Source organism: Oncorhynchus masou, chromosome 3 (genome assembly GCF_036934945.1).
Source record: "Oncorhynchus masou masou isolate Uvic2021 chromosome 3, UVic_Omas_1.1, whole genome shotgun sequence".
Lineage (NCBI taxonomy): Eukaryota > Metazoa > Chordata > Actinopteri > Salmoniformes > Salmonidae > Oncorhynchus > Oncorhynchus masou.
The window spans coordinates 9,682,741-9,808,093 of NC_088214.1; the positions used below are offsets into that span (position 1 = coordinate 9,682,741).

The 125,353-nt window shown below is 45.6% G+C and overlaps 3 protein-coding genes and 1 pseudogene across 6 annotated transcripts in view; all 4 read right to left on the minus strand.

The window, feature by feature from the left end:
• Positions 1-4,567, minus strand: part of sdhc (succinate dehydrogenase complex, subunit C, integral membrane protein) — a 19,167-nt gene extending 14,600 nt beyond the window's left edge. The window contains exons 1-2 of one of the 2 annotated variants that reach the window (XM_064930508.1): positions 4,520-4,567; positions 837-896 (exon numbers count right to left, since the gene is read on the minus strand). In XM_064930508.1, the coding sequence (XP_064786580.1) occupies positions 837-896; positions 4,520-4,536 (77 nt within the window). In that variant the 5' untranslated portion in view covers positions 4,537-4,567. The remainder of the gene's footprint in view (positions 1-836; positions 897-4,519) is intronic. The other variant, XM_064930517.1, reaches the window with a different exon arrangement.
• A 4,225-nt stretch (positions 4,568-8,792) lies between these two features.
• Positions 8,793-42,310, minus strand: LOC135518921 (sodium/potassium-transporting ATPase subunit alpha-2-like; annotated as a pseudogene).
• Positions 42,311-44,725: 2,415 nt separating this feature from the next.
• Positions 44,726-70,287, minus strand: LOC135509670 (myelin protein P0-like). Of its 2 annotated transcripts, none has more exons than XM_064930527.1 (6): positions 70,098-70,158; positions 65,951-66,117; positions 64,723-64,936; positions 64,032-64,161; positions 63,379-63,427; positions 44,726-46,670 (listed from the first exon to the last, which is right to left on the minus strand). In XM_064930527.1, the coding sequence occupies exons 1-6, from the start codon at positions 70,141-70,143 to the stop codon at positions 46,668-46,670; spliced, it is 609 nt and encodes a 202-aa protein (XP_064786599.1). In that variant the 5' UTR covers positions 70,144-70,158; the 3' UTR covers positions 44,726-46,667. The 2 variants fall into 2 exon arrangements, with proteins under 2 accessions (XP_064786599.1, XP_064786609.1); XM_064930537.1 differs by lacking the exon at positions 44,726-46,670 and adding an exon at positions 50,998-51,944 and having other exon boundaries at positions 70,098-70,287.
• A 17,567-nt stretch (positions 70,288-87,854) lies between these two features.
• Positions 87,855-116,426, minus strand: lig1 (ligase I, DNA, ATP-dependent). 2 transcript variants are annotated; one of them, XM_064930550.1, is made up of 27 exons: positions 116,285-116,426; positions 114,124-114,213; positions 112,823-112,982; positions 111,896-112,028; positions 111,474-111,590; positions 110,931-111,392; positions 110,250-110,598; positions 109,902-109,985; positions 108,662-108,718; positions 108,415-108,473; positions 108,027-108,140; positions 107,760-107,926; positions 107,505-107,581; positions 106,957-107,048; positions 106,639-106,738; positions 105,229-105,314; positions 104,992-105,107; positions 103,687-103,782; positions 102,446-102,556; positions 101,572-101,643; positions 95,147-95,291; positions 92,496-92,578; positions 91,530-91,682; positions 90,843-90,896; positions 90,575-90,718; positions 89,028-89,120; positions 87,855-88,247 (listed from the first exon to the last, which is right to left on the minus strand). In XM_064930550.1, the coding sequence occupies exons 1-27, from the start codon at positions 116,299-116,301 to the stop codon at positions 88,173-88,175; spliced, it is 3,306 nt and encodes a 1,101-aa protein (XP_064786622.1). In that variant the 5' UTR covers positions 116,302-116,426; the 3' UTR covers positions 87,855-88,172. The 2 variants fall into 2 exon arrangements, with proteins under 2 accessions (XP_064786622.1, XP_064786630.1); XM_064930558.1 differs by lacking the exons at positions 87,855-88,247; positions 89,028-89,120 and adding an exon at positions 89,186-89,270.
• Positions 116,427-125,353: the final 8,927 nt, after the last annotated feature.

The window sequence follows — 125,353 nt, forward strand, 5'->3', positions numbered from 1 at the left end:
GAAAAGCAATTTTTTTGTCCATTAAAATAACATCAAATTGATCAGAAATACAGTGTAGACATTGTTAATGTTGTAAATGACTATTGTAGCTGGAAACGGCTGATTTTTTTTGATTGAATATCCACATAGTTGTACAGAGGCCCATTATCAGCAATCATCACTCGTGTGTTCCAATGGCACGTTGTGTTAGCTAATCCAAGTTTATCATTTTAAAAGGCTAATTGGACATTAGAAAACCATTTTGCAATTATGTTAGCACAGCTGATAACTGTTGTCCTGATTAAAGAAGCAATAAAACTGGTCTTCTTTAGACTAGTTGAGTATCTGGAGCATCAGCATTTGTGGGTTCGATTACAGGCTCAAAATGGCCAGAAACAAATAACTTTCTTCTGAATCTCGTCAGTCTATTCTTGCTGAGAAATGAAGGCTATTCCATGCGAGAAATTGCCAAGAAACTAAAGATCTCGTACAACGCTGTGTACTACTCCCTTCACAGAACAGCTCAAACTGGCTCTAACCATTATTTAAAACCTTGTCAATGTCTTGACTATATTTCGTATTCATTTTACAACTCATTTCATGTATGTTTTCATGGATAACAAGGAGATGTCTAAGTGACTCCAAACTTTTGAACAGTAGAGTATATTTTTAAAAGGAAGGGAAAGGAATGATGTAAAGCAGTATTTCGGGGAGGGTCAGAACTTTATTTTGTTGGTCGGAACAGTGCAACAGAAGGGGGGGAAAAGAATTCTTCTGTTCAGAACGAAACGATTGGAAAATAATTTCAGTTACAACACCTGACACTGAGACACACACACACAAAAAAATCTACTCACTGTCTGTAGAAAACGCCAAACTGAGGGCGGGACAAGCAAGTGCCCTGCCGGGCTAGTGTCCTATGAGAGAGATCAAACAACATACATTTCGTAATGTTAGTAAACACATGGTTTAATAGAAACAACAAAGTCTGTTTCACTAAGCCACTTCCTATTTCCGCAGAGGAGATTAGAGACCACACTTCTAACTCCCAGCTCGATAATGGTGAAACCATGTTGAGCAAAAGCTGAAATAATAATACACAAGCAAATCAGTTCAACATTTTCAAGGATGTTCATGTTCAAACTAGAGCTCTGCTACCCGACTCAGGGCCTGTTTTTCCATCAATAACTAGGGCAGGGCCTGTTTTTCCATCAATAACTAGGGCAGGGCCTGTTTTTCCATCAATAACTAGGGCAGGGCCTGTTTTTCCATCAATAATTAAGGTAGGGCCTGTTTTTCCATCAACTTGGGTAGGGCAGGGCTCTGGTATCACCAAATTGATCACTAATATTAAAAAGCTGAGCCATTGTCCTCATGCTCTGCTACGCAGTACAGTCATATGACTAAGATAAGAGATGGACCTCGGTCAAATATAAGACAGGAAAGATGATTTCACTTAGTCTAAATTAAGAGTGATGAAAAGTTGCTAATAGCTCTCTAATGTCTGGTCATTGAGAAGAGCAGCCCAAGTGCAGTCGTTAGTGTAGGTACTCACAGACCGAGCTGCCATGGACAGAGAAGAGCAGCACATTCCTTTACTAACGGAAGAAGTTAGTCAAGGTTTGAAATAATTACGGTATGTTTTTGTCAAATACTATATTGGTTTGGGCTTAGTCAATTTGCAGTGTACAAATTATTTGTAATTGATTTCCGGGCCCCCAACTAACCCCTGAAGAAAGAAATGGTCCAGCAGCTGAAGGTAGTTGGGTACTCATGCTCTAAAATGTTAACCTTACCACAGGCGACGCGTGTTATGGAAACATAAGGAACGTAGAGGAATTTTTTTTAATGTATTATTACTACAAACATTTATAGGGTCAGGGGTTGCATTGGCTTTCAGAAATACGAATTATAAAAATGTTGACCATCAGATAAAATAAAAATCACCTGCGTATTATATTGAAAGTGTGTTTTTTTTCTCTTCAATAGAGTGAGATGGGGAAAGAACTATAGTTTTTCTAAACACAAAATACAGTTGTGCAACACATTCGGCAGAAAATAGTTTATCACATGACAACAGAAGTGCAACGCTATTTGGCTAGCGGCCACACAAGTAAATTAGCTTCCAACGAAAAAGCAAGGTATTTTTTGCAAAAACAATGCATGGTCATCATATTTCTAATGTTTATCATAGAAAGAATGTAGCCAGTTACATAATTTAATATTGCAACCGGAGAAAAACTACACTGGAGGAAAGTACGGAAAGTACCGGAGAAAAGTAGCTTAATCAAAGTGGAAGAGGTGAAGCGAGAGGCATAACTTGGCCCAAAACCTGTCTTCTCCAGCAGGTGTCATTTACATTAAAATAATTTGTTCAGAGAGCGAGGTTTTGTATGGTGGTCAATAAGAGTGTGTCGAATTTGGTTAACAAAAAATGTAAAGCTTATTTGATCTCGTATACATTTTCGTAATGATTAGATTAGGCAACTGAGAAAATACACTTTATATCGGAGTTGTACCTGTGAGTCACACAAGTATATCTGCTCTCTCATTGGCCAGAATGGTCCCACCTGATCTTGCCTCCTCCCTACTGCCTTCCATTTTTTAAAGACATTTATTTTAGGTTCCGGAGGGGCCACTTCAGTATCCAGTCAATATAAAGGCTAATCTGTTGCTACACATCAGTCGGAGCGCTGTCTGTCAAGAGCAAAGATATTTCATCTGACTTCAAAAGTGCAAATGAAGCACAAAATTAGTACTTTTACATTCATGATTTGGAACGACTGACTGAAGCCGAGCAGAATTTACAATTAGAATAATTTTAGATGTAACGTTACGTGTACAAAACGCAGCAAGATAGTAAACGTAGAAAAGCTTTCATTTTCTGCTTGAAAAATGCTCAATTCTGCATTAACGCACCCCCAGAGGGTGAGGGTTATTGTCTACACAGCCATATTTCCATGTTACAGCGATTGTTTACAGGAAACAGGCGGAAGAGAGAGGCTTATCCGTGATAATTAGCTACGAGTTCCCAAACACCTGTGTAGAAATGGAAGACTGACACCACAAACGTGTTGTCACTGAAAAATACTATCGGCTGCAACTGGAGTATGTTTTGGCTGCCAGACCCAATTCAGCTCTAAACAGAACATCTACGGTTCTTGGAATAGAAAGAGTAACGTTAGGCTCAATTTAAAAAAAAAAAAAATTGTATTATTATTTCTCACTAATTTGAAAGATTAGGTCCTTATGCTTCCAAAACCGCAAGTGACATGTATTAATGTTCAGATTGAGCATCAGGTCTCTTCACTAAACTCACATTTACAGAAGTTCGGACACACCTACTCATTCAAGGGTTTTTCTTTATTTGGACTTTTCTACATTGTAGAATAATAGTGAAAACATCAAAACTACAAAATATTACTTTTAATAAATGTTAGATTCTTCAAAGTAGCCACCCTTTGCCTTGACAGCTTTGCACACTCCTGGCATTCTCTCAACCAGCTTCACCTGGAATGCTTTTCCAACAGTCTTGAAGGAGTTCCCACATATGCTGAGCACTTGTTGGCTGCTTTTCTTTCACTCTGCAGTCAAACTCATCCCTTAAAGTAATGATGGACTGTCATTAACTTTTTTTTATTAACTTTTAACAAGGCACATCTGTTAACTGAAATGCATTCCAGGTGACTACCTCATGTAGCTGGTTGAGAGAATGCCAAGAGTGTGCAAAGCTGTCATCAAGGCAAAGGGTGGCTACTTTGAAAAATGTAAAATATAAAATATATTTAGATTTGTTCAACACTTTACTACATGATTCCATATGTATTACTTCACAGATTTGGATGTCCACTATTATTCTACAATGTAGAAAAAAGTAAAAAATAAAGAAAAACCCTTGAATGAGTAGGCGTGTCCAAACTCTTGACTGGTACTGTACGTGTAGTGTAATTGAACCGAGTTTCATTATCAAGGGCTTTGCTCCTAACACCTGTGTGTAACTTTAGAATGTGATATAAAAGTAAAGGGCTTTGTTCAAGAACCGTATCACAATTGTGATTTAATTGACGTTTAGATCGGGTATTTGGCTGTGGGAGCGTCTAACGCTACCTCTAAAAATAACATACAATGTCCTTGGACATTAAGGGACTAAAGATAGGCTCCTTAAGAGTAACTTACATATTGTGTTAGCTAGCTAGGATACCACATAAATAATCTAGCTAACTCGTTATATACATGAAACTTGGAAGCATTACTTCCATAGGAATGTAAAGCTCATTGTAGCGTTCATAACTATCAAAATAACTTGGTGTAAATCTAAAATGTGTTGTCACAGGAGGAGCTAGCTAACTAAGCATGCTAACGTTAGCATGTGTAGCAAGCAACGATGTTATGACGATAGTAGAGTGAAGCAAGCTCTCTGGCTAAATAAATCTATTTGAACACCACTCTAAGACAAATTAATAAGTATTACACATGTCAAACGAAATATAAACATCAATAAACTGTCTCAATGTTAGATAAATCACAGGTAACTACTGACCTTAGAAGCAACGCCATTGTTTCTTTAACAGTTGAAACAGGATATGGCGTAACGGATGTTATTATATTTTTCCTGACGGTCCGATTAGTGCTAGACGGGATGCTTGGGACAGCCATACCCAAGCCTGACGACCTAACCATGACCTTGACCCTGACCCCTAACATTAACCTTGACCAATACCCATTTAAAATGTAAATTTCAATCGGGGGTATGTACGTCCCAAGGATCCCGAATATCAAATAACCTGACGGTCCCCGTGAGAAGTTCAGAATGGAAGGTCAAAAGGCCCAAGGAAAAATTGATAAACACCAAAGAACAACAAAGGGTTTATCTCATGGGAACAAATTTTGGGCTGAGTAAATCCTCTCTCTTCTCATTTTCCTCTCTGTCTACACTAAAACTGAGTTTAGGCTATTTGAAATGCTTTTGTCAAAACTTGTTGAGATTTCCCTGAACCTTGCAGCTGTTAGAAGGATTATTTTTGCCAGATTGCAACCATTTTAGGTTTATACACCCCACCCATAGTCGATAATCACAAGGTTAAATGATCCCAATAAAGAACTAAAGGAGACTGACAGTACTCTGTATAGTCCAAGGATCTCACCTGTTCTGTTAAGAGGTGAATTGGCTCTGAAAGTCAAAACAGCCAAATAGTTCATCTAAATGTGAATTGATTCTAAAAAATGTTATACCTTTATTTAACTAGGCAAGTCAGTTAAGAACAAATTCTTATTTTCAATGACAGCCTAGAAACAGAGAGTTAACTGCCTTGTTCAGGGGCAGAACGACAGATTTTACCTTGTCAGCTTGGGGATTCCATCTTGCAAACTTTCGGTTACTAGTCCCCAACGCTCTAACCACTAGGCTACCTGCCTCCCCAATTGTGGTACGGTTCTAGCGACATAAATCCCTCTACTTTCATATCTCATCAAAATAATTTCACAAATGCTAAATACACTGCATACAATGTTTATAGTGGAATATATCACAGTTGCAAGCAACAGTATTTTTCAGTGACAACACAGGTGGTCGGAGACGCATATAGCTAATTAGCACAGGTACAGTGCATTCAGAAAGTATTCAGACCCCTTGACTTTTTCCACATTTTGTTACGTTACAGCCTAAAACGGATTAAATAAAAAAATGGCCTCATCAATATACACACAATACCCCATAATTACAAAGCAAAAAAGGTTTTCTCCATTTTTGAAAATTTATTAAAAATTAAGACAGAAATACCTTATTTACATAAGTATTCAGGCCCTTTGCTATGAGACTCGAAATTGAGCCCATTGATCATTCTTGAGATATTCATACAACTTGATTGGAGTCCACCTGTGGTAAATTCAATTGATTGGACATGATTTGGAAAGGCACACACCTGTCTACAGTGTATATAAGGCCCCACAGTAGACAGTGCATGTCAGAGCAAAAACCAAGCCATGAGATCGAAGGAATTGTCCTTAGAGCTCCGAGACAAGATTGTATCGAGGCACAGATCTGGGGAAGGGTACCAAAACATGTCTGCAGCATTGACGGTCCCCAAGAACACAGTGGCCTCCATCATTCTTAAATGGAAGAAGTTTGGAACCACCAAGACTCTTCTTACAGCTGGCTGCCCGGTCAAACTGAGCAATCTGGGGAGAAAGGCCTTGATCAGGGATATGTCTAAGAACCGATGGTCACTCTGACAGAGCTCCAGAGTTCCTCTGTGGAGATGAGAGAACCTTCCAGAAGGACAACCATCTCTGCAGCACTCCACCAATCAGGCGTTTATGGTAGAATTGTCAGATGGAAGCCACTCCTCAGTAAAAGGCACATGACAGCCCGCTTGGAGTTTGCCAAAAGGCACCTAAAGGACTCTGACTATGCGAAACAAGATTCTCTGGTCTGATGAAACCAATATTAAACTCTTTGGCCTGAATGCCAAGCATCACATCTGGAGGAAACCTGGCACCATCCCTACAGTGATGCATGGTGGTGGCAGCATCATGCTGTAGGGATGTTTTTCAGCGGCAGAGACTGGGAGACTAGTCAGTATAGAGGGAAAGATGACTGGAGCAAGGTATAGAGAGATGATGAAAACTTGCTCCAGAGTGCTCCAGCCAAGACTACGCAGGAGTGGCTTCAGGACAAGTCTCTGAATGTACTTGAGTGGCCCAGCCAGAGCCCGGACTTGAACCCGATCGAACATCTCTGGAGAGATCTGAAAATAGCTGTGCAGCGACGCTCCCCATCCAACCTGACAGAGCTTGAGAGGATCTGCAGAGAAGAATGGGAGAAACTTCCCAAATACAGGTGTGCCCAGTCTGTAATGTCATACTCAAGAAGACACAAGGTTGTAATTGTTGCCAAAGGTGATTCAACAGAGTACTGAGTAAAGGGTCTGAATACTTATGTAAATATGGTATTTCCATAATTGTATTTTTTATACATTTGCAAAATGTTTTTTCTTTGTAATTGAGGTATTGTGTGTAGATTGACGAAGGAACAAAAAACAACAATAATTGAATCAATTGTAGAAAAAGGATGTAACATAACAAAATGTGGAAAAATGTAAGGGGTCTGAATACTTTCCGAATGCAGTGTTGTCCACTCTGTCTTCCATAAACAAGCGCTGTAACATCCGAATGCAGTGTTGTCCACTCTGTCTTCCATAAACAAGCGCTGTAACATCCGAATGCAGTGTTGTCCACTCTGTCTTCCATAAACAAGCGCTGTAACATCCGGATGCAGTGTTGTCCACTCTGTCTTCCATAAACAAGCGCTTTAACTTGGAGATATGGCCGTATGGGAACACTAACCCCATAAAGGTGTGTATCAATTTAACCTTGAGTTTAAATTATTATTATTTTTCTCCCTGATGTGAAAGATAAGGTCCTTCTGCTTCCTAAACCGTACGTCAGACGATGTGTGTTAATGTTCAGACAGAGCGACGCTGCTCAACAAAAGACGCCTTCGTCCAAAGACTCTTATGTGTGATGTAATGGAACTAAGAGTCATGATCAAGGGCTAAGGTTATACAGGCTGTAAATTGGCCTAGGTAGTGGATGCGCTTATCATTCCATGACCTAATAATACTAATGTTGTAATAATATATTTGGGAATAGGTTTCAAGAAAGGACAAACATCAGCAACCGCATCGTTCAGATTAACTTTATTTCATATCGAGACACATTTCAGAGCAATTTATTTTCACACAACACCCCATCTGTCATTTTGTGTGTCCCAATGGCACCCTATAGTCCCTGTATAGAGCACTACTATGACCAGTGCCCATATGGCTCTGGTCAAAAGTAGTGCACTGCGTATGGAATAGGGTGCCATTTGGAACGGAACCCTAGCCTTCAGGACTGATGATTGATGCAATTAATGTTTAGCTTTTGAAGTACATTTTATTTGGTGAAGCAAAAAACAATTTATGGTGCATTTGTATGTTACAGCCGTTTTGCAACATCTTGTTTGTTTGACATTTGGGTTTTGGAAAGCCCTTCCAGTGTAGTTATTGTCAAAACTCAGTAATATCAATCACAATTACAGGCTTTCTTTGCAGCGGTATCCTCTATGATAACCAGAATGGTGTACTGATCCGTGCAATAACAGACCAATTGTCTGACAGGCAAACACAAAGCACACACACATACTGTAAAAACACACATACTCTGAGTATACAAAACATTATGAACACCTGCTCTTTCCATGACATAGAATAACCAGGTGAATCCATGTTAAAGCTATGATCCCTTATTAATGTCACTTGTTGAATTGACTTCAATCCGTGTAGATGAAGAGGAGGAGACAGGTTAAAGAACGATTGTTAAGCCTTGAGACATTTGAGACATGGATTGTGTATGTGTGCCATTCAGAGGGTGAACGGTCAAGACAAAATATCTAAGTTCCTTTAAACAGGGTATGGTAGTAGGTGCCAGGTCCACCGGTTTGTGTCAAGAACTGCAATGCTGCTGGGTTTTTCACGCTCAACAGTTTCCCGTGTGTATCAAGAATGTTCCACCACCCAAAGGACATCCAGCCAACTTGACACAACTGTGGGAAGCATTGGAGTCAACATGGGCCAGCATCCCTATGGAACGCGTTCGACACCTTGTAGAGTCCATAACCCTGACAAATTGAGGCTGTACTGAGGGCAAAAGGGGGTGCAACTCAATATTAGGAAGGTGTTCCTAATGTCTTGTACACTTAGTGTACACACACACACACACACAACACACACAGACACACACACACACACACACACACACACACACACAGCAGCAGTTAGAGTGGTAATATACGTTTATTTTCAGTGGTAATGGAGGCTGATTTTCTGATTTACTGATTACGTAGGCTTGTTTGTTATTTTCAAAGACAAAATACAAATTGTAAGGTAGTTTTGCTGTTCTTTGCTTAGCTAGACCTTGCATACACACGTACTCACTCATTCACATACACACAGAAATTCAATCTTAACAATAACACATTTCTGAACGTTAGTAATATGTCTCCAGTTCCACCCAACCTACAACAGAGAAAGATTAAAATGAGTCAGACAAGAATGATTGGATTAGTCATCATTACATAGTCTTCCACTCAGTGCTTTAATATGACAAAACCCTTTTAACGCAGTGACTCTCTGATCCCCAGCACATCAATATGATTATTAACATGACTGATTAACATGAGCAAATAACTGTCACGATGAATGATCTTTTGTGAATCTCTCTATTAGTCTCTTCCTTACAGAACAGACACTCAGTGACAGACAACTGGCATCTTCTGTGACTCTCTCTGTCCCTCTCTCTATGTCATTCTATGTCATTCTATGTCACTATGTCACCCACCTCCAGGATACCTCCTGATGATGAGCTTGCGGACCTCATCGTAGATGAAGATTAGGAGACTGTAGGGGAGGGCACAGAACCACCAGGAGACCCTGAAGCAGAGAGAGGGAGAGAGAGACAGAGAGGGAGACAGAGAGGTGGAGAGAGGGAGAGAGAGACAGAGAGGGAGACAGAGAGGTGGAGAGAGGGAGAGAATGAGAGAGAGAGACAGAGAGGTGGAGAGAGACAGAGAGGAGAGAGAGACAGAGAGGGAGACAGAGAGGTGGAGAGAGACAGAGAGGGAGAGAGAGACAGAGAGGGAGACAGAGAGGTGGAGAGAGACAGAGAGGGAGAGAGAGATAGAGAGGGAGACAGAGACAGAGAGGGAGAGAGAGACAGAGAAGGAGAGAGACAGAGAGGGAAAGAGAGAGATAAATAAGGGAGGAGTGTTTGATGGAGTTCATTTTAAAATCTATTCAGGTTCATTCTGAATCCTTGAGATGATAAGAGGGTGTGATCTGAGCAAGGCGTGTGAGGGACTTGTTTTAGGAGTGTTTAGGGTGTTGCAGAGTGGAGACGTGTGTCGTACTGACTTCAGAGGATACAGTTAATTGTAAAATCCACAGAGTTGAGGGTGTGATATGAGCGAGGCGTGTGAGGGACCTGGGGTTAGAATAAAAGACAAGGGGTATCGGGGATGGGATGTCCTTGTGTTTAGGGTGGTGGGTGGTACTGACTTCAGGGGATACAGTTAATTGGGGGTAGAGTAAAAGACAAGGGGTGTCGGGGATGGGATGTCCTTGTGTTTAGGGTGGTGGGTGGTACTGACTTCAAGGGATACAGTTAATTGGGGGTATAAAAGACAAGGGGTGTCGGGGATGGGATGTCCTTGTGTTTAGGGTGGTGGGTGGTACTGACTTCAAGGGATACATGCGGAGGGCGATGTCCATTCCTGGGCAGTAGGATAAAAATGCAGCCAAAGCAGTCTCAGCAAACAGGCCAAAGATCAGGATACGATTCCTATTGAGGAAATGGAGATGGGAGAGTTGGCCAAGACACGTTTAGATTTTTTACAAATTAAAATATATATATATATATAGTTTTTTTATTTAACCTTTATTTAACTAGGCAAGTCAGTTAAGAACAAATTCTTATTTACAATGACGGCCTACACCGGACAAACCCAGACGACGCTGGGCCAATTGTGCGCCGCCCTATAGGACTTCCAATCACGGCCGGTTGTGATACAACCTGGACAAATACAGTACATACTTATACAAAGTTAAAAAATCCTATTCCCTTTATACAACAATACACTACTTTTGCAGAGTCCAATGGGCAGCCCTATAGGACTTCCAATCACGGCCGGTTGTGATACAACCTGGACAAATACAGTACATACTTATACAAAGTTAAAAAATCCTATTCCCTTTATACAACAATACACTACTTTTGATCAGAGTCCAATGGGCAGTGCACTACTTTTGATCAGAGTCCAATGGGCAGTGCACTACTTTTGATCAGAGTCCAATGGGCAGTGCACTACTTTTGATCAGAGTCCAATGGGCAGTGCACTACTTTTGATCAGAGTCCAATGGGCAGTGCACTACTTTTGATCAGAGTCAATGGGCAGTGCAAGAGTCCAATGGGCAGTGCACTCAGAGTCCAATGGGCAGTGCACTACTTTTGATCAGAGTCCATTGGGCAGTGCACTTTTGATCAGAGTCCAATGGGCATCAGTGCAGTGCACTACTTTTGATCAGAGTCCAATGGGCAGTGCACTACTTTTGATCAGAGTCCAATGGGCAGTGCACTACTTTTGATCAGAGTCCAATGGGCAGTGCACTACTTTTCAGAGTCCAATGATCAGAGTCCAATCCAATGGGCAGTGCACTACTTTTGATCACCATTGGGCAGTGCACTTTTTGATCAGAGTCCATTGGGCAGTGGATCAGCCAGTGCACTACTTTTGATCAGAGTCCATTGGGCAGTGCACTACTTTTGATCAGAGTCCATTGGGCAGTGCACTACTTTTGATCAGAGTCCATTGGGCAGTGCACTACTTTTGATCAGAGTCCATTGGGCAGTGCACTACTTTTGATCAGAGTCCATTGGGCAGTGCACTACTTTTGATCAGAGTCCAATGGGCAGTGCACTACTTTTGATCAGAGTCCAATGGGCAGTGCACTACTTTTGATCAGAGTCCATTGGGCAGTGCACTACTTTCAGAGTCCAATGGGCAGTGATCATCAGAGTCCAATGGGCAGTGCACTACTTTTGATCAGAGTCCATTGGGCAGTGCACTACTTTTGATCAGAGTCCACTTTTGGGGGCAGTGCACTACTTTTGATCAGAGTCCATTGGATCAGAGTCAGTGCACTACTTTTGATCAGAGTCCATTGGGCAGTGCACTACTTTTGGATCAGAGTCCAATGGGCAGTGCACTACTTTTGATCAGAGTCCAATGGGCAGTCAGAGTCCATTGGGCAGTGCACTACTTTTGATCAGAGTCCATTGGGCAGTGCACTCAGAGTCCAGTGTCCAATGGGCCACTTTGAGACTCCATTGGGCAGTGCACTCTTTTGATCAGAGTCCATTGGGCAGTGCACTACTTTTGATGCCCTGCTCCAATGAAAGATCAGAGTTCCTCCATTGGTCTTTTTGATCAGCAGATAATGGGCAGTGCACTACTTTTGATCAGAGTCCAATGGGCAGTGCACTACTTTTGATCACACTACTTTTGATCAGAGTCCAATGGGCAGTGCACTACTTTTGATCAGAGTCCAATGGGCTCACTACTTTTGATCAGAGTCCAATGGGCAGTGCAGATCAGAGTCCATTGGGCAGTGCACTACTTTTGATCAGAGTCCATTGGGCAGTGCACTACTTTTGATCAGAGTCCAATGGGCTTCCGCCATGGGCTGCACTACTTTTGATCAGGTCCATGGGCAGTGCACTAATTTGAGAACACACATCTTGGTCTTGCAGATAATCCGTATTGCACCACCACGATGCTCACGAAAACCTGTTGTAGTTGTGAATAAAAAGAAACACTCTTGATGCTTCCAACAGTTTACATTTTTTATTGACTACACTTTTGTATTTTGTATTTTTATTGATGACAGTAGTATGTCAAGGTGTGCGAGTTTACGTTCTAAAAAACATTGCTGTGGATCTGATAAATATAGCTACTATATGGATATGTTAAACCCTCTCAGTCTCACCCATTGCTGTGGATCTGATAAATATAGCTACTGACTATATGGATGTGTTAAACCCTCTCAGTCTCACCCATTGCTGTCCATAGCTGTCCTCCACCTCGTTGTTGGCACGGTCGTCCCAGTTCAGACGGATGCCCAGCAGGGTCTCTGGCCAAAAGCCATTCTCAGCCAGGATCACAAAGTAGGTGAAAAAACCAGCCAGAGCCTGAATCATACCTGGAGAGAGAGAGAGAGAGAGAGAGAGAGAGAGAGAGAGAGAGAGAGACAGAGAGAGAGACAGAGAGAGAGAGAGACAGAGAGAGAGAGAGAGAGAGAGAGAGACAAGTCCATCAGGAAAATATAATATCTGTTTCAATAACTGGCGTGAACAACAGAGGGCAAAAAGACAACGTGCAAAAAGTCAAAGTACGTCCCAAGTTGGCAACCTATTCTCTTTTTGGCACACCTCTTTTGACCACTACCCCTATGGGCCCTGGTCAAATGTAGTGCACTATATAGGGAATAGTATACAATTTGGAACATGCTCAAAATAATTTGTTACAGTACAGTACTTGTGAACAACCATTGATGTGTGCTTTAGTTCTGAGGTGGACATACACAAGGCTAGCATCGCAAATGGAGCCTTATTCCCTATATATTGCACTACTTTTGACCAGGGCCCATAATAGTGTTCCATTTTAGGACACAGAAACATGGATGAGCCTGTCAGGTATTCTGACCTATCTGTCCGTAGGCCATGCTGATCAGTCTGTCGTTCACCAGCTTGTCTGTCTTTGGGCACCTGGGCTGACGTTTCATAATGTCACTCTCAGCCGTCTCATAGGCTAATGAGATAGCAGGAACCTGTAACCAGAGATAGGGGTGAGAGGAGAGTGAGTTAAAGAAGAGAGATGGAGAGAGAGAGAGAGACAGACAGAGAGAGAGAGAGAGAGAGGGAATTTTGAGACAATGTATGACAGACAGAACAATGTGACAAAGTTATATGTTCCGTAATAAGAAAAGGCCTTGACTATTGGTTGAAGGTATTACCAGTGAGGCAACGCAATGTGTGAGTTGAAGTGGAAAATGGACATAACCCAGTGTGAGACTAGAGTCTTCACAGCAGTGGATACAAATCCAGTTTGCTTTATAAGATTGAGTAGCTCTCACCCTGACCCAGGGCAGGGTAGTGGTGAGTTATAGATTGAAAGGTAATGTACGATCAAGCTGAGAGAATGTCTGCTTGTGACTGAGTGTCGAGGAGCAGAAATATGACCTGTGCATATAAAGTGGAAAAGGGAAACCTGCACTCACTGAAATAGTCTTTAAGATGTAATGTTCTTTAGCATCAGAAGAAAAGCTCAAACAAATGGACTGCTAAAGAACATTACAACTTAAAGGGACCGATTAAGTTGTCCTGGACTAAAAAGCACTTTCAATGGTGATCCTCCATTGAGCTTTTACGTCCAGGAATAATGCTTAATCTGTGTCCGGGAAACCGCCCCAAAGACTTTCAGTGTGCGGCTTTTCCTTTTCCAGTCAGTTTAGCGGGTCCTCACCATGTCTGTGCCCAAGTCGATACAGAGGATGGTGACGGTGCCCAGGGGCAGGGGAATGCTGGCAATGATGAAGAGGAGGAAGGGGCTGATCTCTGGAATGTTGCTTGTCAGTGTGTAGGCGATAGACTTCTTCAAGTTATCAAAGATCAGACGACCTGTTTGGGATTGAAGAAGAACAGATAGATTACGTTTTTTCTTTCCTTCCTTCCTTCCTTCCTTCCTTCCTTCCTTCCTTCCTTCCTTCCTTCCTTTTCCTTCCTTCCTTCCTTCCTTCCTTCCTTCCTTCCTTCCTTCCTTCCTTCCTTCCTTCCTTCCTTCCTTCCTTCCTTCCTTCCTTCCTTCCTTCCTTCCTTCCTTCCTTCCTTACCTTCCTTCCTTCCTTTCCTTCCTTCCTTCCTTCCTTCCTTCCTTCCTTCTCCTTCCTTCCTTCATTCCTTCCCTCCTTCCTTACCTTCCTCCACTCCAGTGACAATAGAGGCGAAATTGTCATCCAGGAGGATCATGTCTGCAGCCTGCTTGGAGACGTCAGACCCAGCAATCCCCATAGCAACCCCAATGTCAGCCTTCTTCAGGGCAGGCGAGTCGTTCACTCCGTCCCCAGTAACCGCCACGATTGCCCCCTAGAACAAGAGAATTCAGAGTCAGTAAATAAGACCAGACACCAGTCTCAACGTCAACAGTGAAGAGGCGACTCCGGGATGCTGGCCTTCTAGGCAAAGTTGCAAAGAAAAAGCCATATCTCAGACTGGCCAATAAAGATAAAAGATTAAGATGGGCAAAATAACACAGACACTGGACAGAGGAAGTCTGCCTCTGAGAATGGTGTTGTGCAGTTACTATTTAATGAAGCTGCCAGTTGGGGACTTGTGAGGTGTCTGTTTCTCAAGCTAGACACTCTAATGTACTTGTCCTCTTGCTCAGTTGTGCACCGGGGCCTCCCACTCCTCTTTCTATTCTGGTTAGAGCCAGTTTGCGCTGTTCTGTGAAGGGAGTAGTACACAGCGTTGTACGAGATCTTCAGTTTCCTGGCACGGAATAGTCTTAATTTCTCAGAACAAGAATAGACTGACGAGTTTCAGAAGAAACTTATTTGTTTCTGGCCATTTTGAGCCTGTAATCAAACACACAAATGCTGATGCTCCAGATACTCAACTAGTCTAAAGAAGTCCAGGTTTATTGCTTCTTTATTCAGGACAACAGTTATCAGATGTGCTAACATAATTGCAAAAGGGTTTTCTAATGATCAATTTGCCTAAAATTATAAACTTGGATTAGCTAACACAACGTGCCATTGGAACACAGGAGTGATGGTTGCTGATAATGGGCCTCTGTACGCCTACGTAGATATTCCATTAAAAATCTGCCGTTTCCAGCTACAATAGTAATTTACACCATTAACAATGTCTACATTGTATTTCTGATCAATTTGATGTTATTTTAATGGACAAAAAATTTGCTTTTCTTTCAAAAACAAAGACATTTCTAAGTGACCATGAACTTTTGAACAGTAGTGAAAAGTTTTATGAAATGACAATTTTGGGGCTATTTTCCCATCAAATATTTTTCTCTAGGGATAATAGCTTCCCAGTATCTAACTCTGAACAGGAGAATAGATTGAGAATCCCTGACTCATGCTTTAATTATAGAGATTCAAACACACACACACACCCGCACACACACGCACACACACACACAGAGATCCTTTCACCGTTCTCTGGCAGCCCTCTACGATGATGAGTTTCTGCTGAGGTGACGTGCGGGCGAACACTATCTCAGTGTGGTTCCTGAGTAGGTCATCCAGGTACTCTGCACTCATGTCCTTCAGGTCCCCTCCATGCACCACACAGGCCTTGGCATCCCTGGAAGAGACACACAGACACCAGCCCCCAGTGAAAAACCACACAAATACACAGATACACACACACACGGGCGCGAACAGTCACACACACAAACTCTCACATATGCACGGACGCACGCACATACACACACACACACAGGCACACACACACTCTCTGGGAGATGCCGATACAAGCCAACAGTGGGGGGGGGGTGTTTAGTTTATTTAAAAATGTAAAGCAAAGTAAACATATAACATTATGCACGTGATTAAGAATAATCTAGGATAAACACAGAAAAGTAAACAGTTTATTTCCATTGTGGTCTTCCTTCATGGTCGCATTTGTCATATGTGTCAGGGTAAAAAACAGAAGCAACAATGTAATGACATATTAGAACAGCACGCAGACCTGGAAAGTCATACATACACACAGCGCACACACACCTGGGGTTGACTTGACTCAGGGGAATATTCAGTCTTTCAGCGATGTCCTCCACAGTCTCGTTGCCCTCGGAGATGATACCCACGCCTTTAGCGATGGCTTTGGCAGTGATGGGATGGTCGCCAGTCACCATGATGACCTGACGGCATAGAGAATCATAAACATCATATGTCATCTATACCTGTCACCGTGACAACCTGAAAGCATAGAGAATAATAAACATCATCACAACTATAAACACATCATATGTCATCTATACCTGTCACCGTGACGACCTGACAGCATAGAGAATCATAAGCATCATCACAACTATAAACACATCATATGTCATCTATACCTGTCACCGTGACGACCTGACAGCATAGAGAATCATAAACATCATCACAACTATAAACACATCATATGTCATCTATACCTGTCACCGTGACGACCTGACAGCATAGAGAATCATAAGCATCATCACAACTATAAACACATCATGTCATCTATACCTGTCACCGTGACAACCTGACAGCATAGAGAATCATAAACATCATCACAACTATAAACACATCATATGTCATCTATACCTGTCACCGTGACGACCTGACAGCATAGAGAATCATAAACATCATCACAACTATAAACACATCATATGTCATCTATAGCTGTCACCGTGACGATCTGACGGCATAGAGAATCATAAACATCATCACAACTATAAACACATCATATATCATCTATACCTGTCACCGTGACGACCTGACGGCATAGAGAATCATAAACATCATCACAACTATAAACACATCATATGTCATCTATACCTGTCACCGTGACGACCTGACGGCATAGAGAATCATAAACATCATCACAACTATAAACACATCATGTCATCTATACCTGTCACCGTGACGACCTGACAGCATAGAGAATCATAAACATCATCACAACTATAAACACATCATGTCATCTATACCTGTCACCGTGACAACCTGACAGCATAGAGAATCATAAACATCATCACAACTATAAACACATCATGTCATCTATACCTGTCACCACATGAACTGTACTTCTGCTTGTTCCTTGTTTTGCTCATTTATAGACTTGCAGGAGATTTTATATATATATATGTAGTATGTCATATCTACTTTCATTTTACTCTAGTAACTCAAAATGCCCAAGTTTTCCATCATTTCCATTTGTAGGATTCCCAAATTTCCTAATTACCCCCTACGGATTCCAAGAATCTTACCATCATGATTTCTGGAAAACCTGGGACTTTGGGAAAGTTCAATTTTTTTTGTGATTGTTGGATTGGTTAATTGATTGATTGGTTGGCTGATTAATTTATTTGTTAGTTGGTTGGCTGGTTGATTTATTGATTAGTCAGTTAGTTGGTTGGTTTATTCACTGATTAGTTAGTTGGTGGTTTGGTTGATTGATTCATTTATTTGTTAGTTGGTTGGCTGGCTGGTTGGTTGGTTGATTTATTGATTTGTTTGTTAGTTGGTTGGTTGTTTAATTGATTTGTTGGTTGGTTGATTAATTGATAAGTTAGTTTGTTGGTTGGTTTATTCACTGATTAGTTAGTTTGTTGGTTGGTTGATTAATTGATTAGGTGGTTGGTTGGTTGGTTAATTAATTGATTAGTTAGTTGGTTGGTTGGTTGATTGATTAATTGAATAGTTAGTTTGTTGGTTGATTAATTGTTTTTTTGGTTGGTTGGTGAATTGATTAATTAGTTGGTTGTTAGTTGATTAATTGATTAGTTGGTTGGTTGAGTAATTGATTAGTTGGTTGGTTGATTCATTAATTAGTTAGTTAGTTGGTTGGTTGTTGGTTGATTCATTGATTAGATGGTTTGTTGATCAAATGGTTTGTCGGTTTGTTTATTGATTAGGTGGTTGGTTGAATGGTTTGTCGGTTTGTTTATTGATTAGGTGGTTGAATGGTTTGTTGATTGGTTTATTGATTAGGTGGTTGGTTGAATGGTTTGTCGGTTTGTTTATTGATTAGGTGGTTGGTTGAATGGTTTGTTGTTTGGCTTATTGATTAGGTGGTTGGTTGAATGGTTTGTTGGTTGAATGGTTGAATGGTTTGTTGGTTGAATGGTTGAATGGTTTGTTGGTTGGTTTATTGATTAGGCGGTTGGTTGAATGGTTTGTTGGTTTATTGTGCCACTCACCTTAATCCCTGCGGAGCGGCATTTCCCCACAGCGTCGGGGACGGCGGCGCGAGGAGGGTCGATCATGGACATGAGACCAACGAAACACAGCCCTTTTATGGGGAAGTTGACTTCCTCACAGTCAAAGGAGAAGCCCCGAGGGAACTGGGCCGGAGACAGTGGCAAGTGGCAGAACCCTGATGGAGAGAGAAACACAACATACAGACAGGAATTCTTATTTTTGTAATTTTGGGGTGGAAGGAGATGTAGGTTCTGAGGTTCTTTTGTATTTTATTGAGTGTTTATGATGGGACAGATATAAGGAACAGATCAGGAGATGGAACATGAAGACGAAAGGCACAGATAATAGCCAGGTGTGGTCCGGATATAGAAAACATAATGCCGTTTTGGACTCAACCTGTGTGCTGTAGTGTACGTACCTAGAACTCTCTCTCCCAGCCCTCCCAGCTCCATGTAGGCACTCTGGAAAGCTTCGTTCCAGTTGGCGTCCATTGGAACCTCCTGGCCGTGGATCAAGATGGTGCTGCACCTGAGAGACGCACAACAGCGGTTATTATTCACCTGTTGCTGTCAGTCAGTGAGATACAGTCCCTTCAGAAAGTATTCATTCCTGTTGACTCATTCATTCCTGTTGACTCATTCATTCCTGTTGACTCATTCATTCCTGTTGACTCATTCATTCCTGTTGACTCATTCATTCCTGTTGACTCATTCATTCCTGTTGACTCATTCATTCCTGCTGACTCATTCATTCCTGTTGACTCATTCATTCCTGCTGACTCATTCATTCCTGCTGACTCATTCATTCCTGTTGACTCATTCATTCCTGTTGACTCATTCATTCCTGTTGACTCATTCATTCCTGTTGACTCATTCATTCCTGTTGACTCATTCATTCCTGCTGACTCATTCATTCCTAGCATGATCATTACACAGGTGCACCTTGAGCTGGGGACAAAAAAAGGCCAGTCTAAAATGTGCAGTTTTGTCACACAACATAATGCCACAGATATATACGTTTTTATGGAGCGTACAATTGACAGATAATTGAATGTTAATTTTTCCACATCAGCCCAGGACCTCCACATCTGGCTTCTTCACCTGTGGGATCATCTGAGAACAGCCACCCGGACAGCTGATGAAACTGTGCGTTTGCCAACTGAAGAATTTGTGTACAAACTGTCAGGAACCGTCTCAGGGAAGATCATCCACGCGGTCGTCCTCACCAGGGTTTTGACCTGACTGCAGTTCGGCGTTGTAACCGACTTCAGTAGGAGAATGCTCTCCTTTGATGGCCACTGGCAGACTGGAGAAGTGTGCTATTCAATGAGTCCCGGTTTCAACCGTACCGGACAGATGGCAGACAGCATGTGCGTCGTGTTATTTGCTGATGTCAACAATGTGAACAGGGTGCCCCATGGTGGCGGGGGGGTTATGGTATGGGCAGGCATTAGCTACTGACAATGAACACAATACGACAGCGTGTTCCAGTTCCCGCCAATATCCTGCAACTTTGCACAGCCATTGAAGAGGATTGGGACAACATTCCACAGACCACAATCAACAGCCTGATCAAGTCAACGCGAAGGAGATGAGTAGCGCTGCATGAGGCAAAAGGTGATCACACCAGATACTGACTGGTTTTCTGATCCACGTCCCTACCTGTTTTTTTTAAGGTATCTGTGACCAACTGATTCATATCTGTATTCCCAGTCATGTGAAGTCCATGCATTAGGACCTAATTAATTTGTTTAAATTGACTGATTTACTTAAATGAACTGTAACTCAGAAAAATCTTTGAAATTGTTGCATGTTGCGTTTATATTTCTTTCGGTGTAATTCCATTATTAGGTGTTGTGTGTAGACCAATCACACACAATTACCATTTCATCCATTTTAGATTCAGGCCGTAACACAACAAAATGTGGAAAAAGTCAAGGGGTGTGAATACTTTCTGAGGTCTCTGTATGATCTGCAGGCTGATCACTGTAAGGTTCTATTCAGGTCATGTGACAAATAAAATATGTATCTACCATAGAATTGGATAGAGGGCACCTCTATGTATCTTTGGCATCATGGTTTCTTTGACAGCATGAGCAGCACCATTGAGCACTATATCCAAATATCTCTATCCAACTCTTTGAGAGACACATTGGTGAGTCAGGTTTGATGTAAATAAATACCTGTCCAAAATTCTTTCAGGTGCTCCCTTCATAACGAGTAGGTGGCCATTTTCATTGTCCTCTTGTTCATGAATGGATAGCTTTAAAGGGAGAGAGAGATGGTAGAAGACAAGAGTATATATTCGTGGGAAGTGGTTTTTACATTTTCAACTTTTTATCTTTGCTGTCATTACATATTTGGTGGTTCAATGGACTTGGAAAGTTCTGTATGTGTTTTTTTTTATAACAAATAAATAATTGTTGGTTTATTGTTTCTTTGATGTATATGTTTGTGTAGTAAATGGTTGTAGGGGGTAATTATATACCTGGTACTTGTTGGTTGAGTTGAAGGGTATCTCTCCCACCTTGGCGTTTCTTTCTCTCATGGAGCGGACACACCCACAGGAGAGCTGAATGCATTTCAGCAGGGCAGATTCCGACGCATCGCCCGCAGTGTCCCTCTAAGGAATGCACAGCATCAACCAGTCAGGAGGAGACCGTCTGTTCACATTGTCAGAATGGGTTGCTGGCTTGGAAAACGGTGTCAGTACTTTCAGTGTGTATTTATTGTAGCAGTAATGAAGGGATTTTATTAGATTCGATGTCTGCTTCTCCAAAATGTATTTTTTTAAGCAGACGCTTTTAACCATAGCAACTTACAGTAGTGAGTGTATACATATACATTGTACCGGTCCCCTGTGGGAATCGAACCCACAACCCTGGCATGGCAAGCACAAATGCTCTACCAACTGAGCTACGCTATTTCCTGTTAAGTGCACTAAATAGGCGCCATTTGGAATGCAGGCAGTGGGTGTGTCTAAATGATGTTTAGTCACATGGGTATAAGTGTAAAGTGGCCCTTCATGGAGTTGGATAGATCGGGCCGTTGCTACAAAGCATGTTTTAACGTGCCATCTAGCCAACTCTATGTGAACGTTCCCTACCTTCAGAATGGGGAGGTTTTCCTGCCCGGCTTTGAACTCAGCACGGTTACAGAGTCCAGCCACGCGGGACAGAGCGTGCCATGTGGCCGAGCTCTTGTCAAAGGTAGCACCTGAGGAAGAGAACACATGAGAAGCATTAGACTTTACAGAGGGAGGATGTACTGTAGCAATGTGACTGACCTCGGGTTGCAAAATTCTGGTTACTTTCCCCACATTCCCAGGTTTTCAAGAAATTCCCGGTTGAAGGATTCCCAGATATCCTGTGTTTTCCATCCTGATTCTGGGAATCTTCCAACTGGGCTCTTTGCAACCCGAGACTTAGAGGATTGATGCACTGTGTCATTGTGAATTAGCTCCATCAGTACCAGCATTCATATTATAATTCAGCTCATTTTTCAGAGCAGAGTAGTCCACTAATTCAATGTGTCTGGTTGAGTGTAGAAAAGACAGATGATGTCTGTGGGTGGTCTCACCAGACTGGTCCTCCGTAGTGTCGGCCTCATGGATCATGTTGTCGAACCACATGTGGGCCACGGTCATGCGGTTCTGGGTCAGGGTGCCTGTCTTGTCGGAACAGATGGTGGATGTAGAACCCAGGGTCTCCACAGCCTCCAGATTCTTGACCAGGCAGTTCTTCTTGGCCATACGCTTGGCAGTGAGGGTGAGACATACCTGAGAGGGGGGGGGGGGTAGATGGAAGGATGGATGGATGGATGGATGGAGAGAGAGAGAGAGTGGATGGATGGATGGATGGAGAGAGAGAGAGAGACAGAGAGAGGTGGATGGAGAGATGTATGGATGAGAGAGAGAGAGAGAGAGAGAGAGAGAGAGATACAGAGAGAGATGGATGGAGAGAGAGATGGATGGAGATTAGTGGATGGAGAGACAGATGAATGGAGGAGAGAGAGAGAGAGAGAGATGGATGGAAAGATTAGTGGATGGAGGAGACAGATGAATGGAGGATGAGAGATGGAGAGAGAGAGAGATGGATGGATGTGGATGGATGGATGGATGGATAGAGAAAGAGATGGATGGATGGATGGATGGATGGATGGATGGATGATGGATGGATGGAGAGAGAGAATGGAGAGATGGATGGATGGAGAGAGAGATGAATGGATGGAGAGAGAGAGAGAGAGAGAGATGGATGGATGGGTGGATGGATGGATGGATGATGGATGGATGGATGGATGGATGGATGGATGGATGGATGGATGGAGAGAGAGAGAGATGGATGGATGTATGGAGAGAGATGGATGGAGAGAGAGAGATGGATGGATAGAGAAAGAGAGATTAATGGAGAGAGAAAGATGGATGGAAAGATGGATGATGGAGAGAGATTGATGGATGGATGGAGAGAGAGAGAGAGAGAGAGAGAGAGAGAGGAGAGGTGGATGGATGGATGGAGAGAGAGAGACAGAGAGTGGATGGAGAGATGTATGGATGAGAGAGAGAGAGAGAGATACAGAGAGAGATGGATGGAGAGAGAGATGGATGGAGACATGGATGGATGGAGAGATCAATGGATGGAGAGAGAGAGAGAGAGAGAGAGAGAGATGGATGGAAAGATTAGTGGATGGAGAGACAGATGAATGGAGGGAGAGAGAGAGAGAGAGAGAGAGAGGATGGATGGATGGATGGATGGATGGATGGATGGATGGATGGATGGATGGATGAATGGATGGAGATGGATGGATGGATGGATGAATGGATGGAGAGGAGAGAGAGAGAGGAGAGAGAGATGGATGGATGATGGATGGATGGATGGATGGATGGATGAGAAAGAGAGATGAATGGATGATGGAGAGAGATTGATGGATGGATGGAGAGAGAGAGAGAGTTTGGGTTTGAATCTGGCCCACTGCTCTTAAGGGCTCCACACAGTCTATGCAATGGATCCTCAACAGATCCGACGGAGCTTTGTTTGCGTAGTTCTCTACGTAGTTCTATGTACTTTGTGCAGCTGAATTGTTTTGCAACGTGACGCAAAAGGAGCTCCGTAGCGTAGATGGTGATATCTCTCTCCACCTCTCTGTCCTATCCAATAAATAATACATAAGTAAGGAGAAGAGCTTCCCCAAATAAAGAATTTGGCCCATATAACAGTCGGACTCACAGTGATGGTCGCTTTGACAGACTAGCATCCTGTCCAGGGGTGTACAGGAGATGGGCTCCTGCACTATGGGTCATTATGTCTCGGACATACAAGGCTTAACTCACAGTGACTGTGGCCAGCAGGCCCTCGGGGACGTTGGCGACGATGATGCCAATGAGGAAGATGACGGCCTCCAGCCAGGTGTACCCCAGGATGATGGCCAGGATGAAAAAGCTGACCCCCAGGAATACAGCCACGGCCGTGATCAGTTGAATGAAGTGTTCAATCTCCATATTGATGGGAGTCTGGCCCGTCTCCAGCCCCGAGGCCAGGGTGGCAATACGACCCATCACTGTGTGGTCTCCAGTCCCTACTACTACGCCATGGGCTGTACCTGAGGGAGGGAGTGATGGGGGGTCAGGTCTCCCTTGTAAAACAAGTCTTCTGACTTCAATGGGACTTCCTATATAAATAAAGGTTAAATACAAATAAATGAATAAAAAGACAGGAAAGGATTTGTCCTACTGACCCTCCACACAGTTGGTTGAGAAGAAGGCGATGTTTCGAGTCTCCAGGGGGTTCTCATGGGTGAACTCCGGTGTGCGTGTCTGAGGCTCTGATTCTCCAGTCAGAGAGGAGTTATCCACCTTCACACACAGACAGGAAAAAGTTATAGAGAGAGAAAGAGAGCAACTACATGATCCAGCCTTCTTGGACTCCCTCCCACCTCCTCTCCTCTCCTCTCCTCTCCTCCCTCTCCTCTCCTCTCCTCTCCTCTCCTCCTCTCCTCCTCTCCTCCTCCTCTCCTCCCTCTCCTCTCCTCCCTCTCCTCTCCTCTCCTCTCCTCTCCTCCCTCCCCCTCCCTCCCCTCCCTCCCTCCCCTCCCCTCCCCTCCCTCCCCCTCCCCTCCCCTCCCCTCCCCCTCCCCCCTCCCCTCCCCCCCCCTCCCTCCTCCCTCCCCTCCCCCTCTCCTCTCTCCCTCTCTCCTCCCCTCCCTCTCCCCCCTTACCTTGCAGCCCTCCCGACTCGGAGGTCGGCAGGGATCCTGTCTCCTCCTTTGATCTCCACCAGGTCTCCCCTCACCACTAGCTCTGCATTGATCGTCATCTTCTCTCCTTCCCTGATCACTAGGGCTTGCTGCCAGAGATGGAGGGATGGAGTGATGGAGGGATGGGGTGATGGAGGGATGGAGGGATGGAGGGAAGGGGTGATGGAGTGATGGAGGGATGGGGTGATGGAGGATGTGGTGATGGAGGGATGGAGGGATGTGGTGATGGAGGGATGGGGGGATGGAGGGATGGAGGGATGTGATGGAGGGATGGAGGGATGTGGTGATGGAGGGATGGAGGGATGTGGTGATGGAGGGATGGGATGGAGGGATGTGGTGATGGAGGGATGGAGGGATGTGGTGATGGAGGGATGGAGTGATGGAGTGATGGAGGGATGGAGTGATGGAGGGATGTGGTGATGGAGGGATGGAGGGATGTGGTGATGGAGGGATGGAGTGGAGTGATGGAGGGATGGAGTGATGGAGGGATGTGATGGAGGGATGGAGGGATGATGGAGGATGGAGTGATGGAGATGGAGATGGAGGGATGTGGTGATGGAGGGATGGAGGGATGTGGTGATGGAGGGATGGAGGGATGTGGTGATGGAGGGATGGAGGGATGGAGGATGGTGATGGAGGGATGGAGGATGGGGATGGAGGATGGAGTGATGGAGGGATGTATGGGGGATGGAGGGATGGGGTGATGGAGGGATGGAGGGATGGGTGATGGAGGGATGGAGGGATGGGATGGAGGGATGGAGGGATGGAGGGATGGGTGATGGAGGGATGGAGGGATGGGGTGATGGAGGGATGGGTGATGGAGGGATGTGGTGATGGAGTGATGGGTGATGGAGGGATGGGTGATGGAGGGATGTGGTGATGGGTGATGGAGGGATGTGGTGATGGAGGGATGGAGGGATGGGTGATGGAGGATGGAGGGATGGAGGGATGGGAGGGATGGAGGGATGTGGTGATGGAGGGATGGAGGGATGGAGGTATGTGGTGATGGAGGGATGGAGGGATGATGGAGGGATGGAGGGATGGGGGAGGGATGGAGGGATGGAGTGATGGAGGGATGGATGGGAGTGATGGAGGGATGGGGTGATGGAGGGATGGAGGATGGATGGAGTGATGGAGGGATGTGGTGATGGAGGGATGGAGGGATGGGTGATGGAGTGATGGAGGGAGATGGAGGGATGGAGTGATGGAGGGATGTGGTGATGGAGGGATGGAGGGATGATGGAGGGATGGAGGGATGGGTGATGGAGGGATGTGGTGATGGAGGGATGGAGGGATGTGGTGATGGAGTGATGGAGGATGGAGTGATGGAGTGATGGAGGGATGGGGTGATGGAGGGATGGAGGGATGGGTGATGGAGGGATGGAGGGATGGGGTGATGGAGGGATGGAGGGATGTGGTGATGGAGGGATGAGGGATGGAGGATGGGTGATGGAGGGATGGAGGGATGTGGTGATGGAGGATGGAGGGATGGGTGATGGAGGGATGGAGGATGGAGTGATGGAGGGATGGAGTGATGGAGGGATGGGTGATGGAGGGATGGAGGGATGTGGTGATGGAGGGATGGGTGATGGAGTGATGGAGGGATGGGATGGAGGGATGTGGTGATGGATGGAGGGATGTGGTGATGGAGGATGGGATGGAGGGATGGAGGATGGGTGATGGAGGGATGGAGGGATGTGGTGATGGAGGGATGGGGGGATGGGATGGAGGGATGGAGGGATGTGGTGATGGAGGGATGGAGGGATGTGGTGATGGAGGGATGGAGGGATGTGGTGATGGAGGGATGGAGGGATGGAGGGATGTGGTGATGGAGGGATGGAGGGATGTGGTGATGGAGGGATGGAGTGATGGAGGGATGGAGTGATGGAGGGATGGAGGGATGGAGTGATGGAGTGATGGAGTGATGGAGGGATGGAGGATGGAGGGATGGGTGATGGAGGGATGGAGGGATGTGGTGATGGAGTGATGGAGTGATGGAGGATGGAGGGATGGAGTGATGGAGGGATGTGGTGATGGAGGGATGGAGGGATGTGGTGATGGAGGGATGGAGGGATGTGGTGATGGAGGGATGTGGTGATGGAGGGATGGAGGGATGTGGTGATGGAGTGATGGAGTGATGGAGTGATGGAGTGATGGAGGGATGGGGTGATGGAGTGATGGAGTGATGGAGGGATGGGGTGATGGAGGGATGATGTGGTGATGGAGGGATGGGTGATGGAGGGATGGAGGGATGGGGTGATGGAGTGATGGAGTGATGGAGTGGAGTGATGGAGTGATGGAGTGATGGAGTGATGGAGGGATGGGGTGATGGATAAGCAAGAGGAGGGATGAAAGAAAAAGACAAAGGGGAGGATGAACCAAGAAAATTAAACGTTTTTTGGCAAACATTCATTGGCAAATCCAAAGTTGGCTCAAATGATTAGCTGTGTTATGTTGAGTAAGCTTATTATGCTTATCAAGTCAGTGTAAGGCCCATTGGAGCCACTCAAAGGAAAGGAAACAGTCCTCTGTAGCTCAGTTATGAGAGCTTGGTACTTACAATGGCAGCATAGCGGATTCAATTCCCAGGACCACCCATACATGAATTGTATGCACGAGCAACTGTAAGTCGCTTTGGATAAAAATGTCTTCTAAATGGCATACATTGTTATTATATTATAGAAAATGAGTCTAAAACTAAGACTATACAAGTGATTTTAGCCTGTTACAGCCTTTACGAACTGTCGGCGTCCCAAATTGCACCCTACACCCTATATAGTGTATTACCTCTAAACAGCACCCTGGGCCCTGGTCAAAAGTAGTGCACTATAAAGGGAATAGGGTGCCATTTGGGAATCACACGTACACTGTGCAGTCTCAGCTCACCTGAGGAACCATGTTCTTGAAGGAGTCCATGATGCGTGAGCTCTTGGCCTCTTGGTAGTAGGAGAAACAGCCAGTTATGATGACCACAGCTGACAAGACCACACCCAGGTACAACTATTATGGGAAAGGGAGGGAGGGAAAGAGAGAGAGAGAGAGAGAGAGAGAGAGAGAGAGAGAGAGAGAGAGAGAGAGGCACAGTGAGAGAGAGACAGAGAGAGAGAGACACAGTGAGAGAGAGAGAGACAGAGGGGCGAGAGAGAGAGAGAGAGACAGTGAGAGAGAGAGAGAGACACAGTGAGAGAGAGAGACAGAGGGTGAGAGAGACAGTGTGAGAGAGAGAGAGAGAGAGAGAGAGAGAGAGAGAGAGAGAGAGAGAGAGAGAGAGTGAGAGAGAGACAGTGAGAGAGAGAGAGAGAGAGAGAGAGAGAGAGAGAGAGAGAGAGAAACATTTCACTTGATTTGACAATGTAGCATGTTTCCCATGCTAATAAAGCCCTTTGAATTTTATTTAATTGAAAGAGAGAGGGGGAGAGAGAGGGACAATTCGAGAAAGAGAGAGAGACAATTAGATCCAACTAAATAATTTGAAAATAAAAAGATAATTACTTGACACATTGGAAAGAATTAACAGAAAAAAGAGCAAACTAGAATGCTATTTGGCCCTAAACAGAGAGTACACAGTGGCAGAATACCTGACCAATGTGACTGACCCAAAATTAAGGAAAGCTTTTCCTATAGTACCGTACCAATCAAAAGTTTGGACACAGCTACTCATTAAAGGGTTTTTCTTTATTTTAGAATAATAGTGAAGACATCAAATCTATGACACATAAAACATATGGAATAATGAAGTAACCAAAAAAGTGTGAAACCAATCAAATTATTTTAGATTCTTCAAAGTAGCCACCCTTTGCCCTGATGACAGCTGGAGCTAGAGACATATATGCACTCTGGACTGTGGTGAGACAACATCAACAGGAGAAAGAGCAGGAACAGGAGAATAACAGAGCACTAGAGGACAGGATCAGAGTGCTGGAGGACAGGATCAGAGTGCTGGAGGAGAGGATCAGAGTGCTGGAGGACAGGATCAGAGTGCTGGAGGAGAGGATCAGAGTGCTGGAGGACAGGATCAGAGTGCTGGAGGACAGGATCAGAGTGCTGGAGGACAGGATCAGAGTGCTGGAGGACAGGATCAGAGTGCTGGAGGACAGGATCAGAGTGCTGGAGGACAGGATCAGAGTGCTGGAGGAGAGGGTGAGGGGGGTGGTGTGTTACAGAGAACAACTATTTAGAGAGCTGGACACACCCACAGAGAAGCCAGCAGAACAGCCCACCTCAGCCCCCAACCAAAGTCTTGACACCACAGTGGAACAGTCCACCCCAGACCCTGACCATGGCCTCGACATCACAGCAGGACAGACAAATGAAGGACCCCAAGCCCAGGGGATCCCAACCCCTCTGAGCACCCCCCCACCCCCCCGTCAGCCACCCTGATAGCCCTCCTGACAACCCCCCCACACCTTATGGACTCAAACAGGTAATATATACAAGAAAATATACTTTTTCCCAAACACGCAGTGTCTAAACTCTGGTGTCCAAACACCCAGTATGCCCTAGACCTTCTGTCTGAGGACCAACCACGGTCACCCAGCCACATAATAATACACACAGGCACAAACAACCTGAGAGCACATAGGAGTAACAGATCAATAGACACCCCGCCCAGACCTGCGTGACCCCCCCCCTCCGAGAGGACCTACATCCAGACCACAGCACCACCAGCCACATCCACACCCCCACTCCAACCAATGAACACCTCCCCAAGTCAACCATGCCCACGCCCCGTTTAGGCCCCCTCAGATCAGACCTATGCCCCTCCTGCCCACCCCATGCCCCCCACCCCCGCAAAGTGAGCCTCAACATGGAAGTCACATATAAGCCCAGGCTATGAGCGGGCAAACAGGCCCATCCCCCACTCTTACACTAGCCCAAGCCAATGGCATGTACCAGATGCTCAGCAGACTCTGTTCACACTTACTGTTCTGAGAACAAACCACACGACTAACAACATTGGACACTTTATGGGACACAAAGCCTACACTATATCATCCTGGAACATCCCAGACCTGAAGTCATCTGCCTTTGACCTAAAGAGCAGGAACCTGGACTTCAACAAATACATCAGAAACACAGACATTGTCATGCTACAAGAAACATGGTATAGATGAGATGGACCCACTGGTTGCCCTCTCGGTTACAGAGAGCTGGTGGTCCGATTAATCAAACTACCAGGTGTGAAACAGGGAAGGGACTCAGGGGGTATGCTCATTTGGTATAGAGCAGACCTAACTCACTCTATTACATTAACCAAAACAGGAACATTTTACATTTGGTTAGAAATTCAAAAGGAAATGATCTTAACAGAGAAAAATGTCCTCCTCTGTGCTACCTACAATTATTCCCCCCCACTAGAATCCCTATACTTTAATGAAGACAGCTTCTCCACCCTGGAGGGGGAAATCAATCATTTCCAGGCCCAGGGACATGTACTAGTCTGTGGCGACCTAAATGCCAGAACTGGACAAGAACCTGACACCCTCAGCACACAGGGGGACAAACACCTACCTGGAGGTAAAGCATTACCACCCCCATATGCCCCCCTAGGCACAACTACGACAACATAACCAACAAAAACGGGTCACAACTACTGCAGCTCTGTCGCACGCTGGGTATTTACATAGTTAATGGTAGATTTCGAGGGGACTCCTATGGTAGGTACACCTATAGCTCATCTCTTGGCAGTAGTACAGTAGACTACTTTATCATTAACCTCAACCCAGGGTCTCTCAGAGCATTCACAGTCAGCCCACTGACACCCCTATCAGATCACAGCAAAATCACACTCTACTTGAGCAATACTCAATCATGAGGCATCAAAGCCAAAGGATCTGAATAATATTAAGAAATGCTATAGATGGAAGGAAAGTAGTGTGGAAACCTACCCCAAAACACAATTAGGCAACAACACATTCAATCCCATAAAGACAACTTCCTGGACAAAACATTCCACTGTAATAGTGAAGGTGTAAACTTGGCAGTAAAAAATCTAAACAGTATATTTTACCTCTCAGCTTCCCTGTCAAATCTAAACATTTCAAACAGAAATCCGAAGAAAATGAACAACAATGACAAATGGTTTGATGAAGAATGCAAAAACCGAAGAAAGAAATTGAGAAACCTGTCCAAGCAAAAATATAGAGACCCAGAACACCGGAGCCGACACCTTCACTATGGTGAATCACTAAAACAATACAGAAATACACTATGGAAAAAGAAGGAACAGCATGTCAGAAATCAGCTCAATGTAATTGAAGAATCCATAGACTCGAACCACTTTTGGGGAAATTGGAAAACACTAAACAAACAACAACACAAAGAATTATCTATCCAAAATGGAGATATATAGATAAACCACTTCTCCAATCTTTTTTCCCTATAACAAAGAACAAACAGCAAAAACATATACATGATCAAATGCAAATCTTAGAATCAACTATTGAATTAAATTGAATGAACTACAGGACAAAATACAAAACCTCCAACTTTAAAAGGCTTGTGGTGTTGATGGTATCCTCAATGAAATTACAAAATATACAGACCACAAAATCCAAACCAAAACAAAACAAAAGTGGAGATAAATTTGACCACAATATATACTGTGGGATATGCATCAACATAAACCTTGGGAAATTTCTCTACATTATCATTAACAGCAGACTGGTACATATACTCAGGGAAAACAATGTACTGAGCAAATGTCAAATTGGCTTTATAGCAAATTATCATACGACAGACCACATATTCACCCTGCACACCCTAATTAACAAACAAACGAACCAAAACAAAGGCAGTCTTCTCATTCTTTGTTGATTTCAAAAAAGCTTTTGATTCAATATGGCATGAGGGTCTGCTGTACAAACTGATGGAAAGTGATGTCGGGGGAACAACATACAACATTATAAAATGCATGTACACAAACAACAAGTGTGCGCTTAAAATTGGCAAAAAACATACACATTTCTTTCCACAGGCCCAGGGGGTGAGACAGAGATGCAGCTTAAGCTCCTCCCTCTTCAACATATATATATCAACAAATTGGCAAATGCACTAGAAAGGTCTGCAGCAACTGGCCTCACCCTACTAAAATCTGAATTCAAATGTCTACTGTTTGCTAATGATCTGGTGCTTCTGTCCCCAACCATGGAGGGCCTGCAGCAGCACCTAGATCTTCTGCACAGATTCTGTCAGACCTGGGCCCTGACAGTAAATCTCAGTAAGGATAAAATAATGGTGTTCCAAAAAAGGTCCCGTGGCCAGGACCACAAATAGAAATTCCATCTAGACACCATTGCCCGAGAGCACACTAAAAACTATGCATGCCTTGGCGTAAACATCAGCACCACAGATAACTTCCACAAAGCTGTGAACGAGCTGAGAGACAAGGCAAGAAGGGCCTTCTATGCCATCAAAAGGAACAAAAAATTCTACATACCAATTAGGATCTGGCTAAAAATACTTGAATCAGTTATAGAACCCATTGCCCTTTGTGGTTGTGAGGTCTGTAGTCTGTCACCAACCAAGAATTCACAAAACACCAAATTGAAACTCTGCATGCAGAATTCTGCAAAAATATCCTCAGTGTACAATGTAAAACAACAAATAATGCATAAAGAGCATAATTAGGCCGATACCCACTAATTATCAAAATCCAGAAAAGAGCCGTTAAATTCTTCAACCATCTAAAAGGAAGCAATTCCCAAACAAAGCCATCACCTACAGAGAGATGAACCTGGAGAAGAGTCCCCTAAGCAAGCTGGACCTAATGCTGTTCACAAACACAAACACACCCTACAGAGCCCCAGGGCAGCAACACAATTAGACTCAACCAAATCATGAGAAAGCAAAAGACAATTACTTGGCACATTGGAAAGAATTTACTTAAAAACAGAGCAAACTGTAATGCTATTTGGCCCTAAACCGAGAGTACACAGTGAATAATACTTGACCACTGTGACTGACCCAAACTTAAGGAAATCTTTGACTATGTACAGATTCAGTTAGCATAGCCTTGCTATTGAGAAAGGTCACCGTAGGCAGACCTGGCTCTCAAGAGAAAACAGGCTATATGCACACTGCTCACAAAATGAGGTGGAAACTGAGCTGCACTTCCTAACCTCCTGCCCAATGTATGACCATTTTAGAGACACATATTTCCCTTAGATTACACAGATACACAAAGAATTCGAAAACAAACCCAATTTTGATAAACTCCCATATCGACTGGGTGAAATACCACAGTGTGCCATCACAGCAGCAAGATTTGTGACCTGTTGCCACAAGAAAAGGTCAACCAGTGAAGAACAAACACCATTGTAAGTACAACATATATTTATGTTTATTTATTTTCCCTTTTGTACTTTAACTATTTGCACATCGTTACAACACTGTATTTAGACATAATGACATGTGAAATGTCTTTATTCTTTTGGAACTTTTGTGAGTGTAATGTTTACTGTTAATATTTATTGTTTATTTCACTTTTGTATATTATCTACTTCACTTGCTTTGGCAATGTTAACATGTGTGTTTCCCAGGCCAATAAAGCCCTTAAATTGAATTGAAATTGAATTGAATTGAGCGAGGGTGGGGGCGAGTTGGAGGGAGAGGGGTAGAGAAAGAGAGATGGGAGGTAAAGAGAGAGAGAAAGGGGGATGTAGAGAGGGGGTGAGGTACAGAGAGAGAAGGGATGTAGAGACAGAGAGGGGGAAGTAGAGAGACAGAGAACAGAAGCAGACAAAGGTTATTATCTTCTAAGTATTATATTTGTTATATTTGACATGTGAAACGGCCACACAGAGGGACACCTGTAATAATCTGAAGTACCCCAAAATACCCCAAAATACCACTAGATGTCATCTGATAAAATAACAAATAAAAACCTGAAAGTTACCAAAATTCTGGTAGTTTACTGGTAAATGTCAAAAGATTCTAGTAATATAGTTTACAACCCTAATTCAAAGCGATTTACAATCATGTGTGCAACATTTTTTTTAAATGTATAGGTTACTGTCTTTGCACTACACAGTATATGACATAATAACAACATATTAGTCTGTGAAGTGAAGTTGATGTTGATGATGTGTCACGTTCATCATAATGATGAGACCAATGATGAGACCAATGATGAGACCAAGGTGAGACCAATGATGAGACCAATGATGAGACCAAGGTGAGACCAAGGTGAGACCAATGATGAGACCAATGATGAGACCAAGGTGAGACCAATGATGAGATCAAGGTGAGACCAATGATGAGACCAAGGTGAGACCAAGGTGAGACCAATGATGAGACCAATGATGAGACCAAGGTGAGACCAATGATGAGATCAAGGTGAGACCAATGATGAGACCAATGATGAGACCAAGGTGAGACCAATGATGAGATCAAGGTGAGACCAATGATGAGACCAATGATGAGACCAATGATGAGACCAATGATGAGACCAAGGTGAGACCAATGATGAGACCAATGATGAGACCAATGATGAGACTAAGGTGAGACCAATGATGAGATCAAGGTGAGACCAATGATGAGACCAAGGTGAGACCAATGATGAGACCAAAGCGCAGTGTGAATAGAGTTCCACATATTTGAATAAACTGAAACTCACCAAAACAAAACAAAAACGCACAACGAAACGTGACACTACTGGTGTACACTCAGGCAACTCAATGTAGACAAGATCCCACGAACACAAATGAGGAAATGGCTACCTAAATATGATCCCCAATCAGAGACAACGATAAACAGCTGTCTCTGATTGGGAACCATATCAGGCCAACATAGACATACAAAAAACCTAGATGACCCACGCTAGTCACTATCACACCCCAACCAACAAAGAGAATAAACATCTTTCTATGGTCAGGGTGTGACATGATGACGATGATTGTTTGTAGTATGTAGCATGTAATACGTTTGCAGTCAGGTGTGCACTGATTACAATAGACAGGGTTCGCTAATAACTGTACTGTGATTATATAGCCTGAGGGACAGTCTGTGACTATATAGCCTGAGGGACAGTCTGTGACTATATAGCCTGAGTGCCAATCTGTGACTATATAGCCTGAGGGACAGTCTGTGACTATATAGCCTGAGTGCCCGTCTGTGACTATATAGCCTGAGTGCCCGTCTGTGACTATATAGCCTGAGTGCCAGTCTGTGACTATATAGCCTGAGTGCCAGTCTGTGACTATATAGCCTGAGTGCCCGTCTGTGACTATATAGCCTGAGTGCCCGTCTGTGACTATATAGCCTGAGTGCCAGTCTGTGACTATATAGCCTGAGTACTAGTCTGTGACTATATAGCCTGAGTGCCCGTCTGTGACTATATAGCCTGAGTGCCAGTCTGTGACTATATAGCCTGAGTGCCAGTCTGTGACTATATAGCCTGAGTGCCCGTCTGTGACTATATAGCCTGAGTACCAGTCTGTGACTATATAGCCTGAGTGCCCTTCTGTGACTATATAGCCTGAGTACCAGTCTGTGACTATATAGCCTGAGTGCCAGTCTGTGACTATATAGCCTGAGTGCCAGTCTGTGACTATATAGCCTGAGTGCCAGTCTGTGACTATATAGCCTGAGTGCCCGTCTGTGACTATATAGCCTGAGTGCCAGTCTGTGACTATATAGCCTGAGTGCCAGTCTGTGACTTTATAGCCTGAGTGCCAGTCTGTTTGTGCAATATCATACCATCTCCTTAGGTAGCCTAGTGGTTAGAGCGTTGGACTAGTAACCGGAAGGTTGCAAGTTCAAACCCCCGAGCTGACAAGGTACAAAATAATTTGTTCTTAACTGACCTGCCTAGTTAAATAAAGGTAAAATAATTAAAACTATTTTAAAACTCAGTCCCATTACAAAAGGCCAGTTCACACACAGATCTGGGACTCAGGCTAGTAACTGACAAATGTAACATGAACATATAACGTACCATAGTCTGGCTGATAGACCATGTTAGATGCAAAGAAGGGTTGTAGTGTATAGACTGCTGTACTGTAGGGAATCTGGAGTGATTGACAGCCACCGAATGGGATCAAAGGACCATGGCTGTGCAAAGAACTGGAGTGTTATGGTGTAGTGAACAGATGTTATGTTGTCGAGCCTTGTGGTGGTTCTTACGTTGTCATTGGCTGGCTCGTCCTCTGTGGCCACCTGGATACTGTAGGCCAGGAAGCAGAGGATGGCACCGATCCAGAGGAGCAAGGAGAAACCCCCAAACAGCTGACGGCAGAACTTCACCCACTCTGGGGTGGTGGGAGGAGGAGTCAACACGTTGGGCCCCTCCCTGGCCAGCACCTCCAGAGCCTTGGCATTGGTCAGACCCTGGAACACAAGTACCGTCCCAGTCAGGAATAAGTCAATAGACACACCATCACTATGGAGACGGTACAATTCACAACAACAGAATCACTATGGAGACGGTACAATTCACAACAACAGAATCACTATGGAGACGGTACAGTTCACAACAACAGAATCACTATGGAGACGGTACAGTTCACAACAACAGAATCACTATGGAGACGGTACAATTCACAACAACAGAATCACTACGGAGACGGTGCAGTTCACAACAACAGAATCACTATGGAGACGGTACAGTTCACAACAACAGAATCACTATGGAGACGGTACAGTTCACAACAACACCATCACTATGGAGACGGTACAATTCACAACAACAGAATCACTATGGAGACGGTACAATTCACAACAACAGAATCACTATGGAGACGGTACAATTCACAACAACAGAATCACTATGGAGACGGTACAGTTCACAACAACAGAATCACTATGGAGACGGTACAGTTCACAGCAACAGAATCACTACGGAGACGGTATAATTCACAACAGCAGAATCAGCTTTTTAATTTGTAGTTGCCCTTTGTGATAGAAGCACCACATTTCACATCACAACTATGACATGTCTAAAGAAGTATTTTTGACTATAGTGCCATCATTGATTTTGTCTCTGGAGTCCATTTCAAATATGGCCACTGAACAACATTGTGGTTCTGTGTGAGATAAGGTCAGTAGGATTAAAGATGTGATATACAGACCTATGTTACTTCACTGATATTCACTATAATACCACTGAACACAACTAATAAAGATCCCTTGGCTGTTCACATGTGGGTCAGGGATAAGAACCCTGTGGACTCAATTTGGACCACCATGGACCAAAGTAACAGTTGTGTGTGTGTGTATAGCGAGGACAGAGGCAATAGCTATGTGGAGATTAGATCAGGCCTGGGAGACTAGTGTTATTAAATAGCAGAGCAGAAGGAAGAGAAAGCAGCTCTGTGTGTGTGTGTGTGTGTGTGTGTGTGTGTGTGTGTGTGTGTGTGTGTGTGTGTGTGTGTGTGTGTGTGTGTGTGTGTGTGTGTGTGTGTGTGTGTGTGTGTGTGTGTGTGTTTGTGTGTGTGTGTGTGTGTGTGTGTGTACGTGTACGTGTACGTGTACGTGCATGCTTGTTACCCGGGCCAGGTCGACTCCGTAGCGTCTTCCCAGATCGTCCAATGATATCTTGTGATCATCCTGTGAAAGAACAGCAGAATAATCTGACTTCCTCAAATGTACTGTCACAGCCAGGTCACTATTCAGAGTTAAACTTAGCACAATCACGTTTTGACACACATGACAGCGAGATGGCACCCCTATTCCCTGTTTGGTGCTGTTCTGGTCCCTTATCTGTTAGGTGCTAGTCTGGTCCCTTATCAGTTTGTGCTAGTCTTGTCCCTTATCAGTTTGGTGCTGGTCTGCTCCCTTGTCAGTTTGGCGCTGGTCTGGTCCCTTAGCTGTTACGTGTGGTTCTGTGTGAGATAAGGTCTATTAAAGATGTGATATACAGACCTATGTTACTTCACTGTCTGGTCCCTTATCAGTTTGGTGCTGGTCTGGTCCCTTATCTGTTACGTGCTAGTCTGGTCCCTTATCAGTTTGGTGCTGGTCTGGTCCCTTATCAGTTTAGTGCTGGTCTGGTCCCTTATCAGTTAGATGCTGGTCTGGTCCCTTATCAGTTTAGTGCTAGTCTGGTCCCTTAACAGTTTGTGCTAGTCTTGTCCCTTATCAGTTTGTTGCTGGCCTGGTCCCTTGTCAGTTAGGTACTGTTCTGGTCCCTTATCTGTTAGGTGCTAGTCTGGTCCCTTATCAGTTTGTGCTAGTCTGGTCCCTTATCAGTTTGTTGCTGGCCTGGTCCCTTATCAGTTAGGTGCTGGTCTGGTCCCTTATCAGTTTGGTGCTGGTCTGGTCCCTTATCAGTTTGGCGCTGGTCTGGTCCCTTATCTGTTAGGTGCTAGTCTGGTCCATTATCAGTTTGGTGCTGGTTAGGTCCCTTATCTGTTAGGTGCTAGTCTGGTTCCTTATCAGTTAGGTGTTAGTCTGGTCCCTTATCTGTTAGGTGCTAGTCTGGTCCCTTAGCTGTTAGGTGCTAGTCTGGTCCCTTATCTGTTAGGTGCTAGTCTGGTCCCTTATCTGTTAGGTGTTAGTCTGGTTCCTTATCAGTTAGGTGTTAGTCTGGTCCCTTATCTGTTAGGTGCTAGTCTGGTCCCTTAGCTGTTAGGTGCTAGTCTGGTCCCTTATCTGTTTGGTGCTGGTCAAATGGCTACCCAGACTGCTGCTCTTTAATTATTTGTTCCTTTTATTTCTTATTCTTTTAGGTATTTTTCTTAAAACGGCATTGTTGGTTACGGGCTTGTAATTAATCATTTCACTGTAAGATCTACAATTTCGGCAATTGTGGCAAAATTGATTAAATAGATTTTGTGTTCACCCATCTACATACACACAATGCCCCATAATGACAAAGTGAAAACATAAGTATTCACACCCCTGAGTCAATACATGTTAGAATCACATTTGGCAGCGATTACATAGATCTTGTCATAGATTTTCAAGCCGATTTAAGTCAAAACTGTAACTAGGCCACTCAGGAACATTCAATGTCATCTTGGTAAACAACTACAGTATATATTTGGCCATGTGTTTTAGGTTATTGTCCTGCTGAAAGATGAATTTGTCTCCCAGTGTCTGATGGAAAGCAGAGTGAACCAGGTTTTCTTCTAGGATTTTGTTTATGCTTAGCTATATTCTGTTTATTTTTATTTTAAAAAATGGGGCGACGCAAAATTAGCCTAGCGTCGTCCGGGTTAGGGAGGGTTTGGCCGTTAGGGTTATCCTGTCTCATCGCGCACCAGCGACTCCAGGTCGCCAGGTGCACAGTGTTCCCTCCGACACATTGGTGCGACTGGCTTCCGGGTTGGATGCACGCTGTGTTAAGAAGCAGTGCGGCTTGGTTGGGTTGTGTTTCGGAGGATGCATGGCTTTCGACCTTCGTCTCTCCCGAGCCCGTACGGGAGTTGTAGCGATGAGACAAGATAGTAACTACTAACAATTGGATACCACGAAATTGGGGAGAAAAGGGGGTAATATTCAACAACAACAAAAAAAACTCCTAGTCCTTGCCGCTGACAAGCATACCCATAACATGGTGCAGCCAACACCATGCTTGACAACATAAAGAGTGGTACTCAGTGATGTGTTGTGTTTTCCCCAAACATAATGCTTTGTATTCAGTACATAAAGTTATTTCCAGTTTTACTTTAGTGCCTTATTGCAAACAGGATGCAAGTTTTGGAATATTTTGTATTCTGTACAGGCTTCTTTCTTTTCACTCTGTCATTTAGGTTTGTATTGAGGAGAAACTAGAATGTTGTTGATCCATCCTCAGTTTTCTCCTATCACAGCCAATAAACTCTGTAACTGTTTTAAAGTCACCATTGACCTCATGGTGAAATCCCAGAACTGAGTTAGGAAGGATGCCTTCACTCATTGTATTTTGTGTTTTCTTATATATTTGGTTAGGCCAGGTGTGACATGGGTTTATGAGTTAGGAAGGGATTGTAGCTGATTAGGGGTGTGTGTGTTATATAGGTTTGGCTGTATTGTTTGTTCCTGTCTCTGTGTTAGTTTCACCAGTCAGGCTGATTGGGAACCGTATTTAGGTAGCCTGTGACTGGTATATTGTATTTTGTATTGGGGTTTGTAGTATTTGGGATTGTAGCTATATTGATACACCATCCAATGTGTAATTAATAACTTCACCAAACTCAGAGGGATATGTCTGCTTCTTTATCTTTTTACTAATCTACTAATAGATGCCCTTCTTTATGAGGCGTAGGAAAACCTCCCTGGTCCTTGTGGTTGAAATTCACTGCTTGACTGAGGGACCTTACAGATAATTGTTATGTGTGGGGTACAGATATTATGTAGTCATTCAATAATCATGTTAAACACTATTATTGCACACAGAGTGAGTCCAAGCAACTTATATGACTTTTTAAGCAAATTTGTACTCCTGAATGTATTTAGACTTGCCATAACAAAGGGGTTGAATACTTATGGACTCAAGACATTTCAGTTTTTCCATTTTTAATTAAATTGTAAAAATTTCTGAAAATATAATTCCACTTTGGCATTATGGGGTATTGTGCGTAGGCCAGTGACAAAACAACATCTCAATGGAATCCATTTTGAATTCAGGCTGTAACAAAATGTGGAATAAGTCAAGGGGTGGGAATACTTTCTCCAAAAGGCTCTGGGTGCCATTACTTTCTGAAGGCCCTGTAGGTAACAGGGTGCCATTACTTTCTGAAGGCCCTGTAGGTAACAGGGTGCCATTACTTTCTGAAGGCCCTGTAGGTAACAGGGTGCCATTACTTTCTGAAGGCCCTGTAGGTAACAGGGTGCCATTACTTTCTGAAGGCCCTGTAGGTAACAGGGTGCCATTACTTTCTGAAGGCCCTGTAGGTAACAGGGTGCCATTACTTTCTGAAGGCCCTGTAGGTAACAGGGTGACATTACTTTCTGAAGGCCCTGTAGGTAACAGGGTGCCATTACTTTCTGAAGGCCCTGTAGGTAACAGGGTGCCATTACTTTCTGAAGGCCCTGTAGGTAACAGGGTGCCATTACTTTCTGAAGGCCCTGTAGGTAACAGGGTGCCATTACTTTCTGAAGGGCCTGTAGGTAACAGGGTGACATTACTTTCTGAAGGCCCTGTAGGTAACAGGGTGCCATTACTTTCTGAAGGCCCTGTAGGTAGCAGGGGGCCATTTGTTTCTGAAGGCCCTGTAGGTAACAGGGTGCCATTAGTTTCTGAAGGCCCTGTAGGTAACAGGGTGCCATTTGAGATTCAGACTGTTACTCTCACCATGGACACCTCCTTCTTGAGCTCATCCAGTTCCTGCTCCTTCTTCTTCTTCTTCTTTCCGTCTCCATATTCAGCACCACTCTGAGGAATGATTATCACATTAAACTCAAGCACTTAACTCAAACCTCCCACATGCTGACCGTCTGTGTGTGTGTGTGTGTGTGTGTGAGTGTGTATGTGTGTGAGAGTGTGAGTGTGTATGTGTGTGAGAGTGTGTGTGTGTGTGTGTGAGAGAGAGTGTGTGTGAGAGAGTGTGAGTGTGAGTGAGAGAGAGAGAGAGAGAGAGAGAGAGAGAGAGAGAGAGAGAGTGTGTGTGTGTGTTGCTCAGATTGGAACAGTCACTGATGAAGAATGCAGCATCGTGGATATCATCTGCTGATGTCACTCTTTCGTTTCCCAGCAGCACGTGTGAATGAGTGAAAGAGCGACAGAGAGGATGAACATGTGTGAGAGAGACACACATTGAAAAAGCAAATCAAAAAGGCTTTTAGAGAGTAGCGAGCTGTTGGAGTGCAGGAAATGTCTCCCACAGCAATTTCCCCAATTTGCTCTTCTCTATGATATTGTGGAACAGACACCTGCTAACAACAAATGTCAGCTAGAATTGAAGAAGTTATACAATTGAAAATCTGTAATATGTGTCAATAGAAATATTTATAATATAATGATGATTCCAGTTACCTATAATCCTACTATCCAGTGTGCTTACAATGTGCCTCAACACTGTGGCATAACCAGCATCGTTGCAGACGCTATTAGAAAAAACTGCCTTAGGTTTTCCATCATGCCTCTTACTTTATATATGTGAAATGACTAGCTAACTTTCCCAAAATCCCCAGGTTTTTGAGTTTGGAAGATTTCTGGCATCAGCAGGAAATAACGGAATCCTCTACTGGCATTTTACAACCCTAGACATGACTGGATGGTGTTAGACAATAGGTTGACCCAACCCGAACACAACCATATAGTCATGTGATGGACAGCATGTGTGTGTGTTTGTGCAGATATATATGTGTGTATACATAAAGCAGAGTTGGGGTCAATTCCTTTTCATTTCAGGAAGTTAAACTGAAATTCAAATATTCATCAATGTTTTGGAATGCTTTGAGTTGACTTTGTAAATGTAAATAGAAATGAGTCCAGCTCTGGTTTAAAGGATAGCAGAATGCCCCTCTGTATATGCATGAATAAGTAAGTTAAGAGAACTTACCCCTTTCCCCATGCTTGCAGCGTTTCAACTCTAGGTTGAAATGTGAAGGACAGACATTTCGTCCTGACAGACAGACAGACAGACAGTCCTGATCTTTAACACATGGAAAAGACACGGGTGGCTTTTTTTGGGACTGGGACTGACACCCACTCCTTCCCCCCTACCCTTGCCCCCTGTCAGGGTAACCTGAACCTTCCCAGCACCCCTCCCCCGGCCCTTGGGTACACAGAGGGGGCTATGTGCTGGAACCTGCACCTGTTGTTTCCCTGCCCTGCCCCCTGTGTGAGGAACCACCCTCAATAGAGCACTGTTAGGCTAGCCCCTCTCTCACCACTACAAACACTAACACTAACAACAACAATACAAACAACAACAAACAAACCAAAACACTATATCAACCTCATGTGTACCATTAAATAACAACCCTATTTTACACGGACTAAATAAACTGGGCACGGACCAGGGCTAAGGACCACTGTATACAATCTTACCCACATTTACCAAAGAACCAAAGTCACAACCAAACCCAAGTGATTCATCTCAGTAAATCTAACACCACACGGAGAGTTACAGAGAAACACTAGTACACTGTATATTTCTAATGTAATCTACTATGACTTCCATAGCAATTATATCGTGTTACTTGCCACCAAAAAAGGGATTGCAAAAAGATTAGAAAAGTCCTTATACGAGGCCTTCTCCCATTATTCAAAACCATTGCCATATAAGATAGGAAGTAGATCAGCAGTTTGTCTCTTGTGATGTCAGTCACTGACAGTAACTCAATTAGCCCTTGTCAGCTACCATTTTTTAGATTGGTAAATTAGTCTGTAGTAATCATGGCCGATTTACTGACCGGGGAGCCTCCATTTATTTTGTTAATCCCTCTCACTCAGATATCATATAAAAAAACTGCTAATATTTCTCTCCATCCTATGGCAAGATGTGTAGCGCTGCAAGAAATTAGCCTAGCAGTTAGAGTGTTAGACCAGTAACCGAAAGGTCACTGGTTCGAATACCCGAGCCAACAAGGTAAAAAAAATCTGTTGGTGCCCTTGAGCAAGGCACTTAACCCTAATTTGCTTCAGGGCCTCCGTACTACTATGGCTGACCCTGTAAAACAACACCTATCATACTACTATGACTGACCCTGTAAAACAACACCTATCATACTACTATGACTGACCCTGTAAAACAACACCTATTATAATGACTGACCCTGTAAAACAACAGATTTTACTGCACCTATCCAGTCTACGGGACAAAAACAAAACATTTTACGCCCTTGCATATCCTAACAATCATTCAGAACGACACTAACCACCATGCATATCCTAACAAGCATTCAGAACTACACTAACCACCATGCATATCCTAACAAGCATTCAGAACTACACTAACCACCATGCATATCCTAACAAGCATTCAGAACTACACTAACCACCATGCATACCCTAACAAACATTCAAAACTACACTAACCACCTTGCATAGCCTAACAAACATTCAGAACTACACTAACCACCATGCATAGCCTAACAAGCATTCAGAACTACACTAACGACCATGCATAGCCTAACAAGCATTCAGAACTACACTAACGACCATGCATAGCCTAACAAGCATTCAGAACTACACTAACCACCATGCAACCACCATGCATACCCTAACAAACATTCATAACTACACTAACCACCATGCATAGCCTATCAAGCGTTCAGAACTACACTAACCACCATGCATAGCCTAACAATCCTTCAGAACAGAAGCTCAGGGTAAGGATCTTGAAAGAGAAAGCTGAGGCCTTATCTTTACTGATACATATGGACTTTGGTTTGACTTAACACACAAGATAAGTTTCTCTCGCCAAAGTATCTTCATCCCAGCAACCACCTTTTTTCCAATCACATTACCACGGCAACATCTGAAGTTTACCTCCCTTGTCCTCCCCATAATCTCCCCCTCACTGTGTCAGTGCCTCCTGTAGCCCCATGCAGTTTACCAACACCTGAAATGAAAAATGATAAACACACAGAATCCCCCTCCATGTACAAGGGTAGAAATGTGTGTGCAAACAGTTTGCTCCACCTCATGGCAACACGTGTAGATTTGCAGGAAATGCGTTATAAAACTGCACATTTTTCTCCCTCCTCATGGCAAAATTTGTCAAATTGCAGTAAATTTGCTTCAAAACTGCAACATTTTCTCCACTCCCCATGGCAAAATATGCAGAATAGAAGGAAATTAACTGTAAAACTATGAATATTTCACTCTGGTGTCAAGATGGGGGCCCCTAAAATGTTTTGCTCGCAAGGTGGGGGGGCAACAACATGTCACTTAGGGCCTCCAAAAAGTCTTTGGCCGGCTCTGATTGCATGTCTGGGTATGCAGACCCGGGAGCCACTGCGGCCCTCTCATGATGCGCTCAGATTGTTTGTGGCCCCGTACCTCGATCCCTGAAATAAATGATCCAATGTTTTATCAGAACAGATTTGACTCAAACAGACATGGAGAATAGACATTTTTAATTTGAGTTTATTTTATTCTTCTTATACAACAGATGCGTTTGATGCTTTAATTTTTATTTAACTTCCTGTTACAAACCATTTTACATGACTGTAGAATTTATATTACTAGTACACTTCAATTATAAGCATAAAAAAAAAAAAATGTAAGACGCTTAAAATGTCTAAGAAAGGAATGTTATCTGACAACCTAAACTAATGCAGTACACAAAAAACTATACATCCAACAAAACAGTGTGAAGACATTTTAATGCAGTTTGTAGTATTGTATCAGGAGTCTGTGTGGCTGTACTGAAAGAGGAATGAAAGAAACATTCAAACTACTCACATCTGATGATGGATAGTTGGTTAAACAGCATTGAGGTAAACAGAGATATCTAGTTCCTGTTGCCTTAATGAACCGTTGTGTGCGTCACACTAGCTCACTCCCTATGACCACAGCTAAAAGAACAGAACGCATTCAGAACTACACTAACCACCACCCATACCCTAACAAACATTCAGAACTACACTAACCACCATGCATATCCTAACAATCATTCAGAACTACACTAACCACCATGCATATCCTAACAAACATTCAAAACTACACTAACCACCATGCATAGCCTAACAAACATTCAGAACTACACTAACCACCATTCATATCCTAACAATCATTCAGAACTACACTAACCAACATGCATATCCTAACAATCATTCAGAACTACACTAACCACCATGCATATCCTAACAAACATTCAAAACTACACTAACCACCATGCATAGCCTAACAAACATTCAGAACTACACTAACCACCATTCATATCCTAACAATCATTCAGAACTACACTAACCACCATTCATATCCTAACAATCATTCAGAACTACACTAACCACCATGCATATCCTAACAAACATTCAAAACTACACTAACCACCATGCATAGCCGAACAATCATTCAGAACTACACTAACCACCATGCATAGCCTCTCAAGCGTTCATAACTACACTCACCACCATGCATAGCCTATCAAGCGTTCATAACTACACTAACCACCATGCATTGTCTATCAAGCGTTCAGAACTACACTAACCACCTTGCATAGCCTAACAATCCTTCAGAACTACACTAACCACCTTGCATAGCCTAACAATCCTTCAGAACAGAAGCTCAGGGTAAGGATCTTGAAAGAGAAAGCTGAGGCCTTATCTTTACTGATACATATGGACTTTGGTTTGACTTAACACACAAGATAAGTTTCTCTCGCCAAAGTATCTTCATCCCAGCAACCACCTTCTTTTTTCCAATCACATTACCACGGCAACTTCTGAAGTTTACCTCCCTTGTCCTCCCCATAATCTCCCCCTCACTGTGTCAGTGCCTCCTGTAGCCCCATGCAGTTTACCAACACCTGAAATGAAAAATGACTTTATTTTCCACACCTGGAAAACATGCACCAAAAAGAAATGAACAGCCACACAGAATCCCCCTCCAGATACAAGAGCAGAAATGTGATTAAATGTCATAAGAAGATCTATCACATGTCTGCCTCTCTCAAACAAAACATGGTCTCCATGTGTTTTCCTGCACATGTAAAGTAAAATGTAAATGTATAACTATTTACTTTAGGGTGACATACACATACACAGTTTGTCCCCTCATCTTTTGTTTGACATGACAGTCCGACTAGACACATGGACACATAAAACACACACTTTTGCCACCGGCAGAGAGCTATAGCTAATTTTAAGTCTTCAATGAGAACTAACGAGGATGATTCTGCACATTTTCCATCCCTGGCCAATAGTTGGGCAGAAGACAGCGACGTGGCATTCCAACCAGCAGAAATGGTGGGTGAATGAACATGCAGGGGTGTGGTGGTATTGGTGAGGGAGTGAGAGGGGTGTTGGTGATCAGGGGGGTGGAGGAGAGGAGAGGTGTCCATCACTGAGTTTCGAAAAAGAGAGAAGAGGAGGAAGAAGAGGAGGAAGAGGAAGAAGAAAAAGAAAGAATTGCTGAGTTTGTTTGAGATGGGTCTGCCTTTGTCTGATACAGTCTATATCTATACAGATAGAAGAGGTCTGATACAGTCTGTATCTATACAGATAGAATAGATCTGATACAGTCTGTATCTATACAGATAGAAGAGGTCTGATACAGTCTATCTATACAGATAGAAGAGGTCTGATACAGTCTATATCTATACAGATAGAAGAGGTCTGATACAGTCTGTATCTATACAGATAGAAGAGGTCTGATACAGTCTGTATCTATACAGATAGAAGAGGTCTGATACAGTCTGTATCTATACAGATAGAAGAGGTCTGATACAGTCTGTATCTATACAGATAGAAGAGGTCTGATACAGTCTATATCTATACAGATAGAAGAGGTCTGATACAGTCTATATCTATACAGATAGAAGAGGTCTGATACAGTCTGTATCTATACAGATAGAAGAGGCCTGATACAGTCTGTATCTATACAGATAGAATAGATCTGATACAGTCTGTATCTATACAGATAGAAGAGGTCTGATACAGTCTGTATCTATACAGATAGAAGAGGTCTGATACAGTCTGTATCTATACAGATAGAAGATGTCTGATATAGTCTATCTATACAGATAGAAGATGTCTGATACAGTCTGTATCTATACAGATAGAATAGATCTGATACAGTCTGTATCTATACAGATAGAAGAGGTCTGATACAGTCTGATACAGATAGTCTGTATCTATACAGATAGAAGAGGTCTGATATAGTCTGTATCTATACAGATAGAAGATGTCTGATACAGTCTGTATCTATACAGATAGAATAGATCTGATACAGTCTGTATCTATACAGATAGAATAGATCTGATACAGTCTGTATCTATACAGATATAATAGATCTGATACAGTCTGTATCTACACAGATAGAAGATGTCTGATACAGTCTGTATCTATACAGATAGAAGAGGCTTAAGTATAGAGTGGAGAGTGGATTGGGTAATCTATGAGGGAACATAGTTTAATGTCACTAAAGGATAGAGAGAGTGTGTGTGTGTGTGTCAGAGAAAGAAAGAAAGAAAGAGAAAGAAAGAAAGAAAGAAAGAGAGAGAAAGAGAGAGAGAGAGAGAGAGAGAGAGAGAAAGAGAGAGAAAGAGACAGACAGAGAGAGAGATCCAGTTGCCAGCAAGTGCTAAAATAATGATCTGAGTGGGGGAGACACATGCAGGAGGGATTAACGGGACCAAAATAACTTGGAGGAGTATAAGGATGAATCACTTGTTGGTATCCCTCTGTTGTCATGGCCTGAGAATGTCCACTGGCTGTCAATGTGACATCATTTCATGGACTCAGTCACAACAACAGAGAGAATTGAGTGCCATTCAGGACATACTCTCAGTCACAACAACAGAGAGAATAGAGTGCCATTCAGGACATACTCTCAGTCACAACAACAGAGAGAATAGAGTGCCATTCAGGACATACTCTCAGTCACAACAACAGAGAGAATAGAGTGCCATTCAGGACATACATACTCTCAGTCACAACAACAGAGAGAATAGAGTGCCATTCAGGACATACTCTCAGTCACAACAACAGAGAGAATAGAGTGCCATTCAGGACATACTCTCAGTCACAACAACAGAGAGAATAGAGTGCCATTCAGGACATACTCTCAGTCACAACAACAGAGAGAATAGAGTGCCATTCAGGACATACTCTCAGTCACAACAACAGAGAGAATAGAATGATATTTGGGACATACTCTCAGTCACAACAACAGAGAGAATAGAGTGCCATTCAGGACATACTCTCAGTCACAACAACAGAGAGAATAGAATGATATTTGGGACATACTCTCAGTCATAAACAAGTATTTTCCTGTTTTGCAGCTGTTACAGTAATCCTGTATACGCCCTTATGGAGCCAGAAATAACCTAACCTTCAGCATGCACTGACAGCCAAACAGCAGAGCACAGCCCAGTGTAGAACTATGACCTCCATTAGCTCAAATGTGAAGGGATTGAATCACCCGGTGAAATGAACTACGGGTTGAACCCATCGACACAAGCTAAGAGCTTGGAATCATATTTCTCTGACTCGTCTGACTCGTCAGTGCAGGGTGCACTCACACTCTCTTTCCGCACCACTCTCATCTGATCTGATTGAGCCATTGAGCTAAGCAACCAGCAGCAGGAAACATTAATAGAAATTTTAGGAACTATTTGACCCCTCCCTGAAGTCATTAGTATCTCTACATTAGCAGGGTCCATATATTACACTGCATGTCTATACTGGGTCAGCTCTACTTGATGCTAGCTGGAGGGGTTATGTGTTGTATATTCTACAGAGGAGACACTGAGTTTGATAGGGCTAGTCTTTCATAGGGCTTAATGAGATAGGACAAGTTCACTCAGGAGGTGGAGCAGATGGGAAAGGGGGTGTGGCCTGAAGGGGTGTGGTCTAAATGTGTGTGGTCTGAAGGGGTGTGGTCTAGATGGGTGCAGTCTAAAGGGGTGTGGTCTATGGAAGCTGAAGCAGTCAGGTGGAAGGAAATCAAGACCTTGAGAAATAAGATTCCTATTGGAGAGAAAGAGATAAGGGAAATGAGATAGAGGGGGAGAGGGGGAGAGAGAAAGAGACAGGGGGAGATAGAGCGAGTGGGAGGGGAGAGAGAGGGGGAAAGAGAGAGAGGGGAAGATAAATAGGGAAGAGAGGATGTGAAAGAGTTAGCATTAAAAGTTTTTAAAACCACTTGGACTGTTTCAATGAGAAGACTCTGAATGCAACATGTTCCACTGAGAGGAGGACAGGGAAAGAGAGAACGCCAGTGTGAAGGGGAAGGCAGACTGTCTCCCAAATGGCACCCTATTCCTTACACAGTGCACTACTTTTGACCAAGGCCCAGAGTGCACTATGTAGGGAACAAGATGTAATTTGGGACACAAATTGGGTTGTCCCTGTATCCAGGACCCTTGTGATGAGTGTCAGACAGACGTGGTAGAGAAATACTGCCTTGCATCAAATCTACGATGACAGGATGGAAACAAAGCTTTTCAGATGTTATCCAACCAGCAGTCAGATGTTGTTATCCAACCAGCAGTCAGATGTTGTTATCCAACCAGCAGTCAGATGTGATGCAGTCAGATCAGCAGTCAGATGTTGTTATCCAACCAGCAGTCAGATGTTGTTATCCAACCAGCAGTCAGATGTTGTTATCCAACCAGCAGTCAGATGTTGTTATCCAACCAGCAGTCAGATGTTGTTATCCAACCAGCAGTCAGATGTTGTTATCCAACCAGCAGTCATGGATCCAACCAAGTCAGATGTTGTTATCCAACCAGATCAGATTATCCAACCAGCAGTCAGATGTTGTTATCCAACCAGCAGTCAGATGTTGTTATCCAACCAGCAGTCAGATGTTGTTATCCAACCAGCAGTCAGATGTTGTTATCCAACCAGCAGTCAGGTGATGTGATCCAGAAGGCCTGTTTCCTGACCTGACACTAACAGTTAGTAGTCGGAGGGCTTTCATTGACTTATCATACTTTTGGAAGCACTATTGTGTCTAGGTTCTCCTCAGTATTGTGTCTATGTTCTCCTCAGTATTGTGTCTAGGTTCTCCTCAGTATTGTGTCCATGTTCTCCTCAGTATTGTGTCTAGGTTCTCCTCAGTATTGTGTCTAGGTTCTCCTCAGTATTGTGTCCATGTTCTCCTCAGTATTGTGTCTAGGTTCTCCTCAGTATTGTGTCTAGGTTCTCCTCAGTATTGTGTCTAGGTTCTCCTCAGTATTGTGTCTAGGTTCTCCTCAGTATTGTGTCCATGTTCTCCTCAGTATTGTGTCTAGGTTCTCCTCAGTATTGTGTCTCTCCTCAGTATTGTGTCCTCCTCAGTATTGTGTCCATGTTCTCCTCAGTATTGTGTCTAGGTTCTCCTCAGTATTGTGTCTAGGTTCTCCTCAGTATTGTGTCTAGGTTCTCCTCAGTATTGTGTCCATGTTCTCCTCAGTATTGTGTCTAGGTTCTCCTCAGTATTGTGTCCAGGTTCTCCTCAGTATTGTGTCCATGTTCTCCTCAGTATTGTGTCTCTCCTCAGTATTGTGTCTCCTCAGTGTTGTGTCCATGTTCTCCTCAGGTTCTCCTCAGTATTGTGTCCAGGTTCTCCTCAGTATTGTGTCCATGTTCTAGGTTCTCCTCAGTATTGTGTCCAGGTTCTCCTCAGTATTGTGTCCATGTTCTCCTCAGTATTGTGTCTAGTGTTGTGTCTAGTTCTCCTCAGTGTTGTGTCTAGGTTCTCCTCAGTGTTGTGTCTAGGTTCTCCTCAGTATTGTGTCTAGGTTCTCCTCAGTATTGTGTCTAGGTTCTCCTCAGTATTGTGTCTAGGTTCTCCTCAGTATTGTGTCTAGGTTCTCCTCAGTATTGTGTCTAGGTTCTCCTCAGTATTGTGTCCATGTTCTCCTCAGTATTGTGTCTAGGTTCTCCTCAGTGTTGTGTCTAGGTTCTCCTCAGTGTTGTGTCCATGTTCTCCTCAGTATTGTGTCTAGGTTCTCCTCAGTATTGTGTCTAGGTTCTCCTCAGCGTGGCATTAAGACCCTAATGATGATTGTTTCAGTTGTAAAGGCTTAGATCTCGTGGGAAGGAATATACTGTACTAGACAGACTTACTCTGCCTCCCAAACTGCACCCTATTCCCTATATAGTGCACTGCTACCTATAGGGCTCTGGTCTAAAGTAGTGTACTATATAAGGAATAGGGTACTATTTGAGACGTAGCCTTTAAGTTCATTAGGACCGCCTCTCTAAGACCCTCCTCTGCCTCTCTCTCCAGTAGGATTTCGGACAGTATCGTCCTCCATTTAAAACCCCTGTCTGTCTCATTCACTTATTTCAGGGTCAGTTTTTTGGCGAGCTGGGACAGGAAACTGGCTGATTTGGCTGAGGCAGACCCACCCCCATTCCCCTCCCCCCCTTTGTCCCCCTTGGAGAGCTCCAGCTCAATGGTCATCAGCACCCTGTCAGGCCTCTCCCCCTTGGGTGAGTCCCCTCCCCCTGTTCCTGCTCTCCCTGGCTGTCTCGGTGCTTTGTGCTGGGCTGTGTGGGCTGTGTGTTGGGGCTCTAGCTCTCTGCTCTCCGTATCCTATTTCTTATCCTTGCGTGACTCCTGCTTCTTCTTTTCTGAGGCGGCGGCCTTCAGCTTGGACGGGTCCCCGATGGAGAGAACAGGGACCTGTGGAGAGGAGGAGGGAAGAGGGGAGGAGAGGAGTCACTTCAGCAGGAAAGGAGGAGTGTGAGAAAGGAGAGAGGGGGAGAGGGAGGAGAGTGGAGGAGAGAGAGGGGGAGAGGAGACAGGGAGGAGAGAGGAGAGGTGTTTTAGCACAGAGGACATGGGGGAGAGATGGCCGTGTTAAAAATTAGGAAACAGATGGATTAGGATTGAAGGTAGGAGGGAGGTATTTACATCAGAGAAGAGAAGAGAGGTACATTTAGGAGGAAACGAGACAGAGAGAGGTACATTTAGGAGGTAAGGGGGAGGCAAGTGACGGGGGGAGGTCTCCAGAGCTGCAAGGGATGACAAAACAAGCATCTTTGAGTTAGAGACAGGACTGATATGCATCTCACATTCAGCTCGTCACTGAATCAACACTGAATCGACATTGAATCAACACATCTCACCTGCTACCCATCTCACATTCAGCTTGTCACTGAATCAACACTGAATCGACACATCTCGCCTGCTACCCATCTCACATTCAGCTTGTCACTGAATCAACACTGAATCGACACTGAATCAACACATCTCGCCTGCTACCCATCTCACATTCAGCTTGTCACTGAATCAACACTGAATCAACACATCTCACCTGCTACCCATCTCACATTCAACTTGTCACTGAATCAACACTGAATCAACACATCTCACCTGCTACCCATCTCACATTCAACTTGTCACTGAATCAACACTGAATCGACACTGAATCAACACATCTCGCCTGCTACCCATCTCACATTCAGCTTGTCACTGAATCAACACTGAATCAACACATCTCACCTGCTACCCATCTCACATTCAGCTTGTCACTGAATCAACACATCTCACCTGCTACCCATCTCACATTCAACTTGTCACTGAATCAAACTGAATCAACACAATTCACACGTGCATCAGTTCACTCACTCATTCATCAGCACTATAGAATGGACCTTGATAACGATAGCAAATAACATATTTCTGAAAACCCTCATCTTACTGCAGCTAAAGACATGTGAGTGGGCTGGGAAGGTAAGGACACTGGAGAGAGAGAGGCCAGCCACAGGTGGTAACTATTTATAGGGGTATATTGTAAGTAAGAGGAAACTCAAGGGGTAAGGGCATGGGGTATATCCCAAATGGCCCCCTATTCTCTATATACTGCACTGCTTTTGGCCAGAACCCTATGGGCCCTGGTTTAAAATGAATACACACTAAATAGAATAGGGCTGCCATTGGGGACTCAGCCACGGTCTTTATGGAAAATACAGCGGAGAAAAGTGGCTTCTGAGTTAGTGAAAAGGAAAAGGTCAGAGGAATCTAATTGAATGACTAAAAAATAAACTGTAGTAGAAATATACACTGGGCTGCTATGGACAGGGTACAGGGTAGGTACATGGCTCTAGTTACAGTGGCTATGGACAGGGTACAGGGTAGGTACATGGCTCTAGTTACAGTGGCTATGGACAGGGTACAGGGTAGGTACATGGCTCTAGTTACAGTGACTATGGACAGGGTACAGGGCTCTAGTTACAGTGGCTATGGTCAGGGTACAGGGTAGGTACATGGCTCTAGTTACAGTGACTATGGACAGGGTACAGGGTAGGTACATGGCTCTAGTTACAGTGACTATGGACAGGGTACAGGGTAGGTACATGGCTCTAGTTACAGTGACTATGGACAGAGACAGGGTAGGTACATGGCTCTAGTTACAGTGGCTATGGTCAGGGTACAGGGTAGGTACATGGCTCTAGTTACAGTGACTATGGACAGGGTACAGGGTAGGTACATGGCTCTAGTTACAGTGGCTATGGTCAGGGTACAGGGTAGGTACATGGCTCTAGTTACAGTGACTATGGACAGGGTACAGGGCTCTAGTCACAGTGACTTTGGACAGGGTACAGGGTAGGTACATGGCTCTAGTCACAGTGACTTTGGACAGGGTACAGGGTAGGTACATGGCTCTAGTTACAGTGACTATGGACAGGGTACAGGGTAGGTACATGGCTCTAGTTACAGTGACTATGGACAGGGTACAGGGTAGGTACATGGCTCTAGTTACAGTGGCTATGGACAGGGTACAGGGTAGGTACAAGGCTCTAGTCACAGTGACTATGGACAAGGTAGGTACAAGGCTCTAGTTACAGTGACTATGGACAGGGTACAGGGTAGGTACATGACTCTAGTTACAGTGGCTATGGACAGGGTACAGGGTAGGTACATGGCTCTAGTCACAGTGACTATGGACAGGGTACAGGGTAGGTACATGGCTCTAGTCACAGTGACTATGGACAGGGTACAGGGTAGGTACATGGCTCTAGTTACAGTGACTATGGACAGGGTACAGGGTAGGTACATGGCTCTAGTCACAGTGACTATGGACAGGGTACAGGGTAGGTACATGGCTCTAGTCACAGTGACTTTGGACAGGGTACAGGGTAGGTACATGGCTCTAGTTACAGTGACTTTGGACAGGGTACAGGGTAGGTACATGGCTCTAGTCACAGTGACTTTGGACAGGGTACAGGGTAGGTACATGGCTCTAGTCACAGTGACTTTGGACAGGGTACAGGGTAGGTACATGGCTCTAGTCACAGTGACTTTGGACAGGGTACAGGGTAGGTACATGGCTCTAGTCACAGTGGCTATGGACAGGGTACAGGGTAGGTACATGGCTCTAGTTACAGTGACTTTGGACAGGGTACAGGGTAGGTACATGGCTCTAGTTACAGTGGCTACGGACAGATATTGCATCCTAAATGGCACCCTATTCCCTATAGCCTATACCCTATTCACTGTACCCTATTCACTGTACCCTATCCCCTATACCCTATCCCCTATTCCCTATCCCCTATTCCCTATACCCTATCCACTGTACCCTATCCCCTATTCCCTATCCCCTATACCCTATTCCCTATCCCCTATTCCCTATTCCCTATACCCTATCCACTGTACCCTATCCCCTATTCCCTATCCCCTATTCCCTATACCCTATCCACTGTACCCTATCCCCTATTCCCTATTCCCTATACCCTATCCCCTATTCCCTATCCCCTATACCCTATCCCCTATCCCCTATTCCCTATACCCTATCCACTGTACCCTATCCCCTATTCCCTATACCCTATCCCCTATACCCTATCCCCTATTCCCTATCCCCTATACCCTATCCCCTATTCACTGTACCCTATCCCCTATTCCCTGCTACTGCACACCAAAAGGTAAATCTGACTTCAAAGTATTTTTCTGTCTAGACAGACAGCAATTTCTGACACTCCATGATATATTCGGATCAACTGTCTTGTTCTTGTGTCATTACAACAGATCAAAGACATTTGACCAAATTCGTAATTAGTAAGTAGTGCAGTACTCTTTACCAGGGCCCATACCTATATAGTGCACTCCTTTTGACCAGAGCCCATACCTATATAGTGCACTCCTTTTTACCAAAGCCCATACCTATATAGTGCACTCCTTTTGACCAGAGCCCATACCTATATAGTGCACAACTTTTGACCAGAGCCCATACCTATATAGTGCACTCCTTTTGACCAGAGCCCATACCTATATAGTGCACAACTTTTGACCAGAGCCCATACCTATATAGTGCACAACTTTTGACCAGAGCCCATACCTATATAGTGCACAACTTTTGACCAGAGCCCATACCTATATAGTGCACTCCTTTTTACCAGAGCCCATACCTATATAGTGCACAACTTTTGACCAGAGCCCATACCTATATAGTGCACTACTTTTTACCAGAGCCCATACCTATATAGTGCACAACTTTGACCAGAGCCCATAGATGAACAGGGTGCCATTTCGGATGCAGCCAGATAAATCAGTCAGAAGGTGACTAGGGAAGGGTGTAGGAGCTAAGTCCCTGCCTGAATACTAACACAGCTCACTGACAGACAGAGAGACAGGCAGAGAGAAGTCCCTGCCTGAATACTAACACAGCTCACTGACAGACAGAGAGACAGGCAGAGAGAAGTAGAGAGGTAGAGACAGGTAGAGCGGTAGAGAGACAGTTAGAGATGGGTGTAGAGACAGGTAGAGAGGTAGAAAGACAGTTAGAGATGGGTATAGAGACAGGTAGAGAGGTAGAGAGACAGGTAGAGAGGTAGAGAGACATGTAGAGATGGGTATAGAGACAGGTAGAGAGGTAGAGAGAAAGTTAGAGATGGGTATAGAGACAGGTAGAGAGACGGGTATAGAGACAGGTAGAGAGACAGGTATAGACAGGTAGAGAGGTAGAGACAGGTAGAGAGAGAGTAGAGAGGTAGAGACAGGTAGAGAGGTAGAGAGAGAGGTAGAGACAGGTGGAGAAGTAGAGAGAGAGGTAGAGAGAGAGGTAGAGACAGGTGGAGAAGTAGAGAGAAAGGTAGAGACAGGTAGAGACAGGTAGAGACAGGTAGAGAGACAGGTAGAGAGGTAGAGAGACAGGTAGAGATGGGAAAAGAGACAGGTAGAGAGGTAGAGAGACAGGTAGAGATGGGAAAAGAGACAGGTAGAGAGGTAGAGAGACAGGTAGAGACAGGTAGAGAGGTAGAGAGAGAGGTAGAGACAGGTAGAGCGGTAGAGAGACAGGTAGAGACAGGTAGAGAGGTAGAGAGACAGGTAGAGAGGTACAGACAGATTAGAGGATGGATCAGTTAAACATAAACTGATCCAAACACTAACGACTAACCGGTCACCTGTGGAGAAAGAGACAGAGCAAGAGAAAGAAAGAAAGAAAGAAAGAAAGAAAGAAAGACAGGGGCTTCTCTCACGGCCATCTGGAGAGAAAAGACGAAGGATAGACAGACAGGAGAAGGAGGGAGATGTGACTGAAAGAAAGGGGGAGACAGCGCCTGGATAAAGAGAATGTGAATGAGTCAGTGAGAGAGAGGAAGGAGTGTAGGGATGGGGAAGGGAATGTGAATGAGTCAGTGAGAGAGAGGAAGGAGTGTAGGGATGGGGAAGGGAAGGGAATGTGAATGAGTCAGTGAGAGAGAGGAAGGAGTGTAGGGATGGGGAAGGGAAGGGAATGTGAATGAGTCAGTGAGAGAGAGGAAGGAGTGTAGGGATGGGGAAGAGAATGGATGGGGATGGTGCGTTAGCTGGGATTAATATTACATGCACTGTATTATCATTCCAGTACAGCCTGATTGTGTGATGCTGTTGCTTCAGCCTCTAGGGCAGTCAGCTACTAGCTGTTCAACCTCCCTCCCTCCCATCATCCCTCCCTCCCATCCTCCCTCCCATCATCCCATCATCCCTCCTAACCTCCCATCATCCCTCCCTCCGTCCCTCCCATCCTCCCTCCCTCCCATCCTCCCTCCCAACCACCCTCCCTCCCTCCCTCCCTCTCTTAGTAATGGTGAATGAAGAATCCACACGATATCTGCATCCCAAATGGCACCATATTGCCTATATAATAGTGCACTACTTTTGAATGGCACCCTATAACGGTGACTCCCTCCTAAAATAAAGGTAAAATAAAAATAACTAAAATACACCCCAAAGGGCCCTGGTCAAAAGTAGTGCACTATAGAGGCTCTGGTCAAAAGTAGTGCACTATATAGGGAATAGGGTGCCATTTGGGACGCAGATATCATTGTGCAAGCCCAGCAAACAGAAATAATGAAGATACAGTGGCGGATAAACATTGTGGCGAGTCAGCGTAGCACTAAATAAGGCCGTTTTGATCAAATGGGACGTTTTACAACTGTAAATATACCCTATATATGAAAACCCTATGTGTGTCCCAAATGGCACCCTATTCCCTATACTGTATAGTGCACTAATTTTGTCTAGGGGCCCAAAGGGCTCTGGTATAAAGTAGGATAGGATGACTTTTGGGACGTAGTTAAGGCCTGTTTTAGAGTGTAAGTAAACCCTACATGTGAAAACCCTGTAAACGTGTTAGTTAACATACTGTAGGTTTAAATTGTAAACGTGTTAGTTAACATACTGTAGGTTTAACCTGTAAACGCGTTAACATACTGTAGGTTTCAAACCTGTAAATACTGTGGTTTAACCTGTAAACAGCGTAACATACTGTTAACATACTGTAGGTTTAACCTGTAAACAGCGTTAACATACTGTAGGTTTAACCTGTAAACAGTAAACGCGTTTTAACATACTGTTTAACCTGTAAACAGCGTTAACATACTGTAGGTTTAACCTGTTAACATACTGTAGGTTTAACCTGTAAACAGCGTTAACATACTGTAGGTTTAACCTGTAAACAGCGTTAACATACTGTAGGTTTAACCTGTAAACGCGTTAGTTAACATACTGTAGGTTTAACCTGTAAACGCGTTAGTTAACATACTGTAGGTTTAACCTGTAAACAGCGTTAACATACTGTAGGTTTAACCTGTAAACATACTGTAGGTTTAACCTGTTAACATACTGTAGGTTTAACCTGTAAACGCGTTAGTTAACATACTGTAGGTTTAACCTGTAAACAGCGTTAACATACTGTAGGTTTAACCTGTAAACGCGTTAGTTAACATACTGTAGGTTTAACCTGTAAACAGCGTTAACATACTGTAGGTTTAACCTGTAAACAGCGTTAACATACTGTAGGTTTAACCTGTAAACAGCGTTAACATACTGTAGGTTTAACCTGTAAACAGCGTTAACATACTGTAGGTTTAACCTGTATACGCGTTAGTTAACATACTGTAGGTTTAACCTGTAAACAGCGTTAACATACTGTAGGTTTAAAAGAGAGCAGCCATAGTGAGGAGAAATGAATCACGCATGGGGAGAGTTTATACTTCAGAAACCTTTGGCTTTGTGTTTTATTTATGCAGCCAACCTCTGGGCGTTGTGAGGCTGACTGCAACTCCAACTGACTGTCAGTTATGTGACAGTGTGTGCGTCCCAAGTAGCACTCTATTCCCCATACAGTCGACGAGTTCTGACAAACATCAAATCAATGTTTATTGTTCACATACACAGGATACAGAGGATTTAACACTATTACTAAAAGACTGTACTGCTTTTGACCAGGGCCCATAGAGTTCTGCTAGTAGTAGACGATATGGGTCAGTGGTCAGCATCAGGTGGCCCATGGCCAAAACTGACCAGCGAGTCAGTTTATTTTGATCCCCAAAATTCTGGGGGAATTTTTTGTTGTTGTTGTTGTTTTTGGTTAAAGAAAAGACTGTGTTTAGAAGCGAACCCTGCCTCTAACCCCTGACACTGTGCTGACCTCCAGACTCATGCCCACGACCCAGTGCTACAGAACCCTGCCTCTAACCCCTGATACTGTGCTGACCTCCAGACTCATGCCCACGACCCAGTGCTATAGAACCCTGCCTCTAACCCCTGACACTGTGCTGACCTCCAGCCACATGCCCACGACCCAGTGCTATAGAACCCTGCCTCTAACCCCTGATACTGTGCTGACCTCCAGCCACATGCCCACGACCCAGTGCTACAGAACCCTGCCTCTAACCCCTGACACTGTGCTGACCTCCAGCCTCATGCCCACGACCCAGTGCTACAGAACCCTGCCTCTAACCCCTGACACTGTGCTGACCTCCAGCCACATGCCCACGACCCAGTGCTACAGAACCCTGCCTCTAACCCCTGACACTGTGCTGACCTCCAGCCTCATGCCCACGACCCAGTGCTACAGAACCCTGCCTCTAACCCCTGACACTGTGCTGACCTCCAGCCTCATGCCCACGACCCAGTGCTACAGAACCCTGCCTCTAACCCCTGATACTGTGCTGACCTCCAGCCACATGCCCACGACCCAGTGCTACAGAACCCTGCCTCTAACCCCTGATACTGTGCTGACCTCCAGCCTCATGCCCACGACCCAGTGCTACAGAACCCTGCCTCTAATCCCTGATACTGTGCTGACCTCCAGCCGCATGCCCACGACCCAGTGCTACAGAACCCTGCCTCTAACCCCTAATACTGTGCTGACCTCCAGCCACATGCCCACGACCCAGTGCTACAGAACCCTGCCTCTAACCCCTGATACTGTGCTGACCTCCAGCCTCATGCCCACGACCCAGTGCTACAGAACCCTGCCTCTAACCCCTGATACTGTGCTGACCTCCAGCCGCATACCCACGACCCAGTGCTACAGAACCCTGCCTCTAACCCCTGACCTCCAGCCACATGCCCACGACCCAGTGCTACAGAACCCTGCCTCTAACCCCTGACACTGTGCTGACCTCCAGCCTCATGCCCACGACCCAGTGCTACAGAACCCTGCCTCTAACCCCTGACACTGTGCTGACCTCCAGCCTCATGCCCACGACCCAGTGCTACAGAACCCTGCCTCTAACCCCTGACACTGTGCTGACCTCCAGCAACATGCCCACGACCCAGTGCTACAATATATTCGCTAGCTGCATACTTGCTTTTATATGTATGTTTCTGAACAATGCTATAGGAAAGTGACTACAAGCCATATTTTCCCTGGTAGGGTTGTATAATTCTGTAAAATTTCCCAAAATGTCCAGGTTTTCCCAAAATTCCTGCTTCAGGAAATCCTGGATATTTTTTTTTCAAGTTACCCGAATTTTGCAAACCTATTCCCTTAACTACCTCCGTTAAGACGTCTTAGTTCATTTCAGTTTGTAGATTGAGCTGAATTGATCGATAATAATAATAGGTCTTTAGGTGTTTGTAGTTTAACAGCATGTCATACATCATCATCTATTTAACAAGAAATCTTTCCCACAAAATAATAAAACTTGATTCGCCCCGGAGGAACTGCTGGTAATCCCAAAAGCACACAAGAAATAATGAGTGTTTTATTAATCCAATACTAAGGTCATGTCCCAAAATGGCACCCTATTCCCTATATAGTGCACTATTCTGGTCAAAAGTAGTGCAGTGTATAGGGAACAGGGTGCCATTTTGGTGACGCAGCCTAAGAGCTATCCATCCCCAAGCCCTGCACTTATCCGCAGTATGACTCTGTGTAATTTGGGATAACTGTGAGCCAATAATGGGCCAGTGATTTACATTTGGCTCAAAGGAGGTGGAATCAGCAGGTCTCCCTCGTATTCTCCTTTCTCTCCCACTGAGAGCAAATCAGTTCCATTCACAGGGAATTGAATTACTGTACAACAGGACCTTGCTGCAGCCATTTCACAGTGCTGCTCTTCTGTATTATCATTATGCCTTAAAGCTATTTACCCATTGTGTTTGTCTTGCCTTTGAGGAGGTTTAAAATGAAAGGGGGGATAAGATAAATTTTAGAGGTTTGGTTCTGGGAGGGGGGACTGGTGTGGTTCTGGGACTGTGTGGTTCTGGGACTGTGTGTTTCTGGGACTTTGTGGTTCTGGGACTGTGTGGTTCTGGGACTGTGTGGTTCTGGTACTGTGTGGTTCTGGGACTGTGTGGTTCTGGTACTGTGTCGTTCTGGTACTGTGTGGTTCTGGTGTGTCGTTCTGGTGTGTAACCATGTTGTTATAGTATGAGCTGTTATATAGGTGCTGTACTCTGACATGACTTGTGTTGTACTGTGCTGTTGTTGTTGTAAGTGAGATGCTATCGATGTGTAGTTATGGCGAGTGAGGTACTGTCGTTGTGTAGTTGTTGTGAGTGAGGTACTGTCGTTGTGTAGTTGTTGTGAGTGAGGTACTGTCGTCGTGTAGTTGTTGTGAGTGAGGTACTGTCGTTGTGTAGTCATTGTGAGTGAGATGCTAACGTTGTGATGTTGTTGTGAGTGGGATGATAACATTGTGTAGTCATTGTGAGTGAGATGCTAACTTTGTGTAACTGTGAGTGAGATGCTTACTTTGTGTAGTCATTGTAAGTGAGATGCTAACGTTGTGTAGTTGTTGAGAGTGAAGTACTGTCGTTGTGTAGTTGTTGTGAGTGAGGTACTGTCGTTGTGTAGTCATTGTGAGTGAGATGCTAACGTTGTGTAGTTGTGAGTGAGATGCTAACATTGTGTAGTCATTGTGAGTGAGATGCTAACGTTGTGTAGTCATTGTGAGTGAGATGCTAACGTTGTGTAGTTGTGAGTGAGATGCTAACGTTGTGTAGTTGTTGTGAGTGAGATGCTAACGTTGTGTAGTCATTGTGAGTGAGATGCTAACGTTGTGTAGTTGTGAGTGAGATGCTAACGTTGTGTAGTCATTGTGAGTGAGATGCTAACGTTGTGTAGTCGTTGTGAGTGAGATGCTAACGTTGTGTAGTCATTGTGAGTGAGATGCTAACGTTGTGTAGTTGTGAGTGAGATGCTAACGTTGTGTAGTTGTTGTGAGTGAGATGCTAACGTTGTGTAGTCGTTGTGAGTGAGATGCTAACGTTGTGAGTGAGATGCTAACGTTGTGTCGTTGTTGTGAGTGAGATGCTAACGTTGTGTAGTCGTTGTGAGTGAGATGCTAACGTTGTGTCGTTGTTGTGAGTGAGATGCTAACGTTGTGTAGTCGTTGTGAGTGAGATGCTAACGTTGTGTAGTCGTTGTGAGTGAGATGCTAACGTTGTGTAGTCGTTGTGAGTGAGATGCTAACGTTGTGTAGTCGTTGTGAGTGAGATGCTAACGTTGTGTAGTCGTTAAGAGTGAGATGCTAACGTTGTGTAGTTGTGAGTGAGATGCTAACGTTGTGTCGTTGTTGTGAGTGAGATGCTAACGTTGTGTAGTCGTTGTGAGTGAGATGCTAACGTTGTGTCGTTGTTGTGAGTGAGATGCTAACGTTGTGTAGTTGTTGTGAGTGAGATGCTAACGTTGTGTCGTTGTTGAGATGAGTGAGATGAGATGCTAACGTTGTGTAGTTGTTGAGATGTGAGATGCTAACGTTGTGTCGTTGTTGAGAGTGAGATGCTAACGTTGTGTCGTTGTTGAGAGTGAGATGCTAACGTTGTGTCGTTGTTGTGAGTGAGATGCTAACGTTGTGTCGTTGTTGTGAGTGAGATGCTAACGTTGTGTCGTTGTTGAGAGTGAGATGCTAACGTTGTGTAGTCGTTGTGAGTGAGATGCTAACGTTGTGTAGTTGTGAGTGAGATGCTAACGTTGTGTAGTCGTTGTGAGTGAGATGCTAACGTTGTGTAGTTGTGAGTGAGATGCTAACGTTGTGTAGTCGTTGTGAGTGAGATGCTAACGTTGTGTAGTCGTTGTGAGTGAGATGCTAACGTTGTGTAGTTGTGAGTGAGATGCTAACGTTGTGTAGTCGTTGTGAATGAGATGCTAACGTTGTGTCATTGTTGTGAGTGAGATGCTAACGTTGTGTAGTTGTGAGTGAGATGCTAACGTTGTGTAGTTGTGAATGAGATGCTAACGTTGTGTAGTCGTGTGAGTGAGATGCTAACGTTGTGTAGTCGTTGTGAGTGAGATGCTAACGTTGTGTAGTTGTGAGTGAGATGCTAACGTTGTGTAGTCGTTGTGAGTGAGATGCTAACGTTGTGTAGTTGTGAGTGAGCCGACGCTGAGAGGACTTGCCTGTCTCTGCTGTGATCCCTCTTTACCCTTCCCTTTCTTTCCATGTTTGCTGGAGGAAACAAAGAGAACCAAGTTAGGAGGATGTAGAACCACTGCCTCCGGTGGTCAAAGGGATGTACTGCTCCTGTACCAGTATAGTACTGCCTGTCTTGTAGCTATTGCAAAGAACACAGCACTGTTTCTCCAGCTAGGTTATGAGACACAGCAACATAGATAGACTGTAAAGTGTCAATACAGGTCAACTTCTTTCCTGTGCAGAGGGCTGGTCTATGGGCAATGCCTCAGCCTCTGACACACATGGCTAGCTTTGATTCAATCTGTCCCTAACTTTCTGCACTTTCATTATCTCTCTCTCTGACACACATGGCTAGCTTTGATTCAATCTGTCCCTAACTTTCTGCACTTTCATTATCTCTCTCTCTGACACTCATGGCTAGCTTTGATTCAATCTGTCCCTAACTTTCTACACTTTCATTATCTCTCTCTCTCTGACACTCATGGCTAGCTTTGATTCAATCTGTCCCTAACTTTCTGCACTTTCATTATCTCTCTCTATCTGTTCAATCAATTCAGAAAAATACCACCTCGTGACAGCTAAGCCATACAGAACGAGCTCAAGGTTGGGCCCCAGACCCAGGCATAGGGACACTGACCTGACACTGAGGTTGAAGACTCTGCGGGCCACCAGGAACCTCATGAGATAGTAGATGACCACGACGAGCACCAACAGACCCAGCACCGCACCAATGATGGCCCCTGTGATCACTCCGGCCTGGATGGGAACTGAGAGAGTGAAGGGAAGGGGGTGGAGAAAAAGAGAGAGGGAGGAAGAAAAAAACAAAGAAAGAAAGAAAGAAATTGTAAAATAGAGCAAGAGAAATGAGGATGAAAAGAGAGAGGGAGGGATGGAGAGAAATATGAAGAAGACAAGAAAACACTGACATTAAACAACATATTAGCACAAATAAGGGCTTGCTTAAGTGTGCAGTCTGCTTTAGAATTCTGATCATGATTCCGGAGGATTGTGGCACAGCGCTGCTTCTCATTGTGACGACGGACCCTTTAATTCACTACAGTGGTTGATGAAATAGACCTGTCTGTATAAACCTTGAATAGAATTTGATCCGTTTGTAGAATTGAAGTTTTCCTAACCAAGATGGCAGATGGATGTATTAGGCATGTTACTCGGATGCCAGTATCTATTCTAGGAACTGTATCTATGTAATTCTATAACCCGGTCCCAGATCTGTTTGTGCCATTATGCCGCTCCTTTGCCACTACTTGTCATGCCAAAGCATGGAATGTGACAGACTGATCCTCAGGCTAGTAATTCTATGCTCTCACCTTTTTCAAAGACCAGCAGTCTGACACTGGAGGCGCGTCCCACTATGTCAGGCGGGTTCTTGGCATCACAGGTGAAGGTGCCGTTGTCTCCGTAGTCCAGGTTCTTGAGTAGGATGGATCCGTCCCGGCGACCAGGGTTCCCCACAAACTCCAGCCTGTCTCTGAACGGCCCCTTGTTGTCCACATAGGGGGATCCACCAGTGTAGTGGAAGACCTGGAACAGGGAAGACATTCAGTTTCTTTATTGTGTGGTTTTACATCTAGGCTAAGGTTGAATCCAAAATGGCACCCTATTCCCTATGTAGTGAACTACTTTTGTATTGGTAAAGGTTAAAATTAGGGAATACTAAGGTGCCATTTTAGACCAGCCCATACAGTAGTGTGAGATGAAATGTGTTAAAAGAAGAGGCTTGTAAGTAAAGCTCATTAACTGTTTTTGGAGAGGAGTAAGAAGGAAGGAAGTGATATCTTTTTAGAGGGAGTCAAGAGGTAGATGAAAGCGGAGGAGAGAAGGAGATAGATAATGAGAGTAGGAGAGAGAGAGAGACGGGGGGATAGAAGGGGGAGATTGGGAGCCATGGAGGGCAAGTCACAACGAGGAGAAGAGACATAATGCGATGGAAACAGTCAGATTAGGTGAGAGAGACTGAAATGAAAAAGTTGGCACCAGGTGAGAGGACGGGAATGAGGAGGAGATGAGAACCGAGTGAAAGTTTGCATCCTAAATAGCACCCTTTTCCCTATTTAATGTACTACTTTTGACCAGGACTCTAGTCAAGGTGAGATGAGGAGATGAGTACAATGAGAAGGAGATGAGGACTGAGTGATAAAGATAAAGGAGGATAATGGAGTGATAGAGGATGGAGTGATAGAAAAGGATAGAGGAGGATAATGGAGTGATAGAGAATGATAATGGAGCGATAGAGAATGAAGTGATAGATAATGGAGTGATAGAGGAGGATAATGGAGTGATATATAATGGAGTGATAGATAAGGATAGAGGATGATAATGGAGTGATAGAGAAAGAGAGGAGGATAATGGAGTGATAGAGAAGGATAAAGGAGGATATTGAGGTGATAGAGGATGGAGTGATAGAGAATAATAGAGGAGGATAATGGAGTAATAGAGAATGGAGCGATAGAGGAGGGAGGATAATGGAGCGATAGAGGAGGAGAGAGGAGGATAATGGAGTGATAGAGGATTGATAAAGAAGAGGAGTTTATATACAGAGATGCTGTCCCTGGCTCCGTCGGCACGGTAGCTCCAGGAGAAGGTGACATCATCGGAAGTCCAGCGCCAGGAGAAGAATGAACATGACAGACGGATGTCTGACCCCACCAGGGCGTGACGCTCCCAGCCCGTGTAGATGACGATGGCCTCCGACTGTTGGGGCACTATAGGGGTTAAAGACGGGGTTAAATTAGAAAGATGAACACACTTGTGGTTCATAATAACCTCTTTTTTACACTTCCTTTTTTACCCCATCACCATTCTATCTATGTGTGTATGTTTCCCCATCACCATTCTATCTATGTGTGTATGTTTCCCCATCACCATTCTATCTATGTGTGTATGTTTCCCCATCACCATTCTATCTATGTGTATGTTTCCCCATCACCATTCTATCTATGTGTGTATGTTTCCCCATCACCATTCTATCTATGTGTGTATGTTTCCCCATCACCATTCTATCTATGTGTGTATGTTTCCCCATCACCATTCCATCTATGTGTGTATGTTTCACCATTGTAGCATTCCATCTATGTGTGTATGTTTCACCATTGTACCATTCTATCTATGTGTGTATGTTTCACCATCACCATTCCATCTATGTGTGTATGTTTCACCATTGTAGCATTCTATCTATGTGTGTATGTTTCACCATTTTAGCATTCTATCTATGTGTGTATATTTCACCATTTTAGCATTCTATCTATGTGTGTATATTTCACCATTTTAGCATTCTATCTATGTGTGTATGTTTCACCATTGTAGCATTCTATCTATGTGTGTATGTTTTCCCATCACCATTCCATCAATGTGTGTATGTTTCACCATTGTAGCATTCTATCTATGTGTGTATGTTTCACCATTCCATCTATGTGTGTATGTTTCACCATTGTAGCATTCCATCTATGTGTGTATGTTTCACCATTGTAGCATTCTATCTATGTGTGTATGTTTCACCATTCCATCTATGTGTGTATGTTTCACCATTGTAGCATTCCATCTATGTGTGTATGTTTCACCATTGTAGCATTCTATCTATGTGTGTATGTTTCACCATTGTAGCATTCTATCTATGTGTGTATGTTTCACCATTGTAGCATTCCATCTATGTGTGTATGTTACCATTGTTGACTTTTATGGTGCTTTCAATAAAAAAAATATAAAACACGAAAGATCAGCACTGCACGGTTCAAAACTATTTTTCTGGGGATATAAAAGGACAATACTATAAAACAGACAAGAGGATAAAGGGGACTGAGAGACGCAGGGTTAATTAAATCAGAAAAATCTTAGCTGCACATGCCACAACTTTGTCCCTGGGTAATAAGACAACGACAACGGGATTGAGTGGAGTAGAGAATGTTTTTGAGTTGCAAGGTGTTTTTTTCAAGACTATCCTTCAGACTATTGTCGAGTCTATCGTTCCAAACCCCTTGTATACACATCAATAAACCAACACAACCTTCAAAACTAGTATGGTGTGGATGGACCATTTCATTTACTTTGAAAAGACAGACAAGTAGACCTAGTGGAATAGACATGTTATTTTCAACCTTTTCTTCAGTTTCAAAACCATTTATAAACACTTCAAAATCCATACACACACAACCACTGTTTATCCATGGACACAATGCTTATCCAAGGACACAATGCCCTATGAACATGAGTTATGGTGGCAGGCAACAAGGATTGGAGTTGATTGATACTAACTAAAAAGCACAGCTTAACAAAAACTATCCACAGAATATAAATATCCATAGAAAAATAATCTATGTTGTGTCCTTGAAATATGAATGTAAATTCTGCATTTGCAATAAAATCTATATAAGACTAATACAGTAAATGCAATACATGCAACAGTACATTAACCACCACCAATGTAATGACATTTACAAACATTGCTATCATCAATTATTATCCCTAGCATTTTGGGGTATTAGGAATTTATTTTGATTCAAGATACTGACTCGCACACAAATCATGTCAGACACTATGCAATGTACACTACCGTTCAAAAGTTTGGGGTCACTCAGAAATGTCCTTGTTTTTGAAAGAAAAGCACATTTTCAGTCCGTTAAAATAACAGCAAAATGATCAGAAATACAGCGTAGACATTGTTAATGTTGTAAATGACTATTGTGGCTGGAAACGGCTGATTTTTAATGGAATATCTACATAGGCGTACAGAGGCCCATTATAAGCAATCCATCACTCCTGTGTTCCAATGGCACATTGTGTTAGCTAATCCAAGTTTATCATTTTAAAAGGCTCATTGATCATTAGAAAAGAGAAGTGGGAGTACATTAGAGTGTCTAGTTTGAGAAACAGACGCCTCATAAGTCCTCAACTGGCAGCTTCATTAAATAGTACCCGCAAAACAACAGTGAAGAGGCGACTCTGGCCTTCTAGGATGTTCCTGTCCAGTCTCTTGAAGAGGCTAGGCAGAGTTCCTCTGTCCAGTCTCAACGTCAACAGTGAAGAGGCGACTCCGGGATGCTGGCCTTCTAGGTAGAGTTCTTCTGTTCAGTGTCTGTGTTATTTTGATCTTAATCTTTTCTTTTTATTGACCAGTCTGAGTATGGCTTTTTCGTTGCAACTCTGCCTGTAAGGCCAGTGTCCCGGAGTCGCCTCTTCACTGTTGACGTTGAGACTGGACAGAGGAACTCTGCCTAGAAGGCCAGCATCCCGGAGTCGCCTCTTCACTGTTGTTTTGCGGGTACTATTTAATGAAGCTGCCAGTTGAGGACTTGTGAGGCATCTGTTTCTCAAACTAGACACTGTAATGAACTTGTCCTCTTGCTTATTTGTGCACCGGGGCCTCCCACTCCTCTTTCTATTCTGGTTAGAGCCAGTTTGCGCTGTTCTGTGAAGGGAGTAGTACACAGCGTTGTACGAGATCTTCAGTTTCCTGGCACGGAATAGTCTTAATTTCTCAGAACAAGAATAGACTGACGAGTTTCAGAAGAAACTTATTTGTTTCTGGCCATTTGGAGCCTGTAATCAAACCCACAAATGCTGATGCTCCAGATATTCAACTAGTCTAATAAAGAAGACCAGTTTTAAACAGTTTTTAGCTGTGCCAACATAATTGCAAAAGCGTTTTCTAATGATCAAAAAAAATAATTAAATGATAAACTTGGATTAGCTAACACAACGTGCCATTGGAACACAGGAGTGATGATTGCTTATAATGGGCCTTTGTACGCCTATGTAGATATTCCATTAAAAATCAGCTGTTTCCAGCTACAATAGTAATTTACAACATTAACAATGTCTACACTGTATTTTTGATCAATTTGATGTTGTTTTAATGGACAAAAAATTTGCATATGTTTCAAAAACAAGGACATGTCTAAGTGACCCCAAACTTTTGAACGGTAGTGGATACATTAAAAATGTACATTAAAAATGTTCACAGGTTGAAACTCTCAGCAGATCACAACTCCAGCGTCCTTGAAAAACTAATGTCAGCCAGCAGAGAACATGTCAATGGAATAAGACTTGACATTTTTAATAAAGATTTTGACAAAGCTGTAAAAACCAGGGGCAAGAAAAAGGATCTCTGCTCAAGTGTAAAAATGCTGTCAACACACTGTCTCAGAGTGAGTCCCAATATTGATACCCTCACTCTAACTTTGTGAGCCTTGTGGAATTCCGTCACAACAATATAACATCCGCATAACAATGTATTACAAGACCAACCAATCATCTGACAGGTTTCCTTTACTTGCCTTCCCTTTAATTAATATCTACCAATATCAGCCACCCAGAGTCACCCAGAGTCAGCGACCGACGGGATTAATTCAACGTAAAGTTCATAATGAAATACCAAAGCCTGTGTAAAGCATAGGAGATCATTCATCATATCCGTTATTTATTCAACTGTGTAACTGTGTAACTGACCCTATGTGCTCTTTGACCTTTAACCCAGATGTTGATAAAGGTCTGGCAGCACTATTCACAAATCAAATTAGAAGGTTTAGTCATAGAATTAACATACTAGAAGTAACTTGTTTGTTTTTTTAACCATAAATCAAAGAAATTGAGCGCAGTTCCACTTCACATTACAGTGGCCTTATAATTGTGAAAATAATTAGAGTTGAGAGGCTGAGATGAAGGATATAAAGACAAACCAAATTGTTACCTATTCCAAGCAGTATGACCGATGCCAGCGCCAAGATGGTCAGCATGGTTCCTGACTCTTTGGGTTCCTAAAGGGATGTTGCAGATGGAGGAGTCCCACTATGGAGCGATGGAGAAGGACGGAGAGATAGGACAGAGTGATGCAGGGTGCCAGGACAGAGGGACAACAACAGAACACTACTGTCCCAGGGTTTATAGCCAACCACACCCCTCTCTCTCTCTCTCACCACGGCCCGACCCATTCCTCCCTCTCTCCCTGTCTCCACCTACACCTCAGATGTACAACAATGTACACCGTCAATCTTTACCACATCATGTATTGTCCCAGAATGATGTCATTTCCTGTGTGTGATAGGACAGGACAGGGGTATTCATATTCGAGTCTGAAGGTCCCGGGTACTTAAGGTTTTCTGTTCTATCTGATAGGTAATTGCACCCACCTGGTGTCCCAGGTCTAAATCAGTCCTTGATTAGAAGGTGGGGGGGGGGCCTATCTCTGACGAGGTCAGTGTAACCCTGTCCATCATCCCCCGGTTTTTCCTCTTCCTGCACTTTCACCGAGATGTGGTGAGATGTGGTGATCTCTCTCTCTCTCTCTCTCTCTCTCTGTCTCTCTCCCTCTCTCTCTCTCTCTCTCTCTCCCTAGCGCTCACTCTTTCTCTCTCTCTCTCTCTCTCTCTCTCTCCCTCCCTCTCTCTCTCTCCCTCCCTCTCTCTCTCTCTCTCTCTCTCTCTCTCTAGCTCTTTCTGTCTCTCTCTCTCTCTCTCCCTCTCAAGCTCTCTCTCTCTCTAGCTCTCTCTCTGTCTCTCTTTCTCTCTCCCTTTCTCGCTCCGAATTCCTGCCTGTTTGCTGACGTCTAGCAGACAAACAATGGAGGGAGAGAGGGGCACAGGGGGAGACTGGTCTGTCTTTCAATGGAGCCTTCTTTCTCTCCAACCTCTCTCTCTCTCCATCCAGACAAAGCGTTGTATTCTCCTCCTGCCTCCCTCTGCAGAGCTCCCACTTCACTTATTCCTGTAAAACAGAGAGAGAGAGAGAGAGAGAGGGGGGAGAGAGAGAGGAGAGAGAGAATTCGCACAAGACTTAGCAAGACATAGGAAAGAGAGTGAGAGTGAGTGGGGAGAGACCTATATCTAGATGGGCTGACATGAGGACACTGGGACACACAGACATGAGAGCAAACGCAGATAGAGAGACTGGGAAAGACGTAGAGAAAGGTTTTCTTTATAAGTACGAGAGCCATCCACTCCAGGAGGATGCACAATCCATCAACCTGTCATATGACGTCAATATAAATTAGTTTAGCCGACGGTGACATCTACGGTGGGTGGATTGAATCTATGCGGAGACTATTGTTTAACATTACACTCCTGCTATCCGCTGACCCACTATTAGGTCGCTCTCCTCTCCCTATCAGAACATGGCATGTGGCTTCCCATTAGACCAGGGTTCCATCCCAAATGGCACCCTATCCCTATATAGTGCACTTCTTTCAGCCATAGCCCATAGGGAGAACAACTAGTGGGCCAGAGGATAGATGGCTCTTGTCAAAAGTAGTGTACTATGTAAGGAGCAGGGTTCCGTTTCAACAACATACCGACGGATCACTTCACTAAACCTGTTGGCAGAGATCTCAGTGTGTGTTCTAAGTGATTAAGGCTTGCCATAAGGCAGAGGAAACAGGAAATATTTTATACATCTGTCCACTGAAAGGAACGTGTGGCAAACTTCCAAAGTTTTCTGCAGTGGCAGAATGGAGATTGCCATGGCAAACTACTGTATTAGAGAGAGTAAGAGAAAGAGAGAGAGAGACAAGAGAGAGAGACAGAGAGATAAAGACAGAGAGAGAGACAGAGAGAGAGAGACAAGAGAGAGAGACAGAGAGAGAGTAAGAGAAAGAGAGAGAGAGACAAGAGAGAGAGACAGAGATAAAGACAGAGAGAGAGACAGAGAGAGAGTAAGAGAGATAAAGACAGAGAGAGGGACAGAGAGAGAGAAAGAGAGAGAGAGAGAGAGAGAGAGAGAGACAGAGAGAGACAGAGAGAGAGAAAGAGAGATAAAGACAGAGAGAGGGACAGAGAGAGAGAAAGAGAGAGAGAGAGAGACAGAGAGAGAGACAGAGAGAGAGAGACAGAGAGAGATATATATATAAAGAGACAGAGAGAGAGAAAGAGACAGAGAGATAAAGACAGAGAGAGAGAGAGAGACAGAGAGATAAAGACAGAGAGAGAGAGAAGAGAAGAGAGAGAGAAGAGAAAGAGAGAGAGACAGAGAGAGAGACAGAGAGGGAGACAGAGAGACAGAGAGAGAGAGTAAGAGAAGAGAGAAAGAGAGAGAGAGAGAGAGAGAGAGAGAGACAGAGAGAGAGAGAGAGAGACAGACAGAGAGACAGAGAGAGAAAGAGACAGAGACAGATAGACAAAGAGAGAGACCAAGAGAGAGAGAGAGAGAGAGAGAGAGAGAGAGAGAGACCTTTATGGTTGTGAGGTCTAGGGCACTAGAACAGTCTGCAGCACCTAGCCTCACCCTACTAGAATCTGGAGTCAAATGTCTACTCTTTGCTGATGATCTGGTGCTTCTGTCACCAACCAAGGAGGGGACAGCAGCACCTAGATTTTCTGCACAGATTCTGTCAGACCTGGGCCCTGACAGACCTGGGCTCTGACAGTAAATCTCAGTAAGACAAAAATAATGGTGTTCCAAAAAAGGTCTAGTCACCAGGACCACAAATAAAAATTGCATCTAGACACTGTTGCCCTAGAGCACACAAAAAACTATACATACCTTGCCTTAAACTTCAGCATCACAGGTAACTTCCACAAAGCTGTGAACGATCTGAGAGACAAGGCAAGAAGGGCCTTCTATTCCATCAAAAGGAACATAATATTCAACATACCAATTAGGAGCTGTCTAAACATATGTACATGAATCAGTTCTAGAACCCATTGCCCTTTATGGTTGTGAGGTCTGGGGTCCGCTCACCATCCACCCAGCGAGCACAGTGGATCTGGGCTGATTCCGGCTGAGAGTCAGACTCGGCCGATGTCATGTGGCCCGGGTCTGGGCCGCCTTCCACAGTATTACTTATGTCAAGGATGTGGGGATGGAGCTCGGGCCGATTCCGGAGTCAGTTATCTGGCCCAAATGTATTACTTGGGGCTCCGCGCCGAGTTCGGGAAGGGTTTTGTCCTTGTCCAATTGCGCTGTAGAAAATCCTCTGGTGGGCCAGGCGCATGCACGCGGACACAGTCACATGCACGCGGACACAGTCACATGCACGCGGACACAGTCACATGCACGCGGACACAGTCACATGCACGCGGACACAGTCACATGCACGCGGACACAGTCACATGAACGCGGCCACAGTCACATGCACGCAGTCACATGCACGCGGACACAGTCACATGCACGCGGACACAGTCACATGCACGCGGACACAGTCACATGCACGCGGACACAGTCACATGCACGCGGACACAGTCACATGCACGCGGACACAGTCACATGCACGCGGACACAGTCACATGCACGCGGACACAGTCACATGCACGCGGACACAGTCACATGCACGCGGACACAGTCACATGCACGCGGACACAGTCACATGCACGCGGACACAGTCACATGCACACAGTCACATGACACAGTCACATGCACGCGGACACAGTCACATGCACGCGGACACAGTCACATGCACGCGGACACAGTCACATGCACGCACAGTCACATGACACAGTCACATGCACAGGCCAGCGGACACAGTCACATGCACGCGGACACAGTCACATGCACGCACATGCACGCGGACACAGTCACATGAACAGGACACAGTCACAGTGTCTGGGTGTAACAGGCCAGGTCTACAGTGTCTGGGTGTAACAGGCCAGTGTGTCAACAGGCCAGTTCTACAGTGTCTGGGTGTAACAGGCCAGCTGTCTACAGTGTCTGGGTGTACATCAGCTGTGTAACAGGCCAGCTGTCTACAGTGTCTGGGTGTAACTGGGTGTAACAGGCCAGCTGTCTACAGTGTCTGGGTGTAACAGGCCAGCTGTCTACAGTGTCTGGGTGTAACAGGCCAGGTCCAGTGTCTGGGTGTAACAGGCCAGCTGTCTACAGTGTCTGGGTGTAACAGAGCCAGTTGTCTACAGTGTCTGGGTGTAACAGGCCAGTTGTCTACAGTGTCTGGGTGTAACAGGCCAGTTGTCTACAGTGTCTGGGTGTAACAGAGCCAGTTGTCTACAGTGTCTGGGTGTAACAGGCCAGCTGTCTACAGTGTCTGGGTGTAACAGCCAGTTGTCTGTCTGGGTGTAACAGTGTCTGGGTGTAACAGAGCCAGTTGTCTACAGTGTCTGGGTGTAACAGAGCCAGTTGTCTACAGTGTCTGGGTGTAACAGAGCCAGTTGTCTACAGTGTCTGGGTGTAACAGGCCAGCTGTCTACAGTGTCTGGGTGTAACAGGCCAGCTGTCTACAGTGTCTGGGTGTAACAGGCCAGCTACAGTGTCTGGGTGTAACAGTGTCTGGGTGTAACAGAGCCAGTTGTCTGTAACAGGCCAGTTGTCTACAGTGTCTGGGTGTAACAGGCCAGCTGTCTACAGTGTCTGGGTGTAACAGGCCAGCTGTCTACAGTGTCTGGGTGTAACAGGCCAGCTGTCTACAGTGTCTGGGTGTAACAGGCCAGCTGTCTACAGTGTCTGGGTGTAACAGAGCCAGTTGTCTACAGTGTCTGGGTGTAACAGAGCCAGTTGTCTACAGTGTCTGGGTGTAACAGGCCAGCTGTCTACAGTGTCTGGGTGTAACAGGCCAGCTGTCTACAGTGTCTGGGTGTAACAGGCCAGCTGTCTACAGTGTCTGGGTGTAACAGGCCAGCTGTCTACAGTGTCTGGGTGTAACAGGCCAGCTGTCTACAGTGTCTGGGTGTAACAGGCCAGCTGTCTACAGTGTCTGGGTGTCTAACAGAGCCAGTTGTCTACAGTGTCTGGGTGTAACAGAGCCAGTTGTCTACAGTGTCTGGGAGTAAGAGCCAGCTGTCTAGTGTCTGGGTGTAACAGGTGTAACAGGCCAGTTGGCCAGCTGTCTACAGTGGGTGTAACAGGCCAGCTGTCTACAGTGTCTGGGTGTAACAGGCCAGCTGTCTACAGTGTCTGGGTGTAACAGCCAGACAGTGGGATACAGTGTCTGGGTGTAACCCAGGTCATGTTGGTAACAGAGCTGTCTACAGTGTCTGGGTGTAGGTGTCTGGGTGTAACAGCACCAGTGTCTACAGAATGTCTTGGGGTGTACTGGGCCAGCTGTCCGTGTCTGGGTGTAACAGGTCTACAGTGTCTGGGTGTAACAGAGCCAGTTGTCTACAGTGTCTGGGTGTAACAGTGTCTACAGTGTCTGGGTGTAACAGGGATCTGGTTAACAGCATCTTTAGGGCTGGTGGGGTAGAAGGGCACCAGTGGAATGTCTTGCTGGGAGGCTGGTTAGCATCTTTAGGGCTGGTGGGAGGTGGCGGGAGGCCGAGTTTATGTCCCAAACGGCACACTGACTTTTCCCGATGGGTCAAGGTCAAAAGTAGTGCATTACACAGGGAATAGGGTGCTATTTGGACACAGACAATACTTTCTGGTCATGAGGAAAGATGGAGGGAGGGAGGGAAACAGAGGGAGAGAGACATAGGCCAGAGGGAGAGAGGCAGGGAGGGAGGGAGGCAGGGAGGCAGGGAGGGAGGGAGGGAGGGAGGGAGGGAGGGAGGGAGGGAGGGAGGGAGGGAGGGAGGGAGGGAGGGAGGGAGGGAGGGAGGGAGGGAGGGAGGGAGGAGGGAGACATAGGCCAGAGGGAGAGAGAGAGGGAGAGACAGAGAGAGAGGGAGAGACAGAGAGAGAGGCAGAGGGAGAGACAGAGGCCAGAGAGAGAGGTAGAAGGAGAGACAGAGAGACAGAGGGAGAGGCAGAGAGAGAGAGAGAGAGAGACAGAGGCCAGAGAGAGAGGTAGAAGGAGAGACAGAGAGGCAGAGGGAGAGAGAGAGGCCAGAGAGAGAGAGAGAAGGAGAGACAGACAGGCAGAGGGAGAGGCCAGAGAGAGAGGCAGGGGAAAAGACAGAGGGAGAGAGAGACAGAGGGAGAGAGAGACAGAGAGACAGAGGGAGAGAGAGGCAGAGAGAGAGGCAGAAGGAGAGACAGGGGGAGAGAGAGACAGAGGGACATAGTGACCGAGGGAAAGAGAGATAGAGGGACAGAGAGACAGAGGGACAGAGGCATCTGGTCATTTAGCTAATGTCCAAAGAAGTGATCCAAAGGAGTTGCCAGACAGTCAGTCCCTCAGAGGAGCAGCAGTGTGGGCCTACGCCAAGCAACACTGGGGAAAACAACCACTGCTGTGGACTAATCACAACACAAACACCATCAACACCCTGGGCCAATATTAACAAAGCGTCTCAGTCAGAGTAGAATTGCTGATCTCGGATCAGTTTCGGCCTTTTAGATCATAATGAATAAGATTACATGGACAGGGGGCACCTGATCCTGGATCAGCACACCTACTCTGAGACGCTTTATGAATACAGGCCAAGATTCTGCTCCCAGACTGAAAGCTAACGGGGGAAAGGAGATTTACCCATCCAAAGCCCAGAGTGCCACAAGCAGCCAAACCAGCCATGGGAACACACAGTTGACAACTCCAGAATATCCTCCAGCTTGGAGACTGCAAATCAGGATTAAAAAAAAACAATTATTTCAATAATGGTAGAAAATGAATAGAAATAGGATTTGGCTTAATATGGTCTTGGTAGATTGCATTGACGAGACATGCAGGTCTATTGTATTCAATAATATATCACAATGAAGTGCCAGTGGAGACTGTGGAAAGAACATGGGGCTGGCTGGCTGGCTGCATCCCAAATAGCACCCTATAAACTATATAGTGCACTACTTTTGACCAGGGCCCGTAGTTAACTATGTAGTGGATAAGGCACCATTGGGTACTCAGCTAGGGTGATAAAGCTGGCCTGACATCATCAAGTCCATTTATCTAAAGGTTATTGGCCAACGCTTGCTGGTCCTGTGCCTCAAGAAAAACACTCATATTCTGTGGGTTCAGACGAGGACAATGGTAGGGCCTGTCCCTCGCACAGCCCGAGATGTCACAGAAAGCACCAAACAAGGTATGGAGGGGTAGAGAGCGACACATAGATGGAGGGGTGGAGAGAGAGGGTGCAATGGAAGAGAACAAACACATTGTTCTGGGTTGAGAAAAGGAGTATTGTGTGCAAGACAAATAGCCGTGGTGGGAGAAAGAGGAGAGGAGACAAAAGGAAAGAGAGAGGTGAAAACCGTTATTTGTCAAACACCCCGAAAAATTCCTAACTGTTTGAGATAATCCATGAGAGTGTTTAGGGACTCTTGGAACTCAGGAGGGAGGCTGTGCATTTCAGCCAACTTCTCAGCACTGTTACCAAGCCTTCCCACCATCTCTCTCTCTCTCTGATCCACAAGCTAGTGAAACAACATCTCCATTTCATTTGAAGTCTGTGAACAGAGCTGAGCAGTGATGTCATTTGATGTGTCAGTTGCTTTTTCTTTACATTTACATGTAGCTACACCATCAGGACATGTAGCTACTCCATCAGGACATGTAGCTACTCCATCAGGACATGTAGCCATGTAGCTACTCCATCAGGACATGTAGCTACTCCATCAGGACATGTAGACATGTAGCTACTCCATCAGGACATGTAGCTACTCCATCAGGACATGTAGCTACTCCATCAGGACATGTAGACATGTAGCTACTCCATCAGGACATGTAGCTACTCCATCAGGACATGTAGACATATAGCTACTCCATCAGGACATGTAGCTACTCCATCAGGACATGTAGACATGTAGCTACTCCATCAGGACATGTAGCTACTCCATCAGGACATGTAGCTACTCCATCAGGACATATAGACATGTAGCTACTCCATCAGGACATGTAGCTACTCCATCAGGACATGTAGACATATAGCTACTCCATCAGGACATGTAGCTACATAGCTACTCCATCAGGACATGTAGCTACTCCATAAGGGATGTAGACATGTAGCTACTCCATCAGGGCATGGAGACATGTAGCTACTCCATCAGGACATGTAGACATATAGCTACTCCATCAGGACATGTAGCTACTCCATCAGGACATGTAACTACTCCATCAGGACATGTAACTACTCCATCAGGACATGTAACTACTCCATCAGGACATGTAGACATGTAGATACTCCATCAGGACATGTAGACATATAGATACTCCATCAGGACATGTAGATACTCCATCAGGACATGTAGCTACTCCATCAGGACATGTAGCTACTCCACCAGGGATGTAGACACGTAGCTACTCCATCAGGGAATGTAGCTACTCCATCAGGACATGTAGCTACTCCATCAGGACATGTAGCTACATAGCTACTCCATCAGGACATGTAGCTACTCCATAAGGGATGTAGACATGTAGCTACTCCATCAGGGATGTAGACATGTAGATACTCCATCAGGGATGTAGACATGTAGCTACTCCAGCAGGACATGTACCTACTCCATCAGGACATGTAGCTACTCCACCAGGGATGTAGACACATAGCTACTCCACCAGGGATGTAGACACGTAGCTACTCCATCAGGGCATGTAGCTACTCCATCAGGACATGTAGCTACTCCATCAGGGCATGTAGACATGTAGCTACTCCATCAGGACATGTAGCTACTCCATAAGGGATGTAGACATGTAGCTACTCCATCAGGGATGTAGACATGTAGATACTCCATCAGGGATGTAGACATGTAGCTACTCCAGCAGGACATGTACCTACTCCATCAGGACATGTAGCTACTCCACCAGGGATGTAGACACATAGCTACTCCACCAGGGATGTAGACACGTAGCTACTCCATCAGGGCATGTAGCTACTCCATCAGGACATGTAGCTACTCCATCAGGGCATGTAGACATGTAGCTACTCCATCAGGACATGTAGCAACTCCATCAGGGAGGTAGACATCTAGCTACTCCATCAGGGATGTAGACATGTAGCTACTCCATCAGGGATGTAGACACGTAGCTACTCCATCAGGGATGTAGACATGTAGCTACTCCATCAGGGATGTAGACATGTAGATACTCCATCAGATATGTAGACATCGTAGCTACTCCATCAGGGATGTAGACATGTAGCTACTCCATCAGGGATGTAGACATGTAGCTACTCCATCAGGGATGTAGACATGTAGATACTCCATCAGGGATGTAGACATGTAGATACTCCATCAGGGATGTAGACATGTGGATACTCCATCAGGGATGTAGACATGTAGCTACTCCATCAGAGATGTAGACATGTAGATACTCCATCAGGGATGTAGACATGTAGCTACTCCATCAGGGATGTAGACATGTAGATACTCCATCAGGGATGTAGACATGTAGATACTCCATCAGATATGTAGACATGTAGCTACTCCATCAGGGATGTAGACATGTAGATACTCCATCAGGGATGTAGACGTGTAGATACTCCATCAGGGATGTAGACGTGTAGATACTCCATCAGGGATGTAGACATGTAGATACTCCATCAGGGATGTAGACATGTAGCTACTCCATCAGGGATGTAGACATGTAGATACTCCATCAGGGATGTAGACATGTAGATACTCCATCAGATATGTAGACGTGTAGATACTCCATCAGGGATGTAGACATGTAGATACTCCATCAGGGATGTAGACATGTAGCTACTCCATCAGAGATGTAGACATGTACCTATTCAATCAAGTGCGATATGACAGACAATGACAGACCAGGGTGCTTCTAAATGGCACACTATTCCCTATATAGTGCACTACTTTTGACATTTTTGGACAAAAGCAGTGCACTATAATGTGAATAGGGTTCCACTCCGGACACATCCGTGTTCAGTTTAGGTGGGCGGACTCAGTTGATCAGGTAAATTAATCAGGTCCAACATCAGGTTATTTTTTATTTTATTTATTTATTTATTTTTATTTATTTATTTTTACCCCTTTTTCTCCCCAATTTCATGGTATCCAATTGTTTAGTAGCTACTATCTTGTCTCATCGCTACAACTCCCGTACGAGCTCGGGAGAGACAAAGGTTGAAAGTCATGCGTCCTCCAATACACAACCCAACCAAGCCAACCAAGCACTGCTTCTTAACACAACCCAACCAAGCCGCACTGCTTCTTAACACAGCGCCATCCAACCCGGAAGCCAGCCACACTGCTTCTTAACACAGCACCATCCAACCCGGAAGCCAGCCACACTGCTTCTTAACACAGCACCATCCAACCCGGAAGCCAGCCACACTGCTTCTTAACACAGCACCATCCAACCCGGAAGCCAGCCGCACCAATGCGCCGGAGGAAACACCATGCACCCGGCCACCTTGGTTAGCGCGCACTGCGCCCTGCCCGCTGGTGCACGATGAGACAAAGACACCCCTACCGACCAAGCCCTCCCTAACCCGGGCGACGCTAGGCCAATTGTGCATCGCCCCACGGACCTCCCGGTCGCGGCCGGTTACGACAGAGCCTGGGCGCGAACCCAGGGACTCTGGTGGCACAGCTGGCGCTGCAGTACAGCGCCCTTAACCACTGCGCCACCCGGGAGGCCCAACATCAGGTTATTTAATCTGAACCAACATCAGGTTAGTTAATCTGAACCAACATCAGGTTATTTAATCTGAACCAACATCAGGTTATTTAATCTGAACCAACATCAAGTTATTTAATCTGAACCAACATCAAGTTAGTTAATCTGAACCAACATCAGGTTAGTTAATCTGAACCAACATCAAGTTATTTAATCTGAACCAACATCAAGTTATTTAATCTGAACCAACATCAAGTTAGTTAATCTGAACCAACATCAGGTTAGTTAATCTGAACCAACATCAGGTTATTTAATCTGAACCAACATCAAGTTATTTAATCTGAACCAACATCAGGTTAGTTAATCTGAACCAACATCAAGTTATTTAATCTGAACCAACATCAAGTTATTTAATCTGAACCAACATCAAGTTAGTTAATCTGAACCAACATCAGGTTAGTTAATCTGAACCAACATCAAGTTATTTAATCTGAACCAACATCAGGTTAGTTCATCTGAACCAACATCAGGCAGTCTATAGTGGAAACAGATTGAATAAATGGAAACCAGATCTGCATACCAAATGGAACATCAGGGCCCTGGTTGAAGGTAGTGCACTATACAGGGAGCTGGGTGCCATCGAGCACAAAACCAGAGCAGTACTCTGCCCTGCAGGCACATGTTCTGAGCCAGCTGCTCCTCCAGCTCCCTTTCCTCCCCCGCTCTGCAACCCCACACCACTGTCCTGATACACTACCACAGAAGGAGGATATTCTACAGCTCACATTCTATTCTGCATGAGCTGCTTCTTCATCTTCCTAGTTTCATCTTCCTATTGTTTTATCGGAAGAGACAACCCAGGAACAGAGACAGACAACCCAGGAACAGAGACAGACAACCCAGGGACAGAGAGGCAGTCAACCCAGGGACAGAGAGGCAGTCAACCCAGGGACAGAGAGGCAGTCAACCCAGGAACAGAGACAGCCAACCCAGGAACAGAGACAGACAACCCAGGAACAGAGACAGCCAACCCAGGAACAGAGACAGACAACCCAGGAACAGAGACAGCCAACCCAGGAACAGAGACAGACAACCCAGGGACAGAGAGGCAGTCAACCCAGGGACAGAGAGGCAGTCAACCCAGGGACAGAGACAGACAACCCAGGGACAGAGACAGACAACCCAGGGACAGAGACAGACAACCCAGGGACAGAGAGGCAGTCAACCCAGGGACAGAGACAGACAACCCAGGGACAGAGACAGACAACCCAGGGACAGAGAGGCAGTCAACCCAGGGACAGAGAGGCAGTCAACCCAGGAACAGAGACAGACAACCCAGGAACAGAGAGGCAGTCAACCCAGGGACAGAGACAGACAACCCAGGGACAGAGACAGACAACCCAGGGACAGAGACAGACAACCCAGGGACAGAGACAGACAACCCAGGGACAGAGAGGCAGTCAACCCAGGGACAGAGACAGACAACCCAGGGACAGAGAGACAGACAACCCAGGGACAGAGACAGACAACCCAGGGACAGAGACAGACAACCCAGGGACAGAGAGGCAGTCAACCCAGGGACAGAGACAGACAACCTAGGGACAGATACAGACAACCCAGGGACAGAAAGGCAGTCAACCCAGGGACAGAGACAGACAACCTAGGGACAGAGACAGACAACCCAGGGACAGAGACAGACAACCCAGGGACAGAGAGGCAGTCAACCCAGGGACAGAGACAGACAACCCAGGGACAGAGAGACAGACAACCCAGGGACAGAGAGGCAGTCAACCCAGGGACAGAGACAGACAACCTAGGGACAGAGACAGACAACCCAGGGACAGAGAGGCAGTCAACCCAGGGACAGAGACAGACAACCTAGGGACAGAGACAGACAACCCAGGGACAGAGAGGCAGTCAACCCAGGGACAGAGACAGACAACCTAGGGACAGAGACAGACAACCCAGGGACAGAGACAGACAACCCAGGGACAGAGACAGACAACCCAGGAACAGAGACAGCCAACCCAGGAACAGAGACAGACAACCTAGGGACAGAGACAGACAACCCAGGGACAGAGACAGACAACCCAGGGACAGAGACAGACAACCCAGGGACAGAGAGGCAGTCAACCCAGGGACAGAGACAGACAACCCAGGGACAGAGACAGACAACCCAGGGACAGAGAGGCAGTCAACCCAGGGACAGAGACAGACAACCCAGGGACAGAGACAGACAACCCAGGGACAGAGAGGCAGTCAACCCAGGGACAGAGAGGCAGTCAACCCAGGAACAGAGACAGACAACCCAGGAACAGAGAGGCAGTCAACCCAGGGACAGAGACAGACAACCCAGGGACAGAGACAGACAACCCAGGGACAGAGAGGCAGTCAACCCAGGGACAGAGACAGACAACCTAGGGACAGATACAGACAACCCAGGGACAGAAAGGCAGTCAACCCAGGGACAGAGACAGACAACCTAGGGACAGAGACAGACAACCCAGGGACAGAGACAGACAACCCAGGGACAGAGAGGCAGTCAACCCAGGGACAGAGACAGACAACCCAGGGACAGAGAGACAGACAACCCAGGGACAGAGAGGCAATCAACCCAGGGACAGAGACAGACAACCCAGGGACAGAGAGGCAGTCAACCCAGGGACAGAGACAGACAACCTAGGGACAGAGACAGACAACCCAGGGACAGAGAGGCAGTCAACCCAGGGACAGAGACAGACAACCTAGGGACAGAGACAGACAACCCAGGGACAGAGACAGACAACCCAGGGACAGAGACAGACAACCCAGGAACAGAGACAGACAACCCAGGAACAGAGAGGCAGTCAACCCAGGGACATAGAGACAGACAACCCAGGGACAGCGAGGCAGTCAACCCAGGGACAGAGAGACAGACAACCCAGGGACAGAGAGGCAGACAACCCAGGGACAGAGAGACAGACATCCCAGGGACTTAGAGGCAGTCAACCCAGGGAGAGAGAGACAGACAACCCGGGGACAGAGAGGCAGTCAACCCAGGGACAGAGAGACAGACAATACAGGGGCAGAGAGACAGACCACACAGGGGCAGAGAGACAGACAACCCAGGGACAGAGAGACAGACAACCCAGGGACAGAGAGACAGACAACCAGGGAGAGAGAGACAGACAACCCAGGGACATAGAGGCAGTCAACCCAGGGACAGAGAGACAGACAACCCAGGGACAGAGAGGCAGACAACCCAGAGACAGGTACAGTATGTGAATAAATAGCTTACATTCTACTGTGCAAACATTAGCTGATTCTTTCTTGTTTCAGGTATGAATTAAATATCAAAAAGAATATGTATAAAATCTTACACAATTTATTCATAATAGAAGAAGCAAGAAATGCTAGGAGAGGAAACCCACATGGTGAGATTTAGAGAGAGCGAGAAAGCCAATAATTAACAGATGGGAAAGGGGAAGACAATCTAAATGCCCAGGCTGGCACAATGGAGCCCTTCTCCTACCCTGCAGGAGCAGACTGACGCCCCAGCGCAGGTCACATCACAACCCCCTCACTTCCACACGCACGCTCACTTTGGGTCACAAATAGCACCCTATTCCCTACATAGTGCACTACTTTTGACCAAGTAGAAGCCACATATAAACGAAAGCACCAAGTATGGCATCTTGGCAAACACATAACTAGAGCACACGCCACTCCGATTGTTATTACTGTGCACAGAACTCTAAAATCCATTTTTACTTCCTGTAATGACCACGTGACCTTGGCTCTCTTCACTGACCTGCATCGTAATTATAGTGGATGGAGTCCAGACTTCCTTCTACAGACTGTGTGGATTTTCATTGTCTAATGCAGGCTGGAAATGCATCTGTTTTGTTCTGCTCCAGGAACCGTCAACCCGCTTTGCATTTCCTCACATCATACCAGGCGGCGTCCTCGTTTCGTCCTTGTTCTTCCGAATACACACAGAACATTGGAAAATTGTGTTACACCGATATTCTGCATAAATTCATGTCTTGAGGAAATCTCATCTCTTGTTGCATTGTTTTGTTGATTTCTACAGGGAACTTGGGATTGTGTGGTGTGTTAATTGAACTCTGGTGAACTGTTGAGATGGAACCATGTAGAGTTAACACGTTACACAGAGTACAGTAATATTTGACTGGAGATAAGTGAACAAAGCTTCGTGGGTTATTGGGGTAAACTAGAATATACCTCTTCAGTTCCAAGGATACAAACGATGTGAGGAGTGTTAAGAGTTGACCTTGCCTCACATTCCATGCGAATCAGCTTCAGATTTCAATGGTGTTAAGTCGACAAGAGGACGAACTGAGAAGTACGGGACCATATTATCTACACAACACAAAAGTATGTGGACACCTCTTCAAATTAGTGGATCCGGCTATTTCAGCCACAACCATTGCTGACAGGTGTGTAAAAAACAAACCAAATCGAGCACAGAGCCATGCAATCTCCATAGACAAACGTTGACAGTAGAATGGCCTTACTGAAGAACTCAGTAACTTTAAATGTTTCCCAGTCATAGGATGCCACCTTCCCAAGTCAGTTCATCAAATTTCTGCCCTGCTAGAGCTTCCCCGGTCAGTGCTGTTACAGTGGAAACATCTAAGGCTCTTTTCTGTTTCAGCATGACAATGACCTCGTGCACAAAGCAAGGTCCATACAGAAACGGTTTGTCGAGATCGGTGTTGAAGAACCTGACCTCAAACCCATTGAACTCCTTTGGGATGAATCGTAAGGCCCTGGCCTCAACCCCATCGAACACAGACTGCTAGCCAGGCCTCATCGCCCAACATCAGTGCCCGACCTCACTAATGCTCTTGTGGCTGAATGGAACCAAGTCCCCGCAGCAATGTTCCAACATCTAGTGGAAAGCCTTCCCAGAAGAGTGGAGGCTGTTATAGCAGCAATGTTCCAACATCTAGTGGAAAGCCTTCCCAGAAGAGTGGAGGCTGTTATAGCAGCAATGTTCCAACATCTAGTGGAAAGCCTTCCCAGAAGAGTGGAGGCTGTTATAGCAGCAATGTTCCAACATCTAGTGGAAAGCCTTCCCAGAAGAGTGGAGACTGTTATAGCAGCAATGTTCCAACAACTAGTGGAAAGCCTTCCCAGAAGAGTGGAGGCTGTTATAGCAGCAATGTTCCAACATCTAGTGGAAGGCCTTCCCAGAAGAGTGGAGGCTGTTATAGCAGCAATGTTCCAACATCTAGTGGAAAGCCTTCCCAGAAGAGTGGAGACTGTTATAGCAGCAATGTTCCACCATCTAGTGGAAAGCCTTCCCAGAAGAGTGGAGGCTGTTACAGCAGCAATGTTCCAACATCTAGTGGAAGGCCTTCCCAGAAGAGTGGAGGCTGTTATAGCAGCAATGTTCCAACATCTAGTGGAAAGCCTTCCCAGAAGAGTGGAGGCTGTTATATCAGCAATGTTCCAACATCTAGTGGAAAGCCTTCCCAGAAGAGTGGAGGCTGTTATAGCAGCAATGTTCCAACATCTAGTGGAAGGCCTTCCCAGAAGAGTGGAGGCTGTTATAGCAGCAATGTTCCAACATCTAGTGGAAAGCCTTCCCAGAAGAGTGGAGGCTGTTATAGCAGCAATGTTCCAACATCTAGTGGAAGGCCTTCCCAGAAGAGTGGAGGCTGTTATAGCAGCAATGTTCCAACATCTAGTGGAAGGCCTTCCCAGAAGAGTGGAGGCTGTTATAGCAGCAATGTTCAACCATCTAGTGGAAAGCCTTCCCAGAAGAGTGGAGGCTGTTATAGCAGCAATGTTCCAACATCTAGTGGAAGGCCTTCCCAGAAGAGTGGAGGCTGTTATAGCAGCAATGTTCCAACATCTAGTGGAAAGCCTTCCCAGAAGAGTGGAGGCTGTTATATCAGCAATGTTCCAACATCTAGTGGAAAGCCTTCCCAGAAGAGTGGAGACTGTTATAGCAGCAATGTTCCAACATCTAGTGGAAAGCCTTCCCAGAAGAGTGGAGGCTGTTATAGCAGCAATGTTCCAACATCTAGTGGAAAGCCTTCCCAGAAGAGTGGAGGCTGTTATATCAGCAATGTTCCAACATCTAGTGGAAAGCCTTCCCAGAAGAGTGGAGACTGTTATAGCAGCAATGTTCCAACATCTAGTGGAAAGCCTTCCCAGAAGAGTGGAGGCTGTTATAGCAGCAATGTTCCAACATCTAGTGGAAAGCCTTCCCAGAAGAGTGGAGGCTGTTATAGCAGCAAAGGGGGGGACCAACTCCATATTAATGCCCATGATTTTGAAATTAGATGTTGGATGAGCAGGTGTCCACATACTTTTGGTCATGTAGTGTACATAGTAGACTCATAGGGCTCAGTTTAAAAGTAGTGCACTATGTAGGGAGTATGGTGCCAAATACATTAAACCAAGTAGTGCACTATAATGGGGTGCAATTTGGGACACAACCGTATGGTAATGAAGCTGTGAGTGAGCGGTATGGAGGGCACAGAGCTTTTTGTTTACTCCTGTGGACTCTATTCAAGTCACTATGTACTGCAAATATTAAGTTCCATTCAACTCTTCATTACACTGGCTGGCACATAGGACAACAAAGGGAACAAAGTGGTATTCACTCACTGCCTGAATTATAAAACCTTAGAAGACATTAAAAGGATAACGGGAAAGGGGGGATACCTAGTCAGTTGTACACGGAAGGCCTTCAGGCTCATACATGTTAAGAACAAGTTATAACCTAGTCAGTTGTACACGGAAGGCCTTGAGGCTCATACATGTTAAGAACATGTTATAACCTAGTCAGTTGTACACGGAAGGCCTTCAGGCTCATACATGTTAAGAACAAGTTATAACCTAGTCAGTTGTACACGAAAGGCCTTGAGGCTCATACATGTTAAGAACATGTTATAACCTAGTCAGTTGTACACGGAAAGCCTTCAGGCTCATACATGTTAAGAACAAGTTATAAAGCCTACCTGCAAGTTTCAGGTCAAGCGTTACCTAAATATGCATCGTAACAATCTGGACGATGGAAGTCATCGATAGTCTTGACTTTGTTTTTTTACTGCATATGTTGAGAAAAATATGTTTAGTGGCTAAAATGAGCACACACTCAGACACTATTATAAAATTAGCAAAAGCCTTTATTCACATACATCACGGTGATTTATTTGAGTCATTGACAACTGTACTTTATACTGGTGTGAATACGATCCCCCCACAAAATAAGCCTTAGGTACAACAAACTGTTTAACGTCATAACATTGGCAAAGCCTATATCGAGCAACACGGCTGTTCACAGGGTCTTCGCTTTCATTTTTGCATTGGCAGAGCCATATTCAAGTTCATCATTAAAAAAAAAAACAATAATAATTATGTACACATTGAGGTTTCACCCGAGTTATTGGTGACTGGGCGGGCAGCTGATCGGGTCAGAGGTCAGTAGTAGTCCTCGAGGTCAGCTTTGTCACCCTGATTCTGAACAACCTGCTGCTTCCTGTATAAATCAGCAATCTAAAAAACAGAAAAATAGAATGACAGAAATCAGTGACTTGATTACAGAGAGGAAAACAAACGGTTCTGAGGGAGACGCTAAGATACAGAGAAGGAGAGGTGAAGAAAAGAGCAAACAAATACATCTCCCCTTGACACCTTCTCAAAACTCACTGGAGAAGGTCCAGGGGGCGGGACCTTGGACATTCAGAAGGTCCAGGGGGCGGGACCTTGGACATTCAGAAGGTCCAGGGGGAGGGACCATGGACATTCAGAAGGTCCAGGGGCGGGACCTTGGACATTCAGAAGGTCCAGGGGGCGGGACCTTGGACATTCAGAAGGTCCAGGGGGCGGGACCTTGGACATTCAGAAGGTCCAGGGGGCGGGACCTTGGACATTCAGAAGGTCCAGGGGGAGGGACCTTGGACATTCAGAAGGTCCGGGGGGAGGGACCTTGGACATTCAGAAGGTCCAGGGGGCGGGACCTTGGGCATTCAGAAGGTCCGGGGGGAGAGACCTTGGACATTCAGAAGGTCCAGGGGGCGGGACCTTGGACATTCAGAAGGTCCAGGGGGCGGGACCTTGGGCATTCAGAAGGTCCAGGGGGCAGGACCTTGGGCATTCAGAAGGTCCAGGGGGAGGGACCTTGGACATTCAGAAGGTCCAGGGGGAGAGACCTTGGACATTCAGAAGGTCCAGGGGGAGGGACCTTGGACATTCTCCTCCAATACAGTTGAGCAGGAGGAGAGAAGAAAGGACGCGATGTGCAACAAGACACACAACTCCAGTGTCTCAACGTACCTGTCCTCCTGAAGTGGCCTCCTCCGGCTTCTTATCATCTCTGATCCTCAGGAAGCGTGGGAACCGAAGAGAGATGCCCTTCTCTGGGTCACACTGGGAAACAGAAGAGAAGATACACATGAATCATCAGCAACACTGTATTTGGCTAGTCCCAAATTGTTTTGTAGACTGTCAACAACATTTCAACTAACTATACTCGAACCATGACCCTAGCAAACAGTTGAAGCCATTCTCTGGGTCACAAAGAGAATGGGTGCAGGTTTGACCTGCTAAATGAACATTAAAACAAGACCCTCTGAGTGAGTGCAGGTTTGACCTGCTAAATGAACATTAAAACAAGACCCTCTCATTGAGTGCAAGTTCGACCAGCTAAATGAACATTAAAACAAGACTCTCTCAGTGAGTGCAAGTTCGACCAGCTAAATGAACATTAAAACAAGACTCTCTCAGTGAGTGCAAGTTTGACCTGCTAAATGAACATTAAAACAAGACCCTCTCAGTGAGTGCAAGTTCGACCTGCTAAATGAACATTAAAACAAGACCCTCTCAGTGAGTGCAGGTTTGACCTGCTAAATGAACATTAAAACAAAACCCTCTCAGTGAGTGCAAGTTTCCCTTTCCCAGTTGATGCATTACTTACAAACCACCCTCTGTCCCAAATGGCACCCTCTTCCCTACGTAGTACACTACCCACAAGGCTCTGATCAAACGTTATTCACTATATAGGAAATAGAGGGCCATTTGGGACACACAGCCCTGGTATAAATCACAGATTAGGGCCCGTATCGACAAAGAGCTTCAGAGCAAGAGTGCTGATATGAATAGGATTTATGGACAGCAGCACCACTACTCATACTCTGGCCCTGAGATTTATTTTAACATTTATTTATTTAAGTCAGTTAAGAACAAATGTTTATGTACAATGACGCTAAACCCTAACCTGGACAACGCTGAGCCAATTGTGCGCCGCCCTATGGGACTCCCAATCACGGCCGATTGTAATACAGCCTGGAATCGAACTAGGGTCTGTAGTGACGCCTCTAACACTGAGATGCAGTGCCTTAGACCGCAGAGATTGGACCTAGGCAGGCAGGCAGGCAGATATATATATATATATATGAGTGTGCATTTAAGTTGTGGGTAACATGGGTTCATGTTAAGTCTTAAATAATATCCTTCCCAGAGGAAAGCAACAAGAGCCATGATCTCGCAAGAAATTTGGGGGAACTTTTTTTTTTAAATACTCTAAATCTAGAGACGTAAACAGTTTATTGAGAATCAACAAGACATTTTAGATTTGCAGAGAGGATTAATGAGGAGAGTGTGTGCGGCGGTCGCATCCCTTTCAGTTCTCAGATGAAATTGCATCGAATCAAATGAATCATTTCCCAATTCAATTTGGTTGTGTCCCAAATGGCACCCTATTCCCTATATAGTAAACTACTTTATTGGGACCTGGTCAAAAGTAGTGCACTACAAAAGGAATAGGGCCAGTCTTTATATTATTAGTATTGACGTGCCAGTGGACAAACAAGAGTGGTACTAACCAATCCCATGCCAGCCTTGTAGATCGGCGACAGCGATAGGTCGGCACACTTCACTTCCCATACTTGCACGGCATCGAGCCACAGGTCGGGCTCAGTTGATTGGTCGACACGGTAATAGGGCCGGGGCTTTGGCAAAATATGCTCCTGGAAAAAGACAATGGCTTCATAGTTAATTGGATCTAAAGACTTTTGGCAACTTTGCAACAGAAACTCCGGGCTTCGCTTCACAAAATGAGAATAGAGCACAGCAATGGTTTCTGTATGGTACCTTTAAGAATTTGTAATGTTGCTCCAAATCTTCATCCTTGAAACCTGTCCCAATCTGCAAAGACAAAAGAACCAGAAAGACATATTCCCCCGCGGTAAACCAGACGAGACCTTTAGCAGAGTAGAATAACACCACTGACAGAAAACCCTGTGTTAAATGCCTTCAGCCTAATTGGCCCGAGGAGCTGTCACCTTTCAAAACAGACAAACCAGCAGAGACAAAGGGGGAAAAGTAACCTCGCAGGCAGACAGGTACACACAGACACAGAACCCCCCCCACCCCCCCTCTCTCACACAGACACAGAACCCCCCCTCTCTCACACAGACACAGAACCCCCCCCCTCTCTCACACAGACACAGAAACCCCCCCCTCTCACACAGACACAGAACCCCCCCTCTCACACAGACACAGAACCCCCCACACCCCCCCTCTCTCACACAGACACAGAAACCCCCCCCTCTCTCACACAGACACAGAACCCCCCCTCTCTCACACAGACACAGAAACCCCCCCTCTCACACAGACACAGAAACCCCCCCTCTCACACACAGACACAGAAACCCCCCCCCCCCCCCCTCTCTCACACACAGAGACACCCCCCCCCTCTCACACAGACACAGAAACCCCCCCCTCTCTCACACAGACACAGAAACCCCCCCCTCTCAGACACCCCTCTCAGACACTGACCTTGCAGACGGACTGGAACTCTTCGTTGTCCTCATCGTAGCAAGCGAGCAGAAAGCCTCCGTAGGTCCCTGTTCTCTTGCCCTTCCCCAGATAGGCTCCGATCACACACAGATCCACCGTGTCCCCCACGCCATCCAGATAATCCTTCTTCAGCTAGACAGAGAGAGGATTTAGAGAAAAACCTATAACAAGTTCTTGTGTTTGTGCACATGTGTAGTGCAGGATTCTTGCCAAAGAATGTAAGAGGAGCTGCGCCACCTGGTGGACTGGCTGCGCCACTATATATATATATATATACAGTACCAGTTAAACGTTTGGACACACCTACTCATTCAAGGGTTTTCTACATTGAAAAATAATAGTGAAGACATCAAAAACTAATGCTCACCCAATTGAGGTGGTTTGGGATGTGTTGGACTGGTGAATAACTCATGAAGCTGGTTGAGAGAATTGTAAAGGGTGGCTATATCTCAAATATATTTAGATTTGTTTAACACATTTTTGGTTAATACATGATTGCATGTGTTATTTAATAGTTTTGATTTATTCACTATTATTCTACAATGTAGAAAATAGTAAAAATAAAGAAAAACCTTGGAATGAGTAGGTGTGTCCAAACTTTTGACTATGTACGTATGTGTGTATGTGTGTGTGTATATGTACGTGTGTGTGTATATATATGTGTGTGTGTGTGTGTGTGTGTGTGTGTGTGTGTGTGTGTGTGTATATATATGTATGTATGTGTGTGTGTGTGTGTGTGTGTGTGTGTGTGTGTGTGTGTGTATGTGTGTGTGTGTACGTACTAGTTCTAGGAAATGGCAGTTAATGGCAGTTAACGATGCTAAAAAACGCAAAACTCTCAGTCTTAAGGGGGAGGCTGCCCCTGTCCGGGCGACCCCCCCCCCAGCTGTACTCAGCAGCAACACCTTGTTAAATCCTGGGGAGAACCCTGTGGTGTGTCTGTACCTTGAGCCAGTTGTGAGAGCGCTTGGCGATTTCATACGTGGCATCTTTCTCCAGAGTCTTCACCATGAGTCCCTCACAGGAGTCTGATGGACCCAGAATTACATAGACATTTACAGTGCGTCACAAATTTAATTTAAAATGTATTTAAAAACAGGAAATGGCAACCAATTCCCTATATAGTGCATGACCTTTGACGAGGGCCCATAGAAACGTAACACTTAATGTCCCCCAAATGGCAGACAATTCACCATCGTCCTCAGTCAGATAGCGTGTCGATTCCCCATCGTCCTCAGTCAGATAGCGTGTCGATTCCCTATCGTCCTAAGTCAGAGAGCGTGTCGATTCCCCATCGTCCTAAGTCAGAGAGCGTGTCGATTCCCCATCGTCCTCAGTCAGAGAGCGTGTCGATTCCCCATCGTCCTAAGTCAGATAGCGTGTCGATTCCCTATCGTCCTAAGTCAGAGAGCGTGTCGATTCCCCATCGTCCTAAGTCAGAGCGTGTCGATTCCCTATCGTCCTAAGTCAGATAGCGTGTCGATTCCCCTTCGTCCTAAGTCAGAGAGCGTGTCGATTCCCTATCGTCCTAAGTCAGATAGCGTGTCGATTCCCCATCGTCCTAAGTCAGATAGCGTGTCCATTCTGCCGTCACTGATCTGTCTCGTATCTCGCGAGGGTGATGGAATAATACAGCTACAATGTGTCATCGAACATAAAAAAAAAAAATATTACCGAGGTGACATCGTCTGCTGAACACAGTCTGAATGAACGTAAGCAAAAACAATACATCTGTCAATGATGATGATGGTGAGGAAGTCGTAGTTGGTCCATTTTACATCTAGCGGAGACTTTTTGTGCATCTCTGAGCATTTCTGACAATGGGCACGAAAGCGGTCATAAAATGTCCAACATTAGCTTGCTGAACCAGTCCCTGAAATGATGCTGCTAACCAACCAAGCCTATACCTGGTAACACACACACTGAATTCTTCCAACAACAGCTGGTTTAGCAAGCTACTTTAATAGTGCTGTCGCTCACATGATGAGTTTTCATGAAGCAGCTGTTGGTCGCTGCAGTTGCCTCCCAAGACAGCTGCTATGCTCAGCTGACCCAACCATACAGAGTAACGTTAGCGATCGCATGGGAAACATGCTGATCAACAAACTGATTTCTGATCACAGTCCCTCTTAACTTTGGGGCTGCAAGTCTAACTTTATTTAAATTTTACCCCCTTTTCTCTCCAATTTTGTGGTATCTTGTCTCATCGCCACAACTCCCATACGGGCTCGGGAGAGACGAAGGTCAAAAGCTTCCTCCGATACACAACCCAACCAAGCCGCAATGCTTCATAACACAACGCGCATCCAACCCGGAAGCCAGCCGTACCAATGTGTCGGAGGAAACACTGTGCACCTGGCGACCTGGTTAGCGTGCACTGCACCCGGCCCGCCACAGGAGTCGCTAGTGCGCGATAAGACAAGGACATCCCTTCCGGCCAAGCCCTCCCTAACCCGGGCAGCGCTAGGCCAATATTGAGTCGCCCCATGGACCTCCCGGCTGCGACAGAGCCTGGGCTCGAACCCAGAGTCTATGGTGGCACAGATGGCGCTGCAGTGAAGACTTCTTGACCACTGCGCCACCCGGGAGGCCCGACTTTAGGGTAATTTAAACAAGTTAAGCAAGCTTTAGAAATGTCAGTACGACAGCTAGCTAGCTTACCACGTCAGTACGACAGCTAGCTAGCTAGCTAGCTAGCAAGCTTACCACATCAGTACGACAGCTAGCTAGCTTACCAGCAAGCATACCACATCAGTACGACAGCTAGCTAGCTTACCACGCCAGTACGACAGCTAGCTAGCTAGCTGCACTGGCGGCCGACATCTTTGCAAAATTTTTGAAGGATATTGTTTGAGAAAATTAATCAGTCACATTATTTGTATTACTTTAGCTTGTTATTCTACCGATTTCATGGTAAGTCATACAAGAGCGCGTTGATATAATATTTTAGGAACAGTTTCCATTTTTGAATGGCGGATGCTCGGGAATCCCAACATTTTAAGATGAGTTCGATGTCCTACAAGACAGATTGATTGAGCGACGAGCGTTGCGTAGGAGTGACGCCATCTGACGTAAGACAACGACAATTCCCTTTCTGCCTCAAATTAGTCCTTCTGGAATGTTCTTGGTAAAACCTTCGCTGTACAATGCACAGCTTTATTTTTTTTCTCAAAATTGTATTATTATTATTATTTTTTTTAAATAAAGAAGTGGGGCAGTCCCACTCCTCACATATGTTTTTTCGTACAGGAGAGAGAGAAAGCTAGAGAGGAAAGACAGAGGGCTGAAATAGCAGTGGGCTGGATGGTGGCCTCTGCTGCAGCACTATACATGATCCAAGAGGAAGCGGCTTAGAATGCTACACCATCCCCGTCAAAAGCAGTGCATGACCTTTGACCAGGAACCAAAGAGAGCGCTCTGGTCTAAAGTAGTGCACTATATAGGGAATAGGGTGTCATTTAGGACACACCTAAGACACGAATAAACAAGTCAAGGACAGAAGGAGATCACAGAAGACAAGAGTGACCTCACAAACAAACACAGTGAACAGACTGCTCACACACACACGTTATAAAAAACAGACTCATCCCACAAACCTCGAACCGATTGCTCCAGGAACTCAGCTATGGCGTCTGTGTTGTCTGAGTCGATGGCGCGGGCGAACATAAACTCCCCCTCCTTCTCCTGGAAGCTCTTCTTCAACAGAGCCCTGCGACATGACAAGGGCTGCTTCACTAGAGACTGACACACCCACAGGGAGACCGAGACCACATTAGAGACATTTTCCACAGATCCACAAAGAATTTGAAAACAAATCAAACATTGATAAACTCCCATATCCATTAGGCAAAAAACTGCAGTGTCAAGACTTGTGGCCGTTGCCACGAGAATAGGACAACCAGTGGAGCACAAACAATGCAAATACACCCAGAGAGAAAGAGACACCCAGAGAGACAGAGAGAGAGACCCAGAGAGAGAGAGAGACCCAGAGAGAGAGAGAGAGAGAGACCCAGAGAGAGAGAGAGAGAGAGACCCAGAGAGAGAGAGAGAGAGAGACCCAGAGAGAGACCCAGAGAGAGAGAGACCCAGAGAGAGAGAGAGACCCAGAGAGAGAGAGAGAGACCCAGAGAGAGAGAGAGACCCAGAGAGAGAGAGAGACCCAGAGAGAGAGAGAGAGACCCAGAGAGAGAGAGAGAGAGAGACCCAGAGAGACCCAGAGAGAGAGAGAGAGAGAGAGACCCAGAGAGAGAGAGACCCAGAGAGAGAGACCCAGAGAGAGAGAGAGACCCAGAGAGAGAGAGAGACCCAGAGAGAGAGAAAGAGAGAGACCCAGAGAGAGAGAGAAAGAGAGAGACACCCAGAGAGAGAACTTGTGAGGTTTACTATAAATTATCTACTTCCCTTGCTTTGGCAATGTTAACATGTTTCCCATGCCAATAAAGCACTGAGAGAGAGAGAGCGAGAGCGCGCGAGAGAGAGAGAGCGAGAGACAGAGAAAGAGCGCGCGCGAGACAGAGAGCACACGAGAGAGCGCGCACGAGAGAGAGCGAGAGCGCGAGACAGAAAGAGCGAGAGAGCGCACGAGAGAGAGCGAGAGAGACCCAGAGAGAGAGACCCAGAGAGAGAGACCCAGAGAGAGAGAGAGACCCAGAGAGAGAGAGAGAGAGAGACCCAGAGAGAGAGAGAGAGAGACCCAGAGAGAGAGAGAGAGAGAGACCCAGAGAGAGAGAGAGACCCAGAGAGAGAGAAGACCCAGAGAGAGACCCAGAGAGACCCAGAGAGAGAGACCCAGAGAGACCCAGAGAGAGAGAGAGAGAGAGACCCAGAGAGAGAGAGACCCAGAGAGAGAGACCCAGAGAGAGAGAGAGACCCAGAGAGAGAGAGAGAGAGACCCAGAGAGAGAGAGAGAGACCCAGAGAGAGAGAGACCCAGAGAGAGAGAGAGACCCAGAGAGAGAGAGAGACCCAGAGAGAGAGAGAGACCCAGAGAGAGAGAGAGAACCAGAGAGAGAGACACCCAGAGAGAGAGAGGGAGAGAAAGACACCCAGAGAGAGAGAGAGAAAGACACCCAGAGAGAGAGAGAGAGAGAAAGACACCCAGAGAGAGAAAGACACCCAGAGAGAGAACTTGTGAGGTTTACTATAAATTATCTACTTCCCTTGCTTTGGCAATGTTAACATGTTTCCCATGCCAATAAAGCACTGAGAGAGAGAGAGAGAGAGAGCGAGAGCGCGCGAGAGAGAGCGCGAGAGAGAGAGCGAGAGCGCACGAGAGAGAGAGAGAGCGAGAGCGCACGAGAGAGAGAGAGAGCGAGAGCGCACGAGAGAGCGAGAGCGCACGAGAGAGAGAGAGCGCACGAGACAGAGAGAGCGAGAGCGCACGAGACAGAGAGAGCGCACGAGACAGAGAGAGCGAGAGAGCGCACGAGACAGAGAGAGCGCACGAGACAGAGAGCGCACGAGACAGAGAGAGCGCACGAGACAGAGAGAGCGCACGAGACAGAGAGAGCGCACGAGACAGAGAGAGCGCACGAGACACAGAGAGCGCGCACGAGACAGAGAGAGCGCACGAGACAGAGAGCGCACGAGACAGAGAGAGCGCACGAGACAGAGAGAGCGCACGAGACAGAGAGAGCGCACGAGACAGAGAGAGCGAGAGAGCGCACGAGACAGAGAGAGCGAGAGAGCGCACGAGACAGAGAGAGCGAGAGAGCGCACGAGACAGAGAGAGCGAGAGCGCACGAGACAGAGAGAGCGAGAGACCCAGAGAGAGAGAGAGAGAGAGAGAGACCCAGAGAGAGAGAGAGACCCAGAGAGAGAGAGAGACCCAGAGAGAGAGAGAGAGAGAGAGACCCAGAGAGAGAGAGAGAGAGACACCCAGAGAGAGAGACACCCAGAGAGAGAGAGGGAGAGAAAGACACCCAGAGAGAGAGAGAGAAAGACACCCAGAGAGAGAGAGAGAGAGAGAAAGACACCCAGAGAGAGAACTTTACTATAAATTATCTACTTCCCTTGCTTTGGCAATGTTAACATGTTTCCCATGCCAATAAAGCACTGAGAGAGAGAGAGAGAGCGAGAGCGCACGAGAGAGAGCGAGAGCGCACGAGAGAGAGAGAGAGCGAGAGCGCACGAGAGAGAGAGAGAGAGCGCACGAGACAGAGAGAGCGCCGAGACAGAAGAGCGAGCGCACGAGACAGAGAAGCGCACGAGACAGAGAGAGCACGAGAGAGCGCACGAGACAGAGAGAGCGCCGAGACAGAGAGAGCGCACGAGACAGAGAGAGCGCACGAGACAGAGAAGCGCACGAGACAGAAGAGCGCACGAGACAGAGAGAGCGCACGAGACAGAGAGAGCGCACGAGACAGAGAGAGCGCACGAGACAGAGAGAGCGCACGAGACAGAGAGAGCGCACGAGACAGAGAGAGCGAGAGAGCGCACGAGACAGAGAGAGCGAGAGAGCGCACGAGACAGAGAGAGCGAGAGAGCGCACGAGACAGAGAGAGCGAGAGACCCAGAGAGAGAGAGAGAGAGAGAGAGAGACCCAGAGAGAGAGAAAGAGACCCAGAGAGAGAGAGAGACCCAGAGAGAGAGAGAGAGAGAGAAAGACCCAGAGAGAGAGAGAGAGACCCAGAGAGAGAGAGAGAGAGAGAGAGAGAGAGACCCAGAGAGACCCAGAGAGAGAGAGAGAGAAAGACACCCAGAGAGAGAGAGCGAGAGAGCGCACAAGAGAGAGAGCGAGAGAGCGCACAAGAGAGAGAGCGCACGAGAGAGCGCGCACGAAGAGAGAGCGCACGAAGCGAGAAGCGCACGAGAGCGAAGAGCGCCACGAGAGCGAAAGAGCGCACGAGAGAGAGCGAGAGCGCACGAGATAGAGAGCGAGAGAGCGCACGAGAGAGCGCGCACGAAGAGCGAAACACGAGAGAGCGAACGACGAATGAGCACGAAAGCGCGCACGAAAGAGAGCGCCACGAGAGAAGAGCGCCGAGAGAGAGAGCGAAGAAAGCGCCACGAAGAAGAGCGCCGACGAGAGAGAAGCGCCACGAAGAAAGCGCGCACGAAGAGAAGCGCCACGAAGAAAGCGCCACGAAAGCGCCACGAAGAAAGCGCCACGAAGAAAGCGCCGTGAAGAAAGCGCCGAAGAACAGCGCCACGAAGAGCGCCACGAAGAGCGCCACGAAGAGAGAGCGCCACGAGAGAGAGGGCGCCACGAAGAGCGCCAATGAAAGCGCCAACGAGAGGGCGCCAACGCAGGGCGCCAACGAGAGGCGCGTAGAGGGCGCCATAGAGCGCAAAGCGCCATGAGGGCGCCAACGAGAGGGCGCCAACGAGAGGGCGCCAACGAGAGGGCGCCAACGAGAGGGCGCCAACGAGAGAGCGCCAACGAGAGAGAGCGAGAGAGAGAGCGCACCAACGAGAGAGAGCGCACCAACGAGAGAGAGCGCACCAACGAGAGAAGCGGCGCACCAACGAGAGAGCGCACCAACGAGAGAGAGCGGCGCACCAACGAGAGCGAGAAGCGCGCCAACGAGAGAGCGAGCGCACTCGAGAGAGAGCGAGAGAGAGCGCACCAGCGAGAGAGCGCACCAACGAAGACAGCGAGAGAGCGCACCAACGAGAGAGCGAGAGCGAGCGCGCCAACGAGAGAGAGCGCACAGAGAGAGCGAAGAGAGCGCACCAACGAGAGAGAGCGAGAGAGAGCGCACCAACGAGAGAGAGCGAGAGAGCGCACCAGCGAGAGAGAGCGCACCAACGACGCGACCAACGAGAGAGCGAGAGAGAGCGCACCAACGAGCGAGAGAGAGCACCAACGAGAGAGAGAGCACCAACGAAGAGAGCGAGAGAGCGCACAGGTCATTGATAGAGCGAGAGCGCACCAGCCAGAGCGCACTAAGAAGAGAGCGCACAGTAAGGAGAGAGAGCGCACCAACGAGAGAGCGAGAGAGAGCGCACAGAAGAGCGCATACAGACGCACTTGAGAGAGAGCGCACCAGAGCGAGAGAGCGCGACCAACGAGAAGAGAGAGAGAGCGCACCAACGATAGAGAGCGAGAGAGAGCGCACCAACGAGAGAGCGCACCAACGAGACGCAGAGAGAGAGCGCACCAACGAGAGAGCGACCAACGAGAGCGCCCAACGAGAGAGCGCACCAACGAAGAGCGCACCAACGAGAGAGAGAGCGCACCAACAGAGAGCGCACCAACGAGAGAGAGCGCACAGAACACCAACGAGACGAGAGAGAGAGCGCACCAACAGATAGCGAGCGAGCGCACCAGCGAGAGAGCGCACCAACGAGAGAGAGCGAGAGAGAGCGCACCAACGAGAGAGCGAGAGAGCGCACCAACGAGAGAGAGCGAGAGAGAGCGCACTGCGAAGAAGCGAGAGAGCGCACCAACGAGAGAGCGAGAGAGCGCACCAAGAGAGAGAGCGCACCAACGAGAGAGAGCGCACCAACGAAGATACAGTACAGGCGCACCAACGAGAGAGCGAGAGAGCGCGCACCAACGAAGAGAGCAGAGAGAGCGTCACCAACGATCGAGCACCAACGAGAGAGAGCGAGAGAGAGCGCACCAACGAGAGAGACGCAGTACAGGCACCAACGAGAGAGCGAGAGAGAGCGCACCAACGAGAGAGAGCGCACCAACGAAGAGAGCGCACCAACGAGAGAGCGAGAGAGAGCGCACCAAAGAGCGCCCAACCAAGAGCGCACCAACGAGAGAGAGCGAGCGCACCAACGAGAGCGCACCAACGAGAGAGAGCGCACCAACGAGAGAGCGAGAGAGAGCGCACCAACGAGAGAGAGCGCACCAACGAGAGAGCGAGAGAGAGCGCACCAACGAGAGAGAGCGAGAGAGAGCGCACCAACGAGAGAGAGCGAGAGAGAGCGCACCAACGAGAGAGCGAGAGAGAGCGCACCAACGAGAGAGAGAGCGCACCAACGAGAGAGAGAGCGCACCAACGAGAGAGAGAGCGCACCAACGAGAGAGAGCGCACCAACGAGAGAGCGCACCAACGAGAGAGCGAGAGAGAGAGCGCACCAACGAGAGAGAGCGAGAGAGAGCGCACCAACGAGAGAGAGCGCACCAACGAGAGAGAGCGAGAGAGAGCGCACCAACGAGAGAGAGCGAGAGAGAGAGCGCACCAACGAGAGAGAGCGAGAGAGAGCGCACCAACGAGAGAGAGCGAGAGACACCCAGAGTCCTGACAAAATGTAAAAAATATAAAACAATTAAGAGTGACATTTCTCAAAATTTGAAACCCTTATTCAAGGTTTCAAAGACCTCTCTGATGAGAGTAGGCTACCCCCCATCCTGTTGGGGGAGGACGCAGAGAGCTGTGGATTGGCAGCGCACTGCATTGCTGCCTGCCACAAGCTGAGGAAGTGTCTGACAGACCAATCAACCTGCACACGTACTCTACTGTATGCGTATTGTTATTGTTCAATGTATGGTTATTTTGACCCTTGGTTATTGTTGTTAATGTTGTCACATTGACAATTTTGATTCTTATTATTTTCATATTGTAAATATCCAAAGTTAACTTTGGCAATATGTACATTGTTACGTCATGCCAATAAAGCAACTTGAATGTGCGTGTGAGTGAGTGAGAGAGACACACTATTACCACCAATGTTAGAAACACAACAATCAATGTCTAATTAATCATTATAAACTGGGTGGTTCGAGCCCTGAATGTTGATTGGTTGAAAGCCGTGGTGACCAATTTATAATAGCAATAAGGCACCTCTGCGGTTTGTGATACACGGCCAATATACCACGGCGAAGGGCCGTATCCAGGCACTCCGTGTTGCGTTGTGCCTAAGAACAGCCCTTTGCTGTGATATATTGGCCATATACCACACGCCCTCGGGCGTTTTAGCTTAAACATTCCATATGGCACCCTATTCTCTATATAGTGCACTACTCTGGACCTGAAACCAACGGGCCCTGGTCAAAACTAGTGCACTAAATAGGAAAAAGTGTCCATGTCTAACCGACCTTATAATTCCCATTCTCATCCACTCACCTCTCCATTGAGATACAGCAGGTCGAAGGCGTACACACACACTTGGACCTTGATATCAGCTGCAGCCACGTCCTACAGAACACACAATACAGGTCATTGATATCAGTCAGCCACGTCCTACAGAATATACAGTACAGGTCATTGATATCAGTCAGCCACGTCCTACAGAATATACAGTACAGGTCATTGATATCAGTCAGCCACGTCCTACAGAATATACAGTACAGGTCATTGATATCAGTCAGCCACGTCCTACAGAACACACAGTACAGGTCATTGATATCAGTCAGCCACGTCCTACAGAACACACAATACAGGTCATTGATATCAGTCAGCCACGTCCTACAGAATACACAGTACAGGTCATTGATATCAGTCAGCCACGTCCTACAGAATATACAGTACAGGTCATTGATATCAGTCAGCCACGTCCTACAGAATATACAGTACAGGTCATTGATATCAGTCAGCCACGTCCTACAGAATATACAGTACAGGTCATTGATATCAGCCACATCCTACAGAATATACAGTTCACCCCCACCCACCCACCTAACCCACCACCCAGTAAAAGATGATTCCAACCTAGATGTTTTGTTCCCAGTACTCAGTATATTGTGACAGTAAGAGGGCTCGACAGCCCCTCAGCGCTATGCCGATGGGAGAAAGCCCAACTCCCGGCAGGTCTAACCAAACCAGACAGGCCGAGAGGTTAGACAAAGCAGTCTACCCCATGATCAGAGCCTGGTAGGAAAAGGATCTACGACCACTGAGGAAACTGCCACCTGGGCTAATCAGCCATCCAGCTGTAATAAAAATGATTAGAGAAACCATGGTTACTCAGTAAGAGGACCACTCATTTCTTTCCTGTCACCTTTCTCTTCCGTGTGATGAGAACCTGGAATGGTTGGATCTGTTTCTTCTCTCTGTCCCAAGCTACTGCCTCAGAGTCCAACACACAGGAGATCACAGACTCATTCTTTACCTGAGAGAGACAGCGTGAGAGAGAGAGACAGCGTGAGAGAGAGAGAGACAGCGAGAGAGAGAGAGACAGTGTGAGAGAGAGAGAGACAGCGAGAGAGAGAGAGACACAGCGAGAGAGAGAGAGACAGCGTGAGAGAGAGAGAGACACAGCGAGAGAGAGACACAGCGAGAGAGAGAGAGACAGCGTGAGAGAGAGAGACACAGCGAGAGAGAGAGAGACACAGCGAGAGAGAGAGAGACACAGCGAGAGAGAGAGACACACAGCGAGAGAGAGAGACACGCAGCGAGAGAGAGAGACACGCAGCGAGAGAGAGAGACACGCAGCGAGAGAGAGAGACACGCAGCGAGAGAGAGAGACACGCAGCGAGAGAGAGAGACACGCAGCGAGAGAGAGAGACGCAGCGAGAGAGAGAGAGACACAGCGAGAGAGAGAGAGACACAGCGAGAGAGAGAGACACAGAGAGAGAGAGAGAGACACACAGAGAGAGAGAGAGACACAGCGAGAGAGAGAGAGACACAGCGAGAGAGAGAGAGACACAGCGAGAGAGAGAGAGACACAGCGAGAGAGAGAGAGACACAGCGAGAGAGAGAGACACAGCGAGAGAGAGAGACACAGCGAGCGAGACACAGCGAGCGAGACACAGCGAGCGAGACACAGCGAGCGAGACACAGCGAGAGAGAGACACAGCGAGAGAGAGAGACACAGCGAGAGAGAGAGACACAGCGAAAGAGAGAGACACACAGCGAGAGAGAGAGACACAGCGAGAGAGAAAGAGAGAGACACAGCGAGAGAGAGAGAGAGACATCGAGAGAGAGACACAGCGGGAGAGACACAGCGAGAGAGAGAGCGAGACACAGCGAGAGAGAGACACAGCGAGAGAGAGAGACACAGCGAGAGAGAGAGACACAGCGAGAGAGAGAGAGAGAGAGCGCGAGAAAGGTAATGGTATTATCATGCAGTGTGCTTATGTCCATGATAAAGGGGCTCAGATGATCTCAGATTGTGTCCCTGAAATTGCACCCTATTCTGTATGTAGTGTACTCTGGACAAAAGTAGTGCACTATAATAGGGAATAGGCTGTCATTTGGGATGCTCATTGAGTGTGCTACTGTTGAGAGGGTCATTGTTACCGTATGAATGCGAGAGATGATGTCAGGATATTTGGTGGTATTATCCTCCTGGTTACGACTGAAAATACGCACTTCGCCGTTCTCCAAGATATGGATCTGCACAAGACATACAATTATCAATAGCTGAACCATTCAAACCAACAACAGGCAGTGAGTTTCCTGTTGTTCGTAGAGTAGAGCTGTGTGGCTCAGTTGGTGGAGTATAACACTTAAAAAAAAAAAAATAATACCAGGACAGTGGGTTCAATTCCCGCAGGGGCCACTCATAAGAAAATGGACGCACTACTGTCCGTTGCTTTGAATACACATCTGCCGACTGTCATAATGTATGTTATATCAGAAATATGCAGGGTTAACCTGTAAAGGTGGAACACAAGCGCTGAGAGCCAGCGGTGTGTTGGCGCCATCTGGTGGCCATTTCAGGAGTCAGACAGCAGCTTAATGGCCAAGAGGACAACACGTCACAGGGCACTCGGGAGGGCCTCTCTACAGCCTCCACCCGGGAGGGCCCCACGGGGCTCTCTACAGCCTCCACTCGGGAGGGCCTCTCTACAGCCTCCACTCGGGAGGGCCCCACGGGGCTCTCTACAGCCTCCACTCGGGAGGGCCTCTCTACAGCCTCCACTCGGGAGGGCCTCTCTACAGCCTCCACTCGGGAGGGCCTCTCTACAGCCTCCACTCGGGAGGGCCTCTCTACAGCCTCCACTCGGGAGGGCCTCTCTACAGCCTCCACTCGGGAGGGCCTCTCTACAGCCTCCACCCGGGAGGGCCCCACGGGGCTCTCTACAGCCTCCACTCGGGAGGGCCTCTCTACAGCCTCCACCCGGGAGGGCCCCACGGGGCTCTCTACAGCCTCCACCCGGGAGGGCCCCACGGGGCTCTCTACAGCCTCCACTCGGGAGGGCCTCTCTACAGCCTCCACTCGGGAGGGCCTCTCTACAGCCTCCACTCGGGAGGGCCTCTCTACAGCCTCCACCCGGGAGGGCCCCACGGGGCTCTCTACAGCCTCCACCCGGGAGGGCCCCACGGGGCTCTCTACAGCCTCCACTCGGGAGGGCCTCTCTACAGCCTCCACCCGGGAGGGCCCCACGGGGCTCTCTACAGCCTCCACTTGGGAGGGCCTCTCTACAGCCTCCACCCGGGAGGGCCCCACGGGGCTCTCTACAGCCTCCACTCGGGAGGGCCTCACAGCCTGATGCACAATAGCTCCATGTCTGCTTCCTAACCAGGACACACACAGATATAACAAACATGTTGCTGACACATGTATAGAACACACAAAAGTGAGCAACCACACACACCTACCTGTGCTCGTTCTCCATCATACTTGTACTCGCAGGTGAAGGCGGCTTCATCAAATCTCTTCATCACCTCTCCTACACCTTTGGTGGGGTGAGCCAGCATGGGCCTCAATGGTACACCTGAGGAACAGGGGTCAGAAATGCCACACCGAAATAAACAATACACCCACCCACACCAACAACCCTGATGGTCAGTACCATTACTCATAAAATGTTGTTTTTCCTTAATAATTATTATTGCCTGGAGTGAGTTTGCAGTGGTTGGGGAGTTCATCAATCCCCTCCTTCAGAATGACTGGGATGATGACATCATAGTTGGGCATCTCACTGGACGGGACAAACAGAATAAATCGATTAAGAAAATCAAATTCACAAAGGCTTTGTCCCAAATGGCACCACATTCCCTACATAGTGTACGACTGACTATCCTACCGATCCTCGACGATGTCATCTACAACATAGCCTCCAATACTCTACTCAGCAAACTGGATGCAGTCTATCACAGTGCCATCCGTTTTGTTACCAAAGCACCTTATACCACCCACCACTGCGACCTGTACGCGCTAGTCGGCTGACCCTCGCTACATATTAGTCACCAGACCCACTGGCTCCAGGTCATCTATAAGTCTTCGCTAGGTAAAGCTCCGCCTTACCTCAGCTCACTGGTCACCATAACAACACCCACCCGCAGCACGCGCTCCAGCAGGTATATCTCACTGGTCATTCCCAAAGCCAACACTTACTTTGGCCACCTTTCCTTCCAGTTCTCTGCTGCCAATGACTGGTATATCTCACTGGTCATCCCTAAAGCCAACACTTACTTTGGCCACCTTTCCTTCCAGTTCTCTGCTGCCAATGACTGGTATATCTCACTGGTCATCCCTAAAGCCAACACTTACTTTGGCCACCTTTCCTTCCAGTTCTCTGCTGCCAATGACTGGTATATCTCACTGGTCATTCCCAAAGCCAACACCCAACCGCAGCACGCGCTCCAGCAGGTAGATTTCACTGGTCATTCCCAAAGCCAACACCTTTTGTTCCAGTTCTCTGCTGCCAGTGACTGGAATGAATTGCAAAAATCGCTGAAGCTGGAGACTTATATTTCCCTCACCAACTTTAAACATCAACTATCTGAGCAGCCAACCGATCTCTGCAGCTGTCCGTAGTCCATCTGTAAATAGCCCACCCACTCTACCTACCTCATCCCCATATTGTTTTTATTTAATTCTCTGCTCTTTTGCACACCAGTATCTCTACTTGCACATCATCATCTGCTCATTTATCACTCCAGTGTTAATCTGCTAAATTGTAAATACTTTGCTACTATTGGCCTATTTATTGCCTTACCTCCTCACGCCATTTGCACACACTGTATATAGACTTTATTTTTTTCTATTGTGTTATTGACTGTACGTTTGTGTATTCCAAGTGTAACTCTGTTGTTTCTGTCGCACTGCTTGGCTTTATCTTGGCCAGGTCGCAGTTATAAATGAGAACTTGTTCTCAACTGGCCTACCTGGTTAAATAAAGGTGAAATAAAATAAACTACATTGTGCAGAACCCTATGAGCCCCGGTCAAAAGTAGTGACTATATAGGGAATAGGGGGCCACTTTGGTAATGAACTCCAGCTGTATTTAGCAGGTTTAGTACCAGTAAGTCTGTTTGAGGAGAAGGCTCTTCTCTTCTATCCAAGCTTTCTGCTTTTCTGCACTCATTCCTTTCCCCGCGTCAATCACCGCCGGAGGGAAGTCTGGAACACACAAACGTCGCAGTTGCATCAAAAGCAGACATTCATATTGTATGTAGAGGTTATGCTGTGAACAAACATGGTGGTCTGGGGGGGGGGCACTGTTGTGAAAACGCTTTGACGATGGTTGGGATAATGTGATAGTATTGTGAAAACATGATTAAGTTGGGAGGTCATGTTTAAACATTGTGATAACGGTGTGATAACGTTGGTTGGCTAACCTTGTCCTGGAGGAGACAGACACACGGCCTGACTCAGGGCAGACAGTACACTCTGTTCAGCCAAGCCAATCCTCAGCTTCCCTGCCAGCGACCTGTCGATCAATCAACCAATCAACACAGACATGCATTGATGATGTCCTGCTTATTGTCTGATGTTGTGCATGTACTGGTGTTGCAAAGTACGACAGAATTACACACAATTTAATAGTCACGGAGATCCTCTTATTTGAATCCATTACTGTACCGACCAGCGGGGTGACTACTGGTGAACGGGCAGAGGGACAGGAGTGATAATAGGTTCAGCTTGACTAATGAAGCAAGACAACATGCTCAACTATATCCTGTGTAAACCAATAACAGGTGACCGGAAGATACAAAATAATAATCCATCACATATAAAACGAACAAAGGCTCGAACTCAGCGAGTGCAGAAAGACAAGTCACTGAGGTTCAGATCAAAAGTATTGCATTACATAGAGCAACGGCTGCCAGTCAGGAGACATCCTCAGTTTGACCAGTAGTAAAGTGAAGGAAGTGGGGACCATTACCTGACAATGTATCTGGCTTCAGAGAAACGACAGGCTACAAAGAGACCTTTGATGATGTCAATCTTCTTATTCATGGCCTGCAGGCAGGCAGGGAGAGAGAGAGAGAAAATAATTCATTCCTTTGAATCAAATTCTAGACGGATTAAAAAGTAATTCATCCTATTCCCAGGACAGAGAACAGTGTTCTCTTAAAACCTGTGAATTTATCAAAACAACGTGAATTTTACTGTGTTGAACTCTCTCACACACACTCACAGAATTCCCACTCATGTTCCCGATGTCTTTCAGTTTGTTGAACACACCCCCTGCAATCAGATTGGCTGGCTGGAACATAATTCTCTGGTTGTTACGGGAACTCTCAGCCACCAACCCCAAGTCCCCCTTCTCTGCAGCCTCCGCCTTGATTTTGTCCAACTGTCGCCCTAGCAACAAGAACAAAGATGTGAGAGAGTTCTAAGCCCAAAAGCAAAGGAAGATATATAACAAACAACACTGAGTGTGTGTGTTGTGTGGGTGTCTCACCAGTAGCTTGGGCGACAGCCTTCATCAGAACAGTTTCTCCCACTCCCAGCTCCAGCCCCTTGTAAGCAGGACCCAGCTGATTGAGACACAGGTAGACGCAGCACAGCAGGTCCTCTGAGCAAGAACAACAAGAGAGACAAACACTCAGCACACTATAGTCCCTATATAGCGCACTACTTTTGACGAGGGCCCATAGGGAATCGGGTTGCATTTGGGACATATCCAGGTTATTTCACAGCATTCCTTTACAGATAGTATAGTGCAGTAGGGGTCTAGTCAAAAGTAGTGCACTAAATAGGGAATATTAGAATGTCATTTGGGATGTTGGCATCCTGCACCTGGGCTCCACACATCCATAGGAAAAAACGCACAAAAAAAGCTATTTTACCTGGAGAGAGGATGATAACAGAGCGTAGGAGATTTGATAATGTTTCAATGTTCCTCAATCTAGCAACAAAAAAAGAAATGCAATTAGTATGTAAAACAATATAAAATGGGAAATTACAGTACAATAAAACACAGGCTGTCCCAAATGGCACCCCATTACCTTAGATAGTGCACTACACAGGGAGCCATTTGGGATGTAAACAAGAACAAAACAGTTACAACTTGGGAGGTCTATTGAAATCTCTTACCTGCCAGAATCTTCCTCAATCTTTTCAAAGGTGCGTGCAACAGCCAAATACGGGACCCTGTGAAAGAGAAAATTAGACAAAACATTGAATACAACCCCACTGAGACTTATTTACAGTATCAAAACAACCCCACTGAGAGACTTATTTACAGTATCAAAACAACCCCACTGAGAGACTTATTTACAGTATCAAAACAACCCCACTGAGAGACTTATTTACAGTATCAAAACAACCCCACTGAGAGACTTATTTACAGTATCAAAACAACCCCATTGAGACTTATTTACAGTATCAAAACAACCCCATTGAGACTTATTTACAGTATCAAAACAACCCCATTGAGACTTATTTACAGTATCAAAACAACCCCACTGAGAGACTTATTTACAGTATCAAAACAACCCCACTGAGAGACTTATTTACAGTATCAAAACAACCCCAATGAGAGACTTATTTACAGTATCAAAACAACCCCATTGAGACTTATTTACAGTATCAAAACAACCCCATTGAGACTTATTTACAGTATCAAAACAACCCCATTGAGACTTATTTACAGTACATATGTCCAGTGCGGGTTGTTCAGGGTGGAATTCATTAGTGCACACCGTAGCAAAATCATTTTGGAACACAAAATGAAAACAAGCGTTTCTTATTGGACAAGTTCAGGTAGTCCCTCTCCGTTTCGACCCGTTTGGTACCTAGTGAATAGGACCCCGGTTGAGGTACACGGCTGAGTTGTGTGGCGAGAGCTGGGCAATATGGACGACAGTCCACATCGCGATAAATTTACTGGATTTTAGCTCGATGACGATAAATTGGACGATACATTAATCAAACGAATAAACACCAGTTACTTTATTTTAACCTTTAAAATACTCCTACAGATGTTTATATTCTTAACAAGCAATAGCCCATATTAGTCCTGTACTAACTCCTAGTAAAAGAAACTTATTGTTATTATCGACATCAGTCAAATATATATATATTTTTTAAAATGGTTGGGTTGGTCAGTGTCGATCATTTCCAGTTAGAGTCCCAGCTCTAGCTGTGTTAAGGGGGTTGGACGTACCTCTGTCCCCGGCTCTAGCTGTGTTAAGGGGGTTGGGCGTACCTCTGTCCCCAGCTCTAGCTGTGTTAAGAGGGTTGGACGTACCTCTGTCCCCGGCTCTAGCTGTGTTAAGGGGGTTGGACGTACCTCTGTCCCTGGCTCAAGCAGTGTTAAAGGGGTTGGACGTACCTCTGTCCCCGGCTCCAGCAGGCGTGGTCTACAGGGTGGTAGTTGGGTCTGGACGGGTCATACTGGGCCTGGGCAGTCTTCTCTCTGGGGGTCAAAGACACTCAGATTAATACAGCATACTGCACTATTCAACTCACTGGAGAAAACATCCAGAAATGTACAGCTACTCCTTCAAATAGAAACACTTAAGAGTGACAGTTTTAAAAGCAACGGATTGTTGTAATCATTGGCAAGAGTGAGATTCCACCATTGACCAAAGCACCAATTTTGGGGAAAAGGGTGGAGAATGGGATGAAGCCATGGTGTAAAGGAAACACATTCTAATAACCATCTGTGATTCTCTCTTACCCTTTCTTGTCTTTAACGTCCTCCGTGGCAGGGGACACCGTCGCCCCTTCCTTTATATACTCCTCGCTCTTCTCCTTTCCCTCGCTCTTCTCCTTTCCCTCGCTCTTCTCCTTTCCCTCGCTCTTCTCCTTTCCCTCGCTCTTCTCCTTTCCCTCGCTCTTCTCCTTTCCCTCGCTCTTCTCCTTTCCGTCGCTCTTCTCCTTTCCGTCGCTCTTCTCCTTTCCGTCGCTCTTCTCCTTTCCCTCGCTCTTCTCCTTTCCCTCGCTCTTCTCCTTTCCGTCGCTCTTCTCCTTTCCGTCTCCCTCGCTCTTCTCTGGTTGCTCCATCTTTACAGCAGCCTTCCTGGGAGCTAGATAACAGAGAAGAAACCAACATTCAGAAGTGGAGTTTGGAGCATATTGTTTGTCAAACAAGCCTTTTAAAGTATAAAGTACAAAGGATGTTACATGTCCTTGTTCCACTGTCATCTCTGCATTTTACACGTCTCTTACACTCCTTCAGATTTCTTCAAAACATCCCAAAACAAAATGTAGGTTAAATCCCAAATGGCACCCTATTCCGTGCCACTTGAGAAGCAATGTTACACTCCTTCAGGTTTCTTCTAAACAAACTGCAGAATGCAAACTCATTCATAGAGATGTTCATGTGCAAGGCAGGAAGTAAATGGGGACAAAATCTCACCAAAGAAACTGCTGATGGTGTGGGCTTTTTTTGCTTGGGGGCTTGCTGACACTTTCTCTTCTTTCATGTCTTTCTCATCCTTTACCGACCTTTGACCCTTAGGACTTCTCTCTTTAACCTTTTGAACCTTAGGACTTCTTTCTTTAGGACTTCTCTCTTTAGGACTTCTCTCTTTAGGACTTCTCTCTTTAGGACTTCTCTCTTTAGGACTTCTCTCTTTAGGACTTCTCTCTTTAGGACTTCTCTCTTTAACCTTTTGACCCTTAGGACTTCTCTCTTTAACCTTTTCACATTTTCCTTTTTCCTCCTCGGTCGCGGTCACTTTCACATCAAGTGCTTTCTCCTTCTCTCCATCTTTGGTCTTCTCTTCATCCGTCTCTTTCTCCTCTGGGTTGTTCTGCGCCACCTTAGGCTTATCCACACTGTTCTCTCCTCCCACGTCCATCGCTTCCTCTTCATTCTCTACAGAGAAAGAGAAACGGAGTGATGCAACAGAAGAGAGAAGGGACAGGAAGGAACACTCATAATGGAGGACACCCTTACCGGTGCTGTCCTGCGTCTCCTCAACCTTTGCCCTTTTATTCTGCTGTCCTTGTTCTTCCTCCTCCTTTTCACTGCCACTCCTGCTGTCCAGCTTTCTCTTGGGGAACTGCTTCCTCGCTACAGAGATGATAGAAACAAAACTAGTTAGAGATGCATCAATACTCTACAGAGAAGAAAGAAACAACTAGAGATTGCTCATCATTGCTGAACACATTTTTGTGGCATTGATCAAATTGATGTAGTTCTTAGAGATATATTTTTTTTAAACAACCTGTGTTTCCCCACACACCTACTACAAGTATCCCCAGATATGGAAATGATTTTTCCAATTTCAGACATATTTCAACATGCAGGCTGCATTAAATAACAGACAACTTAGTTAACAGTAGAGGATGTTGGACTATGTACAGCTAGAGACCGACCGGTGCGGCGTTTGGGTATTCCGGAGGGTGAGATGGAAGTGGGGGTGTCAGGGGTTCCAGGGGTGGGGGAGGCGGATGAGGTCACTGGAGAGGCGGGGGACAGGGGGTTGGTAACAGCCTTGAATACTTCCTCCTGTGGGGGAGACAAAGTTCAGATCTTTCTACACAGAGAGGGTCACAAACGGCCACTATTTCCTAGATTTCTATTTGTTTATCCAGGTCTCATTTAGGTCAAATCTTGTTTTTGAAGAGCGACCTGGTCAAGACTGCACTGTATTGGGAATATGATGCCATTTGGAATGCAAACTCAGTGGCATCTTTATATACACACACACCCTCCTTTGGCTTTACAGTTGTTTCAAATGGTAAAGACCAGAGTAGGGTTGGGGGGGTAACCAAACGTTCATACAGTCATGCTGTTCCTGCATCATACAGGGGTATACAGTATTACCAGCAGCGCATGCAAGGGGCTCTAAAAAAAACTAAATGTGTTATTGTTTTGACGCACAAAACTAATTTCAGCAGCAGGGACCTTGATCGTCTCTGCTGTACCCAAGAAGATTGATACTTGCAACCGAGCCACTTAGCTAGAGAGTTAGCAAACCAAACACATAGCTGGGGCACTGAACTGGAGATAATTTATTTGGCACATCTTAGATAATGAACTTAGTTATAAGCAGTGTTGAGGGTATGACAATCATACCGTTGGTATTTGAAAATACCCCGGTATACAGTATACAGCCCAAGCCTACTGCAGAGTATAAAAATCATTCTGAGTCCCAAAAGGCACCCTCTATTTCCTATAGTGTACTACTTTTTACCAGAACCGATATGTAGGGAATAGGGTGCCATATGGGATGGATCCAATGGCCTGATTAGAGCTTGTTTACGTAGAGGAGGATATGAGGTGGGAGACGTAATAGCTACCTTGGGTTGCACAGCCTTGTCCTCTTGCTCCTGTTCTATTCTGGCTGGAGCCTCATCATCACTGTCCAAGATCTGACGACTGCGTTTAGTGAACTTCTTCACGGGCGAATCAGGCTCTTCATGGACCCCATTCTGAACTTTGAGAGGCCTTTTGATTGGTCTAGCAAGGATGGAAAATTAAAATACATTATAGGGAGACACTGCAAATACCTACTCTCATATCGGTCATTCTACAGTCTGTTCACGTCGGCGTTGCTGATTGTTATGCTATTCAGGCAAGTACTCTACCACAAACTTCAAGGGTAATCCGTTTCCTGTCTAGACAACTACACCCAGGGCCATGTATTTAACTTAAATATATGGCTCTGGCTACCCTCGTGAAAACCCTGCCACCCTCACCCCCTGGCCTTAAACACTTACTCTGGCTACCCTCGTGAAAACCCTGCCACCCTCACCCCTGGCCTTAAACACTTACTCTGGCTACCCTCGTGAAAACCCTGCCACCCTCACCCCTGGCCTTAAACACTTACTCTGGCTACCCTCGTGAAAACCCTGCCACCCTCACCCCTGGCCTTAAACACTTACTCTGGCTACCCTCGTGAAAACCCTGCCACCCTCACCCCTGGCCTTAAACACTTACTCTGGCTACCCTCGTGAAAACCCTGCCACCCTCACCCCTGGCCTTAAACACTTACTCTGGCTACCCTCGTGAAAACCCTGCCACCCTCACCCCTGGCCTTAAACACTTACTCTGGCTACCCTCGTGAAAACCCTGCCACCCTCACCCCTGGCCTTAAACACTTACTCTGGCTACCCTCGTGAAAACCCTGCCACCCTCACCCCTGGCCTTAAACACTTACTCTGGCTACCCTCGTGAAAACCCTGCCACCCTCACCCCTGGCCTTAAACACTTACTCTGGTTACCCTCGTGAAAACCCTGCCACCCTCACCCCTGGCCTTAAACACTTACTCTGGCTACCCTCGTGAAAACCCTGCCACCCTCACCCCCTGGCCTTAAACACTTACTCTGGTTACCCTCGTGAAAACCCTGCCACCCTCACCCCTGGCCTTAAACACTTACTCTGGCTACCCTCGTGAAAACCCTGCCACCCTCACCCCTGGCCTTAAACACTTACTCTGGCTACCCTCGTGAAAACCCTGCCACCCTCACCCCTGGCCTTAAACACTTACTCTGGCTACCCTCGTGAAAACCCTGCCACCCTCACCCCTGGCCTTAAACACTTACTCTGGCTACCCTCGTGAAAACCCTGCCACCCTCACCCCTGGCCTTAAACACTTACTCTGGCTTGTCTTTCACCGGCTCGTCTTTCCCCGGTCCATCACTTTTTTTGCTCTCCTTCTCTTTGCCCGTTTTGGGCTGAAAGAAAGATCTTTAGGGCAGAAGAACATTTAACAGAAGTCAGAAAGAAAACATATGTAGCTACTGTAAAGTTAAAAAAAATATATACATTATGCATGACATAAACACGCTGTTGAGTCTCATGATTCACTTTATATTAAGGCAGGTGTTAAGTAGAATTTTGAGTCAGGCGTTAACGTTATATGATATTATAAACTGGGTGGTTTGAGCCCTGAATGCTGATTCGCTGACAGCCGTGGTATATCAGACCGTATAACACTGGTATGACAAAACTCTTATTTTTACAGGTCAAATTACAATGGTAAACCCTTTCTAATAGCAATAAGGCACCTCTGGGGTGTGTGATATAGGGTCAGTATACCACGGCTAAGGGCTGTGTCCAGGCACTCTGCGTTGTGCATAAGAACAGCCCGTAGCGTTGCGTTGTGCCCAATAACAGCCCTTAGAGGTGGTATATTGGCCATATACCACACCCCCATCAAGCATTATTGCTTAATTTTACAACGGATGGGTCTAATCCTGAATGCTGATTGGTTAAAAGCGCATTCCAGCCAGTGTCTATTCCACAAGTTACCACCAGCTAATTCTATGACATTAAAATGCCCATTTACTCTGTTCATCCAACTGCACAATCCACTGTCTCATCAGCCCATCCAGGCAAAATATAAACTTGATCTCCACTTTAAAAAGCATGTAGACATTACCTCACATTTCTTTCAGACAAACATTTAGTTATCAACATTGGAGATGTGTATAAACCTTACTGTCTGGCTTAGTGACATTTGCAACATTTTTTTCAATATTCAAATTCTATCTCCAGCTGTCCCATAGTAATGAACGTGTGGGGAACAGACAGACAGGCTCAGCCAGTCTAAAATCATTTATATATATATGAATCAGCTGTCATCATTGAGATATATATATATATATACACACACACACACACACAAAGGAATTTCAATTTAAAAAGGTACAAAACGAAGCACAGCTAGTTTTCCACATTTACAACTTCCGTGTTTGAAGTGATTGTGTTAGCTGTGTTTTTGGATAGCTCCTCTGAACAGTGTCCTGACGAGAGAACACATTTTATATGCCAGGTGAAATCGCGCCTCATTAGCTTATTGTTATGTACGTATCCAAATAAATGTCACTAGAAAACAACTTAAACAAATGCAGCTGTTATTCTTTTTGACGTTACTTTTAAGTTAGCCGTAGTTGGCTAGCGACAAGAACGTTGCCAGCCAGTATGGCAATGGAACATTTAGGACACACGACTTAACGACTGAGTCGCGTCCATAGATACAGAACCAAAAAACAACTGTGTCGCGTCCATAGATACAGAACCAAAAAACAACTGGGTCGCGTCCATAGATACAGAACCAAAAAACAACTGGGTCGCGTCCATAGATACAGAACCAAAAAACAACTGGGTCGCGTCCATAGTTACAGAACCAAAAAACAACTGGGTCGCGTCCATAGATACAGAACCAAAAAACAACTGGGTCGCGTCCATAGTTACAGAACCAAAAAACAACTGGGTCGCGTCCATAGTTACAGAACCAAAAAACAACTGTGTCGCGTCCATAGATACAGAACCAAAAAAACAACTGAACGACTAAGTCGCGTTTCTGGCAACCGAACCAATAGAACAAACGATCAGTTGGTTTGGGTACCAACCATAGATTTTGTTTCCCGGTTTCGAGCTAGTGGAAGCATGAATAAATTAATCAAAATAACGTTAATGAAAATATGTCAATCAATATATTTAATATGTTGGGTAACTCGTTGTATAAAAGTGATAATGCCCTCTTAGCCGGTGGTTGGAGGATATATTGGCACGGGTGTAAAAATGTTCACTGAATTATCAGCACAAGGTCCATGGGGTTTGACCGCGTGTGTGTTGTTCACATCTTTGCAATCACAAAGAAGTCAACTAACTAGTTTCCGTGTAGATGATGGCAAGGAACTCATTTTAGCTAGTGTAGCTAACTAGCACAAAAGCAAACAGGCTGAGTTAGCCAACCTAGCTAGCTAACATTTACTTGGCTAGTTTTGCAGAAACCAATGCTGACTTTACTTACGATATGCTTCGCTGCATGCTGTCTTGTAGTTGTCTGATGTAGTAAATTACTGGTTATACACTACAATTAAACTTCGTGTTTAGCTAACAACAAAAGGACATTGCCCGCGCAGAAATGCGATTGAAACGTTCGGCGCCAAAACAACGTCAGACGTTTCTGCAAGGAAGGGAATCATGTTGCCGGTGTGGTGTCGAGCTAATGGCATTTGAGATACTGCCACCTGCTGGAGTGGAATATATTATATAGCAGCAGTATGGCTCTGATCGTGATGATGAGTCTTTCAGGCCTATGTTTTGATAACATCAAAATGGATCAAAACAAAATGGAAATGTGCTTTTTTTGTCATGCAAAGCATATTTGCCTTGTAATGCAGCACAACAGTTTGACAATTGAAATAGTTTATTGTACTTTTGTACAGGTATTGTACAGGTACTTCTCTGTTGAAGATTGCTGAGAAAGTAAGTGTACTGTTCATGTCACAGGTTTGTACTACTAAACCTATTTATTTCATGAAATGTGGAATAAGTAAAAGCATATGCAACATAAAATAAAATAAATATCAAAGTACACTGTAAACTCTGTGACATTCACATACAATTCATCATACATAGAGCGTCTGCCAAATGACTTAAATGTAAATGTAAACTGCAATTGTCCTGTTCCATACATGATCCTTTCCACAAACAGATAATCAAACAACATCAGTAGTATCCCCACTCAATATGTGAAAAATAATAATAGCATAACATTCTCATTTCAATAATAATTTTCAGATTTATTCTGAGGACAACTTAAAAAGTAAAAACGACAGACAAAGACATCCCAAACAATAGGACCTATTATAATGTTATAATGTCAATTATAATGTCAAAAGAGGAAAAACTCTACCTTGCATTTCTTCTCCTCCTCCTCCTCCTCCTCCTCCTCCTCCTCCACTACTCTCCATCATCATTCCCCACATTCCTCTCTCCTCCTCCTCCTCCTCCACTACTCTCCATCATCATTCTCCACATTCCTCCTCCTCCTCCTCCTCCACTACTCTCCATCATCATTCCCCACATTCCTCTCTCCTCCTCCTCCTCCACTACTCTCCATCATCATTCTCCACATTCCTCCTCCTACTCCACTACTCTCCATCATCATTCCCCACATTCCTCTCTCCTTCTCCTCCTCCACTACTCTCCATCATCATTCCCCACATTCCTCTCTCCTCCTCCTCCACTACTCTCCATCATCATTCCCCACATTCCTCTCTCCTCCTCCTCCTCCTCCTCCTCCACTACTCTCCATCATCATTCCCCACATTCCTCTCTCCTCCTCCTCCACTACTCTCCGTTGCTGACAGGTGTATACAATTGAACACACAACTGTCATGACGTTGGCCTGGGGGTAGGTTTATGACAGTCATAAATACCTCTTCCCCCCTTTTTCCTCTCTACCCTACTGAGGTTACATTTGCAAAACCCTTGGTTAACATAGAGATTCTGAACGTCAGAATCAGATTCACATGGAATTGTTGTTCAATTTAAATGTTTGAATATGACATTATTTGTGATGGGATGAAATGTGATTTTAGCTTCTAAAATGTGAGATGTGGGTTTTCATAAGATATTGCTGCTCACTCAGTGGCCGCCCACGTGAAGAGACAGAGGTTGTAAACTATGACACACACCCCTTTTCTCCCTTCCTATATAAAGCCTTGACGACAACATAACTTCCTGTTCCGATGAGGTAGGATGACGATCCTATGTCAGAATGGTTCAGAAAATTGCCTCTGGAGGCAATGTCAGCACAAGAACTGTTAGTCGGGAGCTTCATGAAATGGGTTTCCATGGCCGAGCAGCCGCACACGAGCCTAAGATCATCATGCGCAATGACAAGTGTCGGCTGGAGTGGTGTAAAGCTCGCCACCATTGGACTCTGGAGCAGTAGAAACTCGTTCTCTAGAGTGGTGAATCACACTTCACCATCTGGCAGTCTGACGGACGAATCAGGGTTTGGCGGATGCCAGGAGAACGCTACCTGCCACAATGCATAGTGAGGAACAGAAGAGGGGCATTCTGGACCAGCTGGGAGTCCAAAAGTAAGAGGTCCATTTCAAAGCCCTACATCCATATATGAGATGAGTGAGCTAGTAGGAATATGGTGCCATTTGATACACCTTGAGATAAACAGGGGATATACTGACCTGGTGACAAGGTGGATACCCTTGGTAGTTGACCAGGATCAGTTTACTGAAGTTAGTCTTGTAGGTGAATCTCCCCACCAGGCACAGACATTAATTTCAACATCTATTCCACATTGGTTCAGTGTAATTTCATTGACATAAGTACCTGATGGCATTAAGGAGTAACAGTAGTACTGTACCTGAGTGAGTGTATCTATGGGAACAACAGTAGTATTGAGACTGTACCCGAGTTAGTGTATCTATGGAAACAACAGTAGTATTGAGACTGTACCCGAGTATGTGTATCTATGGAACAACAGTAGTATTGAGACTGTACCCGAGTATGTGTATATATGGGAAAAACAGTAGTATTGAGACTGTACCCGATTATGTGTATCTATGGAAACAACAGTAGTATTGAGACTGTACCCGAGTATGTGTATATATGGGAAAAACAGTAGTATTGAGACTGTACCCGAGTATGTGAATCTATGGGAAAAACAGTAGTATTGAGACTGTACCCGAGTATGTGTATCTATGGAAACAACAGTAGTATTGAGACTGTACCCGAGTATGTGTATCTATGGGAAAAACAGTAGTATTGAGACTGTACCCGAGTATGTGTATCTATGGAAACAACAGTAGTATTGAGACTGTACCCGAGTGAGTGTATCTATGGGAACAACAGTAGTATTGAGACTGTACCCGAGTATGTGTATCTATGGGAAAAACAGTAGTATTGAGACTGTACCCGAGTATGTGTATCTATGGGAACAACAGTAGTATTGAGACTGTACCCGAGTATGTGTATCTATGGGAACAACAGTAGTATTGAGCGTTTCTCCATGTGGGTACAGTGAGTGTGTCACCTCACCTCATTGTGGTCTGCTCAGCTTGTCATAGTTCATGTGGGGTTTCTCTCTTCCCACTGCCTCGCCAGCCTCTCAGCTTGTCATAGTTCATGTGGGGTTTCTCTCTTCCCACTGCCTCGCCAGCCTCTCAGCTTGACAGCCGGGACAAAAGGTCAGGAAGATCAGTCAAAGTAAACGTACAGACACAGGGTGAATCTCCACTCCAGTCATTAGCACGAGCCCGTCCTCCCCAATTAAGGTGCCACCAGCCTCCTGTGGTGCTGACAGTATGTCATTTCTATGTAATAAAAGCATATTTTATTGACAATCTAAAGTGGGACCCTTATTTTAATTTATTTGTAATGATTTATGTTAGGTGGTAGATCAGATTTAATATTGCAGATAGATTTTGCTTCCATCAATGACTGCCTCATTTCCAATCTAAAGTGGGACCCTTACTTTAATTTATTTGTAATTAATTATTTTAGGTGGTAGATCAGATTTAATATTGCAGATAGATTTTGCTTCCATCAATGTAATTGACTGCCTCATTTCCAATCTAAAGTGGGACCCTTACTTTAATTTATTTGTAATTAATTATTTTAGGTGGTAGATCAGATTTAATATTACGGATAGATTGTAGCTTCCATCAATGTAATTGACTGCCTCATTTCCAATCTAAAGTGGGACCCTTATTTTTGCTCCAATATGGTAATGAGAGAGATCCTATGGAGAAGGTGCTGATACACTGCATTTGTAAAGTATCTTCATCATCATCATCACACTGAAGTCAGATATTCAAAAATACCTGTAAAGTTGTTTAATAATCCATTTGACCTCCTCTGTTATAATGTAACACAGTTATAATCCTTTTTACAAAATGCCAAACCCTCCTATTCAGTTCATACATCTTCATGGCGAAGCAATGGGATTGAGTGGTTCCTTGTTGAATGGCCTCCGATAATGCCGCTGAACCATCACGTGGCATTAGTAGTTAAATATGAATTTAACCATGTCCAAATGTAGCACGACAAAACACACACAAGTTATTGTGTGTTGTTAAAACAGGGTATGGCGTCGTTCCTGGTTAAAGGACGAGTGTATGATGAATAAATCAACCTCTTTCCCCGACTCTCCATCCTCTCTCCCTCCAAGCCACTCCTGCTCTCCTTCTATCTGCCATCATCCCTCATTTCCCTCCTACACCTAATTTCTCATCCTTGTACATTAACAGAGATAGCTCAAAGTGAGTAAGAGTGAAGGAATATGATGAGAGAACTGTGTGTATGATTCAAGGTAATGATTCCATAGTGTATATAATTCAAGGTAATGATTCCATAGTGTATATGATTCAGGGTGATGATTCCATAGTGTATATGATTCAGGGTGATGATTCCATAGTGTATATGATTCAGGGTAATGATTCCATAGTGTATATGATTCAGGGTAATGATTCCATAGTGCAGCCTACCACCCTGCATCCCACTGCTGGCTTGCCTCTGAAGCTAAGCAGGATTGGTCCTGGTCGTCCCTGAATAGGAGATTAGATGGTGTTGGAGGGCCAGTAGAAGGCACTCTTTCCTCCAGTCCAAAAACAATAAGATATACAGTGTGTATATATGCCCCAGGGAAATGATTGGGGATATTGTCCTGTGTAAGGTGTTGTCTTTCAGATAGGACATTAAACAGGTGTCCTGACTCTCTGTGGTCACTAAAGATTCCATTGCACTTATTGTAAGTGGGGTGGTTAGAGCGTTGGGACAGTAAACGAAAGGTTGCTGCATTGAATCCCCGAGCTGACAAGGTTAAAATCTGTCGTTCTGCCCCTGAACAAGGCAGTTAACCTAGTGTTCCTAGACCAATTAACCTAGTGTTCCTAGACCAATTAACCTAGTGTTCCTAGACCAGTTAACCTAGTGTTCTTAGACCAGTTAACCTAGTGTTCCTAGACCAGTTAACCTAGTGTTCTTAGACCAGTTAACCTAGTGTTCCTAGACCAGTTAACCTAGTGTTCCTAGACCAGTTAACCTAGTGTTCCTAGACCAGTTAACCTAGTGTTCCTAGACCAGTTAACCTAGTGTTCTTAGACCAGTTAACCTAGTGTTCCTAGACCAGTTAACCTAGTGTTCCGAGACCAGTTAACCTAGTGTTCCTAGACCAGTTAACCTAGTGTTCCTAGACCAGTTAACCTAGTGTTCCTAGACCAGTTAACCTAGTGTTCCTAGACCAGTTAACCTAGTGTTCCTAGACCAGTTAACCTAGTGTTCCTAGACCAGTTAACCTAGTGTTCCTAGACCAGTTAACCTAGTGTTCCTAGACCAGTTAACCTAGTGTTCCTAGACCAGTTAACCTAGTGTTCCTAGACCAGTTAACCTAGTGTTCCGAGACCAGTTAACCTAGTGTTCCTAGACCAGTTAACCTAGTGTTCCTAGACCAGTTAACCTAGTGTTCCTAGACCAGTTAACCTAGTGTTCCTAAACCAGTTAACCTAGTGTTCCTAGACCAGTTAACCTAGTGTTCTTAGACCAGTTAACCTAGTGTTCTTAGACCAGTTAACCTAGTGTTCCGAGACCAGTTAACCTAGTGTTCCTAGACCAGTTAACCTAGTGTTCTTAGACCAGTTAACCTAGTGTTCCTAGACCAGTTAACCTAGTGTTCCTAGACCAGTTAACCTAGTGTTCCTAGACCAGTTAACCTAGTGTTCCTAGACCAGTTTACCTAGTGTTCTTAGACCAGTTAACCTAGTGTTCCTAGACCAGTTAACCTAGTGTTCCTAGACCAGTTAACCTAGTGTTCCTAAACCAGTTAACCTAGTGTTCCTAGACCAGTTAACCTAGTGTTCTTAGACCAGTTAACCTAGTGTTCTTAGACCAGTTAACCTAGTGTTCCGAGACCAGTTAACCTAGTGTTCCTAGACCAGTTAACCTAGTGTTCTTAGACCAGTTAACCTAGTGTTCCTAGACCAGTTAACCTAGTGTTCCTAGACCAGTTAACCTAGTGTTCCTAGACCAGTTAACCTAGTGTTCCTAGACCAGTTTACCTAGTGTTCTTAGACCAGTTAACCTAGTGTTCCTAGACCAGTTAACCTAGTGTTCCTAGACCAGTTAACCTAGTGTTCCCCTGTAGGCTGTCAATGTAAATAAGACTTTTTATTAGGTGACTTGCCATGTTAAATAAAGGTAAAATAAGAGCAGGTGTGTTAACTCCAGTGTCCTGGCTAAATTCCCAATCAGATCATCCCCAGCTTCCAATTGGCTCATTCATCCCCAGTATTTATACCCCAGGTTGTTGCTGTATTTGAGAATGTGTTCTCAGTCAACTTACCTGGATAATTAAGGGTGAAATAAAATATACAATTCAGAGTAATGATTCTATCTATGGTGTATATGATTCAGGGTAATGATTCCATTATGTATTTTAATGTTTTGCAAGACAGGAAAATAGTCCAATTCACACAATTATCAAAACAACACATGGCCATCCCTTCTGCCTCTGATCTGGCAGACTCACTAAAAGCAAATGCATCTTCTGTAAATGATGTCTGAGTGTTGGAGTGTGCCCCTGGCTATCCAAACATTTTAAAAACAAGAAAAGGGTGCAGCCTGCTTTGCTTAACAGAATGGATGAGGGAATGTATGACATACGGGACGGGATGAGGGAATGTATGACATACGGGATGAGGGAATGTATGATGGATGGGATGAGGGAATGTATGATGTACGGGATGAGGGAATGTATGACGTACGGGATGGGATGAGGGAATGTATGACATACGGGATGGGATGAGGGAATGTATGACGGACGGGATGAGGGAATGTATGACGGACGGGATGAGGGAATGTATGACGGACGGGATGAGGGGATGTATGACGGACGGGATGAGGGGATGTATGACGGACGGGATGAGGGAATGTATGACGGACGGGATGAGGGAATGTATGACGGACGGGATGAGGGAATGTATGACGGACGGGATGAGGGAATGTATGACGGACGGGATGAGGGAATGTATGACGGACGGGATGAGGGAATGTATGACGTACGGGATGAGGGAATGTATGACGTACGGGATGAGGGAATGTATGACGTACGGGATGAGGGAATGTATGACGTACGGGATGAGGGAATGTATGACGTACGGGATGAGGGAATGTATGACGTACGGGATGAGGGAATGTATGACGTACGGGATGAGGGAATGTATGACGTACGGGATGAGGGAATGTATGGGTGCGGGATGAGGGAATGTATGACGTACGGGATGAGGGAATGTATGACGTACGGGATGAGGGAATGTATGACGTACGGGATGAGGGAATGTATGACGTACGGGATGAGGGAATGTATGACGTACGGGATGAGGGAATGTATGACGTACGGGATGAGGGAATGTATGACGGACGGGATGAGGGAATGTATGACGTACGGGATGAGGGAATGTATGACGTACGGGATGAGGGAATGTATGACGGACGGGATGAGGGAATGTATGACGACGGGATGAGGAATGTATGACGTACGGGATGAGGGAATGTATGACGTACGGGATGAGGGAATGTATGACGTACGGGATGAGGGAATGTATGACGTACGGGATGAGGGAATGTATGACGTACGGGATGAGGGAATGTATGACGTACGGGATGAGGGAATGTATGACGTACGGGATGAGGGAATGTATGACGTACGGGATGAGGGAATGTATGACGTACGGGATGAGGGAATGTATGACGTACGGGATGAGGGAATGTATGACGGACGGGATGAGGGAATGTATGACGGACGGGATGAGGGAATGTATGACGGACGGGATGAGGGAATGTATGATGGATGGGATGAGGGAATGTATGACGTACGGGATGAGGGAATGTATGATGTACGGGATGAGGGAATGTATGATGGATGGGATGAGGGAATGTATGATGGATGGGATGAGGGAATGTATGATGGATGGGATGAGGGAATGTATGATGGATGGGATGAGGGAATGTATGATGCCTAGGAACAGTGGGTTAACTGCCTTGTTCAGGGGCAGAACGACAGATTTTCACCTTGTCAGCTCGGGGATTTGACCACTGGGCTACCTGCCACCCCAAGACAATGCTTACTTCCAGGCCCTTAACCAACAGTGCAGTTCAGGAAGAGTTAAGAAAATATTCACCAAGTAAACTAAAGTAAAAGATAAAAAGTAACACAATAAAATAACAATAATGAGGCTATATACAGGGGGTACTGGTACCTCGTCAATGTGGAGGCTATATACAGGGGGTACCGGTACCTCGTCAATGTGGAGGCTATATACAGGGGGTACCGGTACCTCATCAATGTGGAGGCTATATACAGGGGGTACCGGTACCTCATCAATGTGGAGGCTATATACAGGGGGTACTGGTACCTCGTCAATGTGGAGGCTATATACAGGGGGTACTGGTACCTCGTCAATGTGGAGGCTATATACAGGGGGTACTGGTACCTCGTCAATGTGGAGGCTATATACAGGGGTGCTGGTACAGAGTCAATGTGGAGGCTATATACAGGGGTGCTGGTACCTCGTCAATGTGGAGGCTATATACAGGGGGTACTGGTACCGAGTCAATGTGGAGGCTATATACAGGGGGTACTGGTACAGAGTCAATGTGGAGGCTATATACAGGGGATACCGGTACAGAGTCAATGTGGAGGCTATATACAGGGGGTACCGGTACCTCGTCAATGTGGAGGCTATATACAGGGGGTACTGGTACCAAATCAATGTGGAGGCTATATACAGGGGGTACTGGTACAGAGTCAATGTGGAGGCTATATACAGGGGGTACCGGTACCTCGTCAATGTGGAGGCTATATACAGGGGGTACTGGTACCAAGTCAATGTGGAGGCTATATACAGGGGGTACTGGTACAGAGTCAATGTGGAGGCTATATACAGGGGGTACCGGTACAGAGTCAATGTGGAGGCTATATACAGGGGGTACTGGTACCAAGTCAATGTGGAGGCTATATACAGGGGGTACCGGTACCAAGTCAGTGTGGAGGCTATATACAGGGGGTACC

Coding starts and splice junctions, on each gene's coding strand:
- lig1 (XM_064930550.1), bottom strand. Junction 110,599..110,930: donor CACCATCAGCAGTTTCTTTG/GTGAGATTTTGT, acceptor TCTGTTATCTAG/CTCCCAGGAAGGCTGCTGTA. Junction 103,783..104,991: donor ATGATGGAGAACGAGCACAG/GTAGGTGTGTGT, acceptor TGTCTTGTGCAG/ATCCATATCTTGGAGAACGG.
- LOC135509670 (XM_064930537.1), bottom strand. CDS start 70,143: ATGCTGACCATCTTGGCGCTGGCATCGGTCATACTGCTTGGAATAG. Junction 64,937..65,950: donor GAGCCAGGGACAGCATCTCT/GTATATAAACTC, acceptor TCCCTGTTCCAG/GTCTTCCACTACACTGGTGG. Junction 64,162..64,722: donor ACTGCTGGTCTTTGAAAAAG/GTGAGAGCATAG, acceptor TCACTCTCTCAG/TTCCCATCCAGGCCGGAGTG.